Source organism: Hirundo rustica, chromosome 2 (assembly GCF_015227805.2).
Source record: "Hirundo rustica isolate bHirRus1 chromosome 2, bHirRus1.pri.v3, whole genome shotgun sequence".
NCBI lineage: Eukaryota > Metazoa > Chordata > Aves > Passeriformes > Hirundinidae > Hirundo > Hirundo rustica.
This window is the reverse complement of record NC_053451.1, coordinates 69,871,073-70,015,251: the sequence shown is the minus strand read 5'-3', so window position 1 is coordinate 70,015,251 and position 144,179 is coordinate 69,871,073. Positions and strand designations below refer to the sequence as shown.

The 144,179-nt window shown below is 39.0% G+C and overlaps 1 protein-coding gene and 1 long non-coding RNA gene across 3 annotated transcripts; both read right to left on the bottom strand.

Annotated features, from left to right (window-relative positions):
* Positions 1-41,351: 41,351 nt before the first annotated feature.
* Positions 41,352-46,725, bottom strand: LOC120749260 (uncharacterized). The gene is made up of 3 exons (XR_005699596.2): positions 46,524-46,725; positions 42,322-42,411; positions 41,352-42,245 (listed from the first exon to the last, which is right to left on the bottom strand). It is a non-coding gene; the product is annotated as an uncharacterized LOC120749260 (long non-coding RNA).
* A 12,096-nt stretch (positions 46,726-58,821) lies between these two features.
* Positions 58,822-103,521, bottom strand: NDFIP2 (Nedd4 family interacting protein 2). 2 transcript variants are annotated; one of them, XM_040056354.2, is made up of 9 exons: positions 103,330-103,512; positions 84,837-84,993; positions 83,281-83,408; positions 79,541-79,600; positions 76,411-76,498; positions 68,064-68,188; positions 65,038-65,104; positions 62,243-62,348; positions 58,822-60,374 (listed from the first exon to the last, which is right to left on the bottom strand). In XM_040056354.2, exons 1-8 carry the CDS (start codon positions 103,363-103,365, stop codon positions 62,245-62,247), a joined length of 765 nt encoding a protein of 254 aa, XP_039912288.1. In that variant the 5' UTR covers positions 103,366-103,512; the 3' UTR covers positions 58,822-60,374; positions 62,243-62,244. The 2 variants fall into 2 exon arrangements, with proteins under 2 accessions (XP_039912288.1, XP_039912290.1); XM_040056356.2 differs by lacking the exon at positions 79,541-79,600 and having other exon boundaries at positions 103,330-103,521.
* Positions 103,522-144,179: the final 40,658 nt, after the last annotated feature.

The window sequence follows — 144,179 nt, the reverse complement described above, 5'->3', positions numbered from 1 at the left end:
TAGATAAACAACCATGCACTTCCAGTGAGCCTTAAGTTTGGAGCCTCATCCTTTCACACTGTCAATGGTGTCTTCTACAGTTAAGCAATTTAAACCTGAAGCAGAACTGAATTAACTGCTGGAGTTGTCTGCTTTCCTCCACAGATTACAGAATGAGCTTTGCACAAGATTGCTCCTCTGGTGCTCAGGGTGGGAAGTCAGGTCAGGATTCCAGCTGCAAAGTGCCCTTGGGGCACACCCAGCGTCTCACAGGTCACGCAGAGCCCCAGCGCACCACTACTCTGCACAGCAGCACAGCAGACTGGCTCTCACACTGCTGACACGGACAGTGGTACACCACAGCACACCAGCTGACAGCAGGATTTAATCCTGGGACCTGCAGAAGTACTGCCCCTGGAGTAGGCAGTGCTCCTGAAGTGGGCAGTTCTTCCTCCCACTGGAGTACCGGGAACCAAGGCTTGTACTTTCCATGGAAGTAAGAGACCAGTTGCAAGACAACAATTCCTTACTGCCAGGAACAGAGGGAGACAGATGTCGCTCTCATAGCCTGTCAGTAGCTGTGGCATTGGGTTCTCCAGGGTTTCCCTCCAGTTCTGCCAGTGATGTTAATTTGAAGTTGTGGATGTTAACATAAAAGTAATTTAAATGAAGGCATCTCAGAATTTGGCTTTCAAATGTTACAGTTAGCTGAAATAACAGACTGCACAAGGATTAACAAGTGTAACCTCACACAACTTTCTCTTAGGAAAAGAAAAAACACAAGCAGTTTCAAAGAGTAATAAGGATGTAATTCAGCATCTAAGAGTTGGTTGTTTATCATGACTGAGACTTAGCTGAATCCATGTGGACGTGCCTGGGACTGCCAATAAATTCAGTGTGCCTGGGTAGTCTGTGTGGAGTGTTCTGTCTGTGTACAATCAGCTGCAGAACTGGGGACATGAACAAGATGCAACATTTATTTGCAAAGGAAATAATTTTCTTGCACTAAAAAACAGCTACCCAAAGTTTGAGCAACTCATTTGTGATCTTTACCGTGTCGTGTAAAATAAGTTTGTGAATTAATTTCTTCCACAGTTTGCAGACTCCTTCAATGGCAGCGCTGTTCCAAGTGAAGCATGCAGTGAATAGTTAATCATTAATTCTTCATGGTTCATATTTGCTGTCTACTTTACTGCATATAGTTTGATATAGTTCCTTCCAATGGACTTAATGCTTTCATTAGGAGTCACATGCTGGATCTTTATCTGAACTATTATCACAGTCCAGACATAGCATTACAGCCTCCCTTTGTAAGCCAAAGTTATGGAGTTCAGAAAGGCTTAAAACTTAATAAATACTATGGGTTTTATGGTAATGGAACAGCTGCAGTGGCAGACTGACACACACACCCTGACTGAGCCTGCCTAGTGCTGTAAACAGGTGCACCTAGAGGCTAAAGCTCTTTCTTTTTTTTTTTTTGTCCATGACACTAATTTCATTGTCTACATCTAGCCTGACAATTGTGTGTGTGTTGGGATAATGTAAAGGAATCCAGACACATGTGGTGAACAAAATTCCTGGCTCTTGCAAAGGGGGCGATTTTTTAAATTGAAATTGCAGTTATCATTGTACAGATAAAACAGCTGGGCACTTGTAACAAAAAATGAAAAAATCTTTTGTTATTATTGGAAACCATAGGCTTCTGCATGATATGGGGAGACTGCCTTCACAATAACAAAAATCACCACAAAGTGGCGTGAATTATAGTACATACTGTTCATTCTAGGTACATTCCAGGAAGACCTAAACCTTTACTTTAAATTTTCAGGCATAGCCTGGGATCAGATTCATATGTGCTTTGGAAAAACTAGCTTCTCACTGTGTTAAAGTGCACAAGTGGGAAGGGAGAGGCATTTGAAAACTTCAGCTCAAGTGCCTTAGATCAGATCACTAGGTCTGTGGCTAACCCACTTCACCACACTAGAAACACTTTCCTCCTCTTCACTGCACATTAATCTGCCTACTTCTTGGAAGATAATCACCACAATCAGGATCAATGGTAAATAATTGCATTTGGCGTTCCCATTTGTTGACACCTTCCATAGGGGATACAGTGAATTTAATTTATATTGGATGAATCACCTCTTATACAAAAGTTTTTTTTTCCTTCCAGCCACTTTTGGAGAGTCTGCTGAACAGGATGTGATATCCCAAAAAGGGTAAGTGAATTCTAAATAAGTTACTGTGGAACAAAATACTCTTTGCATCGATACAACACTTTCTATAAGCTAATAGGCTCAACTGAAAAGCAAATTATGAGTCTGGGTAAATTCCTGTGTTAATACAGCCATAACCTAGCTTATGCTTCCCATAACCTAGCAAGAATATCCAGGGTGGCTTCCAGGATCTCTGCATGACACTGAACTGTGCCATAGCTAAATATCTTCAGCCCATGGCTTTTAAATGGGCAAGTTTCCCTTGTTTCAGGTAAATAAGGACTTTTTCTCATTGATGTGAAAGATCCCATAAAATACAAGAGAGATGAACCCAATATAGGTGTAGAGAAATGCTCTGTAGAAATTAATTTTGAGTTGAATACTTTCTGAAAGTCTATAAGCCATACAGTAAAATTCAGTACAGATTACATCTCTGTTTCGAAAATTGATGAGTTGATAGAAGGTGGAGGTTTGCTTTAAATTCCGTGTGGTTTCCCTCTGGTGGCTGGAAATTGTGTAGAAACAGAGGCATGCTTTTTGGGATTCATATTCTCCCAGCCAGACACTGATCACAGCTTCCAAAGACAGCTTTTGTCACCCCTCCTCTATAGTGCATTTCTTGGCTTTTCAATTGGCAGCTGTGACCTGAGCATTTATGGAGATGTCACAGTCAGGCTTCCTCTGCTTCATAGCTGGAAAAGCCATCTCTACTTACCTTCAAGAAATCAAACTTTCCAGACAATTTCCCCATAACGAGACAAGCTATGGAATTGTAATGTCTCAAAACTGATTTAGAGATATTTCTAAGAGAATGCTCTTAATAATTGTCAAGCAGAGGTTTTTCTCATAAGGGCTGGTGGAGGGTGTCCAGCTGGATTTGAATTTCCTTGAGTTTAACCCCAAAAGGTTCCACACATTTTTCAGAAACTAGTCTATCAAACAGTGGTTGGCTGTCAGGTTTGATAAAAGTTAGTTACCACATGTGCTTAGTATGTGATCCAAAGCAGGAAGCACAGCATCCGATGAAGTAGATGACAAAGGGCCAGCGACAGATATCTGGAATATGTGTTGTTCAAAGAGAAAAGATATTTTTCCATTGGGAAACAGCTCACAAAAATCAGCTGTAATTGTCTCCTTTCACTTGCTTTTCTGCAATTCAGATATTTGAATTGTTCTGAGAACCTTCTCCCAACCCCTTGAAATTACTGAAGGAAATGATAGTGCCAGTTTGTCAATGAATGAGGAACGTAATTTCGCTTTAACACATCTTCAGTGTACACTGCAGATTTACTAATTCTGTATGAGTTGTAATTTAGGGATATTTGGGACAAATGTTTAAAACATATGCTCATTTATCAATTTTTAAATGGTTTTGCCTTCCTCATAACCCCTTTCTCAAGATTACAATTTTTTGTGACATCTTCTGAGGTTGATAAGACCCAGCAGCTTTCAGTGCTTCTCGAATGTCTTAGGTGTCCTAAGGTCAGTCCCCTGCTCTCTCCCTTATGGGAATTAACATTTTGATTAGCATCACACAAGGATGTTTTTGGCCCTCCTGTGACTTTTCTTTCATCAATGTTGTAAAAGATTTGTCTGGTACTTTCCATTTCCAGTCAGGATGAAATAAACTCTGTTAATACATTAGCGTGTATACATTTTAGGTATTTTTTATTTATCACAGTCACTCTTAGGTAAACAGGGACAAAAGTCCTAGACATAGAAGTGACAAGGAAAGTGAAGGCCCAGCTATGGTGTTTTGTGGATGCCAAAAGCTTTGACTGTTTGCAAAGAACAGGGTTCACACAAATGGAGAAGTCAGAATGCAACTACTTATACTTCTCACCACACTTTGTTGTTTGGTTTTTTTAAATGTAGAGGGCCTGAATTTGACTACATTCAATTCCTTTTTTTATGTTACCAATGTTTTTATCTTCAGTATTCTCTTGTCTCGAGTTTGCATTTCAGTAAGGATCCATTGTTGATTTTCTGTTACTTCCAGTATTTCCCCAATTTTGTTCCACTTTCCCGTTTCTTTTATAGTCCTCATCCAGGTCTCTCATGTCCAAGCCCGTTAAACAGACAGTTATGACAGTATAGCACTAAAAAGAATATAGCATGTAAATAAGTCTTTCTCAGAAATTACTGTATTTCTTTTGGCCGCTCAGTGGCATGACAAACCTAGTTCTACTGGTGCCACCTAAAGTGAAGGGTTACTGTAGTTGCTTTCCCTGTAGCCAATGTAAACCAGAAGCAAATTGGAACCGTTAGACACGCTAATGGAATTGGCAATACTCACCCACAGTAGCAATGGGAAAGGCAAGTGCAATATCTGACAACGCACATGACCCTGCTCCTCTACAGATCAAGATGTGACTCACAAATTTTGGAGTCATGAAACTGGCAGCAATATAGCCTGGTCAAGAGAAAAACAAACTCCCAAGGAGAGATTATATTACACAGTAAGATTTAGATTTGAGCCTGGCTTTTATAAATTGCTTTTTTATTTTTCCTCGGTTCCTGCAGGAAGACTGCCTGGCCGCAAGATAAAGAAAAGAATAATAAGAAAATTTATCTCAATTACCCAGAACCACCAGAAAAGTTCCCATTGATCTCCAGGCTGGATTTTCATGTCTATTTTAGAAGTCAAGCAGACTCTTTTCAGAGGTTTAGCTACCAGATCTAAATAATTACCCCAGAAACAGGGAGCATTTGAAATAAATTGAACAGCTGTCTGTATTGCTTCAGCTATAAAAGGGGCTGAATTTCAATAAAGAAACACAAATAATGAAGTATTTCCTTGGGCTGTGGTGGGACACAGTTGGGACCTTTTCCCTTGCAGCCTCCTGGTTCCCCCTGGAGCTTACAGACCCCATGTTCCAGGGAGCTTTTGGGACTGAATGACTGGAAGGTGGATTTACTTCTGAAACGAAACCGAAAGCCATGGAGGAAGCCATCACCCCAAAGTCAGGGAAGGTTTGCTATTGTTGTAATTTAGATTTTTTTTGGTGTAATTTTTGCTTCAAATAGAAGAGTGACTCTGGCTAAATATTATTTGCTTGTCTAATGCTTGTAGTTTTTTTGTGAGGGGGAGGTTGGTGACTGGTCCTCATGTTTGCATTTTTAAATCTATTTTTAAAAAGTTCCATGGAATAGTTATTTTTCTAACAGACAAGGAGTAAGAAACAAACCTGGTAAGAGGTTTTCCCCTGACTCTCATTTACACTGAGCTGTTTTGAGCTATCTGACTCAGGTGACAATGTCTAAGCCTGAGCAAACACCTGTTTTCTAAGGCACAAAATACTGCCACATAACAGTTGGTTTTGCAGCCTGAGACAAGTATGCATTTTGTCATGATTTTAAATGAAATCAAGCCTTCATGTTTATAAGAAATGTTTGGATTATTTCTGGGCTGGGACAAAGGCTGAGAGGGGAATCCATTGGATCAGCTTTCTTCACTTTCAGCTTTCTGCTGGCCGCTGGGACAGAGCCTGCATGATCCAGGATAGCCTCTGCTGTAAATATACCGTGTGACAGATTGTGACACGCCGCCCCCCCCCGCTTTGTTTTTTACTGAGAAAGATGCAACCTTGGGTATATTTAACATCCAGAGATGTACTGCTGGGAGACAGTGTGGCTCCAACAATGATCACGGCTATGTGCTTTTTGCAGTTCCTTATGAATTTTCAAGGGGGAAATTCCACATTCTGGATGAGGAAGACGAGATAGCTGTATTGTTTGAACAAAAATAACTTCTGGGTTTCTAGTTAAAAACAAAAATCTCTTTCAAAACAGACATGGATGTTTCATTAAAATAAAAACCTAATTTTTAAAGTGTATTAAAAGCGTTAACACAGTGCCTGCTGCCACAAGAGCCCACTGCAGTGCTGTTGAAGGAAGGAGGACAGCATCGTTATTTATGAGCGTCTGCACTCTCTCAGCCTTTCATGAAACCCTAATTTTATCTGGCAGCTCTTAAGAATCTCTGAGAAACTGGGTCCTTTGTTACCGCTGCATCCATCTAACTTCTGCACCTAAAAAGATATGGGTACTTCTTTCATAAATAAAGAAGTCCAAATATTCTGACACTAATGTCACGCTACTGTTTTAGGCCCTAAACTTTCAAGCTCCTCTCTCTGGGCAAGCACCAACAAGTGCTCCTTTTTGCTCAATTTCCAGCACTGTTTTTTACAATAATTTTGCTGAGAACAGAATCAGGCCTCAGTCATCTGTTTTCATCGGGGGGAAAAACAAGAGAAAACAAAACAAACAAAACCCCTTTATTGCTCTTTGACAGGAGCAGCGCTAAGCCCAAGGGGGTTATTTTTCTTCCATTAACTTTTGCTAACCTCATCCCTCGCTCATTTTTTTCCCTCAGATTTACTCCCAAACACTTCATGCACATGTGTGCATGTGCCTGTGTGTCTGTGTGTGCGTGTGTGTGTACGTGCACATTTATCTTTGCAATGAAAAGGAATTGCTCTGTTCAGATAATTTGCTGTTGTTTGCCACATGATATTGCTAGTCCTTTTGACTTCACTGTGAATAAACAGTCTGATCCCATAAAATACGCCTTTTCTCTCCCGAGAACTTGTTCCAAGAGTGCGGAACCCAGGCTAGCAAAGAACATCTGCAACAGTTAGTGGAAACCCTAAGAATTCTTGTGAATAAATAGATTGGAAACTAAGCTGGAAATTTCTCAGTGAGATATAAATTTTAAAAAATGAAATCCAGTTGAAGTGCCCAGATTCCCTGAGAGAATACAAGTCTAGCCAACCCAAGTCTAAATACATGTGGTAGTGATCACTGTATGCTGTTTCCAGTTTATCATCAAAAACAATCACAGCAAAATTATTGTCATTCAAATTTAGTTTCTAATAAAGAAATGTTACAAGCTTCCTTTATAATGAAGAGGTTTGTTAGAATTTTTTTTAAGCTTCCTCTTTTTCTTTTTCTTTTTTTTTTTTTTTTTTTTTTTTCCCCTGTTATCAGATATCTTGGATAAACATTACATTTATCAGTAAAGGCCACCAATGAAGAACAATACAGATCAGGTAGATTTAAGGGCTGTAACTCAAGTTGTACATTGGTCTGCTTTTTAAAATATTCAGGGTGGTAACTCTTTGCAGATCAGACACAGTGAAAAACTGTTTAAAGGCCGAGATCAGTTAACTCTTTGGACTTTCACTTTTATACTCTCTCTTTCCTTAGACATGCTTTCTTCATTTCATTTGCATGCTGACTCTCGCAGTTATTAAGCTAACACAGTCCTTAGAGACTGCCTTCAGTTGTCTTGATGTTTACCACTGGCAGAGTGTTATGAAACAAAACATTTGAGTTACAGAGATTATAAGTTAATAGATATGAGTTACCAGCTTCGTGGGAAATACTTCACCCTTGTGAAAAAAAGAGGCAATATTGTTTGGCTTGATTTAGTATAGCTTTGGTACGTTGAATAAATCATTTGCAGCTGGCTTAACCCTGCACATGCTCTGGGGGTGAGGAACACATGCATGTTATCAATTCATTATTTATGCTGCTGCTCGTTACCGCTTATGTGCTGGACAGCGACATCACTGTCTACTCTACATCTGAGGGTATAACAGTAATGGCAAGAGATATCAAGCTGTTGGGAAGACAGCAAAAGCTAGACTGTGGTTGGATTAACATTTGATTGCCTAAGCAGTACAGCTTTGAAAGCATGGGAAAATTTGCCTAGTGAGCATGTTGGATTTTTTTAAAAAACATAAATCGTGCCAAGATCCCAAACCTAAGGGGGAAAAAAGAGCTTGTGGAGAACTTTAATTAAAGTAAATGGGGAAATCTCCCCTCTTCTTCTGACAAAAACATAAATATGCTATTTTGACTCTGTGGTCAAACTGGTTCGTTTTGTCTACCCCCCAAAAAAAGTTAAGCAAGAAATTTTCAAGAGTGTTTCTTAGTGTTCCAGTCCCTATTTCCCCCTTTTCTTTTTTGCCTACTATGGTGAAGAGAAGAAAGTCTGTTCAAGAGAATACTGGCCCAAATTGTTCCAGAAGACTTAGTGTTTCTCACAGAAACGTTCATGTACCAAGTGTTTACTCAGTTTAGACTGCTTTGGGGGCAATATGGTGTTTTCCCCCACACTTTGCTGCATGGATACAGGCTGATCATGTGGCTGTACTAAGGATGCCCTCTACTGAGAAAAAAAGGATAGGAGTCTAGGTAGGAGAGCTGCAGAGAATCTTCCCCAGCTAGAACAACTGATAAAAGACTCCTTGTTTTCAGGTGTAGAGAACATTAAGCTTTATTTCCTTTTTCCACTTGAGAACAGTTCTAACGACCATGTGGACAGACTTGGCTACAGAATTACAAATTATAGCGAGAACAGCAAATTAAACTGGGCAAGGGAATGCTCCTGAGCAATTTCTCCTGGTCATCAGCGTTATTCAAATGCTGGAAGGGTCTCCACACATCTTTGGATGACATCAATTAGCAGCTTCCTGAACGAATTCTAGGTATGACTTGGCAGTTGGCACAGGCCAATGTCCATCTTGAGTGGGGTGGATTTGGCCACCTCAACTTGGGTGGCCAAGGCACTTAAATACTCTGGATACACATTGCCCTATACTAGCTGGTGTCAAGTAAGAAAATGAGCCTTGGCCGATTTAAATTTTCAGTACAGATGAAGCCTTAGAAAACAGGGATACAGGGACTTTGATAAGATCAACTGCTACATGCAGATGGGGTAGATAGTGCAGGACAAATGCTCAGTGCTACTGACAGAAGTTTGTCCGTACAGTTCTCAAAAACCTCTAGGGACAGAGATCACATAATCACCACTGGCTGCTTATTTAATTGATAATCATACCTGGTTTCATTCAAATCTAACCTAAATACACCCTACAGTCATGGTAGGTGGCTATTTTCATACCCCAGTGGACTAAAGAAAGGCTGTGTTTCTTTTTTCTTTGCAGCTACCATTCAATTATTTGGGATAACAATTTATTGTTTCAATATTTTCTTCTTATAGTTAAAAATACTCAATTATTTTAAAGTTTCTTGTGAGTCGTGGTTGGCAGATCTCTGACATCACACACATATAGGAAGTGTTTAAGTCAACATATTGACAACTAACAGAGCATAAGAAAATTCAGTCAGTAAACTGAAATTTCATCCTCCGTGGTCAACGTACAGACATACCCAGCTCCTGAGGCTGAGTCATCTCATGCAAAAACAGCTAACTGAGGTACGATGAGTATGTTCTGAAGACACCTATTTCTTACCACTGCCAACAAAATTACTCCAGGTTTACTAATTCTTAATGAAAGATTTACCGAGAGTTGTTAAAACAAGAGCTGGAGAAAGAGAGGTGATCTGTTATTGTTAGTGCCAAAACGTCTATCAGCAAATCCTTAATTCTTGAAAACCACAACACCCCTGGCATGTTCCTGCAATAGCCACCACAGGCCCAAACAGAGACCAACAGCTTCCTGGAAATTTGAGTAATTTTATTCTTGCTTATATACTTTTGTGATCAATAGTTTTCCTGCAATCAGCTAGCACATGGGCTGCAGACATTTATGGGAAAGCAGGAAATACTCTGTATGGTGGACAGGAGGATGTGCACATCATAATATTTTTGTGCAGAAGAGTCTCCTGAGGGAGAAATGAGCATTCTGTTAGACTGTGGTTTATCTGGTCTTCATATTATTATACACAGAGTGACATACAAACTGTAAAGACACTTCTGACCCTGAATGAATGCACCCTCAGAGTGACTGGCTTCATCAAGCCCATTCTCAGAGAAGTATCCAAAACACATCTTCTAACATTTTATTCTCTCGTAGCTATAGAGAGGAGATAGATATAACTAGTCTTTCTATGTTTCTTCCTGAAGCCTGAATATCTTCTGCAGTAATAAAGAAAACATTTGTAATTGAAAACAAAACATTTGTTTTCTTCACCAGAAGGAATGGAATACTGGGATATTTTTCTAAATTATGTTGACTACACTCATTATTTACCAAGTTTTCTCCACTCTGTCATAAGGAAGCCCTCCTTTACTCCCAATTTCTCTGTCAAAAGTGACCTCTTTCTCTAATGTGGGAGTAGGGAGCTCACCAGTGCTTTTTCATCAACACAATCTGGACACTCAGAAGAGTCCCCTCCCCTTTCAAGGGTCTTTGAGGTTTTTTTCTATGTCTTTTGATCCCAGAAAGGATGGAGCCGGACAAGGCAAATGCTTCCCATCACTCGGTGTCCTAGCCATTGTTATCTGAACTCCTTTGAAGCTGAGAACCTGACGCTCTTATCTGTGCCATTGTCTCACCTTTCCTGTTAACTTCTGCAGCCTTTCCTTTTTGAGTTCCCTTTGCCTTCACAAAGCACTCAGACAAGCATCAGAGAAACCAAAAGCACACAGAGCCCCTGAAAGACTGCAGTTTTCCGGAACTGCCACAGTGGAAATTTCAGGGCGTGTGGAAGTGGGGTTTTTAAGGGAGTTTTTAAATATCATAAGAAAGTGATTTATTGGTGACTATGACCAATCATGGTGCATGTTAGATGGCATTCTCTGATTTCACCATATGCCTGGAAGCTGCAATACAGTGGCACAAGATTGCAAGTCTCCAGAGGCTGAGGCATCCTTCCACTAGGGCCACTGGTGACAAGGAGCCCTTATACAAAGCTCAGGTATTTTTAATTCTTTTTTGTGGAAGGATATTCTCTAATCCAAAAGTTGTATGCCTAAAGATTGGATAGACTAGATTGATCTGACTTCTACAGTGCAGACATTTCCGTACTGACATTCTCACCGTATGATGCACAAATCTTTAGACTTGCATGAATAGTTGGTTATCTAGTGAGGCAGCAGCGATCAAGACTTAAGTCTATAGTTTGGACAGATGAGTTTTAAGTTACATAACAAAGTGCTGAAATTAAGAGATTAGTGTCCTTTGCATTGCCCTATAATCAGTAGAGAAAGCTAGAGAGGCTCTCCAAAATACTGTCTAAAAAAAATCTCTCTCTCTGAAGTAGTATTTTGTTGTAACATTAATACACAAAAGTACAGGTAGGACATTATTTGAGTCAGAGTTAATATCTATTACTGATGTAGGTGGAAGAATTAAGCAAGCCTTTAGGTATAGAAACATTTCTTGAGGCTGGAAAGAGAAGCAACAAATGCTTTGACATCTGGAATTGAAATTGAATAGTATATCCCTGTTAACACTTTTACGTGTGCAAAAGAGGGAGTCATCAATATGAATTGTACTGAAAAGGAAGACATCCTTAGGAAAACATATTGTCAAAAAAAGAGAAGAACTGGTGGCAATTGCTGGAATTTTTTTTTTTTTTTTTTCTTAATAGCTTTCAGCTTTCTTTCAATGGCTTCACACAATAACTAAAAAAAATTACTTCTTACTAACTTTTTGTAGTACTAGCATTTTCTGAGTGCAAGCTGCAATCTCAGCTTTTTCTGGTTAGGACTGGAACATCCACAGAAAAATAACATCTCAGAAAAGAACCATATGAATATTCATATTTTTGTTTGGTAGAATGATAAAAAAGAACAGAGAATGGAAAAGTGAGAACAGCTCCAAAAGAAATAAGTAATGAAGTTAAGACTTTTTTTGCAAAATAACCAACCAAGTATTTGAAAGAAGCCTTTTGGACTAACATAAAATATTTCTATTCCAAATGAAAGATATGAATGATAGTTTAGATAATTTCACATACTTTATTTATTTTTTTAGATTTTTCTTTTTGTTTGTTTAATTTAAGGCATTGCTTAAATTAAAATATTGCTTCAAAATGAAAAACTAAAATATAATTGTAAATATATCCAAAAATCCTTTAATTTATTGATAAATTCATCCCACAGATTAACATTATAACAGTATATTGTAGGATTGTTTATCTTCTTTACAGCTAGTCTGTTTTAAACTCCAGTGTCAGCAGTTTTTTGCCATATCTGTGAGACAGAAATGGACTTTCACTCTATATTTCTAGAAAACCCTGCTTTGAAAAAAATCCTATTGTATGTGTAGGACTCTGAATTACAACCATACATGTGACATGATACAAGTCTCCTAATGGAACTTTTTTGGACGGAGACAGGTGATTAATCAAAAGTAAAACATTTTCAGAAATTATATGATGCTGAGAAAGTTGTGAAGAAGCACACATGGATTTCAGAATCTGAAGATTTGCACCCAAAAGCTGGCTGCTCCTATCCTTTCGCTTGTGCAGCTCATAGGGCACCATGTAGATTGCTGAGGAGCTGAGCCTGAAGGCTGCCAGCCTTTTACCAGCACACGTGGTAGATAAAGAAGCAACACTGTGAAATACATTATTGTCAGAGTTTGGTGCCTGTGCCTGGTGCCACAGGCTACAAATACTGTGAGCAGCATGTAGCCAGCAATGCTGTTCAGCTTTAGCCTCTCTGCAGAAGACCATGTTCACTTTCCATATGTCACTAAGTTACTTCTGAGCACCTCATGGTAGCATATATCCCTAAAACACTACATGCTAAACACACACTGACCAATAAGCCCAGAAAAACCCTGGCACTTTAAAGAAAAGCTAGGATTGCAATGCAGAGCATTACTTTGCAAAACTGTCCAAATGCCAGCAGGACTTTCATTGTTTAGACAAGAAAGACAGTAAGAAAAGGACTACCTTAAATGACCTCTCTTAAGTGGGGTTTTTGCTTATGTCACAGCAGAACATCAGTAGATCCTGAAAGCCAGGGGAATATCATTAATTTTAAACTGAACAGATGCACGGGCTAATACAAGGTCAGAGACAACAGCCTTTACAACTTACTAACACTGTAAGCAATATCCCAGCTAAAGAAATGAAAAATAATAGTCAGACATCTTTAAAAGTTGGGTTTACACCCATAAGGGAAATTTATACAGTGGATGTGAGCAATATATTTGGAAATCAATATCATTCATTACACTATGAGAGAAAACTCTACCCTGTTCAGTGTTCAACTAAAATCCCAATAGCAGACAATTAAACCTGAATTTTTAGATTAGTCATTGCAAAGTTCCTTTTGTATAAAATCAGATGATTAATTTCTTTGCAAATCAGACCATAAGGTAAGAAGACTTTTTTTAAATAGGCCATTGTAGAGAGGAAAGATGGATGTATTCACTTCTCATAGACACTGAACAACCCACAAATGTAATAAAAGATAATATGGTCTCCACAAAGTAAATTTTTTGAGACACATCATTGATGTAAAATATTTTTTTATCCTCAGAGACATCACAGCATGTTTGTCTATATTACGTGTTATCTTTTGGAAAAATAAGCTGCCATCTGGCTTGTATTTGGTAACAAGCTTTTTTGTACTGAAAATAAAGTAAACATTGTGATGGTAAGACAACTGCCAAGGTCTAAGTAAACAGGCTTTTTTTCCCTGAGGAAAGGCAATTGAGGACCATAATCAGTGAATCTGAAGAGTTTTGGAAAGAGACAGCAATATTCTGCTAATCAAAATTAACATTTCATAATAAAATAGAAATTCCATCAAATAAGAATAACATTTTAACATGAGAAAATGGACTGCAGTAAAGGTCAGGATCATCATGGCCTGCCTGACTCCCAGATATAAGAGTGTGACCATTCCATTTCAAAGCTGGGATTGAGGTACTGCAAAAAGATTATTGAAAAAAAAGATTATTGAACAGGAACAAAATTTAGTGTAGGAGCCTCAGTCCTTACTTGTCCACAGGTGACTCCACAGGCTTTGTTACTCTAGCTCTCTGGTATCAGGAGAAGCTAAAGTGCAAGTCAGTGTTTTGTGCCTGTCCTACCAGACACTAAGCATTCAAAAAGAAAATTTCATTTATGATGCCTTGTTATAAAAATGTACATGACTCTACCCAATAAAGTTGCAGGTAGCTGAAACTGCCATGGAAGTCCCGAGAATACATAGAGGAATACATTTCTTCCATTGTGCATGTATGACTTGGAAATTGAATACCTTTAAAAACATCAATGACACAATAAAGTTTACAGAACAAAACTGCACTAGAATGGATTCTGCAGTCAGAACATGCATCTAGCAAACAGACAATGAGTGAAAGAGAAGTCTGAGAGAGCCGGGACTCTAACCTGGGAAAAAAGTCTCGGAGGCAAGGGGAGGTGGATCTTATCAAATGTGATAAAAGTATACACCGATGAAGAAAAGGCAGCCGGATTCTTCTCAGTGGTGCCCAGTGATAGGACATGTGGGAATGGGCAGAGGTTAACAAACCTGAAATTCCATTTGGAAGCAAGAAAAAAGTATTTTTTACTCTGAAGTTGATCAAACACTGGAACAGGTGGTCTAGAGTGACTGTGGAGTGTCCTTGAAGATATTCAAAACCTGACTGGGCATTTTCCTGGCCAGGTTGCTCTAGGGGACTGTATTTGCACAGAGAGGGTTGACTAGGTCATAGAACCGTAGAATATGATGATTTGGAAGGAATCTATCATGATCATCGAATTCAACCCCTGGTCCTGCACAGCACCATCCTTGAGTCACACCTGAGAGCATTGTCCAAATGCTTCTTGAACTTTATCAGGCTGGTGCTGTTTCCACTTCCTGGGGAGCCTGTTCCAATGCCCAACCACCCTCTGGTTAAGGAACATTTTTCTAATATCCAACATAAACCTCCCGTGACACATATTCAGGCCATTAGCTCGAGTTCTGTCACTGGGCACCACAGGGAAGTGATCAATGTCTGCCCTTCCTCTTCCCTTCATGAGGAAGTTGTAGACTGCAATGAGGTCACCTCTCAGTCTCCTCTTCTCCAGGTTAAACAGTCCAAGCGACCTCAGACACTCCTCATACAGCTTCACCTCGAGGCCCTTCACCATCCTCATAGCCATCCTTTGGGCACTTGCTAATAATTTAATGTATTTTTTCATATTGCTGCACCCAAAGCAGCCCCCAGCACCTGAGGTGAGGCTGCTGCAGAGCAGAGTGGGACAATCCCTTCCCTTGCCTGGCTGGCCAGGCTGTGCCTGATGCACCCCAGGAAAGAGCTGACCCTCCTGTCTGCCAGGGCACTGATGACCCTTATTTAGGTTTCCATCATCAATGATCTCAAGAGCTCCCTTCCACCCTGAACCTCTGTGTGATCCTGTGACGCTTTGAAATGGAGCAAGCAAGTAGTTAAGCTGTGTGCATTATCAGGAATGTAGCAGGGGCCTCAGTGCTCGAGATAGCCTTCTTTGTCTTAGCAGGGTACGTAAAGCCATTGTACAAATAGCCCTGCTCCATAGTCCAGAAAAGAAGGAAGTGAATGGCAGTGAGCTAATTGCCCAGAAAGGTAACTGAAGGCAACAGCTCCAAGTCCAGACATGACATAACTTGAACTAATGCAATTACAGCTGCCTAGCACGCAGCACATCAAGACACATCTAAGAGGCAGAAGGATGTTTGCCGTGAAGTTGCTTGCTCATGCCATGGGACCTGCTGGAGCTCATAGTAACTTTATCACTGCTTGGGTAAATTTCCCTTGCAAGACCTGGTGGTGTGAGAGGTCACCTTTTTAATTATAGCTGCTACTTTTCTTTCTACAATGAGGGTGATACGAGGATAAAGCCATGAGCCATGATAGTCAAAGGACGTGTGCTGCAGTCACCCTGGGTCACCCCTGCACATGTAGAAGAGTCCCCGAGCAATTATGTCCTTTCTTTTCCTCCATTTATCCACACATCTTCCATCTGGATTTCCTAATAAAGGATGATGAAAATCCTCTATTAACCTGGCTATTTGATTTGTACTTACTATCCATCCAGCAAATGTGCGCAAAATCCAAAATCAGACGTACCACAGGATACCTCTTCATCCAGAGGAAATGTAGGAAGGGAACCCAGGTCATTTACAAATTTGTTGAAAAATCAGTGATAATTACTAGTTATTGTTATTTTTGTATTTCGTTAGGAATAACAGCTATGAGGGAGCAGGAATGTAGGAAACATTTATAGCACAGTAGATTCATCATTTCCACTGTTGGTGGAACAATTTACAAACCCTTTTCAAAGAGGAGTGACCAATTCACTTTCAAAGAGCTTAAATTGTTCATTATTCTCCATCTAGTGACTCAGAATTTTATTGATCTGTCAGTACACTGCACCATTTAAACATGGGCTATTCTTCAACTAAATGCCCAGTTAAAGCTTTCATACTCACTGATTTTTTTTTTAATAGAAGCTGAATTGGAAATTCCCAGGCTTCTTCCTGTGACCAGAGAGCCACAAGCACTTCTTTTTTCCTTTTCTTTTTTCAGATCACAAAGTTTTCAGTGCTCTTAGAAGAAAATCAGAACTATCATGATAAAAACATGAGATAATACCTGTTATTTTGCTAGTCAAGGGCTCACACTGTAAAGCTATTACATTGAACAAGTTGAAAACACTTATAAGAATGGAGGTAGACTTTATTAGCCCGTGCTGTTCGCAAGCAGAAAATTATTCTGATGTTTCAGAGAGGCTGGGAGTGGGAAGGGTGGGGGAAAGTCAAGATGAACTTTCACACAAATTTTAGTTTATTTTTTTTCTTTCCAGAATAAAATAATGGAAACTGCAACTTTTATATAATTTCTGAAGGAAGTTTTCTGGAAATAGATTTTCTGCAATTAAGTTGCATGAAACAGTTCTTAGTAGAAAAGTAAAAAAAAAAAACAAAAAACAAAAAAGGGATTTAAACTTCCAAAATGTAGAAAATAGAACTTATGAAGATTTTACCGAATTGCACAGTCTAAGCCCATCAGCATCAGATTCAATCAACATTACTATTATTTATTTTTTCAGTTATCATAGCAAAGGACAGCAAATGCTCTAGATATTTTAGAGAGAAAGCACAACTAAGCAGTTATTAACTAATGTTAGTGTCTAAAACTCAGCAGAAAATAAATATGCTTTGAAAATTCCATGTTGGAGCTTAGTGCATGGTGTGTAGACTTTAGTACCAGGCATAATAACCAATCTGTAACAGAAGAAACCATGAGTACTTGTATTTTTAGAGCTATAGGAATGTTTTGAATTCAACCTGATTAGACTATATCAGAAATACTCTCAGACAGTATGTTTTCCAAGTTATTTATAAACCATGTGTAAATGATTTATTTTAGTCAAGCAGGTGAGATGCTATAATTCAGGGCATAACAAATGAAATATTTGGTGTGTCTTATACCTACTAATCCAAGTGAAAAAAAGATAACGAAAACAGTCAGATTTCACAGTTCGCGGTGAGAATATTGTTTATGTGAATGGTAACTAGGCTGAAAAGGAAATTCTTGATGATCAATTCTGGTTATTTTTATTAAACAATAAAAAAATTTTAATTGTGATCTTGTCTTTCACAATTTAAATTAAGTTTAGACCATAGATCAAACCCCAGTGCTGTTCAAGATTACCCAGTGAGTGAAGATATCAGAGAATCAGTCTTTGCACTTGTTGAATTTTAAAGAATTTTGCAAACCAAATGTACCTTCCAGGTAACATTTTCTATTTCTCTCCTCGCACTTTAGAGATGCAAGTCTAAGCACTTAAAGCTAGTTCAAAATACTATTTTGATGGGCTAGAAATTAGTTTTTCAGATTTTTCTGACATGTATTAAAGAAGAAAAGTATCCATGTGGTATAGAAGGAATGTAAAGAGTTATGATAAAGACCAGTGAGGTACATAGTGCACACTATATATCAAGACAATTTAATGCAAGAAACATTTTTTTGACAGTGGACAATAAAGTTTATCAAACCATTAATGTGAATGAATGCTGAAACACGTATAATTAGACAAACCATTCTTAGTACAGGCTCAGAAATTACTTTCTGCAACAGCTCAGTTTCTTGTACAAGAGAAGTTTGAGGGAAGCAGCCACTTTGTACTTGGGACGTAGCTGCAATCATGAACAGGTCAAACAATACATAAAATCTGTTTGCAGAAACCTATGGAACTTGACCAAGAATCTCAAAATTTAGTACTGTTTAGTTTACAAGAGAAAGAGTATTTGCTAAATCAAGAAATATGGAAGTTGAAGAGAACATAATTCAATTTTCTTCCCAGCATGTGGTTACCCAATTTTCTCTGAGAAATCATGGTCAAGTAAATATTGGTAACTCTCCAAGAAACTCCAAATTTACTGCACACTTAACTTCTGAACAAGATAATGGGGTGATGGGAACTGGAGGAGTGGATGGAGCATGATCAATGTAAAGTGACAGGGCACAGCAGCTTTCACTGTATCAAACAACAGGATTTGCCCCAAAATCATGCCATGGGATGTGGTGGGGAAATCAGTAGCAGGTAGATGATCTATGCCATAGTATTTCTGTATTTCTTGTGGAATGGGAAGCTCTAGGGTCCTGTAGGCCCCAAGGACAGGTTGACATGAGGCAGGAGGTGGCAGAGGAGCTAATGTAATCCTGAAGGACTTTATCCTTCCTCATCCTCACTCCAGATACAACTGCATCAGAAACAGAGGTTATAAATTTATGAGGGAGAGGCCAGTGTAGGAAGTGTATTGGTATGTTCACAATATACACAGAAAACTGGAATAAAGAAATTCAGTACTATTCTCTGTGAGCATGTGTATGTATGTATATACATATATTTGTTGATGTCTAGGGTTTACAATGGATGAACTCTTTACTTAACACATAAAGTCACTGCCAAGGAATATTTTTACTGTCAATGGAATTTGGCAAATCTGTATCCTGCATTCATCTGTTACTATTTGCCTTTTGTTTTCTTCATCTGTTACAGAATTAGTGATTTGAGTCTTTTGTGTAGGTGTCCTTCATCATTTTGGACATCTTCATGTGCTTCAGTCCTGTGTGTTGACTGTCCTCTAGTTAAGCTTATCCATTTATTCACTGAGGTAGAAGAAGTTCCAGTCTTATTCACATCCCAATGTTCATGTAACATTCAAATATTTGGATTTAGGCCTTAAGGCTGCAATGCAATGGACACCTGCTGTTTGATACAGAGTTCCAGTGTTTACCCAGGAAATGAAAATGAAATTCAGAGTTTTATGAGGGGGAGATGTTATACATTTTGTTTGCCTCCACAAGGAGCTCAAATGGGTTAATCTACCTGCTGTTGTTTGGTGAAAATGAGAAGATCAGTTCCTACAGCTCCTTTGCCATTATTGCACTTGTACGAATGTGTTGTCATTTAAGGAGTTTATTCTTTTTACCTACAGACAAATATATCACACTCTTACGTGTGAATGAATTGTTTGCTTTGGGATAAGAATATATGCACAATGATTTTCCCAAGGACAGTATTGGCTACAATAAATTCTGTGGAAGAAATGTTGTAATTTAGGAGTATTTCAACCTTGACTGACACCTGTTTATTTTTTTAAATTTGTTTATTCACCTTTATTGTGAATAAATCCTAGAATAGTTTTTGCCAAAATATATATTTACTTTTTTTATATTTTGCAAATAAAGGCAAAAATTTCTACTCCTTTAAGCAAATCTTAGATGGTAGGAAATGCTGTAAGTGTTCTCTCTGTGAAGTTTTCTCTACTCAAACACATACTGCTAAAAAGCTTAAGAACAAAACTTTTCATTAAAAAAATCAATAAAATTGTCCAACAAGGCTGTCCTAGATCATACTGAAAGTCCTTGAATTTTCATCTTCCACGTCCAATTGAAAATAGGAATAAAGCACACTATTTCTATTAATTTTTTAAAAGGGAGGTATGAGCTACTTTTGTGCTTTACTGCCTACCAGTTTAGCTGTCATTGATCCTTTGCTGTGGCTGATTCGCTGTCATGTTCTATTTGAAGTTGCCTACAGCCATAAAAAGCTGCCAGACACTGCTAAAGAGACAGCACAAAAAGGCTTTGCACACATTTTGTCCTGTTGTTTTGAAGAGCTTTCCCTTCAAGAATATGCTTTAGGTGAGCTTTTTTTAAGATATATAATTGAATAATAATTAGAAATTGATTGTGCCACCAATCATTTCTGTCATTTGTCAAATTAATTGCCAATTATATTCCATATTGGTTTGTTGCATTTCAATGACTGAGCAGTTTTGAGCCAGAAAATCATTCTAAAACTTTTTTTTTTTCTTTTTGTCCAAGTGCAAGGAACTGAATCAGGAATGGTTTTCCACAGGCAGACCAGAGATGGCACTGACTGAGCTGATGTCCTTCTGGGGGCCATCCTTGCAGAGTTGTGCAAGCCCAGAGTGCAAGAAAGGGGAACAGACCTACACCTTCCTTTTTCCTCCCTCCTCCAAGAACCATGGCACGCTACAAGTATGTGGACCAGAACACACACAGGCAGAAGAGTCTGACATAGACTAAGCCTTCTACACAGACCGGTATTACAGTTATTTAAACCCAGTCTTTTGTAAAGAAGTGAGTGATGTTGTCCTTCCTGCACCTAGTACAGATCAGACGTGATAGACCTATGATGAAAATGGTGAGGAGAAAAATAGGAAGCGGGGTTTTGCTTCAGTTCTTGTTATCTGGTGAGGGCTCATTGATAAGATAAGAAACAAGAGGGATTATTGTGAACTTTATCCCACAGAGTCAGAAGGATCTTCCACTTATCTGGCAGCTACCTATGAGTTATTTCTCAATATCTGTTTGGAAGTAACCTTTTCATGAGGTCTTTGTCACCTCACCCTGGATTTATACTCCGTCTCCATGGAGCCTGAGAAGCAAATGGATGTGAGCAGTCTTGACCAACAGCTGAGTCAAACAAAGAAGATGCCAAAGCAAGAAGACAGCATTCCTCCCACACGCTGAGCAGCTGAGGAGAGGGAAGGGAAGGGAAGGGAAGGGAAGGGAAGGGAAGGGAAGGGAAGGGAAGGGAAGGGAAGGGAAGGGAAGGGAAGGGAAGGGAAGGGAAGGGAAGGGAAGGAAGGGAAGGGAAGGGAAGGGAAGGGAAGGGAAGGGAAGGGAAGGGAAGGGAAGGGAAGGGAAGGGAAGGGAAGGGAAGGGAAGGGAAGGGAAGGGAAGGGAAGGGAAGGGAAGGGAAGGGAAGGGAAGGGAAGGGAAGGGAAGGGAAGGGAAGGGAAGGGAAGGGAAGGGAAGGGAAGGGAAGGGAAGGGGTAATATTTTCATTTTAGGAGCTTTCTTCAGTACAATTTCTGTCTAATTTAGTAAAGAATTGAGAAACCAAAGGAGAAAGGATAGACACCTACTATCTTGATCCCCAAGTCAGTTTTGGTTGTTTAGCTACTGATAATCTAATAGAAAGGAGATGCACACTGCAGTTAGCTGAGTCCAGCTGGGTTGCACTGAAAGCTCTAAGGGCTCCGCAGGCCCTTCAGATGAAAGATGCTAAATAGCATTTCTGTTCTGTTGTCAATTTTCTATCAGTGTGCTAACCACCCAGCATCTCCCTCCTTCTGTCAGCATGCAAGACACTGCGCTAACCAGCAGCACATGGGCATTGTCATTGTGTCAAGTGAAAGTAATCGGTGGTTTGACAAAATCCCATTTTTCATTTTCTTCTTCAAGGGGCTTGGGCAGTGTTTGAGTGCCTCTCCTCATCGTCTTGAACCCCAAACTGCTTTAGATGACTGACAGACACTAATTCCTAGCTATGGCAGTCTGAGTGTCTGAAGGTGAATCAAAACAGGAACTGAAGATTTCAAATAGGTAGTAAGGTTTAATGGCTTAGTGAATTTTAGATGCCAACAGGATTAAGCAAAACTGAAAACTGAGTGACTTTTAAGAACTGTCACAGCATACATAGGGTTTTGTAGACTGAATCCCACTCAACATTTTTATCATCTGACTTCTTAAATGAAGCAATTTAATCACCTATGTCAGCAGGCTGATTTCTTTGTTCTTCCACATTCTGTGTGTCCTTAACAGAGAGTTTTCACCAGCTTTTGAACTTAGAAACACATTTGAAAATGCCGAAATAGATTTTCTTCAACTTCATTTACAGATCACAGTTTAACGGTCTGGGCCTTCAACATTCAGAATGTAGCCAGCATAATTGTTTCTTTTCCCATGATTGTGAACCCATGATTATTTCAAAGTCTCCACCTGACTGAATGGAGTCACTGTGAAGCATTACCTCTGAACTTGACAACAGCATTCACCTTATTTGACAGAGTTAGGTGCTGTTGCAATAGCTGATAACACACAAGAGCAGGAGGGAGGGGATGAGGGGGAGAAAGACATCCCATGGAATGAGCAACAAGTGCTTTCACAAGCCTTTCTTTCAGTTCAAGTATGTAAAGTGAGATAAATGGTCAAACTGCAGATATACTGCAGGAGCAGGAGCCAAAGGCTGCTCCCCAGATTGGCAGCTCCAGAAACCATCAGCACCGGATCCTCTCAGCAATTACCAGCTTGGGAATGTCCTTCATTGATCATGATGGACATAAACCAGCTGAGTCTCAATAGTGAGAGAACAGAGGGAGGAAGAGCCAGACAGCAGGACACAAACAGCACCAAACACTGGGACCAGCTGCAGCTTTCAGGTCACACTTCCATGTCAACAAAAAAATGTTATTTAATATTTTTCAAATACTGAAGTAATTCATCACAAGGTATAAGTGGATCTATAATGTCTGAGATTGCTGATTGAAGATTAACTGCATGTATCACATTTCCAGTGCAGCAACTTAAATGGGAAACAAAATAGCCTGAACCTCATAGGTAAGGCACTTACTCATTCTCTGCAGTAGCAGGATTCCCATGCTGGCCAGCCTCAGCCATGTCATTTAGGAAATCTTCTTGCCAGAACATTTGTATGCATGAAGGACGGTGCTAAAGCAGGACAGTGCCAGCTTGTCAGACTTCAGCTGATGTAAGAGTCTGATCAAATGTACGCAGCTGCCTTCATCTAATCTAGAGCCTATATAGCACAAAATTACTGTGAATCACCAACTGAGACAGGAAGAGCTTGATTATTGTTTAAACGTAGAGACAAACTGGCAATGAATGGATCAGTACTGGAGGGTGCCTCCAAAAATATCTACTTTCCCCTTCAGACAGTCTTCTAATGGACACCAGGCTTTGCGCCTGTCAGAGGCGGCGCTTCCAGAGAGGCAGAGTCACAGCAAGCTGCCTTCACTCACACTCTGCACTTGCTTCATACATCTTCAAGATTTTACAAGAGAACAAAGACCTTTAAAATACACAGCACGGAGGGAAGTCCCACACAAACTTTACAGAGAGGTGGAATTTTGCCACGAATCCCAGATGGAAATAAAAGAGTTTCGAAGTGGCTTTTAATTTCTTGCCTATTGCTTTTTAGCACATCTAACACAGTCTATGTCTGTGTCAATTGTGTCTAAAAACCCCTAATAATTAATAATTCAACCCAGAGGCATCCAGCAATGGTAATGGCTGGCATTGCTGTTGCCTGACTTCTGACTGTCTGCATGGCAAGTTGGACTCCACCACTGCTGACACTGCCTCAGGCCAAGGGCAATCCTCAGGTAGTGGCTGTGGAGCAAGATAGTTCTGACAGGAGCTGTAATGCTGACCCCTGTGTCATCCCTTCAGAATAGTCGCTTCCTGGGAGCACTGATTAAATGCAGCACTTGTATGCCACAGTACCAGCTCTTCTACCAGACCCCAGGAGTGGGTTCATGTGCCCCACCACAGGTGTCCAAATCTTAGATGGACAAGTCTGAATACAGTAAACAGAAAGAGGAAAAAGAAAATCGCTCAGCATTTAAGCAAAACCTCTCATCTGACCCCAAAAAATTCTTTTTCCCACCAATGTTCCTTCAACAATTTTTAAAATAATGATTTTCAACAGAGAATAAAGTTCAGTGCTGACAGTTTGAAAGTCTGCTACAGCTTTTTCCTCTATACACATCCAGTCAGCTGGAAAAGCACTGCCAGAATCATTTGCTTAGAATGAAGAGGGAGGAAGACATGCCTGTTCTGGTTTTCTTTTGCAAATTTTTTTTTATTATTTTTAAGAGCTCTCTCATTTTCCCGAGAGCAGTACCAAGGCTTGTCAATACACATCTATCTGAAACTGAAACCCTGACAAGCAAGAGCTGATGGATACGTAGCCAGCAAAATTTCAAGTTCCCTTCTGATAAAATTCCATCTTTCAACAGCTCTTTTAAGAGTTAGCTTTGCACTAGAGTAAAGGAGAGGTGGCAAGGAACATTCCCTGATGTGTTGTCAAACAAAACAACTTCACTCGCAATATGGCCTGTTTGAATTCAGTTTCAGGTAAATTTGAAATAAGCATGCCCCTTCGTTTCCAAAAAACAGTCAGCATTGTCCTGCATTTTTGCACTACCCATCATAGGTACTAACACCCTCTCAGGGTGCCCAGATGTATTTAGCAGAAACTAGTTCAAACCTAGTATGGAGAAATTCTGCCCTAGAAGTCAGATATATTAATTAGTTAATAAGTGAAGGTCTGAAGGAATGAGCTTGACAAGAAACTTCCAAGTAATGTCAGGACAGAGACTAGTTTCAGCATGACCCCAGCAAGAGAAACCACCAGGAAAAGAGAAAATTCCCTGCCTAACATGCAAGGGTTGGCTATAGCCAATGCTTTCGGCATGACAAGAGAGGAGCAGAGCAAAGCAGGACTTTGCCCTGCCTGGAAGAGATGTGAACTTCTGATCATTTAAAAAAAAAAAAAAAAAAGAGGATGACTGACAACTGATGAAATCAATTTCCTTTATCAGAGCTGGAGGTCTCACAATTAGCAAAGCTTAGGGCAACTAAGCTGACTTTCTTTCCTTCCAGGTTTTGTGGGTTTGTTTAGGCATTATTTTACATTACTGCATTATTCCTGTGCTTTTCAGCCTGAAATGACTTTCTGGATATGTGCTGCAATCTCTGCCCTGCAAGCTGATCCATGAAGTCAGACCAGAGGAGTTTCTGCACAGTCAAGGGGCTGCTCTGGGGGTAGGGCTCCCCAAGATAAGGGTGTTGGTGATGCCATGGTGCCAAGTGACCGTGGAGGAAGCCGGCCCCTACCTGGGAAAACATGTGACAGATGAAAGAAAGGGATTAACCCTTGAATTCAAAAAGGCAAGAGGGGATTTTTAATTGACAAACAAAATTAAGAAGGGATTGATTTTACCACCTCTGATTTGTGAGAATGCAGAACATCATTGCACAGAATTAGCAGCAGCTCTAAAAGAGATAAGAAGACCTATCCCGAGGAAACCTGTTACAAGATTTGGTACTGTCCTTCCTGTTCAAGCTTTCCCATGGAAAAAAAACCAAAAAAACCCAAATAAAAACTGACAAAAAACCAACACAAGTTGTTCTTGATTTGTGTGGGTGTTTTGAAAGAAAAAAGGATAAAGAGGTGATGTGTCATTCTATGTAATTGACATATTTCACCACTTTGAAATATGTAACACTATTTGTGTTGTTTGTGTTGGTGATGTGTCCTTACAGCATCACCTCAGAGGTGAACTGTGCTGTGTACACATGTCACAGGAGCCAGTCCTGTGTGTCCCTGCACACACACCCCCCTCCTCCCCATTTTTACTCAAAATAAACACAACAGGCAAAAGGTCTGAAGAGAACCCACAATTATAGAGCTGAAATGTCTTTGTTTGCAGTGAGGCGGCATGTTGATGGGAACCTCACCCAAACATTCTTGTGCTCAGCTCCACCAGGAGATTTTACCACTTCTAAACCGACTTCTGAAGTTGGGAAGCCAGGTTTTTACTTCAAATCTGAATAAACTTCCTTCCTTCCTGTTGAAACATGGACTGGAAGGACTGTCCACTTCTAACCAATAACACAGTATTTAAGGCTTAGTTCTGGGTTTTGGGAAGTGGAGGAGAATGGGAGTAAAAGGAGAGGAAGCTCTGCCTTGCTTCCAGCATGTTTAGTTCATCCCACTGTCAAAACTCTGCACAAATGGAGACACAGGTGTGCCCAGCTCACTTGGCAAATAGTTTGGATGTGCCTGTATGGGGTGATGCAGTGTCCAAACACCTGCCTTTTCTCCTGAATCCACATCACAGCCTTTCTGGTTTCTTCTCCCCACAAGAAAATATGTGAATAAAAGAATTCCTTGTTCTACAGGGTGTTACAAATATAAGTACATGAAAGACAAAAGATGTTTGGACCCCATAATAAGGGAATCATCCTTCTATTCTGCAAGAATTATTTTAGCAAAAAGCATCTGACTGTTACCAATTTTAGGATTTTTTTTTTTTTTAAGTGCCAAAACGTGTGTACAAATGCATTTGCAGAGAAAACTTTATATACTCTGTTCTTTAAAAAGGACAGTTCCTTCTCTGTGCTGATTTTTTAAAAATATCCTTAAAAAACCATAACCTGCCCTTCACTACCACCACCCCCGGACTCTTATCCAGAGGCCCTACCATGTGCCTAACTAATCAAAGTGTTGTGTTATGATTGCCATGGAGACTGCAATCCAGCAGCTGCCTTGACATTTCATCTTCAGCTGCTTTCAAAATTCTTTCTTTTTGCCAAGGAAAACTTTTCCCTATTATTAATTTTTTTACTACACACTGCTCCCTCCACTACAAAAGAAATATTTAGGAAGAAATCAGTGGAAACTATCTCAGTTCTAACAACATATTTTACTAATTGCTTTTGTTCTCTTCTCAAGCAAAATTAAAGGTTTCTGAGGCTTTAAACGAAAAGCTTATGCTTTATTTTGCAGATCAATTGTGCACTACTGTGTAGGGTCACCACAGGAGCAACCTCCAGCCCCCAGGTGCAAGGACAGCTGCCCAGTCCTCCATGCACACTTCTCCTGGAAAGTTAAAGCTGTTGCAATTTCTCCTGTCTTTTGAGGAGGTGAGGAGATAAGGTGTCACTAGAGGACAGAAAAGAATCATACTCATGCCGTCAACTGTAAGAGCAAAAAGAGGGCAGTTTGTTTCTCAGCCTCAATTTATATAGATCCTGGACAATGACCAGGGATTGGAGAATGAGGCTGACACCTCTCCGACCCCACTGGTCAAACGAGAAGTCCATCAATTGTCCCTTCTCCAAAGAGGAATGCAGAAACAATCACTTTGTTTATGTTACAGTTCATGAGAAATTCCACTACAAAAATGCAAACAATCAGAAGGCTGAAAATAATAGGACAACAATAAAATAGTAGAGAATACATGTAAACATGTCTGTTTCTTCCTGCCCTAAATGAGGGGAGGTTGTGCGCTGTGAAGTACCTGGCTGGTGTGGAAGTCCCCAGGAAAGGTTTTGGGGAAGCCAAAGAGGATACAGAGGTAGAAGACCATGATCCCCGACTTGCAGCACAGCCATAGGGTTTAGCCTCTGAAGCAGCTATGTTTCATGTACAGACAGGGATAAGAAAGCACCATACAGATTTTAAGGACATACAGAAGAGATCTGATAATTTTCACTCTATTAATTTCACAAACATTTATCAGTTAACTAAGCTGGTCATCCCCTTTCTTTTCCAAAGGAGGGAAGGTCATAGCTTTCCTCTGAGCAGCCTGGGACACATAAGAAAGAACCTTCTCTGCAACCTTTCAAAGCACTTGCCCTCAAAGATGCTTTCCCATCTAGTCTGCACTCAAGGATGTCTCAGATCGACTGGTGCCAAGAAGGTGCAGCTGGGGACATGCTGGGGCATGAACATGTGCACCGGACATATTGAAAAGAGATTGATTCAAAATCCCAGTAGATTCCATCATCTGCAGTTTGGTCAAGGTAGGAGACACACAATACCTGTGTGTGTGTGTAAGTGGAAAGGATTTTCACAACAGTAAGAACTGGGTTAGAAGTTTGAGCCATTTGGGCTGAGAAGGAGTAGGGTTTAAAGTGAAAGCTTCAGACCACTTTTTAACAATTTTTCTTTAATTGTAAGATGAAGTGACAAATTCGAGTTAAAAACCTTTATCTGGAAAGCATGTATGCATAACAGAAGGAAGAAGGAAAACACCTTCAGAAGCAGTCAGCTTCCTGTCTTATGTTTTTGAAGTCAAGTTGATGGCTCACAGAACGGATCTCAAATATGTATATATATAATCCCCACAGCTAAAAGGCGTCTATTTTAAAAGACATGTGTTTGCTCACCCTAGGAACATTGTACTCAAGCTTCAGACTTTGTGATCCATATGGGTTTTATCAACTTGCTTGCCAGGAATTTAAGAAAAACAAATTTTATTCATGTTCCTTGGAGAAATTAATCCACTTCATGTTCTGCACAAAAAGAAATACAGCTTCAGGGAAAAAAAAGAAAAAAAATAAAAAGAAAAAAACCCAAACCAACCAACCAAACAAACAAACAAAAACAAACAAACAAACAAACAAACAAACAAACAAAAAACACACACACACACACAAAAAAAAAAAAAACCAACACCCACAGGGCATTCCTGGAACTGGAAGGTCAGAGAGCCAAAATATATATATATATATATAATAATATGAGAAATGAGTGACTTGCAGTGGCATCATTATCAGCACTGGAAGTACACAGTTTCAGCTTAGAAAGTGATTTCATGTCACATCCCATAAAGGACCCCCAAACATGAAGTGCTTTCACAAGCCCTCCTAGAACCAGGCACTGCCACTGCTCTGAGAGCAGCATTTAACTTAAAGATGGGGTGTATAGTTCACTAGAAGCACGTGTTCCTGCTTACCTTTGAGGAGCTAAAGTTAGATGAGATGAGATCTATTTCATATTACCCTGTAACATGCCTTGGTATATTTGTTTGTATGTAAAGAATTTAGTTGTATAACCCTAGGTTTGGTTTTCCAAGCTTGATAAAAACCTGTGGCCCTCCACATAATTTATCAATATTTTGCTTTCTGTGTCACAAAAAATAGCCAATTTCTTCAAGATGTGTTAATATACATGGCTGCTGCAAACAGAAGCATTTATCTCCAATGACACTTGCTTTAATAATCTAACCCAGGAAGTATAAATTCTGATTCATTCTTAAAGCAAATAATTATGCAGATTAATCTCTATACTGCCCAAATTTAAATAGGCAGCCTAAAATTAATGCATCACAAATCTTTATGGTTACAACATTATAGCATGGTATCTCACCAGCTTTTAAAAGAAAGCTGTATTTCTGCTCCACAAGTGGTCTGTTACATTGAATTAATGCTGCATTAGAACCCTTTCAGTAAGTCAAGTCACATTACTCACCCATATAGCGTTCTTGGCCAGCATCAAAAAACATTTTTAATACTTAGGAACTGCAAGATTGAGCCAGACAGTGATCTGACATTTAAAACAGGACTAGGCACCTTAAGTCAAAATTGCAGCAGAGGGAAAAAAAAACCCGAACCAAAAACTATTTATGTTCTTAAGGCAAAAGGCACGTAGTAGTGAAAACTGTTTCTACATACTCCTGCATCCTGAACAGAGTAGAATAACTTAGCCTTTTCTTTACATGTTACTGTGAAAAATAACTTGTGAAACCACAATTATTCTTCAAACAATACTGCGAAAAAATCCATATCTGATCTGTTCTTAGAAAATGAACCTGATCTATTTTTAATGATGCACGTGGTACCTGCACAGCCTGGTGCTGGCAGGGAGGGAAGTACTGTCCCCTTCAGTTCCCAGCTGTAAGGGCCTCCACAACATTTCCTCCATCCCTTTCTCTGAGCAGCGTAAAGGGACCCAATCACATGAGCAAATCCATGGTTACTCCTGTTTAGCATTCAGGCGATGACACTTGGCTTGCTTTCCTCGCAGCAACAACCTCCCTCAGATGCATTCAACCTCTTGGCTGTCCACCTTCCAACGAGCCTTCAGGTGGCTCATGGCTAGACACAGAGAGAGTGAAAAGTCCCGCACGTCACGGGTTAATTTTTATGCCGATGATGACTGTAGCTGTTTACTTTTATAACAAATTATATACAGTGCAACTGGCAGAGTGCACAGCCAAGAACAGACCACAGGAAATCTCTTTGACAGCCAGGATGGCACAATTGTTAGCATGGGTCTGCATTATGGTTAATTTCTTTTTTTTTTTCTTAATTAAAAATAAAAAGATTATGAGATCTCAAGGAGAAAAGCAGATGCTACAGAAAAAAAAAAAAAAAACAAACCAAAACCACAAATGGCCAGTTTCTAAGAAGAGACATCTATGAATAGCACAGGCATAAATAACTTTTTCCATTTTATCTGAAGGATTATTGTGGCTTTTCACCCCAGTTTATTTCAGCGGAAGTAAAGACGACTCTGCAATACTAAGCAAATAAACCAGCCTAATATAAAATGTTCACGAGAGATAAGAAAGCACACTAGGTTATTTATTGCTGTATTTTTATATTTTGTTTCTGTTCTCCTTTGATCTGCGCTAACGCAGGCATTAAACTGACAGCTTAGGGTCACAATACGCACCAGGATATTGAAAGGCGGTCATGTATGAGGGAGTATCAAACTGTTCATTTAGAGCAAGTTACAAGTTTTGGTTAATCAGTTCTCCAGGGTCTTGCCCCATCCATAAAGATAAAACGTTTACTGGCTTTTTAAAAAATTATTAGATGGAGAAACTGTGTGTGCTCCTGGTTTTTTAAGGTGTAAACATCTTCAGCAGATACTGAGGTTGACTTTACTTCCAGTTACAGTGGTGTAACAAGAGTTGCTTCACAGACGGCAGAGGAATTTCAGCAGTAAATGAAAAAAGAATAAGGCTCATTGTGCTTTTAATTTTGTTTCATGTAGGCAAGAGGGGAGAAAATTGATTTTAGTCCCAGCCTTTTTTTTTCTCATACATGTCACTGATGCATTTTCAACCCTTGGAGAATTGGTGAATGTGGGAATACAGGCTCTAATACAAAACACTTGGCCTGTTTTCAGTTCCTAACACATACTCCAGAGTTCATGTTATGGTTATCAGAAAGAATCTATGAAAAATGAAGCTGCACACAACTGCAGACCATCAGCGTGGCTTAACCCCGTCAGGCGGGGATGAAGCAGGAAGTGCTTTGTGACACTGACTGGCAGAAATACAAACTGATGAAGAAAACACGCGGCAGGAAAGAGGGTCTTAGATGGTGAGTTAGAGCCGGGGACATTAACTACAGCTATACTCTGCCAGGGCCGAGATCAGAGGAGCTTGACATACTTGTTAAAGGTTTCATCAAAAGGATTAGTTCCAGCAGCTTTTTTTAACCTTTCCTACAACACAGTTTAGCCAAAGGTGGCCGAGGGCACAAGGGCTGCCCTGTGAGATAACATTTTTAATTGTACAAATGCCATTCTTGATGTCATAATCCCGAGGTTAATGCAGTTGCAGGTCCTGAACAGATGTGGTGTAGGCTGCTCTGTCGTACAGCGAGGTGGCCATGCAGGCAGTGAAAATGGCCACAGTTCAGAGAGGAATTTAGCTACTGCCCTGAGTGTTCTCCTACACTTTCGCTATGAGCTTTTGCACTGTTTTAAATGGTCCCTGCCCATATGTAAAGCAAGAAAACAAACAAAAATATTGTTCATACAATGGGTTACCAAGAATCAACAGTCAAGTGTAGCCACTGCCTAATGGCACAACTCATAGACAGGGTGAGGTGATTCATGAATGAAAGAAATGAAAAGGGGAAGACCCCAGAAAACATCTGGATCCCACCATGCTAAATCTTACACCTTGCTTTACTTTAGCAGTGCTGATTAATAAGAAACAAGTTTCAAAAGGAGAACCCTGACATCTCTAAATTCAAATACAAATACACCCGCTAGATTTTAGCAGAGATCATCTTTAGCTTATGTTGGGAAGATTTTTGATGGGTTTCTGGATGAGGTACTCTCTTCCTTCCTAAAAAAACAAATCCAAACATTTCTTAAAAGAAATGTTCACACCATACAGTTCAAAGAGAAAAGTTTTCCTCACTTTTAAACAGAGCAAATAGTTTGCTCCGTGTGCTAAGCTGCTGCCTACGTCACCAGTTCCCAAACAGAAAATCATGCCTTGTTGATGTGACACACGATTGTGAAGGTTGCAGGTCAGTTAAATAAAGGAACTGAATCTGAGCAAATTTTATGTGGGACCAGCTTGAATATTTCTGCACAACACTTCAAATATCTGCAGCGTGGTACAGAGCAGTTCAGAGATATTCATTCACATTGGGATGGGAAGGGGCAAAAAGATGAAGACACTCTCTAATAAAGGTCAACCCCTTCTTGTGTCTCAGAATTTGGGTTGTGTGCCACTAGGAGGTGCAACAAGTTGGATCACTTGTCATATAGGCTTTAGAAAAGACAGGGAAAATCAACAGTAGGTCATATCCTTGTTTTGTATGTCATGTGTGTGCCTACAAAAGAGGATTTGCCCCAGTCAGGTGCAGCAATTGTGATTCAGCGTCTCCTGCCCTTGGACCTCACTTACAAGGGGTAACTGGATGTCTCAAAAGATTGAAGGGTATCTTTACAGGGATGCACATTTCTCTGCTAATGACCACAACCTCATATCTCACTTATGGCTGAGGAGTTAAAAGATCGTTGGAATGATGCTTTGATTATCAGAAATATGGTTCAAATTTTGGAGCTCTGGGTTATTAAATCCTGTATTGAACCACTCAGTTCTACATACCAGCACAACCCTATGTGTCCATAATTCATCAGTGAGGTACTAATGCAGCTTATTCCTACAAGGCATTGCACAGAATACATCTCTTTATGTAAGCATGACTTCACAGTCATTAGGGCTGAAATTGCCACACAAATCCCATCCTGAGCTGCTCTGCATCACTACACCTTGCAGTATTTGGTAAGGAAAGACCAGTGTTTGCAAAAGATATGTAAAAGGAGGATTATTCTTCCTGAATGCTGAGTAAGATAGGAATAAAGACAAAAACAATCATACAAGAAAAGGATTACTTAGAGCAGTGGAGCCAATTTACTCAAGAAGATGGATGGAATTGCAAAGGGAAGGCATTATTTCAGATAGGATTTGGGGGAAGGCTAACAGGTGCTGGGGAGCACTCAGGTCAGATGAAGACATCTGCTAGAGATGTCAAGAGCACAAAGGTAACTCTGTGTCTGGGAGTAGAGGGTAGGATAAAAATGACAACTGAACAGGAAATGTGGAAGACTGGGACTGCAGAGGTACATCCCAGCAAAGAAACCGGGTGTCAGATGGCAGAGTAAAATACAAACAGACACACAAAAACTGTGAATGCAGACACTTGTGAGGAGCCTGGGGAAAAAAAAAAAAAAAAAAAAAAAAAAAAGAAACAGGTGCACTAGAAGGCCAGATAGCTGGCACAGAGGGATGATGATAACCTAAAGCATTTCTGAAATGTGACAGGGTGGTAATATTAAGGCAGAATATCCTTCCATCAGTCTTTATAAGTGAATGGCATGCCTTTGAGATGCTTTCAAGTTCCTCTATGCACACTATAGACTTCACTCTAAATGCAAGCTGACCTATTGGCTACATTGCATAGGAGATCTGACAGGATGTTTTCAAAGATCCTGTGACTAAAATAAAGAAATGAACCAGTACAATATAACATATGGGCAGATCAGTTTGCACAGATGAAGCAATTTATATCAGTAGTCCTCTGAGCGTTTGAATCATTGAAAGCTGATCTTTTTCCTTTAACAAATGTGTGACTATATTTAGTCAACTTACTGTAAAAGCATACTAAAACATACACATTCATACATTTAAAGGAGTGAAAAGAGAGTAAAAAAATAAACTGCCAGAGTTTTTATGCCATATACTTTTGTTTAGTACAAAGACAAGAACCATTTCAGTTAACTGCATGTTTATTCATCAATATCCTGTCTTTTGCAAGCAAATACTCCCACATAAGAAATTCAAATAAGGCACTTCTGAGTGTAGAATCTTTCAGCTACTTTCAGTTTACTTATTTAGGTTATTCCATATGTTGGAGTTCATCTTTCTCACAACAAGACTTAAAAATTACTTGTGTGATGGCCTTTAATAAAATGCAATAAACAGAGCCAACAGTGTAGATTGAAAGTAAACACACAGGATCAGTAGTATTATCACATGATACAACCGGATTTATGAAAGAGATCTCATCAAAACACTTGTTTAGTTTCAAAACTATCTGTATGTAGAACATGTGTAAATGCATACTGTCTGCAAGAGAATTGCTTTATGATAGGTGAGCACAGCTTTGCTCCTGATTTCTGTGCAAATAAAGGTTCATAAGATAAGGATCCATTTCCACCTATTCCGTGGCAAAAATTGTAGTAGTGGCACAGGCCAAGCTGCCCACCCAAACACTCCCGAGGTGTCCCAGACACTCTTCTCAACCTACAAGCAGGGGTACCTCCTTTCAGTAGGTGTTTCCTCTTTCCATTGTCCACACAGGCAAAGGAACAGTGCTTTTAACCTTGGACACTTGTGATTTTTGGTGCACTTAGGCTCCAAGTTTAGAGTCTGAACCACAGTATGCATCCCTTCCATGTGAAATTCCTGGGCAAGAACTCTCTCTTGGATGACTGCTATTAAACCAGCCATTTCTCACAAATGGCATTCAAAAGAGGAAAGGAAGGCCTCATTTTTCTGACATGTCCAGAGAATACTCTGCTGGCATTTATGAGAACAAAGCAGCAAGGTTTATCCAGCTCTGGGAGTCGTTTCATAGACGTGACCCCGACCAGCAGTAGGCGTTTCTTTGGAACCTCAAAGTCGGTGTTTCACTTTCCGAAGTAGTGCCTAAACCACACTATCTCATAGCTATTTCCTTAAAGCTAGCTAAGCTTTTCCACTCCATACTGACTTCTGCAGACCTGCTTTCTGGTACTTTCCCTCTTCGTGGTTTGATTTCACTACTGACAGAGACACAGATTCCTCTAATGTCAGCAGGCAGAAAGATGAATGTGTAATCCAAGCTGGCCCTCTCAGCTCCCTCTACGGCAAGCAGAGAGGAATTGATGTTTTCAGACAGAGCCACAGCCCTTACCACAACAGCCCCATCTCAAATGCCAGGCTGGATCCACTTTTAAAAGAAACTTATAAAAGAAACAAGGTAAAAGGAAATTGGGAAATATGGTACCAGTTAGATTTTCCCAGTTTCTACCCAACAACATGAAGAGGCTTTTGAATGCTTTACTTAAATCTTTAACATCAAGTGGATGTAAATCAGTTGGTTCCTGTGACTGTAGAATCTGAATACATTGTCTTCCAGCTCAAGGCTATATAAGGCTTCCCAGCCCCAAACAATGAATATTAGAAATGGCAAAAGCCTCTGCAACTCAGAGCCAAGCACTGACAATGTTTGAAGTCAAGCTAAAAATACAGCCCCTGTCCAGATCCCAAACAAGGCAGGCAACAAATGCAGATGGTTATAGAGAATATAGTGGCAGGGATGGACAAACAAACAAGACACAACATTATACACAACATTGCTTCTTTCTCATGCCGACTGCTACTTCCTTTCCTCGTATTTCCTGGAATTTCTTACCATTTCTTAGCCATTCTACGTTCATCCTGAAAGAAGTTTTACTGAGTTCACAAATTCACGTCAGACTGGGCTTGGCTGCCTTTTTCCAAGCTTGTGTCATGTAACTCATTAACTCATATGGTTTTTCATCAGTCCTTGTTGAGTAATGCAGTGCCCGTTCAGGTTTCTGTTATAACCCCTTATTCATACAATCTTAGCGCAATGCAAAAAGTCCCCCCATGTCCAGAGTCATCATATCAGTCACTCCCCAGTTCTTTGTGAGACAGACTCCTGCTTTGACTCTCCTTCCTCTGCAGCAGCAGTAGGAAGAAGACTTCAGTGCCCAGAGATCAGTGTTGGGAAATGCATTCTGTAACTTTGGAGCAAGTTCATCTTTCTTCAACTGATCTTGTTTCTTTACATATATTAAACCAAAGTTTGTTTAACCTCTTATTCACAAACCTCTACCGGTAGATTTCCATAGCCTCTGGTCTATTTTAGCATTTAGTCACCCTTTATGCCAGAAAGGCTTTTGGCCAAAATAATTTCCACTCTAGTTTAACAAAATTATTGAAATTATTTATTTTCCCAATCAACCTGAAAAGAAGATTAATTTCCTCATTTTGGAGGTTAAATTTAAATGCTATAATCACTCTCCCCTCTTCCATTGCATCTCCTCATGTTATGCTGAGAATCAGCAAATAGTTGTAGGAAGTAAAAATTGTCACCCGTATTAAAGGCAGAAGTACCATTTGACTTTTAAACAAGTCCCACGTTGGTTTTGTGCTGTGGAATGTTTTGAGGAGCTGTTGCAAGTGTCTCTGTTTTAACCTGGTCATTGCCTGGGTACCTTGACTTTCAGCTGAGAACAACTTTTGTTTGCTCATGGTAGGATATAACCTATCTAAATATTAAGCATTTACCATATAGTCAGCTAGACTAAGCATACTGCTTGGGCTACCCCTGAATGAAGGAGGGAAGAATCCCTGGAGAGAGAGAACAATCCTTATTTCAGACCATTCCTCTTGAGTGGGATGAATCCATCAATCCTGACCACAGAGGAACCTTAAAGGACAATTTTAATTTGGAGTGAGAGAGACTTTAAGCCTAGCAACCAACTCTGGGATCACAAATTGTGCTTTGACTGGTCTATTTTAGAGAAAAAAAAAAAAAAAAAAAAACGTGGTTTTCAAGTGCAGATTTTTCAGGAGACACAACAAGGAAGTTTTTACTGCTTTTCAATCCATGTCCTATGTGGTGCTATAGGACATCAGCAATACAGCCTGATCCTACTCCAAGTATGTTGGGGCATATTTAAGCACTGGTTTTGCACAATTTTCCAAGCGATACATAAGTCCTATAGCACTTGTGGGAACTCACATGGCCTGTATGGAAACAAGGAAAGTGGCACATTAAGTTATAGAAATAACTTAGACAAAAACTCAGGCTTAGAAAAAAAAAATAAAACTTTTCATAAGACCATAAGGTTAGGAAATGTTTGGCCGTGCTGGTACACGGCTTGCTTCTTATAGCCTACGGGGAAAAAGAAAAAAAAAGAAAAAAAAAAAGAAAAAAAAAAAAAAAAAAAGGAAAGCAGCTCAGCTCTTTCCAAGCCCAAGAGGATGGTGGTAGGGAGGATATTTTCCCTGCTGATGTTCAGATACACTTCCTGGCACTGCACCCTGCAATTTAATTTAGTGTGAAACTGTGCCTTAAAGCATCAGTCTATCTCTGAATAAAGACTAGGGGATATGGTTTTGTAGCAGCACTGAGAGTTGTTTTTTTTTTTTTTTTTCCTTTTTTTTTTTTCTTCTTAGTACTGAATGCAGAGAGAGGAAAAGGCAGGCAGATGCATGTCATAAATAAACCCAGAGCGAACAAAGAACAGATGTCCCAAGGAACTTGCTGTCTCAGTATTTGGAGCACAAAGAAATGAAGTAAGCACAGCCCTTCATAGAGGAAGTCCTTCACTTCCTCAAGAAGTTCGAACATGCCGAGAAAGCAAAACAATTTCACAAGGCCAGAGTACACAGGCTTCTAATCCCATGAATGTAGTATATGTTCTGCCACAAATCCAGAGTAAACAGAGCTTTCCTTTAACACAGATATAGTATAGTTAAACCATGGGCCTAATACCAGCAAGGTTGTTATCACTTTGGAATTCTACTAGAAAGTGTCAGGAGTTTTTTGCGAGATTAAAGCAAAGATTAGAAAAAAAAATCTTGGTTGCTCCTTTTTATTCCCCTAGCTAATTCAACGCATCATAACATAGATGGATCTTAACATTCTCCAGACCTGGGTAACAGCACACAGAAGACCCCTAAGTATTTCTGAGCACTGTCTACTTCAAAACTGATTCATGGTTATTCATATAGTGTAAAAAAATGGCAAAACAGAATAAAAAAATAACACAGAACTCACCATACCTCACAAGGAAAAGTTGTAGGATCTGCTCTATTTACTCTGCATTAAATGCAATGGTTTTATTTTCCTTTCAGCAAATCCCCTGAAAGCAGACCTGTGAGTGAATGCAGGATTACAGATGTGGAGCAGAGCCAGACACCTCTGTGCTCCTGGGGCTTCTGCTGCCCAGCACAGGGGCTGTAGGCTGGCGGCAGCGGAGCCACGAGGAGACAACAGCTGGGGAGGCAGGAAGTTGGAGGGACCAAGCTGGAGGGACAAAACCGCGCCAAGTAGCACAGCTCCAGCCACAGATCTTTACTGATAAGTGATGTTGGAGTGGTCTAGGAACATAAGAAAGGAAGGATCTGGAAGGAGTCATTATATCTTTTATTAGCCCTAACCACTGGAGAAAAAAAATTAAGACATTTCATGACCTAAAGCTGAGCCATTATATCTGGAACTTGCCTATTTCGTCAGCAGTATCAGTGTCTAAATAAAAGGCATTGCCTCTCCCTGCAGTTCTTGGTTCATAAGTATTTCCAGATCAGTGTTTTTTGCAATCACACTTTTAATCCAGCCTTCCAGAAAGCTGATGGGAAAATAAAAATAAAGAAGCCACCAATCACAAGTTGGAGGGAAATGTAAATAAATAAATAGACTGGAAAGTTGTTATAAGCCTAAGAACCACATGGTCCTTGCCAGCTGCAGTTTTTGGACTCAAGGGTACACCTGTTTTGACAGCTCTCAGTCCTGGCATGTTCTGAGGAAAAGAAAAAGGAGGGAGGTGGTAGCCGGAGTTCCCTGCTTGCCTGTTGTAGTGTCACAGCAATTGAGAGACTGGAATGCAGACAGAGCTGAATCCCACTTCCAACTGTGGTGGAAGATGGCCAGGAAGCAGAGTAAGGACATAGGATGTCCAGTGCACAGCAGAGCCATGACTCCTTAAGGTGGGAGTCTGGCCCCAGCACTTCAGGCAGCATCTCTCCTCGCACCATATGTAGAGGCTTTTTCTTATTTTCACTAGACTGTCGCTCATGCTTGTCACCACATCCCACTTTTGATCTTTTTCTTGTCTTGCATTCTCTTTGCATCTGTGTGCTCCTCTGCACCTCCCTGCCCCAGTGCACTGCCAGAAGCCCTTGCCCAGCTCTGCTCTTGTCCCTCTGTTGATCTATGGATCTGCACATCCACCCCAGAGCCTTGTTAGCTCTTGCTCCAGCTCTGGACAAGAGGTGTTGGGCCCATCCAGAGCTCTTATTCCCCACTAGCACGGCAGCAAACTGTCCTCAAGGCACTGCTGCTGTGCCAGGGCACAGGGAAGGATAGCTTCTCATCTGTAGGGGACGTATCCTCCCAGCCCCAGCTCCTGCTCACACTCCCTGTGCATCACCAGCTGTGCTGAGAGGCTGCAACCAGCAAAGGGAGACCAGTTGACTGAGACATACTAGACCATAGACACCTACTTCGCATGGGACATCTCTTTTCCACACAGCCCAGATCTTCTGACAGACAAAGGGTTTCTCTCACATCACCACGAGCAGGGAGCAGTGTGCTGCAGTGGGAAGCAGAAGTGGGGGATCACAAGGATCAATTAATTTTTCTGAGTGCAGGAGCAGTGCAAGAGGCAGGAACATGTCTCAGTTTTGCAAAGTGCCCAAGGAGAAACTCAAAGCATTCTGAAAAATCACATCTATAATTATTTGACTCCGTCTTTCCCTATACACAGATTTTCTTACATGTTGACACAGCTGAAATGATAATATTTGTCCTACAAATGCCATGGAGAAAAGCTGCAAATACCGTTTATTCTTAGAGCATGTTTTTGTTTCTTCTAGTAGATTTTAAATATTTGGTAGAATTTAAATATTTTTCTGCAATTAGATTTCAAAGGGTTAACTTACTATGATATGTAAAAAAAAATAAAATAAAAGCTTACAGCTCCTGAGATAGTATCAGCCCATTAAACATAGGTAAGAATATGAGAGGGAAAGAGAAGGGAACAGATATTATATATGTAAGGAAAATTAAAACTCAGGATGTTGGGCGTGGGGAGAATGTGCTTTGAAGTACAAAAGTTCCATTGTTAATGTGGGACAAAACCTCCCCAGTATGGGACAGAGATAAAAAGGAGGGAGTTTCTAACAGATCAAGGTCAACCAAGATATATGAATAACATAAATGCTATTAATCTCGTACAGCATGAATCAGAGAATTGCAGCGGGGTATAGCTGTGTGGCGGAGTTCATGGCATGAGTGTTTTATGCCACTTTGTATTAGATAATGAGCGTATTCATTACAGACTCCTACACATCATCCAAACTGGCAGAGAAGGAGCTTTAAGGAGCTCAAGAGAACAAATCAAAGAGCTGGATCTAAAGCTCAGAAAGGTAATAGGGATGTTCAAATACTGCCCCAAGTTTAGACATTTGCAGGCATTCATACAATTTGACTCTGCAGGAAATAGCGTGAGAAAGAAGCTCTTGCTTGGACAGCTTACTGCTTATTATTTATCATGCTGCCTCTGTCATAACAGCTGATTTTACCAATTAGGAGGAAAAAAAAAAATAGAGCAATACAGGAAAACACTACGTCAGAATAAGTCTTCCTTGCCTTTTTTATTTTCTTCTTTTTTTTTTTTTTCAATTTTTCATGGCTGCAAATTCAGAGACACAAAGAGAATCAATTTTCGTCTTGAAGGGCTTATCTAAACATCGTTGGGAAGCAAGGGACTGAGCCATACTGGAGTCAAGAAGTACATAACCAGATGTAATTCTGATATTACATGTTGCATTTCCACACATTTTAGTCCCCTGGAATTTCAGAGACACATGTGTTCCACAGGAGAAGCTTAAAGAATAATTTATCTTGGGAAGGAAGGAAATGAAAATCTATACACATGTGTGCACAATTTTGACAACAATCTGCAACCAGATTGTTTGCAGTGATTTGCATTTCCATTTATTTATTCCAAACAAACATTTTAACTCAATGGCATGAATATATGTGGCATGTTTTCCCTGATTGTTATGCTTTCAGATTTTTGAAATAAAGCTGAAATACAGTTGGGACCAAATTAAAATTCTGAAACCGACTAATTCTTTCTCCCTGAGGTTAGCAGGGTTTTCTCAGCATGAACCTAGACTTGCATTCAAGTCTACATTTTGGTGCCATGTAATCAATGGAAAAGGGCAAGCCCCGTAATGGGGCCAGCTCTCCACAATGAACACATCCAAACTTAAAAAAAGATTTTTCAAAGAGAGGCTGGTTGTTTGTAAGCAGTAACATCTAGAGGCTGCACTGCATTTGGAGCTCTTCTGCAGCACTCTATATATGCATATATATATATATATACACACACCTATATACATACATGCTCTGTGTGTGAACATGTGCACTACCCATGCATACGTATGTGCGCTGTACATACATAATTATACAATACAGACTGCTTCTCCACCTGATCCTTAGGAGATACATTGTTTGAGCTTAGTGAAGGGAAGTTGGAGCAGGGGAGGGGGGAGAGAAAGAGAAGAAAGGGCTGGAATGGTTCAAGGTAAACCACCCCTCAGGAAACATCTGAAGACTGCTCGAAGGCAACGCCAGTACTATGATCCAGCGAATTTACAAAATGGGCTTAAGCAGGACAAGAAGAATAACAGAAGATCAAAGGATAAGCAGCAGATGGGTTTCAAAACTGTCAGCAGAATTATCATTTTGTGTAGGGAAAATCAGGTGAAAAAAAGATTCAGTCAAGATTTAGACCACCAAACTCCCCTTGTGTAGCCCCTTGTGGCTACCTATTTCCAAGTAGCCAAAGGATCCTGAAAGCCTATACTGGACAGCAGCACCCAAGCCTGAGGATCCTACAGTCCCTCAGAGCCTCTCTGGTGAGCCTGGGAACTTCCAGAATCCCTTGCCTTGAGCACAGTCCTCTCTGGGAAGAGGCACCCCTCTTCCCACACAGAGCTCTGCAAGCTGCTGCCTCACATCCTGCAGACGTTACCTCTACTACTGAATATAACAGACGTGGGCTATTGAAGTGCTCTGCATCTTGAAAGAGGTGCTTGCTGCATCCAGGGTCCCCTCTGAGCACACCTCTGTGTTGGGTTTGTCCAGGTCCCTGACCCTCCAGGGCAGACAAAGGAATGCCCCGGACTCCAACACCTCTGGTGCCCTTTGTGCACAATTTTACTTCAGCTGGTCAGAGCACTGTGCTAATAGTGCCAAGGTTGTAGGTTCAATCCCTGTATGGGCGAAGAGTTGGTCTCGAGGATCCTTGTGGGTCACTTCCAATAGAGAATATTCTGTGATTCTGTGGATGTCTCTGGAGAAAGTGATTCAGGCTTCACCTAAAAAGCTTACATAAAAAGCCCACGGTGAAAAGAAGTACCTTGCCACTGGAAGTACCTTGCCCCTCTCCCAGGGCACCTTACCTGGCAGAACAAGCCATCAAGTGTGTGAGTTGGAGGAGGAAGAGTTGGCGGCAGTAAAAAAACTCCGTTCTCCAGGCTCAGGGCATAAAGCTGAGAAGGGAATCAGAAATATCAGACCAGCTTCCACAGTTTCCAAGTCACTGCATGTCCTAGATAAGACCCAACCCCAATCTCCTTCCATTTCCTAAAAATTCCTAGCTATACCAAACAGGTACTCTCAGGGAGCTGTTGCTCATACAGAGCTGAGCTGATCTATTTCTGTAGAGGGAAGAAGCATCATGACAGGACACACAATAAATGGCACATTCTCTGAAAAATTGAAATGTGTCACAGCATCTTCTTTCCAGATGTGGAGAACAAAAATATGAATGCTTCACTTCTGACAGCAGCCCCACAAAGCTGGGAAGGCAGCAGGGGACAATTGAATGTTCGCTCCTGCCCCACTATACAGACACTCAGCCAGGGCACAAGAACAAACAAACAAAAAAATTGTAATATTCAGTTGCATAGTTACAGAGCTGTGAATGTAAAATTTGGGGGTTTTCAGTGTAATTACTAAATTCCATTTATTTGGATTTGTTAGACCAAAAAACACCTCTCTCAGAGGCTTTTACCTCATAGTTAAATATAGTGGTGAAGCAGTTAACATAGTTTTATGCATCACTGTGTTGGCACGGGGTTTTTATCTTTTATTGGCACCATTTTATCCCCGGAGACAATAGGAGATTGTTCTCACTGTGTGTAAAAAGATCTTGTTCTGGCAAGTAGGGTTTTCCCAGTCAACAAGTTTGGAATCCTTGGTAAGGGAGGAATAGGCCGTGTTGGGACTGGCCTGCTAAGCACCTCCTCACCGCAGCAATCACTGTGCCATTCACTGCTCACAGGGCTGCTGCAGCTCACAGCCCCTGCCTGCAGCCCAAAGCGGTGAAGGATGGAGCACCAAACTCACAACCCTCTGCTGTACTGTTATTACAAAGATGGGACAAAAGTCTACATTGATCTCTAGGCATAAACTATGCCGTAACTGCTAGAAACTATGGGGCTAGAAGAAAATATGTGTGCTTAGAAGCCTTTTCCTTTGCTAAAACCCACAAAATCTTTGTGAAAATAAAAGTTCCGATTCCCCGATTTGGATGCTTTTGTGTACCCCTAAAAGACGTGCAGGATTTTCTGTTTCATTCATCTCTTCCTGGTTGTATAAATAGTGCAATACACAATTAGAGCAGTCAGAGGCATTAGGGATAAGAAGGTATTTACATCAGAGATGTACATACGAGATTATGTGAGAATGGTAAAGTTTTATCTCCATCTTTAAGTAAATATTATGCTTCATCCACACCCAAAGTCTTGAAAGAAAGCTGTTTTAGTGTAAACAATTAACTTCCTGGCCAATCATTCAATTTTTTTGATGACTTGCTGCTGAGAAATTCAGATTCTGTACTGTAGACTACACCTTACAAATTTTGATCAGTCAGATAATCCACCCCAAAATCACCCAGACACTGCAGTTTATTTGCAGTCATGCCACAACATTTGGCAGGCCTGGTATTTCAGTTGTTCTTATTTGCAGCAGCTATAAAGTGATTTAGTTGCTACCAGGTTTGACAGCAATTAGGAACACAGGCATGAGCGATGGCAGCCTCTGCTGTATATTTCATGAGTGCCCACAGCTCAGCCCTTCTGCAAAACATGTCTCAGATCTCAGATTACACTGGAAAATAAAGTCACTAGTAGTTAAAGCTGCAGTCAGCCTTCAAAATGTTTACTGAGCATAAGGCAGTGCAAAAGCGATTACAAACCAAACCAAACCCCCGGGCTCTGCGATGATAGGAACCGCCCAGAAGGTCAGAGCTGAACTGAGATCCTACAGTCATGACTATTTTCCAGATGAACTGAAATTCATCATCTTGTGGCAGACAGAAAATGCAAAGTTATCTCCTTGCCCTGCAGGGATCAACCTGCAGCTGCACTTCCCTCGCTGCCTTTTCTCTGCAAGGCCCAGCAAGCTGTAGATGTGTCAATAAATTCCGTGGGTTTTTTTTCATTTTACTTAAGTCTTGAAAATAAACCACTGAAAGAAATTAAAAGGCTTTTTTTTCCAAAGCAGAATGGGACTTGAAAAGCAGTGTCCTTAATGACATTGAAACAAACCAAACTGTTTTGGGGCACATGAAATGCTCAAGCAGCCGAGCTTCAGCATTATCTGCAAAATGAAGGCAGTAGTACTTTTATTCAACAGCTAGCATGCTGGATTTGGGAGATACTGGTTCAGGATGTGGAATCCTTGGCAGTCATCTCATGGGAGAAGATCCTGCCTGCCCTGACAAAGCAGCCCTGTTCTGCCAAGCTCTGCTCCTGGAGCTGTTCCACTCTTTTGTATAAAGTAATTACTTAAATATACATTGAACAAAGAGAGAGGGAAATTACTTTAAGGCCTATCAGTTAGGGTACTCTGCTGGGAGGTAAAACAAACCAGTAAATAATTCATTAATGATGCTGCTACTTCAGAGACCTAATAAATTTTTATTGGGTAAGGAAAAAGTCATCATCAGGGACTGGGAAAATAGTCCCCAGACATCTTGTCACATGGGGGTGCTGTTTTGGCATGGTGTAAACTGTCATGTTTCAAATGGATAGGAATTAAAAAATCCCCCGCAGGTAAAATAAGAATTGCAGCTTCCCCTGGCAGGTGTTTTAGTGACACAATTTTTGGACAAAATGGGAAGTGGAGTTTGTTTCAGCCTTGAAAAGGCTCACATCTTCAAAGAGAATTGTAACCAAGGCTTTTAAGGAGCTCAAGTCAGGCCACATCTTTAATAAATTAAATAAACTGCAGAGTTCTTGAACTAATTGTTTTAAATGCATCCTCTCTGCTTTATTTGGAGGCTCTGGACTCCAGGCAGGGTACCTCGGGTCCCGTCAATGTCTGTTACAGCTCCTTTGCTCACTGGCACTGCAGCCCAGGAAGAGGTGGAGACAGACAGATGGTCTGAGAGCAACTTAAATACCACAGAAATTATTAATAAGCTCCTACATTTCCTGAATATAAGAAAGGAAGACCACCAAGATGCTCAACAGTGTCACATCATACTCCCCAAGTTTTCCTAAAGCAGGAACTGGCAAATGCAGCTTAATGAATCAAGTGTCATCAGGAGAAAAGACCATGTCTGTCACGGAACTTTATGCCCACAATATTTTCAGCTTCAAACCACAGCAAAGAAAAGTAGGATGCCTAGATCCAAAGGTAAGCTGATGCGACACAATGCACGTTGTTGGAGGATTTAGACACACCTGCTGTAGAAAGTGGTGACACGGTGCCCTGAGGAGAGCTCCTAGTCCCACCTCTTTCCTGGCCATGGAGAAGACTCCCTCTGACTTCCAGAGCCTGAAAACTTGGCCATCTGTTCTCACTTGAGAAAAATTCTCATTTTATCTTTTCCATTTGTATTAAAGCATTTTCAAACAGGAGAGGCTTAACATGCAGGCCGTGCAATAGCATATGATACAGTTAATTTCTCTCACCATCTAATGTTAACAACATATGGAGACTGGCCTGAGCTGCCAAGGACATAAATCTATCCTTGCCTCCTGGTTTGTTCACTGAATCTCAATTTTTTATTACTGCACATTCCTTCACAGGACTCCACCAAAACACCTGGTGGGGACCTTCCAGAGGAACGAATTTCATTCTTCTGAAAGAAAAGACTCCTCTTCACCCCATCCCCAGAAACAGCCCACCTCCCACCAGTCTCCCTTCCCCCTAATCCGGATTCCCGTTTCCATTGATAAAGCACATTCCACTAACAAAAAAAACCTAACTCATGTTTGCAGTGTTATATAAATGTCTACAATGTTTCTTTAACATTGTTTGACTTGTGGGTGACTTCAGAGCTCCTGATGGCATGGGGCATTAGTATCAGCTGGAGCAAAACCAGTGGCAGGCAGGTATTGTGCCAGCTTCCTCACCATTTTGCCAGCTGACCTCACTCCTGACACGCCAGCTGGCTGCTGCTCCCTTCCCATGCCAAACTATGCAGTGGTTTTGAGATGCATACAAATAAACTGTCCAACATGCTGAATAAACCAATGTTTGAATTCAAGTTCCAGGATGAAGATATTTACACAAACCTTGAACTCTACTGCAGCCAAATTTGAGCATTTCAAGGACACTGGATATCACTCTTGTAGCTTTTATTACTTACTGTGGAGAAATAGCAGATGAAATACTGGGGATGCAGATGGGCTTACAGAAGAGCTCGCTGGAAAACCATGGAAAAGGGAGCAATGCTGCAGACTTGAAGTGGGTGTTTTCACTTTCCAAGTACAACTTCAGGACAAACATGGATGGTTTTGTCCTTCTCCTTGCATACAGCATTAAATGTTGCATGCCTAGGTACGTAGACGTGAAAGATGTACTCTGCTTGCAATCAACCTATGCATCTGGTCTCTCACAAAGCCTGTATGTGAACCTGTAAGTAAAATGGAACCAAATCCAAGATGCTAAACCCACATCTGCCTCAGGTGAAACCAGATATTAATTGATGCCTGCTTATTCTCCTCTTCATGTATCCTGTCTCTTTACAACATATGTAATGCACATATTTCATCTTCACTGTAGCAGTACGAATGTCTTTTAAGTCTGTCAGACATGGAGGACTAAGCTGTCATCAGTACAGCCTATAAACTCCTTTCTGTTTACGCAAAAGTTAAGTATTTAAAGTCAACTGGTGGCATTTTCTTTTAAAAGTCTTTGCTAACTGCCTGTTGAACAAACCTGACCAGAACTGCCTGTAGAAGTTAACTCAGCACTATTTTCCTAAAAAATACCTGGCCTCATAACCTTGAGCAATAACCATTTTTTTCTCCAGTAATTACTGGAATATCATATGATGAACTGGATTAGTCATTATAAAATCCCGCCATATTGTCTTGCGTACTACGAAATCATAGGTATTTCAAAGAATGTGCAAAGCTACATCTTCACTTTTTCAATCACTCATTAATTATTTCACTTTGGATTTCAGACTTCTCCCCCAGTTCTAGTTCTTAATCCCATTTTCAGGAATACATTATGCCTCAATAATATCAGCATGAAAAAGGCATTATTTCAAGGAACTGTCTTTTCTTTTTATGGATAAATTATCCAGAGTTTGTGTTTGGAGAAAAAAAAATAAACCAGAGAGCAGCAGGTAAAGGAGGAAGCAGGGCATGTTGTGCCCCATCCAGACAGACACTGGGATCTCTTCTTGCAAAGCATGACAGCTTTTTTGGTGCTCGGACGCACCTCACCTTTCACAAGCAGTGAAAGAAAGAACGCTGCACGGTGCAAACGCGATTTTATCGCTATGTCAACAACACCGTGGGCCCCAGCATTCAGCAAGGGATGTTTGCATTGGACCCGATAAGTTTCTCATCAGCTGGGGCAGACAGCACACACCAACAGTTTCACCGCAAGGCCCCTGTTTGTTTTGGTGTCGATGGAGCAAGGTGCAGAAACGCCTTGTCCAGTTGCTGTATTTGTCAGCCGGCGAGTTTGGGTCGAGGCGAGCTGCCTCAGTCAGGCCCCGTGGAGAGGGGACAGGGAGGAGGGGGTGGCTGCAGGGCAGAGAGCACGAGGAGCTGCCTCTCATCCACACTGTTTGCCAATGTGGAAGGGAGTCTCACAAATAGGTCACTCATTAAAACTTTATATAGCTGAATTCAGGAAGCCTCCTCTCACTAGAACAATAGCAAAAGGAAAAAAAAAACAACAAAGCAGGTTTTTATTGGGCCTTCTGGGTGGGCACAACCACCGGGATGAAGACAAAGCTCAGGTGAAGCGATACCTCCCTGATACCCATTCAGCCCCTCAGAAAGCAATCAATTACTCTTTACGCTTGTGCCAACAGCTCTGCCATACTTTCCATACCAAATTACAGAAAACCAAAGGTGGAAAAACATGACTAAAATATTAAATAAGTCACATTTTCTGTGTTTGGTCCTTATTCAAAAACATTGATTGAGATATATAAAAAATCAGAGGAAACCTCAGTCCCACAAAAAAAAGCATCTCTTCTAAACTCCCCTAATCTCCAAGAGCAAGAGGACCACTTTTAAATGCGAAGTGAAGATTATGTGCTAACCGCGGCAGGATTTGAGGCCTTACAGCTTGTGAAACTACCCCAAAGGGTGGTCTCCCTGCCTGGGCAGGGCGAGTGTATTCAGTAACACACCTTCCTTTCACGGCTGTTCGGACCTGAGGATATTTTCAGAGCTCCCTGAAATGTCCTTCCTTTGTGTGGAAATTGCCCTGCCTGAAGATGGAACACGGAGGGGAGGTGGGAGCGCGCAGGCACTCCTATGTCACACAGAATGAAAATTAAATATTAACATGCCCCTTCTGCTACCTGTCTGGAAGTCACACAGTCACAACATTTTTAACTTGTATAGTGGTGGTGAGGGTAAGTTTGAGCTTACAAGTGGTGTTAGACTCTCCCATTCCCCATTTTGGATCACGTCTCATTTCATGTAACCGATTAAAACATTCAGGCTTAACCTTTCAAATCACAAGAAAATCTTGCTTATTTTGGAGCAACTGACTCATTTTCCCAGAGGTGACAGAAGGAGTCTCCACTGCTTCTTAAACAATATGGAGGTTTTTCTCAGGCTTTACCTGATTGAGCTTGCAGCAAAGTAAACTTGTGGTATCAAGAAAATAAGTTTAAGGTTATGCCCACATTGCTCAATGAAGGAGTCATGGATTGAAAGCAAGCACCAAAGCCTCAGTCTTCTGCACAGAGGAGTTAGTAGGTCATTCTCTGATGCTATTTTGGACTGCTCTGAGTAAGTTCTCTCCCCATTAACTGGGCTTGGATGCAGTTCAGGCATGAAATTTTTTTAAAGGAGGCTCCCAACAGGCAGTATAACTAAGACAGTACCAGGTTTGACTCTCTTTCCTCTTCTGCTGTCCCAGTCCTCCAAACACTATCTCAGACGTCCCAGGACAATTGAGTATTTTTATATATATATATATATATATATATATATATATATATATATATATATGTATGTATATATATGTATGTATGTATGCAGCACGGACGCAGTCAGTCTGCCACAGGTCTGCTGTATCTGCACAAAAGCAAGCTGCTCTGCACCACTGGCCTGGGTGTCAAGGATCTCTTTCTGCAGCTACACTGCACTGAGTGTCCCAGGCTGCCTCTGAAAACCACTTCAATCCATGTCAGTGCAAGTCCCTAAGCCCCACCTGGAATGCCTAGTGCCTGAGCAGCACTCCTGCAGCAGGGTTGTTCTTCTTTGCATCAAGTGTCTAAGTAAAATCCAGAACTGGGGGAGCTCTCGCTGTTACAGAGGAAAGATGCAAGTATCAAGTGGAGCTGTAGGCCTCAGAGCACTTGGGTGACACCTCAAAATCTCAAAATTACTCAAGTAGTAAAAATCACTCAATCTCAAAACAGCATCTAGAAAGACTGTTCATAAAGTAAATGAGCTGGGAACATGAAAATTTCTGACCAGCAGCTTGCTGTGTGGCACTCTTAACACACCTTGCCAGCTCTATCATGGAAACATACAGCCCTCACAAGCCATACCAAAAAGTAGCCTGGCCGAGGAAACTGGTTTCTCTGGTCTTTGCAAAGAACCCAGACACTTTAATCACAACAAATACACAAATACTGGGGGAAGGAGTCCCACAGCTCAGTGGTATGTTTTGGGAAAAAAATTTTGACATCTGTATACTTGCTTCATTATGTCCCGACAATTCTTGGATCAGAAGGGAGCAAACAGCTGATCCTTATTTGCTTATGAAACAAAGTCTGTAGGAAAACAGGACTTCACAAAGCCCAAACCATTCCATTCGAAACACCACAGAGTGAAGTCCATTGCCAAATACAAGGCAGGATCCGGGAGGAACCCAGGGGACTGGCAGCTCTGGAAGTTGTGGTATCCTCAGCCACAGGACAGATGTTCCCGAAGGGCAGGAACATTGGAAACCGTGGAAAATTGCACAACTGAATTTCACAGAAAGAAAAGTGATTTTCCTATAATTGAGGAACTCTTCAGCAAGTTCCAGTGAGAGACCAAAAGCTATTGTTTTCTGAGGCACATTTTTTGAAAGGTACATCTCTTGAAAGGTACTGAAAGATGCAGTTTACAGTCCCAGTATTTTAAATGCTGATTCCTTTGACTCCAGTTAGGACATACGGCTTTGGGTGGGAAAAAGCACCATTTGAAATTGCATTTCTTCATCTGGCAACAGAGTTTACATGTTAACTAGTTTAGACTAGATGGCAAATGAATGCAAACTTTTAGGCAAATGAAATTAGATTACACGAGTCCTGTGGCAAGTGATCTAGGCCCTTAAACCTACAGTTAGTCGGAAACAGGAATGATGGGAGAATACCCAGATGCCACGTATTGACAAAGAGGCCTCATGAGGTAGATAATTTTAGGAACAATTAAGAGTATTCACAGCATCCAGTTCCCTGAGTGCTACAATGCTTAAACAAGCTGGTGGGAAAGAGGAGACCCACAATATTTTTTTCAGTGTTGGAAATGTGAGCAATTCATTAGTTTGGACATTCTTTCCCTCCAAATGCCTCCTGCCTCTTGACAGCAGAGCAGTTTTCAGGGCTGCTCAGTCACCTAGAGACCTGGGTTACATTTCTCCTCATGGCAGGGTTCCCCTGTCATGAGAGCTCGGAGCTCCGGGCTGCTGTGGAAGGAGGCACTGAGCACATCCCCCATCAATACTTGGTCAGTGATGACAACACATGAGGATAATCAAACAACTGGGACAAGTCACCCACAGTGTGTGGAAAATCGTTGTGCTCTGGGGTTTTTAAGATCCACCTGACAAAGTCTTAAGCAATGTAGTCTGAATTCAGCACCAGCCCTGCTTTGAACAGTTGCTCACATCATACTGCCTCCTGTGGTCCCCTCTAACTTGAATGACCGATTGCGCAGTGAGTGTGGAAACTACTGGTCCAAAGAAAAGCAGGTAAGAAGCTGCCCAGCCCTGTAAATTAGCTATAGCACTCAGAAAGGAGTTGGGATTCTTGGGAAAGGTGACTTATTTATGCTAAATGTAGAAATAATCCTGGAAGAAGGAATTCAGAACAAGCCATTTTACAACCAAGCAATACACCTAAATCTGGCTTCATAGAGGAACTTAAATGTAATATACATCTGATACTCATTTCTCACTATCATTAAAATAATTGGTTAATATAGATGGTCAAGATGTGCTGGAGTGTGATGCTCATGCCCAACGTGGCCTCAAAACCAAGTGCTTCAGCCTCACCAAATCTGTTCTACCTGCATTACAACCAGCCATGTCAAAACCAAGCTGGCTCCAGATCTATATTTCTGCACCATAATTCCCCGTAGTCCTGATGATGCTAGTCACAGTCTAGGAAATTAAAGATAGCTCTGGATGCAGCTAGATCAGTTGCAAAGGACTTATTAGCTCAGGATCAGGGACATTGGGTGGCTGCAGTAACTTTTCCAAACCTCAAACCTAAATCCAAGGTCTTAGCATCGTTGCTGTGACTTAACAGATCCAAGCACAGACTTGGTTGCCAAACAAGACCAGGGCAGGAGTCGGTCTGTGGGTTTCACTATGAAGATAAGCTCTGGAGAGCTGAGAGTTAATAGTATGGTATCTAACACTTGAAGTACAAAACAACTCTGTACTCATTAGGAATACAAATAATACTGGACTGAATTCTATGCATTTCACAAGCCCCAAATCTGGATTAAATCACACACGTGATTTGTAACATGAGCTGTTTAATCACTTTTGTAACTCAGATGCTCTATAATTAGAAGCTCGGAAAAAGACAGGGAGTGGCAGTCAGCTACACACTTAAACAAGCATCAAAAAAAAGAACAAGAAAAAATCTCAGTAAATAAGTATGTAAAAATCACCGTTACCACTACAATTAACATTTTAGGGCTGAGATGCAGAAGTAATAAACAGTCTGCTGAAACTTCTAAAGCAAAACAAAAGCAAACTTCACTAGATTTTTTTATTAAAAAAACCCACACACCATCTTTTCTCTTGATAACTTAAATGTATACTGCCCACATATAAAATACAGTAGGTCACTTTATAAGCAGGGACCACAGACAGAAATCAGCGTCTATATATAGTACTTATAATATAGCCTGAATACCATGAGTAAGTCTTTACAAAAGCCACAGGGAAATAACAAGAAACAACAAAAAAAAAGCTGTGATAGCATTCCCAAAGTTAGTTGTAAGAAACTTTTAAAGGTCATCTAGTCCAACCACTCTGCAATAAGAAGGAACATCCTCCAACCTGGCCTTGAACATTTCCATATATATGACGCATTTACCACCTCCCCAGGCAACCTTTCCAGTGGTTCACCATCCTCATAATAAAAAATTTCTTCCTTAGATCTAGTCTAAATCTAATATCTTTCAATTTAAAACCATTACTGTTTGTCCTATCACAACAGATATGGCTAAAGTAATTATATTCCATTTTTCCTGTAGGCCCCTTTAGGCACTGGAAGGCTGCCATAAGGGCAGCCCAGAGCCTTCTCTTCTCCAGGCTGAATAACCCCAACTCTCTCAGCCTTTCCTCAGCTCCATCCCTCTGATCATATTGGTGGCTCTCCTGTGGACTCTCTCCAACAGGTCCATGTCCTTCCTGTGCTGGGACCCCAGAGCTGGATGCAGCACTGCAGGTGGGCTCTCAGCAGGGCAGAGCAGAGGGGCAGAATCCCCTCCCTGGCCCTGCTGCCCACGCTGCTTTGGATGCAGCCCAGGACACGTTTGGCTCTCTGGGCCATGAGTGCCCATGGCTGGGTCATGTCCAGCCTCTCACCCACCAGCACCCCCAATCCCTTCTGGGCAGGGCTGCTCTCCATCCCCAGCCTATGCTGACACCAAGGGTTGCCCTAGCCCAGGTACAGGAACTTTTACAGTTATTTGACTTTTTGAACGCAAAAAGCAAATAAAGAATAATGCATCTTGCAATACTATCAAGCTATTAATTTTTATATTACAGAATTGACAAAGCTGTCGCATCTTCTTGGATTATATGCCTTTAAGAGAACTGAGGAAGGCAAGAATCATATTAACGCCTTGCATCACACATACTTGTCAGATTTAACATCTATAGCCAGCCTTAAGAATTGTACCAGCTTCATGACATCCCACTGAAGAGTCTGACCATGGAGGTAGAAAGAAAATCCCAACAACACTTTATCCGAGACATTCCTTAAAACAGCAAGTGCACGAAATATCAAGTTAATAATTATTATAGAACAGATATCTTCTCAACTTCCAAAATCATTAGATTTCTTTGTGGGGAATTTTTATATCATGAATTATATGTGTGCTCACTGCAGGAAGACCCCAAATACCAATTCAACTGTAAGGGCATAATTGGAAGGACACTTTCTTCTGCTGAGTTCTTATGAAGGTCAATGATGTGTAAGGCAAGATATTGCAGAATTGAAGATACTTTCTCACAACCACCAACAGCAGAAAGTAAAAAAGCTGACAAACTTTTTTACTTATTTGGGGGAGTGGAGAGAACAACACACAATGGCTTTTGCTTTATTTCTTATATATTTATTTCTTTATTCCTTGATCAATTTGATTCTTAAATTCTTGATAATTCATTGCTCTTGAAACTTTCAGATTCACACCTCAAAGATGCATGACCCTGTAAGAAGAAAGTGACTCAGCCTCTGACAACTGTAACACTCACCATTTAGATGTGTTCATCCTCCATTCATATTAAATGTGAATTTAATGTACAGTTGTTGCTGTTACTGAAAAGCTAACATTTCTAGTAAGCAGCAGTTTCTCTTTTAAAAGTGCAAGTTAAAATGCTAATTTGTAAGCAGCCTGTCACAAAGTTTACTGACCCTTTGCACCAAGCACTTGTAGAGAGGTCCTGTCAAGATTAGGAACAAGTGTTAATGAATGCATCATGTCCACCTCAGATTTTAAAGAGCATTCAGGGAGGGAACACACTTTTTCAACACTAAACTTGTGTAGGTACTACACTAAGCAAAAGGGTAAGGAAGGTGTCAGCATAATGAGATTTGTGACAAAATACAAAGTTGAAAAAGCTGATTTCTTCATTAATGTAAATTTCAGTGTTGAAAGAGTTGAGTCCACAACATATCCAGAGCACAATGTGTAGCAGCACTCACCATCATTATGAACGAAGAATTAGATGGAGACCTGAGCCTGGTCATAAGAACCTGCCAAGTCCAACACATGATGTCAGCTTTCAATCAGAATTCAGGAACATTTAACTCCTGAATGTATAAACTTAGTTTGATAACCACAGTGTTGCTGTGTATTGTTTGGTTTCATATTGTATTTCATTTCTATACTGGGCTTTATAATGGTTTGCTCTATACCCCCTGTTCCCCTGGAAAATGTACTTTCCCAAAGTTTGTCTCTGCCCTTCCACCAGCCCATCTCCCACACTGTTCCCTTCCTGGAATGTAATCCCACCTTGTTCCACTCCCACCTTATCCCTGATTGGGTTGTGGCTTGTCCCTCTCTTTAGCCTCTTCCACGGATATAAGCTGAAGCGACAGGTGGTCCAGCCTCTTGGTTTGTGGAGTGGGATGGGGCTCCTGACCCAGACTGGGGCAGGACCACAGAAGAAAGACTGAATAAAGCCCTGATTTCCCCACGGATCAAGTGCAGACCTTCCTTTGCCATTAACAGGGATTTGCCCTCTCTCCCGAGGGAAATGTTCCCAGCCACTCCTGGGTTTTGGGACCCTGAGGAAAAATCCTTCCAACTGCAGTTTGTCTCTCGAGCTAGCTGGCGTGAAAAGGGAACCGGGGGGATCCATGAGAGAGACAAGCCACACCACAGGATTATGCTGTCACTTGCACATAATGTATGCCAGTTTACTGTCAAAAAAAATCCACCAAAAAAAAAAATAAAAAAAAAAAAAAAAAAAAAAAAAAAAAAAAAGGCAAATAAAAAAAAAAAGGCAAAAAAAAAAAAAAAAAAAAGCAGCACTTGAGAATCCAAAGCACAGTAACACTACAACTGACTAACAATAACTATTTACAACAGAAATTCTTTTTTTTGTTTAAACACAGCATCATACTGTTCTCAAAGTAACAGCTTTTAAGTTGGGATCTGATTTACATTTCAGGTAGAAATGGCTTATCAATTTAATTTGAAGGTATCATTTCCATCATTCCGTATACAGAAAAGTGACCCAACAGGAGTGTCTTCAGAAGTTCCTTGTTTCTAGAGGCAGAAGTAAATTTGATCCATCAAAAACAGCTTGTCATTCTCTAAAATAGAAGTCCCTATAAAGACTTCCTATGAAAATGGCAAGAGACTGTGTCTAATTAATTAATTAGAGGTTAAAGAATAATTATAGAATCATATATGTTTTGGGTTGCAATGGACCTTAAAGATCACCTAATTCCAACCTCCTTGACATGTGCAGGGATATCTTCTATTAGACCAGGCTGCTCAAAGTCCCACACAACCTGACCTTGAATACTTCCAGGGATAGAACACCCACAGCCTGTTCCAGTGCCTCACAATAAAGAATTTCTTCCTAATATCTTAATGAAACATACTTGTTACCCTGGTTTTTCTGAGTTTTTTTTTAAGGCCTTTTGAATTTCATAAATGGAGTCAGATCTTTTAGTTACTGTAGAATATTAGAGCAGTTTTCTACCTTTTCCCACAGATGTAACATAAACAAATCCTTTGTTTTTCATTCTCTGTCCTTTGTTTGCATATTTCTAACCTGAAAACAATTGTAACTGACAATTGGTCTAGCCACTGAGGCTGAGGGGTGGAAACCCCAAAAAGCCAATCTTCTGCTAGACCCACAAATGTATAAAAAGTAAGAAATAAACAAAGGGGTCTTCTTCTCTCGGCTCTCTCAGCTGTGAGCTAGAATCGGAAGGACCTCTGCCTTGCAAAAACCTCTTGTCTGCGTGTGACTGCTTTGTGTGTCTCGGTGACACATGCTCTCTTTCAGTATGAAGCCATTATCCCCACACCCCCTCTTAAAAGGTACCCATCCTGCTCTCCTGTAGGGCTGCTTCATGTCAGCAATGGTCCCACAGGTGCTCATGTCACCAATTACATGATGATTAGCACTGGCTTTATCCCAGTAACACTTCCAGCAGTAAGACCAGCAAACTCTGCTCAAACACCTGGACAAGATACATCTAAGACTTCAGACTCCAGGAGAAAGCTGTGTACAACAGAAGCAGAAGTGGACTAACCAGCAACACTACTGCAATTATATTAGAATTACCAGACTCAGTTAATGAATGCATCCAAGTGAAGCAGGCTTCATAGTTATTTAACTCACAAAGAAATTTATAGCAGCAGGAGTCCGTGTTCCATGTGCAACTGGGTATTTGGAAGTCACAGGACTACACCACCCTAGAAAATTAAGGTTGGGCATCTGTGCAGCCATGTATAATGTAGAATCAATGAAGAATTTCTCATGTTACGCTAAGAAGATTCCCATACAGTGTATCATTGACCACAAGAAAGATTAGGAGTGACGACTAAAAGAACAGAAGTAAAAACATGGGAATAACTGTGATCATCCCTCAGCATGAAAGTAGTAAAAAAAATTTAACTTTTTTTGAATAGACACCATTCTTGTTCCTAAAAAAAGGAACAACAGCCGGAGATCTGATGCTGTTTGCAATACTTCTAAGCCTCACTGCATTCCAGTTACCTCAAGAAGAAAATACACCACAGGTAAAAAATCCAAGAAAGCTGACTTCATTTTGTTTGAAAAGGTTAGAGGGGGAAAGGCAATTACATACCAGAAATAATAATAAAATATGGATGTATGGGCATAGAAGCCATCATTGTAAAAAAATTTTAAAATGCCCTTCAGAATTTCTAGGTGTTTTATTTATCAACTGCAGCCAACAAACAGTAGAGCAGCCTTCTGCCTGTCCTTGCAGGGGGCATAGACAGTGCACAGAGAAAGGAGAAGGGATGTGGAACTGGAAAGCATATGCTAAGTAGAGAACATACAGATGGTAAAAGTATACTCAGACTCATAAAGAAAAATGATAAGGATCTCTGGATGGTGAGAAAGAACAAGAAATACTGGAGAAACAATAGCCTGGACTCTGCTGTTTCTGGGTAACTGTGCACATGTTTTGTTAACCATGCTTTAGCATGGTTAGAAATATTTCTCTTTTTTGCCTTATTGAGAGATATTTACCTCCGTATCAGAAGTTATTTATCTTCTCTTCAAAAGCCCAGGAAGCTACCTATTGTCATTTCATGAGGTGAATGTTTTTTGCTCAGCTGAACAATGTAAGCAAATACACAGGAGGAACTAAAGCAGAGTATTATGGGAAAACAGTCTCAAAAAATGGAGCAGAGATGAAAAGCTTTCTGATGTTACAATAACACATAAATAAAGCCACTTTTCCTCACCTGTTGTCATTATTTAAAGAGAGGGAAGCAGACACAAAGAGCAGGGTGTTGAAATCAGGTTAAAAGGTGTTGCAGGATGAGAACTATGTCCATATCTTAGGTGAGACAGAAAGCAGAAGCTTGGAGACAACCTCTGCTCTGTAAGGGGACTGAAAGTGATAGACAGATCATTTCTGAAATGTGTTAATAGAGTTCCACAGGCTACCTGAATCACATTCAAAATGTCAATCTTTCTGTGGTGTCTACATCAGTAGACGTAGACAACAAAACTAGAAAAATTTCAATATCATCTGCTCAAATAAACCAGAATTTTCTCTCGTCACCTCCCCTCTTCAGTTGTTTTAGTCCCAAGCTTCAAAGCCTTATTTGCATTCATACAAAATCTGCTTACAGTCAACTTCACTGCAATACTGGAGCTTCTCTCTCCACACCCCCAAGACACAAAGCAAAGCTGTCCAGGTGTCTCTAAACCACAGAGCCAGCTGCTCCAAACCAAGCTCACAGGAAATAGCAAGGAAAATATGCATCATTTGACACATCTGGAATAGATTGCAGAGTCTTTGAAAATACTGTCCCAATTCCCTTCCTCCTGCTGATGAGATTTCAGGCTTCCAAACTGATGCATCAACTATAGAGGATTAGAGAACATGTACATTTTTAACCCTGCGTATTCTTTCTGACCAAATGAGAATTTTTCCAAGGCAGTACACAAAGTATGTGTACTATAAAATGCATGTACCAAATGGAAGTAATTTTACCAGAAGCTACTAATTAAAATGGGAAAACTGATATAGTTGAAAAATAGTGATAGTTGATTTTGGTAAGCATAGAAAATGAAGCAATATTGCCTGCTTTGCATGGTTGCATCAATTCCTTAAAATAAATATCCTCACAGTTTGTTTCCATAAAATATGAGATGAAGAAGAGCAGGGAGGATTGGTTAGTACCTATCTTGCCAAGCAACTTGTCTGTAATTCCATGTTGACACAAATACTGCAGTGTGCGTTTTTCAACATGAAGTACAAAAAAAACCCCAAAAAGCATTAAGTCTTAATTAGCAAAAGAAAGCAATGCTTTATTATTTGCTTCTTTTTCATCTGGACAATGAATGCAAAAGAACACAGAAACAAATAGAAGTTTAGAAGGAAATCCCAATAGGATATTGAACATAATACTTAACTTTCTTCTTTCCATAAAAAGCTGAGAAGTAGAGGTGCCCCTAAAATTATAGTCACTATCAGTTATCTCTGAAAGATTAGGAAAATGAAAATGTTTACATATGTATATTTTAAACATTCATTATAGATACAAAACTCAATACAGCACTAGCTTAACACAACATAAACCTCACCGTTTTTAATGTTAGTAATAAAAAAGCAGAATTCTAATTAAAAATAAAAATGGAGGAAACTACTTGTACTTTTTTCCTCAAAGGTGCAACCAACAGCCAATGTATTTTTGCAACTGAGATTCCAGTTGTACAAAGGTCTGAGAGATGTCTTCTCCTACTTAAAGAAGAAGCATAAATTTCACAAAATTTAAAAGAAACTACACATGCATGAACTGTAGACAGTACCCCTTAAAGAGATGATATTTATAAGAACATAATGGTATACCATAAATGAATAAAGGGAGAGGTAAAACATGTTTTCTACTTTCAGAGCTTTAAAAGATTTTTTCCTTCACAGATTACTTCCCAAATTACCTTGCAGCTAGACTAGTTTGTTCTTATGAAATTAGGCAATGTATTTATTCTCAACGAGCATTATAAAGTAGTTGTATTTTTTTTGAGAAGCACTCAATGTGGATGTTGTATTTATAGTGACCTCAAGAATGCAAACCTCAAAAATTACATCTACTACTAACTAAATCTTTAATAGCCAATTAACAAAAAAAATGTATATAGCTCTAAGATAAAACTAAATTTAGAGAATATGCTGTTACAAAATATATTTTGACATATTTCCTAAGAAGCAATTAAAACAGTCATTTATATGCGGAGTTATTTACAGGGGACTCAAAGTGTATCAGTTTTAGCACAAACCAGTATATTGGTTTGAATTCAATAAAATATTGGCAAATATAAGTTTGTGACAAAGAACTTTGGGGTTTAGTAAACTTAAAAATGTTCTATACAATCATTAGATGAATCTAAATTATATTAAAAAAACTTGCCTGAACTGGTTAATCTGAATCGTTTAATGCATTTTATTGTACTCAGAAGTTCAGATCACCAAGTCAGTGGTACATACAAGCCGTGAAACAAGTTACCACTCAAATCTTTCAGATACAACAAGCACAGATTAACTGAGTCTGACTGTACCTAATCTATACTTACAGATTGTTTGCTTTTACTTCAATACTATCTTTTTAATGGGCACATATACAAATGTGCTAAAACAAAAGGCAGCAATTATAAATATTTACTAGAATGACCAGAACTGGTACGTGATCATAAACCATCCTGTCATTCATTTTTGAAGCCATATTTTCATTAATTTGTCTTCTGGTTTTAGTAGCCTTCTATCTTATTAACTTGGAGGGTTACAGATCATCTGGAAGTTTCACACCAGCATAGGAAAGGAATGTCTGTTCGATGCAGTCTGGAGATAAAGAAAAAGTTGTACTTCAGTTCATTGCTATGACTCACCAGAAGCAGTGTTGCTAAGTGACCAGCAAACCTGAACTGCAAGCAAAACAGCAGACTCCCCACCCCCCATGTCAGGATGGGAGAAAAAACCCAACATTTACTGTTATTGTGTTATGATTTCAAAAGAACACCTGAGAATATTTCCAGCTGTAGGTGTGTTGTTTGTTATTTATTAAACCTAATAATACGTGTAGAGAAGTCACTTTAGAGGAGCTTAATTGTTTATGCAAGAACAAGGACATTTAAATGTAATAGCAATTAATTCGAGCTACTTGTTTCAGTAGTTAAGATGCTTCAAAAACATAATATTTACATGTTCACCTCTCTAAACACCCTACAGACCTTATGAGCCCACAACCTGCACATCTCAGTGGTGCTTACAGGTAAAGAAAAAATTCAAAGCCACTGAACTCTGGTAGGACAGCTCATTAACTCCAGTAAGTCCTGGGTTAAACAGTGCTTTGTCCCAACACAGAATTTTAACTGCTGAAGAGCAAGGAATCCTAGACTGCATTATCCTACACTTTCACTATTCTCTTCAAACTACAGTTCTCAAATACCATTTAGCCCTAACAACTTTTTTTAAAATAGTATTTTTAAACTTAAGTGTACTGAAAGCTAACAGATATTTTCAGTCACATGTCTACAGATTTCAATATTCTGAAAAGGTTACCACAACACTAAGAAAAGAAGTCTTATCTAACCACTGCAAAAAGGCAATGCTGCCACATAGTTGCCAATTTAGACTGGTTCTAAAAGGCAAAATACACCTCAGTTAATTAACTTACTGCGTAATTTGGAAAAAAAATAGCACATTTAAAAGAAATATTGTGTCACAGTTACATTAACAGATTTTTTTCATAATCAAGTGTATATTGTATAGCACACATGCATCATTAGCTATTTTTAAATATTTATCACTATCTTATATAAAAAAAGCCAGGTTGGTTTTTTTTCCAGCCATCCTGTCTCTGTTTTCAGGCTTTAAAAATGTGTTGCAGGTAAATTCAAATTGATCCTGTGATCAATCCTGGAGAAAATTTATAAAGTACTTTTTTATTTTTATAGCAAACATAGCTTCTCAGGTATGTCAAAATACAGTCTTTAAGCACTTCTAGTAAAGTGCAGGGCAACGAAAATGCTACAATACTTATTTCTAGGTTTATCTTGTAATGCAATTTAAATTTAAAAAAATATTGAATGTAAATAAAGACCCCTGGTTTAAGTTACATAGTGAAGTTCAATAAATCCACTTAACGGATAAATAGCATTTTTAAAAAAAGAGTGGATATGTGCCAGACTGATTAGTCAACTACCTGAAGGATACATAAAGCACATTGTTGCATACACAATAATCATACTTGTACATGACTGTCTTAATCCAGTCATGTAAAAGAGACAATACTCAACTATTGTTTGCGTGTTCCGACCCATGTCAATCAGATTTAATATGCAGGCAGATTAGTGCTCCCAAACTTGCTGACAACAGGTTGACTACTAAAGCCAGTTTTCCAGTACAAAGGACAGTACCCTGACAGCAGCAGATAATGTTTCTTAAGAAAAGCAAGATGTTCCTCCTAATTTTTGTTGCTGAACATTACTTCAGGCAAGACTGGAGGGAATGAGGATGCATTATTTGCTTTCAAGTAAGAGACTTCACACATCTCCAAGCACATGAAGAATATATATACAACATTCATGACAGATGTTCAAAAACCATGCAACTTTCACTTTGTGACAGAAGTTTGATTATTTATTTGTAATATTTCTTTCTTCCCAATTTTCCTGAGAAAGACAACCACATAACTAAAAATGGCTTACCTTCAGTACAGGAAAAAAAATCTTGTTCTGTGAGCAGCTGCCATGCTTTCAGACATATTTCTGACTTTAAGATAATTAACAAAGCCTCGAAAGAACAGAAGGAGTCCTGAAAGCATAGAAAATGCACAATATTAAGTATATTAACAAATATACACTATCCCACATTATTCTTATTAACATAACTTTCAAAATCTAGCCTACAACATAAATTGAAGTCTTTGTCATTCACAAATTCTAGGGATTTTCAGTTCAAGTGTCATCTGCTAAAAAGACTGAAAACGAAAATATCTACAAAGAAGAAAAAAAAAAATCCTGAAACGTAAAAGAATCTGATTTGCAAATTCTTTTCAAGTAGAATTCTCAAAATAAATTACTAGTGTGTTAGACAAGTACCTGGTTTATAAAAGGCACCTTCAACAATGCGCACAGTAAATGTACTGTAAATGTAAATGCAAGTCAAAAGAGGAAAAAAAAAAAAGACAACAGAGAATGCTCTGTTAACCAGTGGAACTTCACCTAAGTCCGACATTTCTGTGATTAAGGCAAATTCTCTATAGAGAAGAAAGAAGTAAGATCTTGACCTCAAGTCTACTACAAAACCTGCTACCCAAAGGGTACCAGAAATAGTCCCCTTTCAACTGGAAAGATGCTGAAACAGCAAAACGAGGGCTGGCAGCTCTTTAGGTGCTTGATAGCATATTTTCTGCATTTTGCATGTTGGAAAATCAGTCCAAGCTCAACCCATATTTTACATTTCTCTGTTAAGGGAAGAAAGAAAAGACATCCCACTTTCCATTGTGTTCCTCAATAAGAAACATTGGCTAACATTTAAATTTCAAATTTAGAATTGTCTCTTTCCAATTTTTTCACTGTACATGACAGCTCTTTGGAAGTAGACCACTTTGCTTTTCTGTGACACCTAAGCAGATTTTTCGAGATGTTGAAAGAAGGAAAGTGAGCAGAAACAGATCGGTGAACACCAGAAGAGAGGAGATGGCAGTAGGTGGGCTGAAGGATGTCAAAGAAAGACTCCAACTCATTCACTTCTGGAGAGACGGTGGACATACTACTTTGTGTGCTCTAACAAAAGATTATCCAAAACAACAAAACACAGATCTGGTTGGCAGTGTTCCCATGACATGATAATACTCCTCCCTGTCCTGCAAAGCAGCTTTTTTAGGTAGAATCCTTCTGTGGTATTCTAGCAATACCATATAGTCACTTTATCAGTTTAACAATATTGTTGAATGCATTATTTCTTGCAAAACACACATAACACAAGGGAATGCTGACTGCCAGATGCACACTGTATGCCTCAGAGTGCTTTATACTCCAAGGCATATTATAAACTTTGTGATTTAAAGAAAAACTAAAAAATCCTCAGGCACTTCAGACCAAAAATAAGGCTTTCCCAAATTAAAGTGAGCTATTTCCTGAACATGTGCAAAAGACTAGTAAAAAGAAAAACTACAGCTTTTTCCACAGACATGTGGGAGCAGAGGGAATGCTAGGGGAAGAACGCTATTTTCATCCTAGTGAAAAAAGGTGTCAAACCTCAATCTCAGGCACCACAGGGCTTGGTTTTAATTAAAAACTTATCAGGAGATGTTTGTGCCTGCAAAGAGTCATTTCACCTACTTCAATACAATAACCTCAAACAATACGAAAACATTCAAGGGACCGATACTGTGGTGTGTTAAACATTTGCAGTTTTTATGTACTTCAAGCAACCAAGTGCACAATAGCAGAGCAAGGTGGGCATCAAAAAGTCTGATGAATGCCCATGAATACTACTAAAAGGCACACAGAAAAATTCTCAGGTAATGTTGTTTAAGACTTTTGGCATTTCTTGCAAGATAAATAGTGAGTCACCAACAGTGAAGATCTCAGAGTTAGTGTTTTTTCTTAACTTACTCAACACTTCATTCTAACATCTGCTGTTAGCCACTTGAATCAATTGACTCAAAGGGAAGAGTGCCACCTACTGAACCAGCAACAGTTTACCACGCTTCCAGAGCTGGAAACAGAAATTAAAATGCATAGCAGCACACACTTCAGTAAAAGAAAATCATTCCAGATTCCATATTCAAACTACAAAATCCACAGTTTACCAGATATACCAATCCATAGCGATTTGGGTTGATATATCCTCATTAAAAAGAAACAGAAGAGTAGAATTTGATATGCATAAGACTTTGAACATGGGCAGGCAGAACTCTTAAGAGAAAGCTGACATCATGGGACTGCTGTGATCAGCAAGCATGAAGCCATTCTCTCATCCTACTGAGCAACTGCTGATGCAGTTTGCATTTCAAAGGACTCAAAAAGGGCATTTTGTGACCTGTGCACAAGACAGCAGACTCCACCTTCCTGGGTTCAGTCATATTTCTTAAAATTTAATACTTGACATATAGGTCTTTACATGTAAATGCTACTTATCACTCACTTTTCAATATGTTCTCTACATAAAGCCAAAGTCTCATTACAGTTCTGCATCCCTAGATCAGTAGAAGCAGTTTAAAAAGCACAAATTGCAAGTGTGTTACACAATCTCATATGCAGAATAAAATTTTTTGGGCTGAAGGGTATTTGAATAGTCCACAGTTCACACAATAATGCCACCATGGGAACCAACAACCTCATGAATACCAGGAAAATAAAAACAACACACTAAACTATCAGCAGCTAAGGAAAAGCACATAGCTAAACTTGCTACAAAACTCTTATTTACAATTACATGATTTATCTTTGAGTACTTCCACAACAAAACAGAAGTTAATTCAAGTGTCACTTACCAAGTACAAGAAATATCCACCAAAGCCAGTACTGTCCATTGAAATATCCAGTAAAATAATCTGAAAACTGAAATTCATACATGAGGCTTAGCTGCATGTAAGATAGATGACTAAGACATATTTAATGCGCTATGCAAATAGAGAAAGCATGGAGGAAAGAGCAAGTTAAAATGAAAGTAACGTAGCCCACTAAAATGCAACACCAGTACTTGTACAGCAGTTTTATAACACAAATAAAACACTTCTAGTGTCAGTTGGTTTGCAGCACTAATTAAAAATCTCTAAAAAATATGTGTGCGTAACTGTATAAAAATATATATGAAAAACACCTTTGTATTACTTGTCAGTAATCTGACATTTTTTATTATAATGAATCACCACTTGTTGATTTCCCTTTTTCCTCCAGTGCCTGCCATCCCAAACACATTACAGCAGCCTGCTGCTTTAGATATTAACACGAAAAGCCACATTAGTTTAATCTTATCAGACAGGGATGTTCTGCTGACCCCACAAAAGAAGAGCTTTTGACCTTCTGTATACCCCCTACTGTTAATCGCTGCCACGAATACCAGCCCTATAAAGACCCCCAACTCATTAAAGTCTTTTCATTTTCAAACCAGCATTCAGTTCCCAGCAGTGAGCTGAACGCAACTAAATGAACCTTGAAGTGCCATTTCAACTGTTCCTGCGAGTGACCACGGCAGACAGTTTTGTCCTCCCTGTGAAGTGGGAGGCAGCTGGAGGGCAGGGTGTGATCATACTGGAGACAGGTATCTGTGCCTTTACCAGACTCCAGACTTCATGCTTCACTGATAAAAAGGCTAATCAAATGTCTCCAAAACCCACACAAAAAGTAGAAATGGGAAGATGAGTGAAGAGTTGCCAGAAGGAATAAAATAACCTACTTAGCAGCTCTGCACACTTTCCATACGCTTTTACCCTGCTACCATTCATTACGTTTACTGCATCCTGACAGTGCTTCCCATTTGCCCTTTCTAGGACATTTCAGTACATCAGCCAAGTAGTAATGAAGGTGAAATAAAAAATGCTGAACAAACAAAAGAAGCCCCACAAAAACAACAAAACAAAAAGCCCAACAAAACAAAAACAAAAAAACCAACCGACCAAAAGATACTGGGCCACATATGCAATCAGATGAAAATCTAAGGCTTTTAAGAACTCTAGACAAAGAACTTTTTTCTTCAATTAATCCACATACTTTCTCCAGAATAAAACCAGATCATGTGAATTCTTTGAGGGTTTGTTCTTATATACTCTATTCATTTCTACCATCAATCAAAGAAAAAATAGCAAGAAATAGAATTGCTAAGTTGAACTAAAGAATTGGTATTTACATTATCCCTATATACTCAATTCCTAGGATTTTGACAACACCCTGACATTGATCCCATCTCACCTGTTAGTCAGTATTTTCAATTCTCTAGACATTATATGTGTGCGCACATAAACATACACACACACAAAACATATTGATATACTTTCTCAGTAGTTACAATTTCATTTAATTGGAAAGAAGATTTACTAAAGCCAACAATCAAATACTTGCCCATGTGCATTGGTATCCTCTCCTATGCTCCCTGGGCAGAACCAGCCATGGCTGCAGAATTTCCCCTATAGTAAAATTGTGCTTTTGTCCCCCCTGCTCTTCCTTCTCCCCAGTGAAAACTCATACAGATCAAACATATGTGAATTTAGGCTGTTTAGACACTAAAAAGTTTTTTAGCACTGCCCCTGTGTGAAAAAGGGTGACACAAGCTTTTGGAAGATCTTGAAAGAAAAGAAAAGAACAATTTGGTGTTCACAGCCTGCTTGTGTGTCACCATTAAAATGACTGTCAACACATATCTCACAAGTTTTCTGCTCTTGTCCCTAAGAAAGGAGACAACAGAGGAACATGATGATCTTCATTATGAAAAAAACCCCACCCCTGAGGTCTTGAAATTGGCCAGCTTTAATATTTTTGAATTAGTGATGGATTACATACAATAATTTAATGATAGTCTAGAACACAGTAATTCTGCAAGGAAGTTTAACATATATTAATTTTTATATTTGTTTTGAGCACATTTTCCAGGAGAGAGAATAATAAAACTGACATAATGAACAAGTTCTGCCCTCTGCTTAGTATGCCTTAAGGGAAGCTGAAAATGCACCAAACCAACTCATGATTAAAAAATTTATGCATTCTCCCTCCATTAAGATGAATTCCATCTCAGCCCCTGAATTCCAACAAATATACCAGAATCACATCTGGTCCAGCAGCCTTTCCCCGCTCTAAATGAGCAAAAAGGAAATTTAAAAAAAAAAAGAGCTAGTTCGAAGAAGGATGCAGTACACATCCAGGAAGGACCATGCAATCTTTCAACAATATTTTTACTATCATGCTAAGACTAAATCAAGTTGCTAACACACATACAGGAAAAAAAAAAAATTAAAAAAAGATGACTGATGGCAGAATATAAAAGATATGCAAGTTATCCAAGATCTTTTTCTTTGTTTAAAGGGATTTTAAATGTTGTGTCTCACAGATAAGTAGAATTCAAGTTCAGAAAGCAGCATTACATTTCATCTAGCATCCACTTAGCTAAATAACTTGCATTTGGCTTATGTGCCTTTTGGAAAAGTATCAAGGTTGCAGTGAAAACATCAAGAATCAAGTATTTAAGATTGTAAAAATGTGACTAATTTCATATTTAAGTTGGACTTGATCCCATATCTATCTTACAGAGAATAAAAGAATCAAATACAAGGAAGAAATGCTTTCTTATATTCTCTTTCCAACAGGCCAAGACATTTATAAATCTTACTATAATAACGGTGACATTTTAGGTATTTGCTCCACTTCCTCTGTAGACGTTTAAATACTTGTACAAGGAATGAGTCATTCTGCATTTATTTTAGTGGAAATGTGAACATCAAATGCTATGTCAGGTAAAAAAAGAAGAAATACTGGTTTATGGCTTTGTTCTACAGCATCTCTACAGAGTGTGAATCAAGAAACATACCCGTACAATGAGAATCCATTTGATCAGGGAGAGACCAAATCCACAGATTGCACCATACCTTCCAGCTATGGTATTTGTTATACAGAAGGATAAACAAAATCCAATCCAGTTGAAAATAAAGGCCACTATAAAATAAAAGAAACAGTAGCTTCTGTTAATCTGTGTAGCTAAGCAAACAGACTTAACAGTAATTTCACTTTTAAACTACTAAGGACATGCTTACACAGTCAGTTAATTCCCTTCCGGTAATTCAGGCTTTCAGAGATTGACTTTGAACCCAGACATTCCCCATGGTATAGTCACTTAATGACAAAGCAAATGGTAAACAGGCTGGAACCTACTACTTTACACAAAATTCCAACATAAAAGAAAGTATTACACTGCAACAGACACCAGATTATACTGGACATGAAAAGTAAATTCACAAAAAGGACCATAAACATAACAAGATTTGGATTAAATGAAGAAAAACCCTTGCTACAGTTTTATAACCAAAAATATAGTTATATGCACACATACGTGCATGTATCAAGGCTGCATATTCAGCTTTATCCAGTTTGGATAAAACGGAATAAAAGCATCCACTCTTGCGCCATAAACTCAGTGTAGAAATGAAGGTAAGCTGAGAAGCTGATGTTTCATGGGTCTCTTTTACATCTATATTCATGTCTTCTCTTTTAGATCTATATTCACAAGACATAAGAAGCCTTAGAAGCTTTACAGAGAAAAAAGACATTGAGCATAACTACCACTTGCTTCAATTAACACCTTTATACAACACCCAGTTTAACAACTTAAAGTTTCATATCTGCATATGTACTTGGCAATCAGCATTATTATCTGTATTGACTTCAGGCTGCATGCATTAAATGAGAGTGTGAGAATTCACAACTAGGGGAATGGCCCAGCTTGGGAGTCAGTGAGGGCATCCAAAAAAGAAAATCACAAACAGAAGAGCTGGAGGAACTGGTAAAAGAAGGCAACCCAATGAATTCTGGATAAGATGTGACAGTAGAAATTTGAAAACATTAGGGAATTCCACAGTAAACACAAGAATACAGAGGAGGCAAAGAGGAATGGGAGAGAGGCATAGGGGAACAAAACCCCTGCCCACAAATCCTTAATGTTTAAAATCCCAAACTTAGCTACATAAAATTCAGACATTAAATCGGAGAAACACACAGCTAGAAACAGAAAATTGCTCAATAGTTTTCTTTAATTAAAAGATTTTGAAATATTATCTACAAAACCCCACCGTTTTTATACTTTAAAACCTTCTTACAATTCTTCCAATAATCCACATGAAGAAGCAATGATATGCTCACAAACGCAAAATTAATCTGTAAAACTGCAGCAGGATTCCATGAAGTTTAAATAAACTGAAGTTCCAAGAGAAGTTTTCGAAGACTTCACATCAAAATAGTCATTTAGTACAAGTGAGAAAACATCTTGCACTGGTCAGAGACATGGGTAATGATGGTGGCAACCAGAATTCTTACTTCTATACAAATTACTAATCTAAAATGATCCCAGAAAACAAAATCAAAAATACCTCCACAACTTTGTACAGATGCTGATCCAAACTGGCATATGCAGAGGAAACCAAACTAATCCAACCCCCGCTAAAAAATAAAACCCATAGAGAACAACACTGTGACTGTAACATTTACCTATCTTTCCAAGACACATTGACATTTGAGAGAGCCTAGATGAACTGTTTTTATTTCCCTATTTTAAGCAAGCTCTCCAAACCCACCATCTTTTAGCAATAACAGATGTCAATAGCTCTCTTCTCAATGCATTCTCTGATGCTGTCTCAGCATAAGAGCTCATGGCTCTTTCTCCCCACTACTCAAGCTACAGAGAGTGACTTTGATTATGGTTAGGCATACCTAAAGACAGGTATCTTAAAAATGACACAGGATTTACATGTTACTAATGGTCTATGAGGACTAGAGGAATTCTCAGAATACATACAATTTTAAGAGACATATTTTTTTGCAACTCATTTGTAAATGCATTATAAAAATTAGATATTTCCAAATCATAAATACAGGAGTGGAAAAAATAGTTTTTAAAATTAAAAAGGAACACTGACAATTTTACCCTCATTTCAACTTGAACTAAAGGAATATTCAAAATAGAATCCACCATCACTGCATAAGTATTTGATGGATATTTAACATCTAGGTATTTGACCAACTCTTGAAATTAAAGGCATCAGCATGTTCCAGTCTTGTTTACAGTAGGGGTTTTTTTTTCCTCTCTAACCAGTCTGCTATTCCATCAAGTTACATAAGCAGCTAATGCAAGCAGAAAAGACATAAATGTTATAAAAGTTGTAAACTATGTAAGTTCACGCATTCCAATAAAACCGAAGTAAATACAAAAGAAAAATCTCATTATTTAAGTTTTTATTTGTAACCATATGTTAGAAAACTACAGTGAGGACCTAATCAAAAATCTGTGTCTTCAGCAGCACAAGGAACATGTTACTTCCACCTCTCTAAAACTCGGGCCATGCATTAGGGATTTTCTCCCAACACTGTCTTGGTGTTGCATTATTTTAAAAACTTAAGAAGGGCAACAATAATGCCTATATGTTTTCCATCTTTCCAATTACTTCTTTCTTATATCCCATGTCCTACTACTTCAAAAATCATTCTCCTTGTCTCATTCTGGTTACAAAATACACTACTTGCTTTCAGAAATTAATCTCCAGCTTCTGAGCAGACTACAACTCCTTCCAATTGCCTTTCTCTACATCAAGATCAGCCTCATTTGCCTATCTGTATATCTTTTTCCATCAAGTGCATCCATGTGTATCTTCTGTCAGCCATGCAAGCTCCGAGCTTTACAGCTTACACTGCATCTGGTAAGAGTTACTGCAGTTAATTCCTGTCTCAACTTATTACTGCAACGAAAGTTGTTCATAATTTCCAACCCTCTGTTTCCATAGAGAAACACAAGCTCTCTCATCAAGCTGAGGGAGAAAACAGACTGGTGAGGGGACCAGTAAAGGAATTATGTACTAATTTCTCTAGAATTACCAACTTCCTTCTCTATCTGCTAAAGACAACTTAAGTTCCTTGCTGTAACAAATGCTATCCTCCACTATCTTCCTGCATCCACCCACTTGGTGAAATGTAAATGACACTGCTCAGCTGGTCAAGATATGACCCCATCTTTCATACCACATCAGCTTCCATAACATTACTGCACAGACAACTTACCTGCCATGACACTAATAACATGCTATCATAAGAAAAGCCTAAAACTGAGGGGGAAAAATCTAGTGAGCTGCTGCAACCACATCATGTTTCTAACTGAAAAAAAATTCTTAACTTCCACGTGTACATCCAGTACATCTCCCCTGCAAATCAAACCACTGTGCAACAAGAATTGTTTTCTATCCCCAAAGTGATTACATTCCTACTTGAGCCCAACTTTCAGCTACTGTCAACTTTCCTTTAATAAATTTCAGACATTTAGATGAAACTCACGCTGACTGCACTGGCATCATTATTTCAGTATCTACTTTTGATACTCTAACACCATTCAGAGAAGTGGTTCTGATATAAGCATGATTTTTGGATTTTGTATCTCCTGAGGTAATGACAAGAGGAGAAAGTAAGTCTATATAAATGTAATTTACATTAAAAGAATATAAACATTAGCATTATCTCCTCGTGACAACAAAGCTCATAATGAAACACATAAGAAATTGGGTTTTTTGGACAGATAAGGGTTGAACTAAAGGTCATTTTTAATAAACAGTGTTGATGATCCAATACAGTCCCTACATTTATGCTGTATTTCTCCTTAAGGTTTTCAGCAAAATAATCCCAGCCAAAATACAAAGGATAGGACTTTTGTGTGGTACAAATTGAGATGCATCAGATAAAACAATAATGACTGTGATTTTTCCCCAGTTGCTCCAGCACTTCACCTGCTGATTTTTTCTACTTAGTCTTCCACAACTACACATTAATCCCTTGTTTTAAGTTTATATTCAGTATCACGAAAAGAAGCCAGTAAAACTGATCTGAAGCCTTATGTTCCAAATTTTAGCCATGGCTCAAGCCTGTAATAAGACTGGCAACTATATATACAAAAATTAACTTATGCTCAGTTATAGCGTTTATTCCACAATTTGTTTGTTTGTTCATTTACTTACTATTGTAATACATAGCAAACACCAAAGAGCTTAATGTTTTCTACCTGGTCTAGACCTAATAAGCATATACAATAATAAATAATCGTCTCTAGATATTCATGCACCACTAGGAATTGTTCTTCCCATTCCTGGATACAATTTGTTCCATTCTTTCACTGGGATACATCTTTGCTCCATCCTGAAAGTTCAGTTACAGAGGGATGATGATCACAAAGTATTGGCTATCAGCTTCCACAGAAAACAGACTATTTTTTTCTTAGTGATTAATGTTCAGAAACATTCCTTGGCAATTTATTCCTACTTCTTGTTGCTACGTTTTTCTTACTACCCAATTAGAAGCTTCCTCATTCCAATTGTTTTGTATTATACCTAAGGCATACAGAAATAAGTCAATTTGTTTCTACAGAAAGAAGTTAGGTGATTGCGTATGAAAGTCAGTCAGCCCCTCCATAATAACCAGAGAGAAATAAGAACTCAAAACAGTTCCTCTGTCTCTCAACATCAAAATTTTTAATGAAGTCACTTCCCTTCAGCTTCTCTTGCATGACTAAGGGAAACCTGGATAACATTAGTGATGTAGACATACAGAAGTCAGACTTCCTAAAGTTACACAGAGGAATCCTCCCACGGGAAATTAAACCATGCTTACCATACTGAGGAGTCTCAGGAAGCATACACCACGAGACAGTACTCACCCTGAGCTTGGGTGTTCCAACATGGGCTCCCTTGAAACCCCAAAAGTAGGAATCCCAGCTTGTGTGCAGTTTATTGACTGTTTGAGGCACTTAGCAGTTTTGAAAACTGTATGAACATTTACTTACAAAACTATGGTACGGTTATTTTCTGTTCAATATAGTGTCTAGGACACTACGTACATTTACATTTCCCCATAAAACAAGACTTTATTGCTGTAAGTTGTATACAGTGCTTAAATTGTCTAGATGTTCAGAAAGAACAGGTCTGATTTTTGTATGAGGACTTAAGCTTGTACTACACTGCAGGGACAACCCAAAACTCCCTTATGTGGTTTCAAAGAATTCAGATAAGGGCCACAATTCCTCTTGGGCCCCCACAGGAAAAAAGGTTGGTTCTAAAGCATTCCTTAAACGTAAAGGAAAACCATATAAGCCATAAACATAAAGGAAAACCATAATAATGTCCAAAACTACCACCTTAAGAGAATGTACCAGTATGAGTTTATCAGACATATTTCAAAAGACTTCCAGTACAGGTAGATTAAGCATGAAAACCAAAACCTTTGTTCATGACAGTTACTTGCTCTATCACAATTACAGCTATGTTCAAAATGGAAAGACACAGCTCAGAAATTCTTCCCTTTTGTTGTGCATTAAAAAAAAAACAAACAAAAAAAACCTCCAAGAAACTCACCTAGTAACTTCCCCTGGCATTCTAGAAAATCTCTGCTATGCTGTATAAGACACAGCTGACTTCAAAATACAAAATAGAAAAAAACCACACGAAGTGGCCTGATAGCAATTTTTTTCTATTTTGCATTCATAGCAAAATGAATATATTCATATATATATATATATTCATTTCCCTCAAAACCAGAAGCTGACACATACCAGTCCCAACCATTAGAGAGCAGATTGTTAGCTCACCAACATAATCAAAGACTAAGGGCAACACCAATTTCCTAAAACATGGTTTTACCATATATTAGAAATAGAATGGGTTGTTTTCCAAAGTTTTTCATCAAGTTTCTGGATCACACAAAAAAAATCCACCTCTTCATGCAAAGGAGGCTTCCCCTCTTTAGTATGTATCGTCTTAGTCTCTTTAGTTCTTCTAAAGAGAAGAACGCTTTACAGCTAAGATGGGAAACAGGTCTCTAGCTGGCATGAGCCAGGCTCCCAAATCAACCAAAACCCCCCAACAAACAGATCTGGCCACTAGATGGCCTGCAGACAGCAATTTTATGCAATGTGGGCAGCTACCACTAGATGGTGGCTACATATCACTAAGAGACTGCAATATGCAGGGAAACTCAGTAAATTTTTTTTGCTACACTTCACTTGAATAAAATGAAATTAAAGAATGCTAACTTCCTGTTAATCTTAAACCAAAACTATCTGTCCCTGCTTCCGTCCCCAAGATCTTCCAAAACTGTACTTGACAGTCGGGGAGGAGGCGGGAGAGCACATCTAGAACAATCCATTTGTTCACTCTGCTTTCACTAGAGAACTGTTCCTGGTACAGTTCTCTCACATTTTAACTATATGACGGAATTTATTTGAGGCTTTCTGTGATCTGCCACCTCTTCTTGCAGCATTTAAAGATATCCCACCCTGGGAAAAACCCCAAAAGATAGCCTTAATGGAAATTTCATTTTAATTGCTGCTCTCTCAAATCTACATACATCAACTTTCTGGAGACTTTTTTCTCCTTATCAGACAAACGTGAATACACAGCCCACTATATAGAATATACCCTCATGATGTTAAGCTCACTTTTTATTTAATTCTCAAATTTCCCAAGAAAAGCTTCTAAAACCTAACATTACAGTTCTATTACTATCCATAAGTGTGTTTTTGTAAACTCCTCATACTATGAGCACTAACAGCAAGTAAAGTTTATCAATTTCCCTATGTAACCAGTATCCATAATAACCAACACATTCCAATTAAACACACTCTTGCATAAATACCTTACAATGTGTAAGTACTCATTTTATGCATTTCCTTCATAGGTAAGCAAAGTTTGCAATAAAAAGTCTCAGAACAATCATGAAAAATTATCATCTACAGAGTATTTTTGTCCAATGTGTAAGAGCACTGCTCTGTGTAGTCAGACTCATCTAAACACCTATTTGAAGGTAAGGCTGCCAGCTTATCCAAGTAAATATTTGCATTCTTGAAGGTGGACACAAGGTTCTGGGAATGCAATTTTGGACATCTGTGACTTAAAGAACTTAAGACATATTAAATTAACAATCCCTTTGGCCTCCAAGTACAGTGCTAATGAAGGCCTGAACCAGAATTTAAAACAAAGAAAAAGTTCACACAAAGGTCTAAACAGATTAAATACAAAAAGGTTATAGAACATAGAAAAGGGAGAGAAAAATAAAGTGAAAAAGAAAAATTAAGTCACACCTCCCTTCACTCCCAAGAATATACTCCTTCTAGGCTCCAACTACAGAAAGAGGTCAGACTACAAAATTCACTTTGCTACTCTATAAGCATCTTTATAGATTTGCTTTGTGAGGCAGAGACATTTTTATCCCAAGATGGCAACACCACATCATACACCAAAATGAAAAAAACCTTCTGTGAAAGCATTGTAACCTGTGTCTGCCACAGTTAAAGAGATTGCAAAAAAATATTACAGACAAAAAGAACTATTATGAAACCTAGGTTGAAAGACATAATGGAGATTTCAGTGGATAATCAATCAGCTTTAATCCTGATGAATTTTCAGCAGAACAGATATATCCCCAACACCAAACTTCCATCCAGGTTGCCAAACATTTTTTTCAGAAAGGGAAGAAAACCCCAGAAATTAGAAAGAAATAAGCAATTGATAAAACTAACACAGCTTCCTCATAAGAACAGCTTCTAGTTGCTAAGTCTAACTTTGCTTAATGCAGTACACAAGTTACAAGACATGCACAGTGTGCACACAGTACATGACAAAGAGCTACAGGAGGGTTGGTTGAAATCTGAAGGTTATCTGAAGACAATGCATTTTTATATGACAGTGGTTAGTTCAACCTGAAAATGGGTATGGTTGGATTTGTTCCAAAAATGAACCCATAGCAGCCTAATTCACTACACTAACATCAGCAACTTTGATACAGCACATCGTCTCGCTCAAATTTTTTCTAGTTAAAAATCAATTGCCAGATTCCTGTGATCTAGCCTTTAATTCAAGTTGGTGGTCCAACTAGAAGATGATAGAATTTCCAGTGCTAGACCTTCAAGTATTTGCTATGATTTTGCTTTGTCTCCTTATCTGTGACAGACGCCACCAAAAAAAAAGGCAACATATTTGCTGTATCTGGAAGAGGAAGTGTTTATATCTGTGCACAGGCAGAAAAAACTGTTCATTACAGTACATTAATGCAGTTTATCACAGCTCTCTTTTATAGTCCATAGGAAAAAGGTACAGTTAAGATATACCTCAGTAGGTCTGGGATACAAGATAACTTACTGAAAAATGCCAACATGAAGATGCCATCATTGCCCACTCTAAGCTGATCTGCATCACTGAAATCATCCCGTGGTGGATACTCTTCTTCCTGGATTTACAGGTTAGTGATAATTTAGTGAAAAGTTTAGAATAACTATCTATAGGATAAAGTATTAATCATGTTTCTAAAGCTAGCAGAAAATTGACATTTCTGTAACACGTCCACATAAATGAAGTTTTAAAAAAATAATTTATAACTCTAAAACAAGTTTTATTTGTTGCTTATATTGACAGAGCCCAAATTTCCTGAAAAAGTTTCTGTAGAAGATATGTACATACTGTCTATTCATCTTAAATGAAGCTAGAATTATTTCAGACTAGTACTTTGACAATCAAAACCAGCATACTTTTTTTTTTTACTGCAACTCTCTTGATATGTAGCCAAACTATTAAGTATTTTTTTCAAAAGTCATCACACAGTATGCTCTATACTTTTCCTGCTGGAAAGGTTTTCTAATAATTTCCTTAATATAAAATAAAAGTTATAGAATAAAGTTAGTACCTTAAAATCAAGTGCTGATGCAACAGCACTGCACTAACCAATTTTATAACCCACAGCAAAACATAAGCAAGGCAAAGAACACCCCCCAGGGTCACTAGAGGGCGTGAGCACATTAGAAGTGTCTGAAAGGCTTCTAAACTCAAAAAGAACAGCACTTGAAGACAAACAAGAGACATCAGTCAAAACGATCCAAAGATTTCTGCCATTGTGTCAAAATGCTGGACCTTAAAATAATGAAAGTGAGTTGCTTTGTTCCTCAGAACCCAATTTTCAACAGAACTTGGCAGATATTATACATGCGGTTCCATGCACAGGTGAAATATTCCTCCAGCTGTAGACTGGCAAACAAAAGTTTTCACAATGACAGCACTTCCTAAAGAGCCTGATGAAAACTATGACCAATTAAACACCATTTTTATACTTAAATGAGTAATATCAAATCAATGCAGGGTGACACAAGTTAAATTATGCTGTCAGTAGCAGCAGTAAAATGGTCTAAACAGAAGCACAGGTAACATTCTTTTCCTAATTTTTCCTCCTATTACCATAATGTATTGGAATTGACATAAGAAATTACCTACAAAAACAAAGAAATTACGAGATCAAGTGAAATTTACTTGGCTGTTTCACTTACAAGCACTTACAACAGAAATCATGTGTATGACTAAAAGGGCATTAAACAAGCACAAGTGATTGAAAGCTCTGTTATACATTCCCCTTTGTCAATAGAGCAACGTAATTTACCAAGATATGGCAATTAACCAAGGTATGGCAGTTAAAAACATGCTGTAGCAACTCAGAGCAGTCAGCTTCACCCTTGGTAACATGGCCATGAAATTCCAGCTATGCTCTGTATTTCAGATTAATTAACCAAGACACTGTATCAGATCACTTACTTAAAAAACACTGCTACTCACACAGACAATTCCAGTGGAAGCACAAAAAGCCAGTTAAACAACAATCCTAAGGGGCTGTAATTCAACTCCACCTAATATCAGGTGTTCCTAAACAGTCATCTGAAATGACTAACAAAGCATCAGTTTGTTTAGCTCAACTTCACTGCAGCTACAAGACTGATGGAGAAGAAGGGAATGGGAGGAAAAGAAGAGCTGAAAAGGCATTAAAAAAAGAGCTGCATTTGAATGTGTTTATCTCTGAAATGCATGCCATAAAACTTCCTTTTTCAAGTCAGGATAAAAAAATGTTTTCAATTTTAATTTCACACAGTTGACAAAACCCCATACATAACAATTTCGGACTTTTTAAAAACCATCTGCTAACTACTGTACTTTATATTGGCATTTCCAAAACAATTAGTGAATTATGCTCCATGTAAAAGTTGCCTCAGAAAAAAGAAAATATTGCTCAATGACAGTAACAAATTTAGCAGAGGCTTCTCTGAGGCTTAAACCTGTGAGAAAAACCTGTCAATAAACACAGCTCAGGAACATGAGAGCAGATATTTGCATACTGGTGTAAAGTGTGAACAAGTATTAATTTATCACACTCCATGTCAAAAACGAAGATGAAACTGAGTTCTCTTTACTGTCTCCAAACACTAGCATACAAAAACTATGAGTGCTTAAGAAATACTTAGAATACTTAGAAATTAAATCAGCCTACATCCACATCATTTAGGATTATGAGATTTTATGAGCAGTCCTACAGACAGAAAACTGACCACTGCTCAAGTCCCACTGATACTGGCTGGCTGTCTTCCAGTGCTCTCATTTGATCTGATTAGTGATTGATGTGATCTTAATTGCCCTAGTCTGTCTTCAAATTCCAGTGTTTGCCACCATGCACTGAGGAATGAAAATGGGCAATGAAGAACAACTGTCCTCTACGCTGATGCTTAGAGTTAAACATACTTTCCAAAATACTCTTCTGTTAGACAGTGACATTTTTATCAATGAGGTTATATATTTTATTTATATTTTTCGTTTTAATGAGAATAATGTTACATAACACACACAAGTCTATAAGATATGTAACAATGTTTCAGTATGCCATCAATTTTTCACAAATTTAGTCAAGTTAAGGAAGATGGACAGCATTTCTTGCTTTCTAAATAAGCTGACATCTGCAGGAACAGAGAACTTACTGTTCCTATGACCAGAGAAACATCTGAACAGGAAATTGTATTATCAAAATAAATGGCATGTCACCCAGAGTAATGTCTCTAAACAAAAGAACATCAAACGGTACACAGCATCTATTGAAGCTGAATCTATTAAATCCCCATAAACTCTCTGTAGTATTCTGCAGGAGGAGGACTGTTTTTTCTCCTCAATATTTTTTCACTTTTTTTCAAACTGAAATCTAGTATGGCATATAGGGAGACAACCACTTTAATCAAGTAAAGAACTACTAAACTGATATAACTCTTCCCAAAGCAGTGGTTACAGAGAAGAACTTCTGAGGAAAGGGTTAATTACTTAATGAACCCCATGAACTATACCTTCAGGATACAAACCAATAGGGAGAAGTTAATAGTGGGGGGGGAAAGGCACGATTAACCCCAGAACCATTTGTTTGCCAGCAGGAAAATTCATAGCAAAGTCTAAACTAGAGAGAACTATACCATACCTCTGGACGACTGAGGAATATTTCATCAAACAGACTCCTAGATTCCCTAAACTGGGCGTGCTAAGCATGTAAAAACAGAAAAACATAAGACAAATGCAACTGAAAAGCATTAAGTAAAAGCCATTCATTGCAACATACAAACAAAGTCATTAAACTGTTAGCAGTATTTTTGTCCATTTAAATTGCCCTTTCAAAACTGACCTTGAGAATTTGAAAAGAAAAAGCCAGTATAACTAATGCTATCACTACTGATGACACAGGTCTAGTGTAATTTCTTTGATAAAATGAGATACCTGGGAATATTTGAGAGGAATACATGTTTATACACAATCTATTCCAGTAGGACGAGCGACACAAATAATTATAAAGTTATTGAAAGTTCCAGTAAATGTTAAGTTTAAATTGTACATATTATCTGTTAATACAGGGCCTACGATGAAGTATTTACTATGATTAAATTAAGGATCTTTTTAAGTGGTCTACATGATTTGAGGGAAAAAATATGAAAGCTGTATAATAAGTGTACTGCCCTTCCATGTCATTTTCCACTCTTTTGCTTTCTGAGTAGATTTGAACCCTCACTTCCCACTCTGGAGTACACCATGAAAAAGATCAGCTTCACATATTGTTCAAGGTAGCAAAAGGACATTTAACTTTTTCCAACTGTTCACATTATTGCAGTAAAGAGGCAATAAATCCTCATTTACAAGGAAGAAACCAGAAGTTTAGAACACAGCAGAGTTCACATTTGTAAGAGCACTAATTTCATAAGGCTGAAAATAAAACTGAAAAAATCTACACGTTACATCATTTGTCTATGTTTTGCAAAGTGTGTAACATGCAGGTCAGATAATGTCTGCAGCTGTCATTTGTGAAAGTGAGAAAATAATTGAACTTTGCACTGCTGTTATATAATTAAGTTACTTATGTGTTCTTCCATGAGTATTAAGAGCTAAACCCTTCCCTAAAGATGGCAAACCACCACTCAAACTGTAACAAGAGCCTTCTTTCTTATTCCAGCCATCTGCCACATTAAGACAGTCTTATTACACAGTCTTAGTCTATCTCAGTATAAGTCCAGAGGTATTAAATAAGGTAGGGATTTTGCAGCAGTATCACATGGTAAGATAATTAAAACTGCACTGGCACATGATTTTAGTATCATCTACAAAACTGAAATTCAGCTTCAGCATTTCCTACTTTTTCCCCAAATCCCAACTTTGCAACCTTAATGCTGTTTCTCTAATACAGCTTGTGTGTGTGCATGCATTTGCTTAAAAACCAAAAACAAACAAAAAAAACCAAAACAAACAAACAAACAAACAAACAAAAAAAAGCAAACTGAGCAGAATTACTGTCAAACTTGAGCTCTACAGCAGTCAGCAAGAATGTCACTTCCACATACACTTCTGAGAGTAACTTAGTACAGCCATAAGTCTAGAATCTTTTAGCTTTGGGGGAATGACAGTGTGTGTTCCTACTGATTTTTCATTAGTGAAATCCTTGTGGTGTTAGTGCTTGAATTTCAAGCTCTCCTGTATGTTCTAGCAAAGCAGACTGTGAAAAAGTTTATTTCTCACTTGATCACTGTATCCAACTCTCTTGCCTGTTACCTCCAGATTCCTTTTCCCTCCCTGGTCTTCATTTCTCCCATATCAGCTTCAGCTGCTTTCCTAGTACTACAATTTGTCCCCACTTGGGTTCCTTTCTCCACCAATCTCAGTTAATCCTTTTCCCTCCTGTTTCTCATTTAAGTCTTTCTACTCTGTCCATATCATCGCCCTCCACTCATTCTCACCTTTTCTTATTTTGACTTAGACCCATCCTCTCTGATCCCTGCTAGAGCCAGTTACCTCCCTGCTCAGTCAAAACCACACTCCTCTTCCCACAACATGGAAGGTTCAGAGGCTCAGCCATTGTCCTTCCCTCCACCCACAACTGAAGAGAGCTGAAGCTAGTGGCTTTCCTCTTCCCTTATAATTGAAGGCTAAGAATAAAAAAACTGCTTCAGGGCACACCAGAAATTGCTTTTCTCAGGTCCAGTGTTTTCACCAAAAGTAGTCAAGAGCAGCCATAAGGTTTATCTACTTTTAGTTCTGTAATTCTACTCTCATACAGAACATTTGAGAATGCTCTCTGGGAGCAGCACATCTGAAATACCATCCCCTCCAGAGCTATGAGCAGCCGAAAATTTTTAATGCAAGACCATCTCCATGCATTTATAAAATTTGAAGCTGTATGTATCAACTGAGGAAACATTTTTCAAAAATCTATGGTTTGACTAAAACCAGGCAGACTGCTTGAGGAAGGGGAAAAGATGTTTCTGTCACAGTGACCTGAACTTCTGAGAAAGAATAAATAAAAGTTTGAAATGACAAAATAAAGACAAAATATACTTGTTGTGTATACTTGTTTGTTTGTTTCGCTTAGCTTTACTCTGGAAATTGGCTGAACCTCAGGCTGAGTTGTCATGAGAGATTGCTTGTATGGCTGAAATTGGCACTTCATAGGGTTCTAGGTGTAAGAGCAAGAATGCTGCGAGAGCTGCACTTCCTGTCGCAAAGTCACAGGTACTCTTCAAGTTAGGGTTGGGTTATTAATGCCCCAAATTCATAACTTCACAATAAGGGTTTCATTCAGACCAGTACTTCAGCAAAAGTTTTACTTATGGGACAATGGAGATCATCCCATCACTGCTAAAACTTAGCAAGTAAAATCTCTGTGGTTTCCTACTGAATTCAGTCGAACAGATTTGTGTGACACTGTCACTGGTGATGCTACACAAAGCCACTTTAACATTAGCTGTGCATACCTTAAAGCGAGTGTTGTGCATGGCGAGCACTGTGCAGCAGCCAAGGAAGGATCTGCCTCCTGCCGGGTGAGTAAAGGTGCTTTTCCAGTCACAAGCATACCACAGCCAGTAAGATTTTAAATGTATATCAAATGTAATCACATTTGATCTCAAGGAGGAGATTTTTAGTGAAAGCACTGGAAGCCTTTTTTTGGGTATAGTATATTATGGTCAATACTACCAAGCAGCAGAACTTCCACATTCCCAAACTTGAGAGAAAATAAAAAACTTACTTACAAAACTAACATTTACCACTAACTGCAGATACCGATCTTCTATTTTGAAGACTGTATTCTTCACATGGTTAATTCTTAAAAAACTAGAAACACTGAATATATGCCTATTAATTGTTTACCACAACTCACGTAGTGGCTTTTTTTAAGTACTTGGAACATTTCTTTGAATTTCAGGATTTAAGTTTCCATAGATCAAACGACAGGAACCTTTCCTTTTAAAAACTATCTACACGATTTGGGGTCATGACCCTTCCAGACTGTTGAAATTCTCCCTTCCTCCCTAAAGGTCTTTGGTAAATCTTTTGGTTTTACCATCCAAAACAGCACGCATTCGTGGTAACTCTACAAAGTAACTTTAGTAGGGATACCTAATTAAAAGTTGACAAAACACTGACTAAAACTATTAAAACAGGGCAAAATTTGGCTTTTAAAGATGTTTGCACAGCTATGTTTTCAAAAGACTGAATAAGATGTGCTTTTTATAGTATTTACAACTAACTTACACTATCCATATAAACCTACACATCCAAAATATTTAAACCATCAGCCCACCATTATTATAGTAGTGGGTCACAATATGGGCCCAATCATTATAAATAATTAGCCTAACATGTTTCACAAAACTGAAATACAACAGAACTGTTATCACTTACTCGCTGGGCAACTTCAGCGGCAGCAGCTGCCATGGCTGCAGCTTTGGCCTTCTCTGCTTCATCGTACGTAGGAAGAGAGGTAGCTACACTGTATGGAGGTGGTACAGGATAAAACTCATTGTGTGTGTCTGTTCAAAATAAAGAGGTTATTTATTTTTAAACCAAAAAGATGCCAAGAGTATTAACTTTCACATGCACGTAATTATTTACCTTTAAAGTATATTTTTTTACAGAGGCTGAAACTGAGGATATTTGCATTTTAAGTTCCTAAAAGTATTTATAAAGAAAACCTTTTAACAATTTGATGGTACTTTGAGATGCTACCCAAGGCAGAAACATAGGTGCTGGCGAGGAGTCAACAAATTTATGAAGAAAAAGACACATATTTTAGTTAGTTATATCACCAGGCATTCCAGCCAAATGCCTTTTATCCAATCCTACAAAAAAACATACACACAAAAATCTTAAAAAAAAGGTTTTAAACATCAGTATCAATCTGTTACTTCAGTCCGGTAATAGCCATGCTGTATTCTTATTAGTGTGGCCTTGTTGCCAACTCCAGCTGCTCTCTGAAAATCAGTTTTTCCAAGATTTCAATTTCAAAATATTCTTTTAAAAATTGTTCCTTCCATCAAAATGGACCACAGACTTCAGTCTTCTGTGTCATAACAGTACAACATCACCATATAGAATTATTAACAATATTAATTAAAAGTACTTAAAATATGCCTTGAGCTTCATCCTACAGCCAGCAGTAGCTTGTTAGAAGGGTGTTTACATGGTAAAGATTTGCCAGCACAGGTCACATGGTCAACAGATTTGTCAGCACACCAACACAAGGATGTTATATATAGAGATAATTCCACACAGCTATGTATTATACTTGCAAACACTGTCTCAAAGAACAGGGACAGGAAACTGTTCTTTTAACAAACATTTAAAAAATTAGGTTGGCAGTTACTCCAAAAATATTTATTTGGCACATGGGAGACACAAATCCATGCAACTTTACTTAAACAGGAACTTTGATGTTGCCTGCTGTTAAGTCTCCCATATTGCCAAGAAAAGTCACAATTTCCTAAGAAAGGAAGCAGTGAATAAATGGATAAAGAGATCCCTTACTCATTTTTCATTATTAGTTTTATTGAGACCCTTTGAAGCAAAATTTACCTTTTCATGGCAAAATTTCCATCAAACCATGTCACACGCTAAAAGAAGAGTTTTTTATAGAGAGGCAATGAAAATTGCTAATGAGGTCTAATAATGGAGTATTACTCAAAGATGTAGATTAAACGTGGAAATGAATTATAAGCAGACTTAAATAAAACCTATTAAACTAATTAACGAACATCCATTTAGTCTTGCAATTGAAACAATTAGTGTAATTTACAAGTGTGCTTCTTCTGAACAAACCAAAGGGCTGCACATCAAAGGACAGCTTTTTATTGCAACTGTGTGCATGGAAAAAAAAATTACACAGCAGCATCAGACCACTTTGAACCACGGGCTGATTCATACGCACTCATCCCTGACAAGCTGCTATTTGAGAAAAATACCTGAGGTTGCAGCTGCTTCCACAGCTATGCTACAGTAGGGAGGAGGGGAAGTATCTGCCTCAGGTAAGGTTGCTGTCTGCGGAGGCTGCGGAGTCTCTGCAGATGTCGAAGGCTGCTCAGCTGCCAAAGACTCTGTGGGGTCATCCTCATTGTGAAGCTTAGGAGAAAAACAAACACATTTCAGAGGAACTCAGGGAATAGCTCCCGTGACAACCTAAGACTTGCAGAGACATGTTCAAAGAGAGACAAGATTACTCTCATCAAAAAAAACAAATTATTTACAAAACAGCACATGACCACTTCAAGTAGTCCAGCTAAATTCTTTTAAGCAATCAGCTAAAGATTATCTTGACTGCCTTGCCTTTTTTCCCCCCAGGAATGGTTTTCTTCTTAGTGATTTTGAGGGAGTTTTAAAAATTTGGAGTTCTCCATCATTACTATATGGCAAAATACTATTATATGAATATTTTAATACTATTATTTTTTTTTCTTATTATAGTCATAAAATGTATTAACCTATTTTAAAACACATCAGGTGAGAAATAATACTGTTTATGGTATTTATCTAGAAGAAAAAGAATTAAGACATATTTCTACTTCTGTAACTGGGACTTTCATTCTCTTGCATCATCAAAAAGCTTCTCCATGCTAATTCTAAGGCTTCTCAAAACATTCTGCTTTTCTTTAAACTTCTGAAACAATCCTTCCCCACAAAACTTCAAGTTGCTGGTTTGGTTTTTTTCTTGATTAAGATACAGTTTAAAAAAGACATGTCCAGTAAAGCATATACAGAAATAAGAATTTGGATAAGGAAGAATGTTGATTAAAACTGTGGAATTCAGAACCTGTAGCTAATATCTTTTCTTAGAGAAGACATTTTTGATTCTTTTAGCTAACTTGATAGTTCTGAGAATGTATCAAGCTTCTAAAAAGAAAGAGTACTAGAATTAAAAAAGTGCTGGTTCCCAGTAGTGTGAGCTACAAGATAAGATGCCTAGAAGGCAACGACTGAAGTACCACATGTAAAAATCAGATCAAAAAATAGGATTAAGTTAAACATATCTAAAAGAATTCTATAATCTCAAACTGATACTTTTTACAAACACCCTAAAGCAAAATATTATTTCAGTAACAAATATTAATACTATAACTACAGTTATTGCCTATTAGGCAAAGTACAATCAGATTACTGGGAAAAGCACCTTCTGAGAAGAATGCTAAAAATTTCTTATTAAGCAGCGTCACACACCAAAATTGTTTTAATATGCAGATTACATCAAAGTTCACAGAATGGCTGAGGTTGAAAGGGTATTCTGAGCCCAGGTAGTTCAACCTCTCTGCTCATGGAGAAGCACCTACAGCTGGATGTATGAGACCACATTCAAATACCTTTTGAATACCTTGAAGGATAGAGACTATACGGGCTATGTGGAAAACCTGTTTCAGTGCTCAGTCACCTTCACATTACGAAAAATAAGGAAAAAAATAAAGAAAAAAACGTTTCCTGATGCCCAAAGGTCACCCTTCAATAGAAATGATAGGTGTTTTTGAGGGTTTCTGGGTCCTGAGCAATCAGACCATTTAACGCCTAAACAGTGATCCAGAAGTAGCAGTAATATGAGAAATATTTTTATCCATTTCAAGTAGTTAAAGCCAAAGAAAACAAAAGCACTTCAATATTACCTAATATACTCTGGGATACAGAAAGCAAGTGAGAATACAAACCACTCAACTCTAAAAAGGTTGATCAGATCAGAAAAGGAAGCTGAGAGCTACAAATGTTATGGTTCTAAATTAAGTACAATAATTCACAAGAAAAATCTAGTACTGCAATGGATAGAGCCAAAATAAGCCCATTCTTAAATAAAACCGATTAAGTATAGAATAAAGAGCAAAACATTACTGGCATGGTTCTTACACTAATGGCTGGTAACTTACCCTCATTTGGGATATGTGCGTAGTTCTGACTATCCCACCAAAACAACCTGGCCTTTTGGGAAGGGGAAAAAGTAAAGTAAACTTAAATGGATCTCTGTTACTTCCATTCTTCCTCTCCTGTCCTCCTCCTCTTCAATCACCACAACTTTTTTTCCTACCACACCACAGTAAATGCTGTCACTATTCTGAAGATAGAGAGATCCACAAACACACAAACATGTAATTGGTCAAAAAGCATATTACTCCTAAAACAAAAAAAAAAATTGCCATTCCCCAGAAATTTAATTTTACATCTTCTACATGCTTTCTTGAAAGCTGTTTAACTCCAAATTATCTGTAACATACTAACAGTGGAGTAATTTAGTAGATGATGGAGTTAACATGAAGATCAGACAAGAACACGTACATGAGACTTCTTGCCTTCAAAGACAAAGTTAATGAGTCATTCAATGGTTATAGCAACTGCAATTAGGAAATGGAAAAATTCCATCCTAAGGGTTCCATACAATATAGACCCGTTAAACCCTATAGTGCCACACAAAGTTCCTTTATTTTGTAAGACTTATATTTAGGAACCAAGTATTTCTATTTACCCTCTCTTCTATTATAGAGGCCTCTCAGAAATTATGAAAAGCACCAAGGTTATCCTAATGCAGCCACTTTAAGAGAAATCTTCACCCCTCTTATAAAAAAAAAATAAATAAAGCCCCTCACACGCAAAAAAATCAACAAAGCTAAAAAACTCACAATAATTGGATTAAGTAGCTTGAGCATTTACAGCTGGAATAATAAACACAAGTTGTTCCATGAACACAAACTAGCTTTTGTTAGTTCTTGTTCAAGTGTCCTGTATCCTACTCCCTCCTCAAGGCAGTAACATAGCTCCTTTCAGAGAACTACTTTGCTGGGTCAAAACAAAAACAACAACAAAAAAATAAAATAAAAAAAACTTGCCACAGAACTTGCCCCAGTAAACTGGAAATTTTGCCCACGCCAGCAGCATAGACAGCAATGGTTATATCATTTTGTCTTGTAGCAAACTCTTGTCTTCACAGAGCACTGACTCTCCTCTCTTGAGGTACCAGGAATCTAACTACCTTTGAGCTTCCCCCTTCACGTTTAATTTTGGCTTCTACGGGCGGTAAATTTAGAAGTTATTTTTGGAGACAGGGGAAGAAGAGGCCTGACACTCCTCATAGGCTTCATTGCCATAGAAACCAAGCTAAAAACAACCAGAAAGGAACAGAAAATGTCTGTCTCAAGACATTACTTATGCTATGTACTTAAATGTCACCTGAAGCAGCATTTAACATTGAAAGTATATAAACAGTATCCAAGATTTTCTTTTCCAATAGTAAGAATGTTTCACCTACTTTTTAATTAAAGTATTGAAGAGATCTCACAGTTCATCGTCTCAGCCCCTCCCAAGCCTCCAGTGAACCATTATTTGGTGGTAGGCAATGCAGCTGCTTTTGTCAAGATTATGGTCAAAACAATTACCAAGACCAATTAAACCACAGACAATTGTAAATTAGTGCCTTCTTCTATTTATTCCCTCACATTTTAAAAATGGGTGACACTGAAGATTTTTTTCTTCGTGTTTTAGTCTGTACTTGGGGTTATCTGACTGACTATATGAAGCTTCACTATTAGAAGAGAAAGTGAGTACTTTGCTATTAGACATATTACTCAAACTGTCAATGCCAGTATTTCAATCCCTGCTTTTTGCTGCCATCAAAATACAGTACATTACAGGCTCATATTCTCAAAAAGTATCTATGATAGGACATGTAAAATACCAAGATCAATTGAGGAGCAATGGCTATTCTGCTGACAATGACTAAGTCTCATGCTAACTACAAAAGGGTAAACAGCACAGGATAACACAATAGTTTCCTTCATATGATTTTTACCCTATATTATCTTCAGCTTCCTTCCCAGAAAAGATCTACAGAACAGTGATTCACTACCTCATTTCAGAAGAAGTTAAAATCAATGCCAGACCTTTCAGCACCAAAATACTGTATAAAATACAGCTATCTTTATTTTCTACTTCTACATTAATGTATTTTTAAAAGAAATTATTCTTATACAATGTAGACAACTATTCCTTCTACAATCGATTTCCTTAAGTCTGTTATTTTGCATAATTATTTCCAAAGGAATCAGATGCAATATCTGAAATCAGCTGACAGCTTACTAAGAAACATGACCCATGAGAAAGTGCTTAGAACAGAAGCTTTTACTGAGGGGATGGATGCAGATACTTTAAATGTTTAGGCTTATCAAAATAAAAGTGGAAGATCTGATTCTCTACTTAATATTTATCTATCTGCAGATAGTAACTTTATCTGACTTTATCTGGGAGATGTTTGCTCTCCCAGCTAAACAGTTTGCTTCATTTCTGATGAACTGATTGGACAAGAGTGGCAATATAAGCAAGTTATTCAATTATGCCATTAAAAAAAAAAAAATCAGGGAAAAAGGATAGAATAAGATGTCTGCTATCACGTGTACCAAAAATACACAAGATTAGATAAAGTGCATTGAAATAGCACATGCTAATTCTAGTCATGGTGTACAAACATCACTCAACTTCTGTTACCTGATTTTACATTTCAAAAGCTGCTCTTTATTCATAAAATATGATTTATGGAAACCAGTATATTATAAAATTATTCCAACACAATTAACTTCAACAGCATATTGCACATATTTTAAAAATTATTTTTTATAAATTATTTTTTATAAACATGTTTTTTTCACGTTGTTTCCATAATTTCTTTAGTGTAGCACAAAATTATGCAGGGGATACTGCCATACAAGTTAAAAACACAACAAAACCCCAAATATCTAGCCAGCTTTCTTTTCCTGTTTCTTTTAATACCTTTACTACCAGCTCATCTTGTCAAAATGTGACTTCTAGGTAAATTTTAGCAGTGATGGTTCTGGCTGGGGCACCACAGAGCTACACATAAATTCTCACTAGCAATCATAAATTACAAAGCACCTTTTCTACTGAAATTACATTTTTGAAGAAGCTTTGACTAGTTCAGTTTCGACCTTACAATGATGAGTTCATGGGCTCTTCCAAACTGTATTAAAACTATGACAATACACTGAAGTTCCATGATGTTGGACTTAATATTTTGCTTCAAGTAAAACTGTGGAGACAACCAAATATATGACAGAAGTTCAAAATTTATATGCAAAACAGTCCATTGATACACTTCCTTCACAGAAAGCAACACTCTTGGCAACTGAGATTTATCTTTTTCACTTGGTAGAAGCTACTTTGGTCTTCTATAATCAATTTTTTAGATTATGACAAAAGGTCAACCAAAAATGTCCATTTTTTGCAGCTTCTAGCATTGGAGAGGAAGCCATGACAGACTCAAGATTGCCAGTGCAGTGCACAAAAAGAATTCCGACGCTTCTGCATTAGATTAATGACATCTTCCATATTGGTACATGTTCCATACTGGTACACATATTTATACAACAGAAATCATAACATGACAAATAGGATAGGTGCAACAAACAGTGGGTTAAAAACAAAACAAAACAAACTATCCTCTTCGAAAAAGCTAGCAGGGAGCTTTTCACATCTGTGTTTCACTTGATGCTTTCATTGGCTGAAAGTCCTTTGACACTTGACTACTGGTAGTGATTTGTATGTTTGCAATAAACTGCTCTCTACAAATGAGGCACGAAAGCAGAGATCTCTTTCTGCATAAAAATAATTCAACAAATATAGGCTGCAAATTTAATGTTTGTTTTGTAACCACATAGTACATTTTTCAGCTTTACTAATCTAGATGTAAGATTTATCTGTAAATAGCAAAACCTTAATCTTGGGATTTTCAAGGCAAAAAAACCCACAAAACAAAACAACAAAAAAACAAACTTGAAATAAAATTTTATTTTGAACCTGTTAGAAAAACACTTTGTGATGTTTCTTTTTCCCGCATGTCACCTAATAGTATCAACTGGTCATGCTAGCAGCTATTATTTTTTTATTTTTAGAAAAACACATAAAACCTATATCATTAGCACAAGCACCATGAACAGAATCACAGAATGGTCTGTGTTGGAAGGGAGCTCCAAGGGTTCCAATGCCCCTACCGTGGACACTTGCCACTAGACCAGGCTGCTCAAAGCCCCCTCCAGCCTGGCCTTGAACACTTCCTCACACAGGGTGCTCACAGCTTCTCTGCACATGCTCCCGTGCCTCACATCCTCCACAGGAAACAATTTCCTGCTATATCTAACACACACCCACCCTCCTCCAGTTTGAAACCATTCTCCCTTGTCCTGTCACTGCATGTCCTCATAAGAAGAGCCTCTCCAGCCTTCTTTTAGGCCCCCTTTAGGCACTGGAAGGCTGCCATAAGGGCAGCCCAGAGCCTTCTCTTCTCCAGGCTGAATAACCCCAACTCTCTCAGCCTTTCCTCAGCTCCAGCCCTCTGATCATTTTGGTGGCTCTCCTCTGGACTCTCTCCAACAGGTCCATGTCCTTCCTGTGCTGGGACCCCAGAGCTGGATGCAGCACTGCAGTTGGGCTCTCAGCAGGGCAGAGCAGAGGGGCAGAATCCCCTCCCTAGCCTTGCTGCCCACGCTGCTTTGGATGCAGCCCAGGACACGTTTGGCTCTCTGGGCTGGGAGTGCCCATGGCTGGGTCATGTCCAGCCTCTCACCCACCAGCACACCCAAGTCCTTCTCAGCAGGACTGCTCTCCAGCTCTTCATCCCAGCCTGTGTTTGTGCTTGGGATTCCCCCAGCCCAGGGACAGGACCTTATAAACTGGGCCTTGTTGAAATTCATGATGTTTGCTCACACCCACCTCTCAAGCTTGTCAAGGTCCTTCTGGGTGACATCCCTTCCCTCCAGCACACCAGCCACACCACACAGCCTGGTGTCATCGGCAAACTTGCTGAAGGCAAGTGCTAAGATCAATCAGCTCTGATTTAGGTCACTAGTAGCCACTGAAAAATCAAAACTAAAACCAATAATCTGTAATTACACTTAGAGAATCATTTTAAGAGTAGGAGAACTAAAATCTTTCTGCAAAATAAGTGCTTTCATTTTCTTGTTTATTTGGAAAAAAAACCACAACAGCTTTTTGAAAGAAGTATTTCACAATTTTCTAGAATACAAGGACCCTTGAGAAAACACGCCAAACAAACCACATTGTATTTAAACTTATTAGCTCTCTCCTCAGTATCAGCTTTTTATTCTCCTCAAATAAGGTAGTTCACAACATGCCTTTTTCTTCAAATGTGTGTTTTAACAACAATTTCCCATGAACCCATGCAGACCAGCTAGCAGGAAGGCAACTATTTCCATCTCCCTACCAAATGCATGCTCTACTGCAATACAGTCCTGGCCACAGCCCTCAAGAGAAACATCATCCTCCAAAGACTAGCGAGCCTTCACATTAATAAACACTGCACTACTAAGCAATTAAGTCTATAAGGTACTTCAGTAAAATGCAGAAGTACAGAAATTGTCAGCTACTTTTTGCTTTTATGTATTCAAAACTAAGTGATCAGACCTGATTAGAATTTCTGACTGCACAGAACAGATGCACATCATTTTCTTTTCCTCACCATCCCATCACTTGGCAAGCATCAACTATCAAACACCCAGATCTAGCAATATCCCTTGATAATGAAGTGGGTTGATTTGTTGGGGTTTTTTTCGGGTTTGGTTTTTGGTTTTTTTTCATGAGGCATCTCTGCAGAAAGTTTCCAACAGTAGTTAGAATGTCAGGAGGTCAAAGGTGTAAAATCAGCACTAGAAGCAGGAAAGCTGAACAGAAGTCCATTGCTGCCATCCCACAGCTGTATAGAAATACCAAGAGTGTCTGTTAAATACGGATTAGATACCATGGAAACCCAGAACCTCTGGAGGCAAACTTCTGCTGAAAAGAATCCAGAGATTTATACTGAATGTTATTGAAAAATAAATTGCCAAAAGAATGGTTTTTCTGCTAGTGAACTTCCTTGTGAAAAAATAAAGCAATCTGTAACAAGTGAAAGTGTTTCCCATGCATTTAAGTGATACTTAAATTATTGTAGCTCTTTTAACTAGGGATCTTTAGGCTATTAAATTTTTCAAGGTTTTTTTAAAAGAATCTTAGAAGTCCGACTAAAAAAAAAAAAACAAACTAAGTAAAATGATGGTGATCAGGACTCTGCAACAGAAAAGAAAATAAAAACCTTATAATGTGTGTGTAGATAGATCTATATAGATGTGTCTCTGTCCATCCCAATGACTACCTCACATATAACATTTTACTTGCTCTTTCATTTTACATGGATTATAATCCAGATTTAACCAATGAATTACACATTTAGTAGCACAACATACACATCTGCATTCATTCCCTATGGCTTCTACTGAGCTGTATTTTCGATCCCTCCCATTAACAATAAAAATAGAGCCATTAGTGAATATGAGAACATACCTGGTGAAAATGTGTGAATTCTTTGGAAAAGTAAATGTTCTAAGACTAATGATACTAGAAATATGGTCTTACTCTTCAAAGTATATCCATTTCTCTCCCCTTTTCTTGAAGGTTTCTAGTCTACTAAAGAATTATGCCACAATAATTTTGAATACTGGAATTTTGGTATAATTCAGACACGTTTCATATTTATTGTAAAATTATAAATTGGGCACTGTTTCTAGGGTTCCTCCCATTACATAGTAATAGGAATTCATAGAGAAATTTGCCAACAAAAAACTGATATGTCTGAATACTAATAACAACAATGGCTGGGACCTACATTTTCAAATCTTCACACGATATAAAAAAAATCTAGAGAAAAAAAGTTGTTAAAAGCTTACTCTACAGCTTGTACACAATGAGGTATTGTAACTCTGACCTAGTCCAGAATGTAGAAGCTACTAAAAACATTACCTCCTACCATGTAGCCTTCTGTTTGACAAATAGTAACTTGAGAACAGCTAGAGGAACAGCTTTAAATTCTATAAACAAAGTATAAAATGAGGTTTTCCTCCTTGAACACCTTCTAGATAGAAGAAATCCAGTAACAAAACAGAAGCATGTTATTGAGACCAGAGGTCAGTCTAAGGGCGTGTTCTGTCTCCAACACAATCATCAGCACATGAGCCTTAATCACTTTTTTGACATCCACTTTCCTCAGATCCCCCAATATGCACAGCACTTCCATTACAGCTGGTAAAGTGTACATCTCTGCCTATTCCACTTGCATCTGTCACAGATCTGATGCGAGTTTGTTTTCTAGAATCTGTTGGTATAATCTGCCTGTGTAATCTTGTGCATCAACAAACTGCATATGTTTGCTTCCCCTTGTGTACTTTCTTTTCTAAATGAAACCTCAGCAAGCACTTACAATTTTAATATTGCACAGTTTGGTGAATAACAGTTCCACAACTGCTTTGCTCACTGCCTTGGTGACTCTATACGTATTGGTTACTTCAAACTCACACCACCTATTTCAGACCACTTTTAAGAAGTTTGCTTCCCCCCTCCTTTCTGTAGCTCTCCTTGTGAGCAACCAAAACTGCAGACAGTAGTCAACACACAGGCAGGTCCTGTGTTTCATACTTGCTGTTCATTCTCCCTACGTTCCCTAACAATGGACAGTGTTGCATCAGGATTTTTTGGCAGCTGCCACTAACCAACAGCTTCACCAAACCACAAGTCACAGGTCATGTCTTTACTCAGCAGCAGCTCAATAGAATCAGCACAGAAAGTAGATCCAAGTCACTCTTAAGTCACACAGAACACACAAAATACGTAAACTCTAAAACCAGAGGGAACAGGAAAGTCTGTAAAATCAGGAAACGTCACCACGAGCAGACTCAGTATTTAACAATTAGTTACAGTTTCCATTTTAGCCTATATTCATTTGGGCTGCAAAATTCAGTGTCGATTGAAAAAGCTGAATATTACTCTAAATGTTGCACATATTTCTGTTAAAGTACAATGGGAAAGCTCAAGCACAAAAATTTCATAAAGACAATGCAGGACACTAAAATGATAAATTTATTTTACAAGGGAATAATAAAGTTGAAGAGTTTCTTCCTGGAAATGTATTATGGAAACTGAACTGCAGAAGCAGCATACAGTTTCACCTCAAGCCCTTGATTTGAAAGAAAACTATGAGAAACTTAAAAAGTCTCAAGTTTATCAACAACCCAGGAATTTTAATCGCATGTGTACTTAAATAAAGCCACCCTAGCAGAACAGTTTTCTACTCAATAGTATGACTCAGTAGCCCAAAATGAAATCATTAATTAAATAAAATATAAATCAGAAGATACTATTAATCAATAAGAGCAAACTATTTTTATTAGTGAGTCAGTCATACTTGACTTTTTCAGTATAACTAATTTTCTTAGTAACTGGAAATGGAGTAGTTGAGCTCCTCAACTTACAGAGATAATACAGACAAATTTTAACAGCTTAAAAAAACCACACATACACAACATCAGCTGAACAAATTTATTGTGAACTGCAAGAAGAAGCTCTACTGAAAATGTTTTCATTTTGAGTTGAAACTCACACAACACTTAAAAACATTCAAGGTCCTTTAAAAAAAAGTGTGTTTAGGTCTCAACAGGTAGTTGAGAATTTTTTCAATGCTACTGTTAAAGAGTGCTTACTGAGCATTTTAAAGCAATCCTCCAAATATGTAGCACAAAGGACGATTTTCTGGACCTCTCAATTGCCAGCGAGATGATGCACACACTTGAAAGCAGGCACTTTCCAGCAGGTTTGTTGATTATAAGGCAGTTAAACAAAACAAAAAAAGCAGCGGTCCAGGAAGTTCATCTCTTTGGAAGACAGCAGAACACAACCAAATCTGTGCTCTCATTAAGTCATAGAAAGTATTCTCAGGAATTGAAAAAAAAAAAAGGACATACTGAGACACACAAGAAAGGGACATAAGCCATGCTGCACAACATCAGCTGTGGCCCAGCACTGCAGGGCTTTAGTGGCCAGCTCCTTTATTTGAATTATGCACTCATTCTAGGATTTGGAACAGATTTTAAAGAGCAAACAGCCTGTGCAAGTCTTTTTCCTAACTATGTACTTGATGCAAGATTATTCCATGTACTTTATGCAAGTCAATTTTATGACCACAACTCTGGAGATTCAATTAAGAGCCTTAATGCTTCAGTACATTCCTTGAAAAATACCTTAAGGACTGTTTCTGTTAAATTTCAAGATATGATATTTGATTCATAAGCACCATTAACAAAATGGACAGTTGGCCTCAGTACCACCCAAGACCCCTATCCCAATTGTTTTTTGTTTTACCAAAGGCATCATTTACTCTTCAAAGATTATAAGTGTTAATTACACTAACCATTACCAAAGCACGAGCTAGTGCCACTTTAAAAGAACCCTAAACTTTCCTGCTGGAAGGAAAAAACTGCAACTAACTATCCTCTTTTCAATAACCTTTCCTCAAGGCTGCTCTACGTAACCTTTTCAGATTAATCAGGGAAAAGCAAAAGCATGTTCAGTACCTCAAGCTACATCTTTATCAAGGACACGATTCTGGTAAAGATGCAGATGTAGCTTGAGCTACATCAACAGCTACACTCTTCCCTACAAGAACAATCAGCAAACATTTATGGGACTACTTTCAACAGGTAAAATATTGTCCAAAGCTGAAATGGACAAACCATGTTTATGAATATGTTAAGTTACCCTCCAATAGGGGGGAGACCAACTTCTTCCTTTTTTTACAGGAAGCCAATATTTTACAAGGAAGGAGGTGACAAATCTCTGCAAAGCACCTAGTAACTAAAGAAAAAGAAAGAGAGTTTACAAAGAAAAATAAATAAATATATAGTTTATTGCAGATATTATCATGTCTACACCACTCAAAGTTTGGAGGACAAACTGATCTGTGCATTCCAAACACAGCTGGAGGAACAACCATGGATGAGGTTTGGGGGCATGACTCAGTATCTAATGTTTTGGCTATGGAGTGGTTGAGGAGTAAGTTAGGCTAAGATTAGTCTAAAACTGAGATAGTCCATGATAATGGAAACAATACTTAAGTGGAATAAACAGTTAAATGATAAAATGGAAATATATTTTTCACTTTCACTGTGAAACAGACATTCTCTAAATGCACACTGTGCCTGACAAGACTTAAGCACAAACCAGAAAAAGTTAGTCATTCTCATTAAAAAACACAGCTGGTGAAGGGGGTGCCCAATTTACTAAAATCAGCTACTTGTGACAGTACTTGCCCAGGAAGTGGGAGACCTAAACCTGAGGCAACTCAAACCCACAATCTTGGCTCTGCAGTAGTTCATTTTCAGTAGGAAAAGTTGGCAGTGCCTCACCAACTTAACCAGTTGCCAATTTTTTTTTCATTCTTTTTTGACTCAATCTCTTAGGATTGCTTTTCTTCATTTGAAAATGGCTTCCCTGAATTGAGTGTACTGGTATATGTTCATTCCCCTTTTCATAACAGATAGAAATCTAGAGGGAGATTTGAGGCTATGAAACTTTGCAAAACACTGAAATCTATGTAAGTTGAACACTGAGGTCTCACAAAGTTAGGTGTGATGACATTACCGGTTGCCACATCTTCCTTGTTTTGTCAACGCTGTCGCAGGGAAGAAAGTTTCAAAATAAGCCCATAATTAGACATTTGTCAAAAGTAACTAATTTTCCCCATCTAGAAGACTACTATCTAGAGGAATACCATCTTGTTTTAATGCAGTGCTTGATTTCTGAGATTATCCTGATGCAGTCCTTACCACATTTTTTAGATGCAAACAAGCTGAGAGAAGGCTTACAGTTTCTCCTTTTTAAAGCACCACGGAAAGAACATCTAGTTTGGCCATAACACAGCTCACTCCTGCTCAGAACCTGGCTATTTGAAGTCATTTTATTCACGTTACTGAACTTTCCTAATAGGATTAGAAGGCTTACTAGATGTGACATGCAAGCCATGGCCTGAAGCTGCCTTTTTACATTACATGATCTCATGTCACTGCACAGAGCAGGTACCTCTTTCTTCGGGCTTCATGCATCTTTCAAGAACCTAAAAATTCCCCAGTTTCACAAGACAGGCTCAGCAACGCCAAGATCTCGCTGCCACTAGAAAGACTAGTTCTTTTCCCAGCCTCTCTTCCTGTACTACTCTGCACAGATCCAACCTCAGATTCTGACCTACCAAGACCTCTGGCAAAAAGCCTGAGTGGAGCACCCCAGGTACATTTTGCTGATTTTAACTTTTTTTTCTCAATATGGTAAAACTTATGAAAGAGCCAATTTGTGTGCAAAAATGCTTAGGTCATTCTGTGCGCAGACCAAAAAGAAAGGAAACTGCCCATATAAAACCCCAGAAAGTTACTGTAACCACCGATATTCCTGGTGTACCGCTAAGCCAGGGTTTCCTCCTATGAATCAGCTGCAGAACAGGGTGTTATGTCTATGGCCAAGTCTGTGGCCAGATTCAAAAATCAGAGAGTAATGGCAATACACAGTTAAACAGCCCTGCTTTAAATTTATACAAAAAGTATTGTACCTCTCCAGTACCTCAGCACCTCTACTTAGGAGCAACACACAGAAAGATTTTATTTCCTTGTTCATATAAAATGAGAAAGTACTTAGAAATTTAATTAAAAAGTGAAGGAAAAAATTTAAAAGGTAGTTCTGTAAGTATTAACTTCATCCCTACTGTATATGCAAATATCTCAACAGCTATAATTTTTCTTGTTTATAGCAGGATTCTTCATTAAAAATACAAAAAAAGTATTTACAAAAATATTAATGCTATTTCTTCAAGAGAGAAACTACTCTTTAACAGAGAAATTTCTAACAGGTAAGTGCTACACAAATAAATTAAAAATTTAAAATGGCTAATATTACAGCCCAAAAAACATCTAAGGTGCAAGGACGAATCATTGTCTGAGGGTATCATTATATTTCATTTCAGGAGTTCCTCATTTGCTTTTCTAAGCCATTAAAAGTCTAAACTAGGTGTTTCATGTGCAAAAAGTCAGTGCGATGAAAAATCCTATCTTATGATTGAGGCCTCCTATCACTAAAATATCTGTGCAACCATCACAAACAATTGTAACCCTTATCAGTTAATGCATCTTTCCTCAGTACTTTTCAGTATTATAAATTTAGTCCTCCAGATGGAGAATTTTATCTTCCAGGTGCAACATCACCCCATATCTGTGGAAAGCAACAAAATTTCCCTAAGCTAGCTTAAGCTGTTCAGTAACACCAATTACATAAAAGTTTCCCTAAGACAATAAATATTGCAGAAAATACAGTAGATATATAGATATAAGCTAGCAGTCTTACATCAAAGCCATAGAATTACCTGCACTTGGGAGTTTACTTGCCAATCATTATTAGGCTCTGTCCCCAGAAAAAAAAAGAAGGAAGAGATTTTTCTTTGTTCACACTTCCTGTGTAGGTTGACTTTCATGGGAGTTACAAACACAACTTGACTTTGATCAAGGTTTTTAACCAAGTAACACTGGGAGAGCAAAGAGTCAACGACAATGGAGGTAACAGATACAGAAAATAAAGCCTAATCTGAGTTTTGTGTTTTGCTATAGTGTTTGTGGAACAAATTTTCACCTCTTAACCCCATTTCTATAAGCACACACAACTTACACTCATATACGTCTAACATCTCTTTTAAAAACAACAATTTCTTTATCTCTGTATAGCGCCATATGACAGCAGGCTGCCATCAGAGTCTTGCCTCAACAATTACTTACAAACCCCACCAAAACCAAGTGCTACAGTGGCATAGCAAGTTCAGTAACAGCTGGACTGAAGTCCCTGTGGAGAGCTGCCTTTGGCTCCACCCAATTCAGTTTGTTACCTTCCCATTTTACCATTTAACCTATTTAGCTCTGACCAAACCCTAAGTCAAAGACTCAAGATTACCTGACCCCAACTGGTTACCCAAAACTTCAATCAAGAAAGACTCCTTATTATAATTCATGAGCAGTGCTCCTTATTATAATTCATGAGCAGTACAGCTCGTAAGTCCTGCAGCCTTCAATATACTTTCCGTGCTTAAATCACTCACATACACTTTAAGTCTTCCCTCGTGACTCAGTTATCTGGAAAGTCACTTTTCTAAGTAAAAAAAAAAGAAAAAAAAAAAAAAGGCAATTTCGAGCTTTAATGCTTAGTTGTGCCCAGTTTTATGTGCTGCAGAAAACAGCTGCATTTCCTCCTCTTTGTTTCAGTACAGATTCACAAAGCATCATTTCAATCACTTTTTCTGCAAACAGACTGGACTAGAAGCAGACATTTCAGACAAGACAGTAATGCTATTAAGGTCAGATGACAAAGAACTAAAAGGTAAAAACCATCAGAATTATTACTGAAGAATTTTTATTATAGTTTTCCTAAACTTGATGCCTTATCCAACAAAGAGAAGAGTAAGGGAAGAAAGAAAAAATACAGCAACAAGTAAATGATACAGCTGAACTGACTTATACCAGCAAGGAATGTCAAATGTAACATTTAAGACACATTTACCAACAGGAATGCAGTCATTCAAGTGGCTAAGGAAAATAAAAGAGGAAGTAAAGCAAGACAACAAAGGTTGGCTAATTTACTTATAATGTCATACTCCTTCAGGGAAGCATGACAAATTCTTACCCATCCATTATTTGTCTTTTTGCCCTACAAAGAGAGACAAAACAGGAGTGCCAGAAAGCAATACAAATCACACATGCCCACGGCAGATAGTTACGTAATGCTGACGTACTGCCTGCTCTTTGCTCACAACACTTACTTTGCTGCAGTTCCAAGCACCAGCTTTTAACAGCTGCCCAGTTTGAACACTTTTATGTTGCTATGTAAATAAAATGAAGACACACGAAGAAGAACAAGATACAGAAGGAAGCTTTAGAGCTATTTCCAACAGAGATAAAAATAAGAAAAGCTAATGGTTAGCTTTATGATGAGACATTTTCTGTTTCATAAGAAGTCATAACTGGCTTTTTGTGCTAAAACTCAAAACTAAATTGCCTGCCAATCTAAAGTCTTTTAGTTTAACTTACTTGAAGAAACCACAAATAAAAAGACAAAGATTGCTCCTTCAACTTCACTGAAGTGCTACTGTCAGGAACAGAAACACAAGTCAGTAATTCTTTTGATAATAATGTACGCCTAGAAATCCTTCTATTTAGAAGAGAACTTGCCATGAATAGAGTCAAACAGATCAGCTAGAAGTAAAGGCAGAATGGGTACAAGCAGGGCCAAAAAGTATTTATTATTAATCATGGGAGAAGGAAAAAAAGAAAAACAAAACAAAACAAACACAGTGAACACCACCAGTGAACTGGCCAGATTTCATAAAACTAAATTCATAAAACATTCATAAAATGTAGTGTTAGCTGTATTAAGTCGTCTTTTTTTCCTACATTTTGTCTTTAAAAACTAGGACACACCATAAAATCTGCAATGATCTATTGCTCAGTACCTATCATAGCCATTATGTAAGCAAATACATCAGAACACTTAAGATCACATGCTTGAATAATCAGCTGCTAATTAAGTATATAATCAATTGCCTTGCTCCTTCCTTTCTCTGACCCAAAGCAGTAAGTAAACAGCATTACAAAAATCTCAGTCTTCAGCAGTCAGATAGAACAAAGAAACTAAAACAACATATTCCTTCCTATGGGGCAGTAATCACTACAGCTGTATTTTAAACTTTGGAGGACAGCAGACTGATTTACAACAAATGACTACACATTTTAATATACACAGCAAACTGAGGAGGCCAACTCATGCAGCCAAAACATTAAGATAAGCCCTTCTGGAAGGCCACAACAGAGTGTTGACCTAAAGCTGGGCATCAGCACCATCACTGGAATTCCTAACAAGCATAAGATAAAAATATTACAGAAACAAATTATTTCTTCATGTGTTTGAGGTTTTTTGTACTCCTTTGAGTAACTGAATTAACGTTTACCTTCCACCTATCTGACCTCTAATAACATATGTTTTCAAGGCCTTTTAAAACATGCCCAGGTTACCTCAGGCCTCAAGGAAGACAGTGTTTGTACGCTCTCAAGAAAATGATCTACCATCATTTTCCTTCTCAGCTGCAGAGAAGGAATGACTTTAGGACTCCTACAGATTTCAAGTTATGGAAGCACAGTGCCAGAAAAGAAGCATGCTAGAAAGCTCTGACCCTTAAAGCAGTTGGTGACCAACTACCATCCTATGGGAATACGTCACAGGGTGCATGGTGTGTTCATCGCCTCTATGACAATCCCTGTAGCTAAGGGTCCAAAAGCATACAGAAATTTACAATGCTCTAAGACTATCAAAATAAATATTCCAAATATAACAAAAGCATTCCTTATTATTTTTTCTAAAATCATAACCTAGGAACAATCTGAATATAAATACCAGTATTTACATATGCACAGACGTGCGATTACTTCTGTGGACATTCTTTTCACCGGTCAAGCTGTAAAACACAAACGCTAAGAAAAATAATTCAGGATTTGGCTAAAAAATTGCAATAGAAATTTGAATCACAGAGAGCAACAAAGATTTCAGACTTCCTTACCTTTACATTCAGAGCAAACCTATAAAGTACAAGGAACTTAAGGACAAAATTTAAACTTTTGAGGAGACTGACAGCACCTAAGCCATTTTTACACGCAACAATCAGAAAAGCTTATATATTTTGAGTATAATTGACCTTAAGCTAATGACTGCAAGATTTATGTAACTGACATTAAACTCATGACTGCGAGAAACGAACAGGACAATCAATTCGGGCAGGATGAAAATCTTTCTATTATAAATGATTACTTCTGTGGTTAAGGTCAGGAAGGAAAGAAAAACTGGTCTCAGTGACCCACAAAGCTGCAGATCGCTCTTGAGTGTGCTCGTGCATGTGCACACACACACACTGAAGGTCAGTCTCCTCACTGCACCTCACACTCCTTTCCCTCCCTTCCTCCAATCTTCACACAGGCCTTGCACTCTATCCCTGTGCCAGACAGGTACGGTCTTTTAGAAATCACAAGGTTTCAGAGGTTCGCTCCGCGGCACGTACTTAGCAGAGACAAGGACCGCTGCCCTTTCCTCCCCCGGCCGCCCGGCGCTGGCCCGGCGCGCCCCGCTCTCCTCGGCCGCGCTCTCCCGGGAGCCGCCACCGCTCCCGGCCGGGGGAGGCGCCCAGGAAAACCCGCCGAGCCCGGGCCGGGACCGGCCGCCACAGGAGCCGGCGGGAGGGAAGAGGGAGGCGGGCAAAGGCGGCTTCCCGAGCAGGCCGGGCAGCCGCCTCCTCCGAGGCCGGGGCAGCCGGGAAGGCGAGTGGAGCAGCCCCCGCCGCCCGAGCAAGGCCCCGCTGTCAGAGCCTCTCTGTGGGACGGACCACGCCTGGCCCCGGCCCCGGTCCCTGCCAGACCCCCGCGCGTAGGAGCCGAGGCGGAGGAAGGGCGCCCCGGTCGTACCGTGCCCCGCCGCGCCGGCCCGAGGGGCGGGGGGAGGCCAACGGGGCCTCGCCGGGGACGCCGCACTCACCACTTGGTAGCGGCTGACGGGCTGGTGGTGATCCATCCTGGCCGCCCGCCGACACGCACAGGCGCGGCCGCAGCTCCTCCGACCTGGCGCCGCGTCGCTCGGTCGGTCCGTCCGCCCGTCCTTCCCTTTTTCCTTCCTTCCTTACTTCCTTCCTTCCCCCGCCCGTTCGCCCGGCGCCGCCGCCGCCCGGCCCTGCCCCGCTGCGGCCGCCCCCCGCCCGCCCCCGCGGCGGCGGAGCCGGCCCAGGCCCCGCCCCGCCCCGCCGGGACCGCGCTGGCCCTGCCCGGGGCCGGGTGTGCGCGCTCCGCCCCGCCCGCCGGCCCGGCCGCGCTCAGCTCGGGGCGGCTCCAGCGGGGCTGCCGGGGGCGGAGCTTCCGCGTCTTTCTCCGCTCCTCGCTCGGCAGCGGCGGTCCGTGAGGCTGTTACGTCCCAAGCCCAGGCCTCGCCTAGATATTTGTCGCTATTGATCACCATGGGGCTGTAAGAAGTACAGTATAGCACAGAAGACGTCCTGGGGACCCGGAGAGCGATTTTGAATGGGCATCTACCTAACGTGATTAAGAATCCTGAGCCCGTTTGCCTGCTGTGCCTGTGATGACAAAGCACCGTTCTGTGGCAAGGAAATGTTGTGATTTTCCTCTTCTCTCTTCTCGTAAAACTAAATGTTCAGATTCTTACGACCTCCTGGAGTAAAACCAGTTAAAAACGCCTGCACCCGTAAAGGTGTATCGAACGAGGCTGACTCATTTCTAGGTTCCCGAGCTGCCAGATGTGTAGCTGTGGCACGCAACATTTTCAGATAGCCGTAGACGCACCTCTTGGCTGAAGTGGAGAGGAGCGTTCGCCTGTGCTGCTCTATAGCTGTTCTGCAAGGCAAATGGCCTCACAAAAGTGGCTTCCCGCTATCACTAATGGCCGGCACGCCGAACTTTACCCTGCAGCTCAGGTCGTCACCGCTCCCTGGCTGCTTGCTGACCTGAGCAGGAGGGTAAATGTTCCTGTGCAGGCAGTCATCGCTGGTGGGCTGGGTGGGCGCTGGCGGGAGTGGGGTGCGGCGTCAGGACGCGCCCGTGGGAGGGCAGAGGGGCGGAGAGCGAGCTCCATTATTGGAGCTGTTTCTAGATGGGGTGAAGATAGGCAGGGTTACACCGGAGGAGGAGGTGGAAGCGTGAGACTGTGTGTGTGCCTAGCACCTTCTTGCAGCCCATACCTGGCTAATGCAGCAGTTACTAAAGCCATCCAAATGAAAAGAAAAACGTGTTTGGAAAGTTCGGGCCTATTCTGTTTGCTGCATTTGTGTTGTTTCTTGTACAATTCTGTTGCACGTCAAAAGTCCCAGCAGTTAGGAAACAAAATTGGCAGAGAAATATAGGTTGGAAATGGATTAATATTATTTTCCTAACAGGATTTTCTCCTTTTTCCTCATTATACATAATGAATGTTTAATTATTCTGTCCTAAAAGTACCAAAAAAAAAAAAAAAAAAAAAAAAAAAAGTATTAGTAAAGATTATCTTCAGTTTAAGAAAGTTTGTACAGACTATTGCGGTGTGTTTCTGTTACCAAAACTCCAGAACTTCTTAATTATATTTCCAGATTTCACAGGACATGGAAAATGGACCATCTGTGTAATTAGTTTAACATCTCCTGTATCGTCAGCAACAATTATCTCCAAAGTAAACTTTTTCTGAAGTGTTGCCCCTGACATCTCAACTGAGGAAGTTGTCACCTGGTCTCCATGGCTTTTAAAGTGTTGTGTCTCTGCTCTGCAATACATTCTCGTAGAAACTCCAACTAGTTAAGAGCTGCCAAATGGAATTTGAGACTGCAAATGTTGGAATACAATTGAGTAAGCATTTATTAAGATGTAGCCTTCAGTTTTGGACTCATGCAATTCATGTCTTTTAAGGGAAGCGAGGACAATAGGCAAGAACCAAAGTGTAATTAAGACAAAAATTGGAAAATATTCCGTAGTATTTGGGAAAAGAGTCAATAGAGGCAGGAGCAGATTCAGTGGAGATAATATAGTTGTGTGTGGAGAGGGAGTTTCATATTTAGGGACAAATTTTATTTGGATGGTTTAGTTTATAAACAGACACCAAACTTCTTTTACTTTGGGAATAGAAGTATAGTTATGGGACTGTCACTAGAGGACACGAAAAAATGACACTCATGCAGTCAATTGTCAGAGAAAAAGAGGGCAGTTTATTTCTCAACCTTGATTTATATAGATTCTGGACAATGACATTGGATTGGAGAATGAGGTTGACACCTCTCCGACCCCACTGGTCAAACCAGAAGTCCATCAACTGTCCCTTCTCCAAAGAGGAATGAGAAGACAATCACTTTGTTTATGTTACAGTTCATAAGAAACTCCACTACAAAAATGCAAACAATCAGAAGGCTGAAAAAGATTATGGGAACGTGAGACTAATACCAAAGCAGGCCATGTAGCTAATTTAGGCTTTAAATATGCCCTTCTTTTGATTCTTATTCTTTGTGGAACTTCAAAATATATAAAAAAAAAAAAAAAAAAAAAAAAAAAAAAAAAAAAAAAATTAATATCATGTATTTCTTTCAGGTCTTTGTATTTTCAAAATAGTTTGATCTGTATATTTTAATTTAACTGTCTGATTCCAGAGGTTTTGACCATGGCATAATATTAATCTATAATGCAAAGTAATTGGCACTCACTAAGGTTCCTTAAAATCACAGAACCACAGGATGGCTGCGGTTGGAAGGGACCTCTGGAGGCCATCTGGCCCACCCCTCTGCTCTCACCCCTAGAGCAGGCTGCCAGATGGTCTTTGAATATCTCCAAGAATGGAGACTCCAGAAGTTATTGGGGCAACTTAAGTCAGTACTCAGTCACTCTCACAGTAAACAAAAAATGTCTTGATGTTCAGAGGGAACCTGCATTCTTTCTGTGTGGGCCCATTGTCCTGGTTTTGTCACTGAGCACTGCTGAGAAGAGCCTGGCTCCATCCACTACCCACCTTCCCTTCAGGTATTTATATACGTTGATGGGATCCCCTCTGAGCCATTTCTGCTCTAGGCTGAAAGGCCCCAGATCTCAAAGACGCTCTTCACAGGAAAGATGCTCCCATCCCTTCCTCACCCTGGCAGCTCTTTGCTGGACTCTCTCTCATGAGTCCATATTTCTCCTGTACTCTCTTGTACAGAATATGTATTGAATTTAGGAAATGTGTCTTTCAGAAGTGCTAGGACTTTATTACTTAGATGAACAAATCATGTGGACTGTCCTGTTGACTAAAACACTTGAATGCTAGTTTTAAGATTTACTTTTTTATTCTGACCTTTTTAAGCCTTAAGGGCCTACAACGACAGTGGTGGTTAGGACTGTTTTCTGGATGCTGCAGAATATTGGGGTTCTGTCAAAGACCTGTATTTAAAGAAACAGAAATAGTGCTCTAAATAGCATGTAATCAAAAGAGTTTCAAATTTGCATTTAAAAGGAAGTATTGCTTCAGACTTTTTTTAGGGAAAAAGAAACTTAATTGCTGTTAGTCAGCAAACTCACAAGAGTTTAAACTTTGTTCCACCATGAAAATGAGCCAAGAAAAGATTCTTCTTGGTAACAACAGCTCTTGCATGCCCAGTTTTGTGAAGTTGTCTTGAAGGATGGCATCTGCATTTCAGACAAGTCTGAACTTAATTGCACAAGGCAAACAATACAGGACTGTTAGCAATTTTAATCTTGTTTTTTCATTCATTATTCCAGCAATCTCCAGCAAATAAGAAAGTACAGTATTTATCCTTACATTTCTTCCCCTGTATAAGCCTATGCAGATTTTTAGGGTTTACAGAGTAGGTAGATTTCAAAACTAAGTTAATTTTGTCTTAATAGAGATAGAAAAGTCAAATATTTATATTGGTAACAATACAAATATTTATAGTACATAAATTTTTAATGTTTTCTGTTTAAATATAGCAGTTACTATAATATTTTACTTGCTGAACCACATAAAGAATTTAAAAATTTAAAAATAAAAACTGTACATTCCTATCCAAAACCTGGGAAACAAAATAAAATTTCAAGTTTTATTGCTTTGTTTTACACCTTTAGATGTGTTTTAAAATGTCTAATACAGATAATGTCAGTGAGAAATAAATAGGGTTTTTTTTCCAAATTTAAACCTAATGAAATTAATGTACTTAATTTACTCATGGACCAATCCTAAAGCAGGCCGTGAATTTATTGACTGTATTTATTTTTGTCTGTATTTTCAAACTTCTTTCATAAACTAATTGGTTTTAATTCTATGTTCCTGCTTATGTAGACTGCACAAAATTTGTGATCTCTGTATGGGCTTGGATAATTACTTTAAGCAGGAAATTGACTTAAACATACCACTGGGACTGAATTTCTTAGAAAGAAACAGCAGGACTTTGGCTTGGTCTTCTTCATCTTCTCTTCTCCTTTTTTTAGGCAACATAGGCAATGCCATAGCCATCATTAGCAGGAACACTAGGCTGCTTTTAAGATTTTGTAGGTGAATGTAGATTTTCAATTACATTGTCATCATCCGTGTTCAGTGTGTATATAGATGTGTACAGTCTTGCAACCCCAGCCTTTGGATATGTCCAAATACCATGCAGATGTGTTTGAACCAGGTTTAAAAGTAATCTTTCCAACACAGAGCTCAGGCTGGGAAATATCTCGAATATTTGCCTTGGTCTAGGACAGATTTTGCAGCCTGCACGGATCTCTTTACTGCTGCAGCTATTTCCTGCTAAGTCACGGGGACAGTTCTGAACTAGCTCAGATGTATTCTGGCAAACTCCTCACAGCTGTGCATTGCACAGCTGTACTTTGTCTACGCTGGTAGCATCTCTGTTTTCTCCCTTACAACCTACATTAATTACCTTTGCTGACTACAAGCACAGCTAAAGCAAGGCACCACAGAAGTGAAGGAACATCATCTTTTAAAAAGGCTTCAGACAAGTTCAGGGAGCCAATGCTCACATTAACACCAGTACAGCTTCTTCAGTACAGCTCAATGGTTTTGCAATGAGAAAGAAAGAGCACAATGAGCTACCACTGCAAGATGATTGTTTAGCCAGTTCTGTGCAGTAAGCTATGAATCTAGAGCAAATGGTACAGTTCATAAATAAAGGCTGAGGCAGTGTGTGCTTGTCTCTCAGAGAAGATTCTTCTTAAAAGTTATGTTTCCATATAATATGACACATTGAGAATGAAGAATGCATGCAAAAGCTGCTGGTGTTTCACACAGGTGACAGAGGAGGGTCTAACACTAAGTAAAAAGAATCTGCCAAGTCCCACCTTTTTGGAGAGGCACATGTACTGGAGAGAAGCCCGTTTAAAGCAGAAGAATCACAGGAGTAGACACGTGAGTGTGTGCCAGTTTGAAGTTGTTCACTTTAAAACTAGATTCTCTCTTAATAATCCACGAGTTTATAACTATTTTTTAAAAAATCCCTCGTAATAAAATACAATAACTTAAATATTTGTGTCTTACAAACACTCATGGTGGACACTACATAAACACACCACAAATGTCAAAAGCTGAGAAGTAACTAGAATTTTCTAAAATTTATGTAACCTGGCTTTTCAGTGTGCTTTCAGCTATAGATCTGATGTTAAAAACCTGATGTTGACAGTTGCCAACATGTGCTTTTATGTAAATACACAGTGTTTAACAAACAAAAAAATCCCCCTATGGTTTTGAAGTTTTCATTTAACAAGTGAGGTTGAATGGAATGTTCAGAAGTCAGTCAGAGTCGATAAAACCGATGACAGTAAATTTAACATACAGAATAAAGAATGTAAATGTACACCAAACTGTGAAGGAATGTGGGAAATATGTGAGAAAATACCTCCAGCTGGAAAACAATGAACAACAAAACAATCCCCAAACCCTTGAAATCTGTTGGGGAAAAAATGGAGGAAATGATAGAAAATACAGATGTCTGTAGGCTTAGTGCATCAGAAGTCAGTTCAGACGCATGCTACAAGAAGAAATGCAATGCTATTATGAAGTCTTACTTAGACAAGATATTTCTATTCTGATCTTGTCAATACTTGTCATTTCTGTAATATCAATAAGGCATGAGTAAGACAAAACAGTTTTAGCTTGTAATCCTTAGGAAAAAGATTATTCAAATATTTGTTGATCCATTTATCTGAAAGCTACTTTGATATTAAATTGGCTGTATGAAAAAAAAAAAAAAAAAAAAATCAGTTAAGGCCTTGATGTTACCTGAAAATCATTTTCTTACAGAACTAGAAGAGAAAAGACAAAGCAATGGATACACAAGTAATTCCATGCTCCTGTATTGCCAAAATTTCTGTGAGTATTAACTGCAAAGCAAAGTCTCTGTCCTAAAGGCACAGAAGGAAGCTGGTTATATATTCACAATAATTTACTGCTAGATCAGTAGGTCTGAAGTGTTGGCATTTCTCGTAATGCTTTTAACATAATATAAAAATCTTTTTGAAAAAGCTATAAAATGAAAATTATCTCTTCAGTTATCCAAATGATGCTAATCATTCAAATCAGGCTTGCTGTGACACTGCCCTGCACAGTACTGTTAGTGTGTTTTTCGAAATAATTTTCAGTCTGTTCATCATTGTAAATGTTCCCCATATATACAGCTCTTGAGCAGGCTTTATGCCCAAACTGATTTTCTTCTACATAAAATAAAGCTCTGCATAAATTATAAACATCTCTTATTATGAATGCCCCCTTTTTTTCTGTGTTTGTAATGAAACTGCATTAAAAACCACACAGTGGTTACAGAGGTATTGAGCTGTTAAAGTGGCTCCTTGTAATGCCAGCTTAGTCTCCTTTGAACATGAGGCAGAACACAAACAGAAAGAGAGCAGAATATAACAGAAATGTTGTTAACCACCACATCATCAACCAGACCTAGCCAGCTGCAGTGCTAACTCAGCCTAAATTCTGGCTAAGGCCCCATGCCTTGAGTTTCCTGTTGAGTAAGCATTCTGTTTCTTGGTTCAAATGACTCTCCAAATGACTTTCAGAGGATTTTTGATGTACATAGATTTTACCTATTAGCTAGCCACATAATCTTAGGTAGCATGTGAATATGATCACTTACCTCAACATATAATTTCTTAACCATCAAGAAAAATGTTCTTTTTCACTGGTCCAGCATGCTAACAGTAAAACAACATTGTGTCCCATTGTCAGAACACACTCTGCTATTTCAGATAGAGGCAGTTGCCTAAATTTTATCCAGTTACTGCTCAGGAACTAGGAATATGCAAGCAAATAAAAATTGCTCAGGTCTTTTGCATACTCCTGTTTCGAAAAATATGTAGCTCTCTGGAAAAAATCCTCCTTCGGTGAATCTAAGTGGAAGTGTCCATCAACATCTGATCTGACCGTGGACTGCAGTGGTAGGAAGGAAAAATAAACATTGAGAAATAATCTTCAGTGGAGATTTCCACTGAAGCTAGCTTTTTTTCCATTGTGTGGTATGTGTAGGTAGCTTCAGGCATGATATTTCAGCATTCCTGTCAGTTTGGAGGCAAAGAAAGCAGCACTATGCTTGAAAGTCTTAAATGCTGTTGGTAATATGCAGAAAAGCTCTAAACCAAGCAGTTCAGTAAGGTTTTGATCCTACACATGCTTGTGTGAATTCAGCTAATCAAAAGGAGGAAGAGTTATCTTGAAATATTTGTAAGCTGTGTTGCCCTGATTTATTCTACTACAGTGCAGTTAACTCACCTTAATTTAGAGGTTTCTGTCACAGATGTCTGCATTGGATCCAGATATCTGGGTAGTTTTTATAGTGAGTGGAGAAAAAAAGGCACTTTCATGATGCAATTCATCTCATTCTAAGATACATGTTCCTGGTCTTGTCACTAGGCACCACTGAAAAATGTGTGGCCACTTTTTCTTCATTCCCTCCCTGCAGGTATTTGTACACACGGACGGGATTCCCCATGGCCTCTCTTCTCCATGTCCAATTCTCTCCGCCTCCTCAAGGATCCAATAATGGAAGGTGCTTTCCTGGACTTAGTAGTTAAAAACAAGGAATAATTGGTCAGGGATGTGAAAGTTGGAGCAGCCTTGGCTGCAGTGGCTTTTTGACCACTGGAGTAACAGGATCCAGAAGGATACAGGGGGAAGAATATCCAGAGAGGAGGAAGCAGGGAAAAAGTCAGGACCACAAGCCTGCATTTTGGGAGCTCAGAACTCCAACTTCTTCAGAGAACTTTTTGGAATAATCCCATAGGCTATGACCCCTGACCCTGGATAGAAGAAGGTTCCAGGAGAGCTGGTTTATATTTCAATATCATCTCCTTCACGCTTTAGAAATCTCCATCCCAAGTAAGAGATCAAACAAAGGCAGCAGGGATCCTGCATGGATGAGCAAGGAGCTCCCAAACTAATTCAGATATAAAAAGAAGTGCATGAGATGAGGGAAATGACAGGTGACCCACAGGGTGTGCAGAATGTATCTTTAATAAGTGCATGTTTCTCAAAAAAATAGCAGGAGATACTTTATCTCAGTATTGGAGTTATTTTATTTTATTTTACTTTATTTTATTGTATCTGGATATCTCATTTGATTAGCCCTTTCTTCCTGGAAAGTTGAGGGAAAGGACATTTGAGGGCTAATTTTTCACATCGCAAAGTAAAGGAGGAAAGATGAAAGAGGGAAAAAATATCCAAGAATCTGAATAGGAGATAAGTCTCCTATTTCACTTCTGGAAATGTGAATGCCAGCCATATCCTCTGGGAGATGAAAACCTTGTGGGCATCAACCACCATGCTACTTCTGCAATGTGGTCAAAAGAGGAATTTAAAAAAAAAAAAAAATCCACCCAAATCCACAAACCAGGTACATATCTCAGAAAACAGAATGAGTATCAGGACCATGGAATGTTCCAGCCATAAGTCTATAAGTAAGTACACTGAGAAACAATTAAGTGAGCTTATTTCCATGTAATTTGGAAAGGTCTTCAGTGAGATCTTCCAGAAGTGCTGACAATACTGCCATTAAGATGGTAGGAACTGAAAACAGAAGCCTCTGTAAAATCTACAGGCAATATTGGAACTCAGAAAGAAGAGTAAGCACCAGACAAGGAGAAACAGGTGAAAAATAATTTGCAAAAACCTTTGGAAACTTGGAAACCAACAAAGGGGAGAAACCATATTGCCCAAGATGCTGGCTGATACTTTGAGAGAGTTTGACTAGAATTAAGAAATAGTCCTTTAGCCCTGATACTTAGAGACCTAAGGCTGCTTTCCTAGGTCCAGTTTCCCTTGGCCATATCCCAACTCCATTTGAGGGACATACCTAGGCATGCATTATACTGAATTCCCTAGCCTTTGATGTTTAACATACCACGTTTCAACAGAAACAAAACCATGAGTTGCGAACTGAATGGGACCGATAGTGTTTTGCAGCATCTTTTTCTGGTATTTCCAACTGGAATTGTGCCAGAATCCCAGAAAAAGTGAATCTGCATGTAGCAGCTGTAGTTAGAACTCAGGAAGTGCTACAGGAACAGGGCTTCAAGTCAAGTGTCAACAAGTAGCATAGAATGTTGTTCAACTCAGCACATTCAGCTCATTCAAACGTCCACTTGGCAGGATGTGCTGGTCTCAACTATTTTCACTCTGACAAATGTTCCAGTCATGAAGAAAGCATGGCATTTGTTTGGCCCATTGGGACATCAGACTTATGAGTGATAGAAAACTTGGTTCCAAACGTGGAATATACCCATTTTTCTGAAGTATGAGCTCTTTCTGAGCTGAAGCATCTAAGAACCATGCTATTTGCATATCAAAACAGTTTTGCCGAGCATATGCCTTTCAGTATGACTTTTAGAAACATTATTTTATCTTAGCACTATCAGAACTGGGTAAAGTAAATGTTAATAATTCACTCTCCTTGAAGATAAAGGAATTCATTGCCAGGATTCAAAACTTTTTCATGACATTGTAGGCAGGACTGGGTGCCTCAAATGGAGGCATCTGCCACGGAGTGAGCTGAGTTGTCTGTCCAGATTCTTCAGCCTTAGAACCCAGCACATACAGTACCAGTGTGAGTAGCAGGCTGCAGGCTCTGTGTGTTTTAAGTTTTAACACAATTATTAAGATATATCAAGATTCCACTGGACTTGCCTTGACCTACCTGACAATTGAGGTTGGTTCATTTAGCTGTAACAGCTGTTGTCTGATAACCAGCTAACAGTTATCTGATTTGTTCCAGCCTTTGCTTAGCATTGCACAGCTGAATGGTAAAAGGCTTATTGCAATATATATTTTTATAAGTAGTAAATACAGCACATATTTTTCTTTCTCTAGTGATCTATGATGATGCTACAGGAAAAATACAGGGTAGAGATGTACAGGTGTTGGATGATAACTGGAGACTTAACAGTGGAGACACAGGCTGATAACAGAGGCCTCTGGTTGTAAACAACTTGCGAGCAGCCAGTTACTGGCTGCCACAGGAATACTGCCTTGGCAGATGGGTAAAACAATTTAGGGGTGACAAAAAGAGGAAAAACGGGTATCTGATATATCTTAAAACATGCTGTACATAAAAGATTTTGCTGTAATATGGAATTGTGAACCCATGAGTAAGGAGAAAACAAATTGTGTTAGGAAGTACATAATAATGACACTTAGAAGACCCAAAAGTGAGGAGGAGGAAACCATCAATACCAACATCATATTTTCAGAAAAGATATGGAAGAACCCTCATCACACCTCTTCCAGGAATGTCTTGCCATGACACACCCAGACCCCCCAGACAGAAGCCATCAACTTTGGGACAGGATTTCTGTGTCACCAGGGTAACAGTGGAAGGGTAAGCATAATACCAGAGAAAGTGACAATTACTATAATGTTTGAGTATTTTGATTTTCACCCTGTGATTATAGGGAGGAGCCATAATGTTTGTATAATTGGAATTAAAATTGATAGCATCATTATGTTCAGACTAATAAAAATTCTTTGATTAGACTATTGAGACATGAATTAGACTAGCAGTAAATTCCCAGTTCTGCATGAAATGTAAGTGACCCACATAAAGTGCATAAGTTGCACCAAACTGGCAGGGGTGACTTGACCTAAGCTGTAATTTAAATGCAACATATCGGTACTAAGTATGTGGAGGACCTAGTTTGTGGACCTAGATTCTTAAAACTTGATTTAGCTACCAACTCTATTGATTTGATTTCCACAGACCGTAATGGGAGGTGGGGTGTCAAGCTCATATATAGGCATCTAGCTATATCTTGCGTGCCTTCAAAAAGACACCAAATGTGTGTTTTGACATTCTCATTGTACAACTGAAGAGATGCCAAGTGCTAGCAGTCAATTCATGGAGGCTAAATACAACAGAATCACAGAATCATATAGCTTATATGGGACATGCTGAGGTCAGCTTGGTCAGTCCTGCACAAAGCAGGCCCAGTAAGGTCAGGTTGCTCAGGCCTTGCCCAGTCAAATTTTGGATATCTCCCAGGATGGAGAATCTGATTCAACTGTGAAACATTAATTCTGTTCTCTAGGTTGGCTATTAGAAGGGCTTCTCTGCTAACTTTAGCCAATGATTAATGAAACACTGAGGAACTCAATGTAAAATCACAGTCGAATGTGTAATTGTGGATTGCTGTCATGGAGAGGATGCTGGTCTAAATGTTTGTGGGGACTTTTTCTGTCTGACTCAGTCTAGTTATACTGCTTTTATACAACCTCAATTTTCTTCCTTCATCAGCAGTTTTTGGAGAAACAGTCATAACTCTGAGCAAGCACTCAGACGGAAGAAAGTTTCTCTCATATAAACTCCTTGTATATTTTTTTTTAACTAAAGAAGCCAATGGATACAAAAAAATTGGAATCACACCAAGGCATGAATATTTTTAGCACCAGATGTCTTGGTGAACTAGAAGACCCTTAATTCCATCTGAACCAGATGTTCATAAGACCAGAGCTACGAGGGGAAAAAAACACAGCTTCTCAGATTTTTTTTTTTTTTTCCTCCCAGAAAGAAAGGTACTGCTTAAATAGGATTCCCTCCACCCACCCACCCCCCCCCCCCCCAACCCCTGCTCCCCATGGGAGTTTAGGTATCCATCACATAATTAACCTCTACTAATTCTGAGAATGTTGCTTACTGCCAGAGTACAAAATTCAGATTTAACAAAGGACAGAGCAGTATGGATCTTTGCTATGACTTTTTACTCTGCTGTTTCTAAACATAATAGCCGACATATGTTACTGAAAAGTATAGTGATTCATATGTCAGAGAGAATAACAGTGAAACAATTCAGGAAATCAGTCCCAGTATCCTCTATCTTCCAAGATGAAGAGGCTATTTTGTCCAAATCTGGCTGGCAAATTAATATATCAAATAGATCAAGTTGCTAATTCATTTCACTAGTACTACTGTTGCCACTAAAAGCACATAATTATATTTAGCGCCTCTATTTGTAAATCCCATTAGAATTTGTTTATGTGGTCATCATCTCACAGCCTGGCTATAAGAGCTCATAAATCTGAAATACTTAGATCAAATACCTCTATCAGGAAAAAAAAAAAAAAAAAAAAATACTGCCTGTACAGAAACAAATGACTAGGGTAAAAATGGCAATGAGTCAGTCCATGGATGGCCCCAGCAGTTAGTGACTGGCTTACTTCCCAACAGCATGAGTAGGGAAAAAAACAAACCACTGTGTGGTGATCAGGCTTCTTTCATTCTTTGTACTTTCAGTACAGGAGTCTGTCAATACTTGGGACACCAACACAGTCCCCATGGACATTGCTAACTAGAATATGCCTTAAATATGTACACTATGTACACCACAGCTGGAATATTCATAGACAAGTGCTCCAACTTGGTTCTTCAAAAAAATAAATAATGCTATGTTGACTTTGTATTGAATGTCATGCAGAGCTCAAGATTTGGAGTACCTGCCTCTGTGACATATTTATGTCCACGATAACCAGGAAAAGCTGCAGATCTTAAACAACTCTGCTGTTTTCACAAATTGAAACGTGTAAGAATGAGTGTAATGATTGCTTGTGACTTTTGAATAGTTTCTTTATGATACAATATCTCTTGTAGATGCTTAAATCTGATGCAATTTTCTCTTTTTTTTTGCTTCAAGGTGCACTCTAATTTTCTTTCATAGTAGCGCATAATCAGTGATACAAACTGATTTCCCAATATGAGAGCAAAACAGGAGCAGCATCTAATGTGCAGCCCCTCAGCACCTGTTATCTCCTCAGGAGAGTGGCAATGGATCCAAAAAGACATAAATTTAAGTTGTTTGGTGTTTCATGAAAACGCATAGAGTTAGTTTACTAAGGCCACAGGAGGATATTAAATGTCCATCATGTTTTAAAGACAAATAAACATATGTAGTTGACAGCAATGAGTGTTTAAGGTTATTTCTGAATTGCAGGTAAATGTGGTGAAATTGCTGTTGCTGTAAACCTTGCTATAGAAAATTCATAAATGCACAAGAATGAACTCTTTCTGAAGGATCACTTCCTTCCTGTAAATTTCTATGGAACAAAAGCAGATTTCCTGCAGAAACACTCGTTCACCTGAATGAGAACAAAACTGATTACTTATAAAGGAAAGATGATAAAAACAAGGTTACTCTAGCAGCTAACTGTAAGGGGAACTATGTTTACCCTGGCTGCCTCAGAGAGCTACTACACTGGCTGTCATTCCCCTGGAGCAGTGTCCTTGTCTGTACAGAGGCTGCATGAAAGGTCCTGCACTGCACTTTATCAGAGGGAAGCACAAATGCTGAAGGTGTTGTGCCAAAGTACACATTAGTATTTGATTTTTTAAAAATGCCATTGTGTCCAAAGCTAAGGAACAAATACAATCTTATATTTTCCTGTATATTAATACAATAACTCATTGTCACTTTAGTGAAGTATGAATAATTGATTCAGTGAGTCATTATAATTTATTTTAAAATAAGTCTAGAATAAAATAATACTGCCTTTTGCATTAACAGTACCACAATAGTAGAACTTCCTATGTTTAAAATAAGCCAGGCTAAACTAAACATCTTTGAACTGTGAAGGCCAGATACTTTGCATGTCCGTAACTGCTTTCATATGCTCAAAGTAAGGAAGCAGCTTTAAAAACAGAATTCATAAATCCCAATGAAAAAATGTCAGGTGTCATCCAACTGCTAGATTGCTCCAAAACTTTTTTAAAAATATATATTTTTTCTGGAATGGAGTTGCTTTCCCATGGAACAGAACACAGACTACTGGATTTTAAAAAAGCATAGCCGTGAAATAACTTGTGGCAGTGATTAGATTTGCCCCAGTTCCTGGGAAAGTAAGGCTGGATGACTGCAATTATTTCCTTTCATTTTCTCCCTTTCCTTAGTTGTGCTACACAAGTTACCAAATCAACTGGAAACGCTAGATTAAAAACAGACAAACAAACAAGCAAACAAGCACTCCCACTCCCACCCTTTTCCCATCGTTTGAGGCTCTAGGTGAGGCTCGTCTGAAATTCCCTGGGATAATCAAGATATCCATACAGGGCTGGCTGAACCTAGGAGATACAGCAGCTTTTTGAGGTATCTGAAAGCATCTACCTCAGAAACAAGAGGGCCTTTGAAATAGCAATTGAAAGTTAAAGCAACTGAACCAACATTTTGTATTTTTTCTGTCTGATTATTTTCTGTCTCCCCACTCTGCTCAGTAAACCTACACTGCAGCCTCATAAGAAATGAAGATATTCATAGTAGCACTTAATTTTTTTTAATTGATAACTTTATCTTTCTGAATTTTTTTTTTAAGTTCTCAAATTTTAAAAACAGAAAGACTGGTTTAAATTTTCACAGGACAAAATCATTAGTAAGTGAAACAGAAACATGCTGACAACAAAGGCACAGCAGATGAGTAAAATACTGTAGAGATTCACAACTATATCCATTAACAATGTGCTATTACTGCCAAGAAAAATGTCAAGAAGAATAATGGGGATTTTACATTATGCAGATATTAGATAAAGGAGGAAAAGTGTGTAGAGAGAAAGAATATATATAAATATATTAAAAAAAAAAAAAAAAAGTTATGCCTGCCTTTTCCTGGATCTAGCAGTTATCTATTAAATAAAGTCTTTCTCCCACAGGTCTTGTGTCATTTCTATTCTTGGCTGGACTGTCATGACAATCTTACCACTATTTCCATACATATTTTATAAATAAAACAAAGAGTAAACTCTAGAGGAACAGAACAGGAGATCAAGAATCCTGAGAACAGCCAGGACTTGAGCTGTCAGAGTCTCTTTTCTAGCCATTATCTGACTCTATTGGAAAACAGGGGTTTTCCTGGATTTTTTTTTAAATTTTTTTTTTTTTTTTTTTTTTTTTTTTTTTTTTTTTTTTTTTTAATAACAAAGTATCATAGAAACATAGAATGGTTTTTCTTGAAGGGACCTTAAATATAACATAGTTCCAATCCACTTGCCCTGGGGATGCACAGCTTCCACTAGACCAAAATGCTCAGAGCTCCATCCAACCTGGCCTTGAACACTTCCCCAGATGGGTTGTCCAGCTTCTCTGCACAACATGTTCCAGTGTCTCTCCACCCTCATAGTAAACCATTTCTTCCAAATACCTAGCGTAAACCTTACTTCTTTCCTTTTGAAACCATTCTCCCTTGTCCTGTCCCTGCATGTCCTCATAAGAAGAGCCTCTCCAGCCTTCTTTTAGGCCCCCTTTAGGCACTGGAAGGCTGCCATAAGGGCAGCCCAGAGCCTTCTCTTCTCCAGGCTGAATAACCCCAACTCTCTCAGCCTTTCCTCAGCTCCAGCCCTCTGATCATATTGGTGGCTCTCCTGTGGACTCTCTCCAACAGGTCCATGTCCTTCCTGTGCTGGGACCCCAGAGCTGGATGCAGCACTGCAGCTGGGCTCTCACCAGGGCAGAGCAGAGCGGAATCCCCTCCCTGGCCCTGCTGCCCACGCTGCTTTGGATGCAGCCCAGGACACGTTTGGCTCTCTGGGCCATGAGTGCCCATGGCTGGGTCATGTCCAGCCTCTCACCCACCAGCACCCCCAATCCCTTCTGGGCAGGGCTGCTCTCCAGCTCTTCATCCCAGCCTGTGCTGACACCAGAGGTTGCTCTGATTTAGGTGCAATGCTTTGCACTTGGCATATAATAATCTTGAATTTGGTTCTATAATATTCCTTCCTGGAATCTGACTGGGTTGCAATTAAGTATTGATGAGAAGTAAGAACTATGGATAATAATTATACTAGCCTAATAGCCTCTACCTCTCAAGCATTTAATATTTGAGGGATATCTGCTTGCATTACTCATATTGTCTTTTCTTCTATATCAGATATGCAGAATTTATAGAGATGTTTTATATATTCAAAATGATGAGTTCATAACATACTTTGAAAAATGTTGATGTCAGCTAGTGGCCACTTAGCTTTTGTCTCTCAGAATACTAATAAGGGAAGTTGACTACCTTGATCTGGCTCCCAAAATCTGCCAGATGCTCAGAGAGGGGAGTAAGAACAAGACAAGTGCGTAGTGACACATCACAGAATAATTGCCCAGTCTGTAGTTTGCAAAGTGTGTGCACTGTCTTTGTATCTAACTATCCCCACAGAATCTCCTTCAGTACATTTGTTCCTTGCTTTTTGAACTCTCATGACATTTAATTATTCCAGTGTCACATGGCCAAAACATCTTTATTGTGTAAAGAAGTATTTGAAGTATTTCCTTTTCTGTTTGTTTTTATTTATTTTTTTTAATCTTACCCTCACCAGCTTTTTTTTTTTTCTTTTTTTTCCCCAAAAAGATAATCAGCAGCTGATTTTTGTCCATACACTTCCTTCTCTTTTTTTTTCAGACTTCCGAAAGAGTGAAGAGCTGGTGGTAGAAGCACTGGCTATATAGCTCTGAAGGAGACGGAATGGGGCAGAGAGAAATATGTGGAGGAGATCTAATGGAGAATGAAAATGGATAACTTTTTATTTCAAAGAATACAGTTACAGAAAAAACGAGAGGATGTTTGAGTAAGCTTCTTAATTATCTCATAAGCAAACAGCTTTTCTGGAAACTGATATGGCAGAAATATTTTTTTAAATGAACAAGAGGAAATCAGACTGCTTGGCAACAGCAAAATTACATACTGTTAAATTTCTTAATTAATTATAAAATGCAAAAGATAACAAAAAGACTTAACAAAGCTAGGTTTAGTAGTTGGAAGATATCTCAGTGGAACAGATGAACAGTTAGACAGGTAACAACTTCGGAGAAATCGTGGTTAGATTAATTTGAAAGACTATCTTGGCTTTTTTATCATTAATGCCATCTTCATAACACAATCCCAAAATCAAAGGAAATGAGAAGCAAGATCAAAAAGATATTTAAAATAAAGCTACTCCTAGGGGATAAAATATTATATATTTGTCATCTAATCAAGAAAAACATGAAAAATACTGTTAAATATATTGATTTTATAAAATTGGTGGCAGGGGAACAAGGCATATTGTGACATTCTGTAAGATAACATTGAGTTTTAATGAAAAATTAGGAATCTCAAAATATTTGAATGATAAAATTAGCTGCTGGAAGCTGAAAAATGTACTGTATAGATAAAGAAGCAAATCTCTTCAGTCTGTCATTTTAGGAGTATTCCGGGATACACAGCAGCTTCTTTAAAATGAATACTGAAAAAATTATTTAGTAAGAAGATAAGTTTTTCAGAATATCGCAACTACAGAAGAGTTCCACCATCTTTTTAGATATACTAATTATTTGGTTATGAAACAGGTTGTAGGGGAAAAAAAAGTGTTATTGGATTTGGACAAAAGAATTTGCTGTTTGATCAACAACAGCAACAAGGAGAAACTTATTATTGTAAGGTGACAAATTATATTAGCCACTAGCCTGTAAACATAAATATTAGTAAGTTAAAGTAATTGCAATTACTACAAGCATTGACTGAGAATTATTTTGGATCTAAATAAATGAAGGCCTGGGAGCAAAGATGGAATGTTTATAATTATTCTTCAGATAATTTCAGTACTGAAAATTAATTGTGAAATCTTTTCTCATATAAAAGATTCTTAACAGGGTTTTTTTTTGGTTGGTTTTACAGATGGAACATTTGAGTAAGAAAGACAATTCAATATATTATAAAATTAAGTACCAATTTATATTTGAGTCAATTTATATTTGAGTGAATTTCATTTTTTGTAGATTTATAGAACATCATTTTCCTTTAAATTGTCCATCCCTTCTCCAAGAATATCTTGAAAAAATAAATAGGTTCAAAAGGAAGGATACCCACAAGTGTCATTTTCATATCAAATAGGCTGATTTTTTTTGCTTTCCCTGAAAATTTTTCCACTTTGGCTTTCTAAAGGATGATCACCTCACAAGGACCACTGAAGATACTGTGTTCTTTAACAGACTAATTATTTGAGACAGTCATACAGAAAAAGAAAGCTGAAGCGTGTAAGGCATTGCTGTACAATACTGATGCCACTGTTTTTCTTAGTAAAGCAATCTGAGGACTGTTGAACATCAAAATACTGAGTTGTAAGTTATCCCTTTGATATTTTCATGGTTCATTGAAGCCAAAAGAAGCTGTGCACTTCAAAGAGTGAAGTGTCTGTGCAGTGTCTCTTTTTTCAACTTTGAGTATTTAACATGAGGATATATTTTACATATTTGCAGCCTGAAAGATGTTAGTTTATCAATTAGTTTTTAGATACAACTTGTTGGAAGATGCATTGCTGTAGCAAAGAAGGTAAAGGAACATAAGCAAAACAAGTCAAGTCATTAGCATTGCTGTTTTATTCACAACTATTTTCTGACAATAGTCTAAGACTTTTTGTATACCTAAATTATAACAAATGGGCAATGGAAGGAGAATTTCTGGGCATTTATTGAGCAGCTAGAAGAGGGGAAAGCCAATACAGTGTTCAGAATGAATGATCCAGCTGGCAAGTGGCATCTGGCATGTCTCCTAGCCATCAAGTTTCCTCCTGCATTAAGGAAGTATGCTTTGCCCTGTACCCATTCAGTTATTCAGGCCAATGTATTTTTTAAAATAGCTCTATAATTAGGCCCTAAATCCATACATTCAACTTAAGCAATCGAACTTTCTAAATTATCAGGCACCTGGAAATTTCCACATCAGCTAACTTGGCTATATTAAGAAATCAGATGTACCAATGACTGTTCCCTGGCACTAAAGTTAATTGGCATGCAGCAACCCTCACCCCCATAGTTATGTGACTAGGCTGTCCTGAACAGGGTGGCCTGACCTAAAGTGCATGTTGGGAAAGGTTACTTACCCAGGCTGTTACCCAAACCATGCCAAGGAACAGTTAGAAAGCTGGGCAAAGCCCAGACTTCTCCTAGGGATCATACTTGCAGTTTAATGATACAAAGCATTAAATTAAAGTGCCTGAGGATTCTCTCCAGTATTTCAAAATTGCTAGCACAGTCATGGCTAGTAAGCAGTCCTAGGTGCTCAGGATTTCTAAAAACAGAGCCTCTCATTTGGTTGGGTTTTTTACTATTTCACTGTTCCTGTTTGCTAAAGATTAGCCTAATCCTCTTTGTTCATTTATACTAATATCAGTGAGAAAAGACCTTCCCACCAAATCCTTCCCACAATAGTCTTCCCACTAGACTAGGATGTTCTTTCCAGCTTTTCAGCACTTCACTTTCTCAGATATGGTGTTAGCACATTAACTTGTGAAAGCTGGGCTTTGAGTGTGCACTCCTTTGTGCATTCAGTCTTGTTCCTTGAACTGTATTTTTTAGGCATGCAGACTATGATCCTCCTACTTGTATTAAGAAGCATCTTACTCTGAGTAGCCCACTGGCATCAGTGTCATTACCTCCGCTGGCAATAAATAACAATAGTCAAAAACACTGGTATATGTAGTTCTTGGGAGTCAGTCCCCACACTATTTTCCATGGGTTTGTGATGGTTTTTTCTGGTCTCTGTCACGCAGTAGTTGAAACTTGGAGTTTTCACAAAATAGTAAATCAATAAAGAAAAAGAAAAATAGATTGTGATTCTCGTTTGAAAGTAAAAAAATTGAAGATCTCCATGATAAGACCGAAACTATATAAAAAGGAAGAAAGATCAGACAAGGATTTGCACCACTTCATGCTTGTCTAAGCTTTCTAGCAAAAAAAAAAGTTATTTGGTTTGAAAGGCAAAACATCATGAAATTTTCAAAGACAATTCTTACAAAGTTACCTTTGTGAATTGCTCTCTTTCCGTATTAAGCAGAAATACCTCCATAGTTCCTCAAATATCTCCAGGCACTGCCCAGCCGGAGTGGGTGGCATGAGATGTACTGATGGAGGCTGTGTCATGGAAGGACAGAAGGACTAAGTAGAAGGGAACTGCCATCAGGATTACATGAAAAGAAACTTAGAGACAGAAAAATTCCATCATCCAATGGGCACTAAAGAGATGTATCAGAGTCTAATCACATGTTCTAAGAAAACAATATTCATTCAGACCTCAGATTCCTTTGAGTTCCCTTCTGTTTAATATTTAGAAAGCCTCAGAAAGAGAACAGTGGTCTACCTTACATTACTCTACCACAGCCATAAAGTGGCAATGAGGACATGACTATTTACGTGATAGCTGACAACTACAATCTGAAAGTTGGCTCAAACTGAATTCAATAATTTTAAATCAAAATTTAATTAAGAATGTTTCTTCTCTTCTATTTGAATGAAAACTACAAGGATTCATAAAAGGAGCTGCTTTTCTTCCTGGTTTGTTATTAAAAAATGTATTTTGTCTAAAATATCTACTTCTGCTAAGATTTAAAAACAGAATTATCTACACATGAAAGGTTGAAACTATGTTTTTGAATTCTACGGTAAAAGAGAGCAGCTAAATAGTAACAAAAGCTAAGACTAAGGCATCAATTTCCTCCATAAGTAAGTAAGAAAGGCACTGCTTCCTACTGAGAAAACCCTAGAATCTGTCAGAGAAAATTTAAAAAAAAAAAAAAAAATCTTAACAAAACTTTGAGAAGAAGCTTTTATCTGGTACAATTATTAGAGTGGCTGCCTATTGTGCTTACATCTCCCTTTGAGTTGCCTCAATACATCAGCTGTACAAACACAGATAGAAAAAGAGCTGGAAAATATTTACCATACTTTTCTCTGATCTTCAGAGAGGCTTTCTCTTTTTCTTTTCTTTTCTTTTCTTTTCTTTTCTTGGTCTTTGATTTGCGGGGAGGGAGGGGCGGGGCGGGAGGAGGGGGGAGGGAGGGGCGGGGAGGGGAGGGGAGGGGAGGGGAGGGAGGGGAGGGGAGGGGAGGGGGGAGGGGAGGGGAGGGGAGGGGAGGGAAGGGGAGGGGAAGGGGAGGGGAGGGGAGGGGAGGGAGGGAGGGGGGAGGGGAGGGGGGGGGGGAGGGGGGGAGGAGGGGAAAGGAAAGGGAAAGGAAAGGAAAGGAAAGGAAAGAGAAGGAAAGGAAAGGAAAGGAAAGGAAAGGGAAAGGAAAGGAAAGGCAGGAAAGGAAAGGAAGGAAAGGAAAGGAAAGGAAAGGGAAAGGAAAGGAAGGAAAGGAAAGGAAAAGGAAAGGAAAAGGAAAGAGAAAGGAAGGAAAGGAAAGGCAAGGACCTTCTGTAACGTACATTCAACATGCACGTCAAATTCCCTTACACATTCCCTTTCTTCACTTATCCCTTCCCTGTCCCTTTTCCCTTCCCTTCCCTTCCCTTCCCTTTTTTTTTTTTTTGCCGTGAGATGACATGCAGGGTAAAATTTATTTTCTCATTATGCCAGTGAAATAAGCAGAATTGAACCGGAGATTTTTTTTTTTTTTTCCCAAAGCATATCAATATCTAATTTATAAATGTTATATAATTTATATTTATTATATTGAAAACTTCCTTATAGATTATACTGTGGTCAGTCAGACTGATGAAGATGTTTCATGTAATAAGAACTACAGAAATCTTGATTCTCATTTTTTTCATCTTCATGTGCAGGCTGTGCAAAGGACTGTACATGAATTTTGAGACTCCATATTCCATTTGAAATATTATGTAATACTCAAAATTTGTATTACTGTTACTGAAATCAGTAACATAATTACAAAAAGAGTAACACCTAGCAAAGTAGAAAGGCATTATAAATAGGGTGTAAAATGGTTACATATTCTCATATACCCATAATATATATATATTTTTTTTATTTAGACTCATCAAAACACAAAATGGAATATTAAGTGGTAAACACAGTCACTAGCATTTGTTTTTCTAAAATCTTAAATAAGCAAGCATCTAGTAGGGACCTTTTTTAAAAATTCTTCATGGACACACAAAAAAATCTAGCTATTTAATCCAGCTTACTATTTAGCAAGTCTTTAGAAAGTCTGAAATCTGTGTTTGTAAACATCTTGTCTCTGAAACAGTCACAGGCATTCAAGTGACAGTGTCTTAATCAAGGGTCACTTTCTATTTTATCATAGCATATTTTTTACGTGTGAGACATAGGCATAGTTGCTTGCATATTTGAGTAATTCCATCTTTAATAAATAGACATGAATATCAGTTTAACAATCAGGCCTTTTATGGGAAACATAGAAGGCTTGTATGAAAGCACATTTAAATAGCATTTATTTTAATTTCTGCCATTCAAGTAGGTGACTGTTCAGCATATAGTCACAAAAAAGTATTAACTGATTCAATTTAATGGAAAGAGAAACTGCAGAGTTCCATATCTAGAGACTGCTCATAATAAATAATTGGACTGAGTTCAGTAAAAATCATGAATAAAGACATGAAGGCTGACCTGTAAGTCTTGACTGTTTTTTTCTGCAAATGTCTACTGGAAATACACTGAGTTATTTAACCTACCACAGTTGTAAGAATAATACAAAGGAGGAAAAGAAGTCTTTTAATCCAAAATGGATAATCATAACAACACCAGCATGAAAAAAGTAAAGCTAGGTTAGCAAGATCTGTCCTAGGCCACTCATGGTCAAGAGACAATATTTGAAAGAAAAGTTCTGGTGACATAATGGTGATTAATTTTCCTGAGTGATAACTACAGTACCTAAAGAGGAAATGTGACTCTTCTGCAGTGGCCTTCAGGCAAAATAACTGAAGCATGTTAGCAAAGAAAGATTCCTGTGTACAACAGATGTTCCAATGAAGACCTTGCAACAGCATTAATGTTGTCAAGTAACAATAATAAAGAAGATTAGGTTAAATTAGAGTTTTCTATAATAGCCTAGTACAAAATAGATCTATCAATATGTGTGAAGTCTACAGTTTGCAATAATTATGGAAACAAAATGTACATGTCTGTGAGTGAGATGCCAAAATAAAAGAATGGTGGCTAGTCCTTATTTCTGTGTTCAGGGATCCTGACTTTCACCCTGTTGTGAATTAGCAATGCAAGCTGTTGAGGAGGATGAAGTTAGAAAGCCCTACAAATATGACTGCTTAGATTCTGAGAATGTGAGACCTATAAGTGAGATAGAATTGAAAGCAAGTTTCGATGTCTGAAGATGTCCTGGCTACTGAATGTCTGGGAAAACAGTTATGTGACCAGCTGAAGGTCACCTGCAGCCAGACCCAGAGGTCAAATGGAATGTTCTGTCTCACCCCCAATGTATGGTTCATCCCACACCTGTACCCCTCCCCTGAAGTATCAGGTATCTGTAACCCCATTGGCCCAAATCCTGTTCCAGCCCACCTTGAAGCCCCCTGATAAGGGGGCCAAGAGAGTGGGTTGGCCTCTTGCCTCTTGGACTCTCTTGCCTGGCACCCTTCCACTAGGATTTTCCTCTTGGAATTTCCTCTCCCTACATCTCCCTTCCCCCACTCCACACCTCTCCCTTCCCCCACTCCCTAGGCCTTGCCATGAGTTGTGCCTGGCAACTCTAAGCAAGGCCCCATACCCTTTATAATAAACCTCATCTTCTAAAACCCAACTTCAGAGATCTCTCGTCCACATTCCATCCAAACCGGTCCAGTGGAGCTATATCTACAGCAAGAAAACCTCAAAAGGAAGTACACATTCCCAAGGTTCAGACATACATGTGACTCAGAGTGCTAACATTTGAAGACAAAATAGACCCCCTAGAAGGAGGAGTTGTGTCAGAAAGAAGTACATTTTCAAATGCAGTATCACATTCTTGCTTTGAATTATTACGAGCAAAGATGATCTTGCTTGGATCACAAAGGAAATAGGTAATAACGTGCAAAGTGATAGAAGAAAAGCAGCATAAAGCGCCTTGGTATAATGAATAGACAAGAAAAATCAAAGGTCATAAAGCACAGAACACTAAGAAGGCATGAAAAAACATGGGTATCATTAAGCTAAAGGCATGGTTTTGAGAAGCCTAGAAATCAGAACGGTATTGACACTCCATGGAATTACAGACTCTTTGTAACAAAAATAAGCAAGAATGGCAAGGGTACCTCTATCAAACTTAACTTTGGGATATTTCTCTCCTGTACAGTAGATCCATACATTGAAATGGATGGAAAATTACTGGCCTTTTTCATACAAATTACCTGAATAGAGTTTTCAGGGGAAAAACCAACAGTAATTGCAGGTTTTTTCAACAGTATTTGAAAAATCAACACATACCACTATGATAAGTTATTGATGTACTTAATTGTATTGTTTGTTGCCAACACATTATTAGTGAACATAAATAAACATGCCACTGTTTTTTATGTCTATATATAAAGCTATGAAATATATTAAAGAGTTCATGCTGAGTTACTATTACTCTGGTAAAAGGACAAGATGATGTGGTATCATGAACGTTATTTCTTTAGCCCATTGACAAAATACATGAACAAAGATATTTTTAAATAATTCAATTTAAAAATCAGACTGTGTCCCTTTGCCATAAATCAAAGTCCCAGCAGAAGCACCTAAATCAACTATTTATAATTTCTCTGCTGCCAACAGAAGCTAGGTTTAGCAGCAGCCATACCATTCCCTGAGGAATAGAGCTGGCCCTGTAAATGGTTCAGGAAAAAATCAGGCATCCATAGAAGAGAGGAGCAGAGAGCAAGGCGTAAGGGGCCAGAAATGGAAAAGGGGGAAAAAATCATACAGAATTAATGGAGAGATAGAAAATTCAGTGTTTTACACATTAGTTTGGTATCAAAGAGGTCTTGGACCAAAATATAAGGATTAGAAGAATGCAGTCCAGATTTCAGATAACTTGCTTTTGAAGCAAGTGTTTTAACTGCTTTAATGCTGTACAGAAATAACCTCTTTCCTTCCGTCCCTGGAATCTAACTCCTTCAGGGAGCACATACAGCCAGATGGGATCCACCTGACCTAGTTTTGAACACTTAACATCTTGATAATTAGATCTGAGTTAGATGTCTGAACTGTCTTCACAGTGAAGAAACCCTTAGTGAAGAAACCATTCCTCTCAGTTAAAATAAATACTCATAATAAATAGGTCTAAGAATCATTTCCTAAAAATGTTGTTAATTATAGAGGGAGACCAAGGTGACTAACAGAGACACAGATCATAAACACACAGCATGATTCAAGCTGCAAAGGACCTCTGTAAGTCTGCAGTCCAATCTCCTGCTCACTGAAGTCGGACCATTGCTCAGTGTTGTGTTCAGTCAAGTCTTGACCACCTTCAAGGGCAGAGATGCCATAAACTCCCTAGACAGCCTGCTTCCCTGCCTGCCTGTCCTTGTGTGGAAAAAATTCTTTCTTATTTCCAGTCTGTCTCACTTTGTGCTCATCTCTTCTCATCTCAACATGCACCACTGGGCAGAAAATCCTTCATTGCCTTGCTCACCTCCCCACAAGCACTGTTAGGTGAGGGCTTCTATTAAGTGTCCCCAAATCCATGACTTCTTCAGGCTGAACAAGCTCTGGTCTGCAGCATCTTCTCATGGGCCCCAACCACTCTGATGGTATTCCACTGAACTCACTTCAGTTTCTTGTACCAGGGAGTCCAAAACTGAATGCAGTATTTTCTGCAACCATAAAATATTTTGAGTTGGAAGGGACCTTTAAAGACCATCTGGATCAACTCCCCCTGCTGTGGGCAGGGACACCTTTCACTGATCATGTTGCTCAAAGACGCGTCAAGCCTGGCTTTGAACTCTTCTGGGGATGGGGCATCATAAATTCTCTGTGTAGCTCTCCAATCAGTGTGTGCAGCAGGAAGGGGCTAAACATAGGAAGAAACAAGGGACTTGAGGATTAAGTGGTGGCAGGAAAAGCCTGAAATCAAAAGGTGTTTCTGCTTAGGATAAGATCTAAGCAGCCATGTAAGTCTCTGTGTCTATGTCTAGTCTGACCTGCTGGGGTCATACCGTGCAGTCTTGAACCCCAGACAGAACAGGCAGGGAGACAACTGGGTCTCTGGGTTTTGTCTAGTCTCAGTACCCGCTTCTTTCCCTCACAAATGAATAAGAAATTGGTGCCACAATCTGCCTGTGTCTTGTAGCTGGCTGTGCATGCTCCCTGAGAAATATAAAAACATTCCTGGGTTTGATAATGCAAGCATTATTGTTGTAGTCACATACTGCTCAAGTAGTGAAAATGGTTCATCTAGTTTGGTCAGAAAAGAGAAATTTCCTAGTACTGACTCCAGTTCTGTGTCATGTTCCAGCTAGGAATACACAACTGCTAGTCATAACCAGGGAACCTGGACCACTCATCAGCCAAATGACGGACAGAAGATTTGTCTTGCACAGAAATTCTGAAACAGAGTTAAGGTCTTGTTGTATATCTTTGGTCAAGTGCTCCTCACTTTGAAAATGGGGCTAATATTGCTATTTTTCTGTTTAGCATTTAAACTTTTCTACTACAATCTTTTACTAAGCATTGACATTCTGACTTCTCAGCATCAGCTGCAATTTGTAGGGATTTCAAAAAATAGGAACAGTCAAGTAGAAAAACAGCAACGTAGCATTTGGCCATCTTGCTGGTAACAACAGTGTTTCAATACTCAAGATGAAATGCTGACTAAAGCAAAAAACCCCAACCATGTAGCATATCATTATTTTGAATGGTTGCAATAATTCTTTTCTGATTATCCCAGAACCATGACCTTGGATTTGCCTCACCACTACATCCTTGCCTGGAGATCACCAGATGGTGGCTGACCTTGATAGCTTGTCACAGACACAATCCCCACCCACTGATCTGACTTCCCTTGACTCCAGACCTGCCTCATCCCCATGGACGTGTCTAGTTGCCCGGATTGCTGGCTGACCTGGCTGCCATTACCACCTCTCCTCTTTTCCCCTTGTTTGGATGATGGGAATTGCTGTCCTGCCAGCCACACATTGAGCACCAGGAGATACAGATGGATAATTTTATTATAGGTTGTACTACTGATATTCATGGAAGTGCTTGCAATATTATGAACCAAATAATCATTCTTCCTCATCCAACTTTCTCCTTGTAACACTATGTCTCTCTTCCCCCATGATGGTCTTGTACTTTACTGCTCTGTGTGTGCCTCAAAGTATCAGTAGCTAATGTGTTGGATAATGTTTAGGCATGAACACAGCTACTTTTCTGTCTTTGCACAAACACAAACTTGCATTTGAGAATCAATAAATAACAGATAAATATGACCTCTACTATCTAGAAGATACCAGAATTACAGTGTAAAAAGGCCAAGTGTAGACAGTACATCTGGCCAACAACGTTTTTATAGTCTAACTATCTGAAAGTCCTTTGTCTCTTCTTCCAGTTCATTATCCTGTAGTAGAACAGGGTATATATTGGATTATTTTGGCTACACAGATATTGGGCTATATATAGCCCAAATAATCCTGGGCTAAAACCTTGAGAAAATCAATAGAAAATGTCTGCAGGGTTTTTCTTAATGCTAAGATGTTACTTCTTTAATTTCACTTATTAAAATGGTTTTTGTGTGTGTGTATGTGTGGGGAGATTAACTATACTCTACTTAAGTTACAGTTTATTAACTTCATAACTTTTGCCAAAGAAAAATTAGATTAACTCTTCCAAAGTAATTTCATGCGCTTAGCTGAAACTGCCCACTGACTCCATATAAAAATTGACTTCAATAGGGTCATACATGAATTAATTTAACCCACTTAAATCTAGCTGGACTTCAAAGCCACCTGGTATTTTCCTCGCATGGCTTAGCTGAGACCTCCTCAGTCAGCAGAGCTGGGTCTTCCTCTTACTTTCTCCTAATTTGACATGGTATCTATCCACAGGCTTTCAACACCCTCCTGAATAAATAGTGAGAAGCACTGTTTTTCAAACCAGCAAGAGTGTAATAGATGTTGACAGGAGTCAGATTCTGGGGCTGAAAGATATCACTTTGTGTGTCTGTGTCTGTTTCGTTGCAAATAAATTTAAAGGAATTATTTCTGTAGAAGTTCTGTTGTAACCTGTGACTGCATTATTATCAATATTTTTAAACCTTCCAATATAATTTTATGTGTGAGATTTGCTAAAGCTATTCAAACAGTAAGGAAACTTCCCTGTCTGTGGGAAGACAGATAGAGACAGTGCTAAAGGCAATCTTGCCCCCCATGCATTGCAGCTGTGATAATTATCAAAGAATGAGAGCAGCCTTGCCCTCACAGCTATGGCTGTGATAAAAGAGTGAATTGGCTGGGAGAGGAGTTGGTTGGAGTCTGCTGGCTGTGCTGTGAGAAGGAATGGACAGAAGATTGTGCAAGGGGCAGAAAGGGTAAAAAGGGTAAAACGCTGTGCTAGAGACAGGAAGCAGTGAGCTGGAAATGCAGAAGGAAGAAGAAGAGAGAGGTAGAGCTGTGTGGAGCTGCTCATGGAACTGCAACGTAGCAAAGGTATGAAAGTCTTTTAGATGACGAGATACTGATGCTTGGAGCCCTCTGAAATTTTTAAAGGAGCCCTCCTGAGTGCTGTGGCCATCTTGATGATGATGACATCTGACCATTCAGGGGCCACTCTGGCTGTCACACTCTTACCACCTGAGACTGCCACAGCTGGGACCGAGGTCCTTTCACAGTGGGCAGCTTTAGCAAGCTGGCAGCTGCCCGTCTTGACACCTACACACCCCACTCTTGCACAGTCAGACCGGGATTCCATATTGGCTCAACCCCCAGATTTCCATAGCAGAATCTCAGACTTCTGGATCCCTAAAATAATTTAATCATGGTGCAATCACAGGATAACAGGCCAAGCTGGTGCCTCTGAAGATAGACCCTAAACAAAGGACTCCCTGGGCTTTCATGGCCTCACAGTCTGTGCATAGTAAAGTCTGGGGTCTTCCAGCTGAGTCCTCGGCTCCTGCTGTGTCCCTGAGTGTCCAGTCACCTGGCTGGGCCACAGGTCCCCGTGCCCTTTGTTCTGCAAAGGGTCAGGAGTTCACAGCCTCTTGGCTGGGGCTCCAACGCCCAAAGCTCAACCTGCACCTTGAGCTGCAGCTGCACTCCGTCCTACCAGCGCTGAAAGTATTCCTCACCATGAATATCAAAGTGATTTCTAACCATGATTTCCTGATTACAGATTAACATAGAAACGTAAAAATGGTACAGAAAACAAATGTATTGTTCTTCATAAAATGTTCTCACATCTCTATGGCCTAAATTTTAAAATGTCATCTGTTATTTTTAATGGAGTTTTGGGAACCTTACCTGAATTATAAATGTGCCTGGCTTTTTTTTGTTTGTTTTTAATCGAGGCATAATATTAAGGAGTTTAACTAGCGGTTTCCCTTGAACTTCCTTTTCTTTTCATCCTGCTTCCTCCATTCAAAGCTCTGTCCATTGGTTTGTTTACATATACTTCATTAGATAAAACTATTCCACATGTATCTTAGTATATTTATAGTATGTATCATTCCCACATGGATATCCTTTGCTGGTGACAGTAATTTCTATTTTTAGTTGAACAACATATTTACTGAGCGCTGGTGCAAGTTCTTGGTTTCAGATTTGTAACACAGTAAAGGTGCATGGAGCCAACAATTTTGTGGACATATTAATACGGCTGATAGTAAAGATACAAATACTTGTGTACAAATTCTGCTTATTCTTACATTCCAATAATTATATATCTAAAATTCTGTCAGCTTCACTCCTCCTCAGAATATGCATAGGATTGGATCTGTTTGTTTTTTTAATTAAACTCCAGCAAATACATACCTACATACCCACAAACAAAGAAAAATCACGGAAGAAGAGCAAATACCAATATCCAGGGTGTTTGGGGTTTTTTTTGTTTTGTTTTGTTTTTTTTTTTCCTCCAAAACCTGACAGAAATTCCATTTCGTTATATTTCATTGCAGGGTAGCCCTTACCATTAGACGAAAACATTCCTGAAAAGGTTTGTTTAGAGTGGAAGAGTCTCAGTCAGTGGAACGGTCTCCCGTGAGTATTTTGGGAGAGCCCTCCCTCTAGCGGGAAGAGAAGAGACTTTTAGGAAGACGTGTTTTTCTGTCTCACCACAGGACAGATATACAGGACGAGTCGATGCTGCAATATGGGAAAAGGTAAGGAAAAAAAAAAAGGCATTTAGCTAAGAATCAGAAGTTAGATGCAGAAAAAAACCCAAACAAACAAAAAAAAATCAAAAAAAACCACAAAAAACCACCAAACAAATAAAAAAACAAACAAACAAAAAAAAAAACCAAAACAGAAAAAAAAAAACAAAAAAACCAAACAAACAAACAAAAAAAAAAACCACGGAAAAAAACCCACCAAAAACAACATTGCAGACCAGGTCAGAGCGTTTTACAGAGCTGTATAAATAGTGGTTGTCATCTTCTGCCTTTCCGAAAGGAGGAAAAAAAAGCCCCAAACAAAACCAACAACAAAAAAACAAACCTCCATACAAAACTAGCAGTCTTATATCAGAAATTCTGCATCTTTTACATAAAAATGTATCTGAAAGCCCTTCAGAACTTTGCATAAACAGCAGGTAGAAAATCCTTTTATAGTTATTGATTATTCTAGGACATAGTTCAGTTTCAGATTAACTTCTGAGAGAATTGTGTTCTTGTTGTATCGGCATTTAACATAACTGTCTTCCCTTCATCCACTGTGATTTGTCAATTCTGATAAGCTCCCTTCATTTTAATAAGCTTTATCTTTCTCAGAGGCTGCAGAAGAAAATGTAAACGTACTCTGGAAAAGGTGTTAAAAATGGGAAACCTTAATTTACTTGGTATTGTTATACCCCCCATTCACTACAATGCTTTGAGCCCTGTCATTCAACCAGTTCTTCAGCCAGTGCCCCGTGTACTGCTCATCCCACAATTGCACAACTTGTCCAGAAGGATGCTGGATAGTGTCAGACAGACAGACAGTGTCAGGGACACTATCCAAAGCCTTACGAAAACCTAGAACTCTACAGCCACTGCATTCTCTTCATCCATGAGATGGATGACCTTGTCATAGAACAATATAAAATTATAGTTAAATAAGATTTTCTCTTTGTGAACCCATGTAGATTGTGACTGATGTTTACATTATTCTTTAAATGCCTTTCAGTATTGCCGACTATAACCTTCCGCAGTGTTTTTTACAGAAACTGAGGGTAGAATAAAAAGTCTCTAATTTTCTTGGTCTTCCCTTGCTGTTTTTGTGGGTGGGAATAACACTGGCCAATTTCCAGTCAGTAGGGACCTCCCCAGATATCCAAGATCTTTGGTAGATGGTCGAGAGATGTCTTGCCATACCATCTGCCAGAACCTTCAGAACTGTGGGATGAATCACATCAGGCCCCATGGACTTGTGAACACTGCTGATACAGCTGATCCCTTAAAATTCTGGTGTCCACTAATGCAGAACCACTGTTCCTGCAGCGCTGTGACTCAGTGAACCAGCATCCCAAGGCTTATCAGTAATACTAAAGACTGACACACAAAAAAAAAAAAGCGTTCAATACCTCTGCCTTTTCTTCGCCACCATCTCTCAGGTGATCAGCTTCATCAGGTGCTGGTTCAGTATTTTCCTTAAACCTCTCCTTCCTATGAACATACTTTAAAAAATGCCCTTTTTATTGTCTTGACACAACAGTGACCAGTTTCAACTCTTTGCCTTTTGTATTTTCTCCTTACACATGAGAACTACAGCTCTCTGATCTTCCTGCAAAGCCTGACCTTGCTTTCGGAGAACATACAATTTCTTCTTCCACCCAAGTGACAAAAGGAGTTCCCAGTTCAGCTAAAGTGGTCTACTGTCCCACTTGCTTGACTTACAATACCGTGGCATTGCCTGCTCCTGGGATTGCAGAAGGCAGTTCTTCAAAACTGACCTGCTCTCACAGAAAGCCCTAAGTCCTCAAAAGGCAGGGCACTGTAAACTGGCTCCCTCCGTAACTTAAGGCTTGCTCTCTCTTAGTCCAGGCTAGTGACTTCACTGACCTTTTTTCTCACCACACTGCAAGTTTTAAACTCCACCATTTTATCAGTGTGGCCAGGCGACTATGGTTTGTATTACTACACCTACCACCACTTCTCCTATGAGTCCTCTACAACCCAGGTAAGAGGTGATAAGGTCTTACCTGTTGAGTATATAAGGAGCCACAGGGAGACACACAGAGCTATGAAGTGATCTGACATGTTGCCTCATGCAGTCTGAGTGAAAAGCCAGTCTCTTGCTCCTTGAGCACTTGGGATAGAGAGTGTGTGGCCCTGAATAACAGAGCTGGCCATCAGGACGACTGGCAGCCTTCACGCGGGCATTGCCTGACTCGTAAGCTGTCCTCTTTGTGATGCTGTCTATGCTCTGGACACAGATCTCAAACCAAGGACATGAGTGAATATTTTTTCAGTACTACAAAGCCATCTCACAGATTAATGATTTTTATTTTATTCAGGGAATTCTTATAAAAGTTTTGCCCAAGACTGTTATAGGAAAGAAATGCAACTCTCCTGTATCAATTGATTACATAGTAGAAATTATTATCAGGGTGAAACAAGGTACTTTCAGATGGCTTGCTCTCTAAAGTCAGGAATATCTAAGTGATACAAGAAATTGAGGGAATTATGACAGAAGTGAGATATGGGAATTTCTAACAATCGCTATTACAAAGCTGGAGAGAATTTATGTACCCCTTGTGCCTTTAAAATAATGTTTTTAATACCTGATAATTACTGAGTAAACATATGATCTGAAGTTAGACTAAAGCTATTAAAACACACTGAAAGACACTTTCTAATATTAGACTGCAGTGAATCAATTTTTTCTTCTATATTTGGATTCTTGTAAACATCACCTTCCTCAGTGTCTACAGAAGAAAATGCAAAAAATACTCCTTAAAATTTCCAAAATGTTAAAGTACTATACCATTCATTCCTTAAATTGCAGGAGGTGTGGGGGGGTGTTGATGGGTGTTGATTTTTTTTTTTTTTTTTCTTTTTTTTTCTTTCTTTTCCTTTACAGGACTTTTTTTGTTTTATAGGATGAAAACATCCAGTTTTTATTTTCCCTAATTAAATATTATTCAAAAACTTGGGAGAGAAAAAAAAAAAAGGGGGGGGGGGGCAGAAAAAGATTATTCCAATGCCTCCTCTTAAAATCGGTTTAGTGATTTTCCTCTGGAAATAATCCAAGTTGCCTCTAAAAACATGACCTAGAAGCAACGTCTGTGCTCCCTCTCCTGGTTCTACAGTAACAGTGACGTGGGCAAATCCTAACCAGGATAACATCAGGACTGAAGCCTGTGCACAACAGAAAATACAAAAAAGCGAAGCCCTGCATTGTTTCAGCTTCCTCAATGAGAAAAACTAAAAGTTGCTTCAAATGGAAATTAAAATGACTTTAAAAATATTTTATTTCAAAGCTTCTTGAAAGTTTTTTTCCCAAGATCTGACAATTAAAAAAATACAAAAATGTCCTGCACAAGGGACAACAGCTGTTTTCTCAATATTTGTAACATGCAGGTGATTTTTAAGAATAGTTACTTACAGACATCTAGATTTCCATGGTGGGCAATCTGAAATTTTTAAAATAATAGTTTATCTAATAAATTGTTCACAAAGAAAATTTAAAAAACCTTTTTAATGCTAAAATTAGATCCCCTTTAGTTGTTTAAATCCAGTAGCTCCCCAAAACCAAACAGTACCAGAAATAAAAAAGTAGACAGCTTCATGCTCTCAGGAGCAATTTATTTGTATATTTCTATAGGAAGAACTCATAGACTTTATTGCATCACCATACATGATTATTAATAGTCTACTATGAAGAAGAACAGGTGCTGTGAACAATACAGCTTCTACCTCAAATATGACAGAAGGTATCCTTTAAAATTCTTTTAGTGGTTCTACCACATTCAACACAGAACTCGTATCTCTAGGATGAAGCCATCCTTGCTGGATTAGTCACATGGCTTCTCAGCAGCCTTTAATAATGGCTGGTTATTTCAGTCTTAACTGAGAAAATACCTTTATTTATAATCAAAAATAAATTAGTAGTTTCACAATAAATGGATAAAGTACATTCTGGCACCTGAGATTACTTTTTCATTTATTATAATTTTATTATGAACTTAGATAGCTGAGCCATCTCAGAGGCAATGAGGTTCATACTCAGGAATGCCTTCTCTCCAGAGTGGTGTACCCTACACAAAAACTCAGAAAAACAATTTTCCTCTACTCTTGTTCAATTGAATAAGAAAGTGAGCTGGGCATGAGGGATAGCAGGAAGGACAAAATAAAGATCCTGCTTACTTCCTTCTACATTTTTCTGTATTATTAACTTCTGAAATGGAAAGGATACCTTTTCTTTTTCCCCTACAAGATTTGCAAAGTAAAATACACTACACAGCACTTAGCAAAAATCTGCCACTCCAGTAGTCAACTGTCCACATACTGTGTAGTGTGACTCAAAACTGGGGCAGAACATTAGGTGGTGTTTAAGACATGCTATAGACCAGACTTTGAAAATAACATAAGGGATGGACCAAGTTAATTACTAGGGAGGCAGCCTCTCTTCCCTAGCAGTAAATCCCAATCACAGCATATGTTCTTCATGACATGACAGCTGAGACTGCAGCACCATCAGCAGCATCACAGTTGCCTCCAGCCTCAACCCCTCCTTCACAGCAGTTTGCCCAAGAGAATTGGGGAATGTGGGCAGTCTCTTACTCCACAGGCAGGCATAAATTCAGGTGTGGCTCTGCCCTGTAATCATTTGCTCATGCAAACCAGAATGACACAGTAGCTTGAGACTCCATTAAGAAGATTTGTGGAAGTTCTGCTGGCTGGTGTCATAGGGACAGAGTTATGAGCTATGTCTTTCCTTCCTTGCTACTCTGCAACTTGGGAAGAAAAGGAAGGAGGTATTAATTACACCCTGGCCCCTTTTCCAGTCACCCTTCCCATAGGCACAAGAAGCAGCTAAGCTTAATTTTGCTGCCATTGGCAAAGTGGAGCAATCCCGCATCTGCGCTGGCCCAAGTTAACGAGCAGGTCCACAACAAGCTAACCCTGTATGCATTAGTACAAACTAATGAGGTTCTAAACCAGCATCCTGACTTACAAACCAACACTTCCTGCTTTTCAAAACACAAGGCCGTTTAGAGATAGACAATACACACTTAGCATAGTGTGACTTTGGAAGTGAAATGAATTCTGCTAAATATCAACTAAATATCCCACTTCTGGTCTCTGTATTTAAACAATAATTAAAACCACAGAATCTGCAGGTTTGACTTCTGATGGTAGCAATTTGTTGCAACCTTGGTTTTCAAGAAAACCTGTTGAACAACTGTTAGGTCAGTTCAAAAAAGCAATGCTCTATTCTATGACTTGCAATCTCAGGCTAAATGCTACATGCACCAGCTACAAATACTTCAAACACTTGTGGCTTTGGGACACTGCACAAAGCCTTTCATGGAATTGTAGGGTGGTTTAGGTTGGAAGGCGCCTCTGGAGTCCTCCCCTGCTCAGTAGGGCCATGTAGATCCTTTTTCTCCAGCTTTGTCACCTATCTGCTTCCTGCAGCAAGGGAAAGCAAGAGAGATATATAATCCCAAAGTTTAGAAAGACCATGGATAAGGAAGTTATCTAATGTTCAGAGCTTATTTAATAATTATATTTTTGGTTTCAAGGTTAGAGGAAGACATTTACATCTTACAGACCATCTGCTGTGAGAGCTTCTACAGGCCTTGCTTTTAAAGTAGCAAATGGTTCTATTTGGTTAAATTCACTATGCAGAAGTCAATAGCAAAAAAGTAAAGAACTAAACATTCCTATAAACAATAACTTTTTTGGACCACAGTCAAGTAAGAGTTCTGCAAAGCTGACCTGCTTTGTTATACATGTGGAAGCACTAGTTTGTGTATTCATGGCAAAAGGCAAAAGTGCCTCAGCTTTCAGATGCTTGAGAACTGATAAACATTTGCTATTTGTGAAGGATGGAAGGGGGTATCTCCAGGTCTGGATGAATTCTGTGACATGATTCTCAAAACTCATATTGACGTGCCCTGAAATGAAACTCACTATAGACAAGGAGCATCAGGAGGAATATCCTTTGAACTTTTTACACAGAGTAAAGGCACTACATGTACAGATACGTGTCTAGATTGCAACCAATGGCAAGTCCCAAAACTCAATGACAGTGCAAACTAAAAATCTGAACAACATAAAAAATGGTTTAGTTTCATCAACGCATATTGATGCCATCCAGTTTCAGCAGCCCTGCTTTTTTAGCCTGTGCACTGATGCTAGGGGCTGCAATAAACTGCAGGGGCACAGAACCCTTGGTCATCCACTTTGATACACCTGAGGTCTAGAATACTGAAATGCTTTTTCTGGGAGACACTAGGAGCCCCAGATCTGGTGTGTTATACCTGCAGTGCAAAACCAGAATCACATTTAATACTAGAAGAAAACCTCCAGTCAGAGATGAATGTTTAAATACAATTGCAAATGCAACTGCATTTTCCTAAATAAAAAGTTGAAGTGTTAGAAGCATAGATTGAAGATTTTTTTAATTACATAGACCAGTCTGGTTTGTCTTCAAAAGAAAATTTAACTCAATTAAAAAACAAAAATCCCAAGCCAAACCAAAACAACCAAAGAAATAAAAAAGAAGAATTAACCCATTTTTTCTTCTTTTCTCCGTATGACAGAATCAGGGACTAATGAAGGTAGCGCAGGTTTGGCAAAAAGATGGATGATGTGCCTAAAAGTTATTCTCTTCTACAGCTGCTTTTTGTATTTTAACAAAAAGGGACAAATCTGAGTTAAAGAGACTTCTATGGACATTTAAGAAAATGTCAACTTTCAAAGAAAAAGTCTTTAACACTTAAAAATTGCAGCTTTACACATTGACAAAGATTACTCATGAGCACAAGTTCAATGGCTTTGAGAGGAGTCAGCGAAAATAAAATCTCAAGAAATGTCAGGAGGGATCGATCTCTCTTAACTTCACTGGCCACATTCAGCTCTCATGGTAGCAGGTGATCCAATAAAAATGTGAATAAATACAACCCATCGTTTTTAGACATCAAAGGTCACTACATTGTGTTAGATAAGATTACTGCAAACTAAGTGCACATCAAACCTATGAACTTTGGGAGTTATTATACATGAAAGCATCTATGCTACTCTGAAGAACTTAACAAAAGTTTCGTAAGCGAAAAGGGTGGTTAGGAGTCCATGATGCGTGAATAAGTAAGAGAATTAGATTTGTATTACTTTATTTTCATAACAGTTTATTTATATTTTGAGTTTATTGATTTTAAAATGCAACATTTATATTAATCCAGAGAATATATATGTTAATTTACAAAGTTTTGAAATTATTATTTAGTTACTTAGATCCGATTAAATGTTTGGTGTCCGTAGGTCATACACAGGATACAGAATATCACTATCATGTATCAGCTGCAATGGATTTCTTAAATGGAAGTGTCAAATTGTCGAAACCTAGGATAGCTGTTCAGTGTGTTCTTTTTCCCTTGTTGTCCCCTTAAAGGCTTTTTTGTACAGGTAGGGATGAAATTTAGGGTATGGGTTTTTTTTTTTCCCATTTAACAGTGTGTGAATTTTATATTGAACATCTACAGGAGAGAAAAAAAATCACCTTATTTGTCTTATAGAATTATGACGTTGTAGAAGTTAATTATTACTTTGACCCTTTGTACAGGTTCTTATGTTTCCTTAAATGAAACATGATCTTTATGATTTTTGTTTTAGTTAGTGATTTCACATGTGAATGAACTTAAATAAAAACTATTCTTTTTTTGTGAGTGTATTTTAAAAGTTACTATTAAGATCCTAAAGGTAATGCATCCCAAACAGAAACCACCTTATATACAGAAGACACTTTATATTTCAGAGGAAATTATTTCCTCAGATCTAATAAATATTTTTATTTTGTACTCCTGTAATTCCAGCGGTGAAATGAAATTAACATTGCCCAAAAGATGCTATGAAATATTGCAGTCACTTCTGAAGATGTGGAATGTAAATATTTATAAAGCTTTTAAGATTTCAAGACTGCAAATGCTAGAACTGGGAATGTCAGCACTATTTATTTATTTATTTATTTATTTATTTATTTATTTATTTATTACGGTTACTCTGAACATCACCACGGAAGTGTGATAACAGCACACTTCTATAAACACAGAAATGTTCAAAAACTACCTCATGCAGACAAGTCTTGTCCAATGCATAAAATGTATCTGTCAAAACCTTTTTGTGATCACTAATTTAGCATTGTGGTTCCAAATGGCTGCAAAAGCAGTTTAGAAAATGAAATATTGGAAAAGTTGCTACTGTGATTATATCCATTCATTTATGTGGGGAAGCTTTAGAGGCTGTGCTTTTTTCTGGCCATTGTATATCCAAGGATCAAAGGTACTTGCAGTGCTTGTGTAAATTATTTTCACTAGACACTGGCTTTTGCAAAGAATTGAGGGACAGATCTGAAACCAAATTAAGATTCTTATCACAATGCCTAATCTCTATGTGTCAGTCCCTTCAGAGACCCATCAAAATCCCAAGTTTAGTGACCTTTTTTACATGCTCACAGAGAATTTACAAGTTGGTGACTGTGAGTCGAGGACTTTTTACATGGCTATAGAACAGTCTCCAGAAAATTTCAGCCTCTGGTAATTTTCTGTCTATTGACAGGATGTGCTGTTCTCCACTGTACAGGGAAACCGAAATGTATCCTGTAATTGGGAAGTCCTCACCAAAATACCTACCAAGCTGGCAGCTTATTTGGTTGGCTTGCCACACTCTCCAGTCTTCAACAAACTTTCAAGCATGATAATCAAGTCACAAATAATTGTGTGCAGGCAGCCTTAGCCTCCTCCAGCTCTCATTTAGCTGTCTCGATGACAGAGGAATCTGCAGTTCCTCTCCCCCTGAGAACACCAGGCAGGGGAGCTCAGGAGTCACCCCGAGAAAGGCAGAGCGAATGATTTCCATGAAACGCTCGCCTTTGTGCCCTGCCAGTGCAGAGCGCCTGGGTCCGGAGCTCAGGTGGGATGCAGATCTTTCGAAAGCGCAGATCAGTCTGGCTGAGGAATATCGAGCGGGGACATTTTCTTTCAGTGCTCGGTTGACCCCGACTACCAGAGAAAGCAGCATGTACCTAACTTTTCACGGGCAGGTGCCACACTGGTGGGCACAGGTGTGCAGGGCGCCGTTCCATGTGCTCCCACCGCTGCTGTCCATGGGGATGTCCGAGCAGCGGCATGGGCTCGGGTCCCCCTCCAGGTGCACCCTGAGGAGCTGGGACACCCCGCGGCAGGAACTCATTGAACTTTGCTGCCGACTCCCATGTTTTCAAACACTTTTTTTTCCTTTTTTTTTTTTTTTTTTGATCCCACCTCTTCTTATATATATATATATATATATATCTGGATGTTTTTTCCTTTTCCTGTCAGTTGCAAACATTTATGAGAGTTTGCATGCAGGGAGTCGAGGGAGCAGCGGCTGTGCCTCTCTTCCTGCTTGTCCAGGGTGTGGTTCCTTATTGCAGCAGTTCCCGGCTGCCCGGGAGATTGGGGGGCTGCTCACCGCTGGTGGGAGGCCGGAAACGGGCGGCAACTGTGTCCAGTTGCCTTATTGCAAGGAATAACCCCGAGCCCCAGTACAGATTACAGGCGATCTGCAGGAAAGCAGCCCTGCGGAGAAGGGAGGAGGCCCCTGGGAGGCCTGGCGGACAAGTTGTCCATGAGCCAGCAGTGTGCCCTGGTGGCCAAGAAGGCCAATGGTATCCTGGGGTGCATCAGGAAAAGCACTGCCAGTAGGTTGTGCGAGATGATTCTGCCCCTCTGCTCAGCCCTGGCAAGGCCACATCTGAAGCGCTGTGTCCAGTTCTGGACTCCCCAGCACAAGAGAGACATGGAGCTCCTGGAGCAGGTCCAGATGCTATAGAGATGATTAAAGGGCTGGAGCATTTCCCTTACAAGGAGAGGCTGAGGCTAGCTAGGCCTGTTCAATCTCAAGAAGAAACAAATGAGAGGGGATCTCATCAATAATTATCTGAAGGGAAGGTGCCAGAAGCATGGACCCAGGCTATGTTCGGTCGTGATGAGCAGTAGGGCAAAGGGCAGAAACTGATGCGCTGAAGTTCCACCTGAATCTGAGGAAGAACTACTTGATTGCGTAGGTGACCATGCACAAGAACGAATTGTCCATAAGGTTGTGTCCCTCAAAGGAGTTATTCCAGAACAATCTGGAAGCAACCCTGTTCAATGCACTCTAGGATGACCCTTCCAGAGAAGGCAGGCTGGGCCAGGTGACCCAATGTGATCCCTTCCAACCGCATCCCTTCAGTGATTCTGTGATCATATTAGGTAAGGCTATCAGCGTTTCCAGGAAACAAAACATGCGCATTTCAAACACCAGTCGGGAATACACAATGGTATTTCCTTTGCACGTA

Excerpts from the sequence above, each read along its gene's own strand:
- NDFIP2 (XM_040056354.2), bottom strand. The coding sequence starts at position 103,365 with ATGGATCACCACCAGCCCGTCAGCCGCTACCAAGTG. Across the intron at positions 65,105-68,063 it reads AATGGATTCTCATTGTACGG|TTTTCAGATTATTTTACTGG; the intron begins GTATGTTTCTTG and ends TATGAATTTCAG. Across the intron at positions 62,349-65,037 it reads GTGGATATTTCTTGTACTTG|GACTCCTTCTGTTCTTTCGA; the intron begins GTAAGTGACACT and ends CTATGCTTTCAG.